Raw genomic sequence first — 144,179 nt, 5'->3', positions numbered from 1 at the left:
ATTATAGCCTACCCAAAGGTAAAACGCACCCGCCGCCTATGCGCCCCCCCATATCGGTGTGTGTGTGTGTGTGTGTGTCTGTGAGAGAGAGAGAGTGTGTGTGTGTGTGTGTGTGTGAGAGAGAGAGAGAGAGAGAGTCGAGAGAGGGCTCAGGTTAGCCCGGCGCTGTGGCGCTAGACAGGCAGTGGTAACCTGTGAAGCTCCGCAGCATGGAGCCCTGTTCAGCACTTAACCGTGTTTGAGGCCATGTCAGCGGGGGGAGGACGGAGAACATGGAACTCGTCACGCAAAATTGCGATTATGCAACAGTTTACCCTAAAACTTACACGTCAACTCAATGTCATTGTAACGAGGATGTTCGAGCGAAAACATTTTTTTTTTTCAATTTCATTTATAGCCAGCTAGCAGCCACTTGTTGCTAGCGCGGCGCGCCGTAGCCCTGTTTCAAACAATTTCAAACTGTTTTCAGTCAGACCACGTGATGTGCTGTACCACCCATATTAATTTCGGGGCGTGTCAGCTGACCTTTAATAGCTATCAATTGTGTATTAAAGTCGTTGTGTGTTTGACCCTGGGCGACGACGTCTCCCACCTCAATTAAAGATAGGAGACGGAAAAAAGAGGTCACCGGGAAGTAGCTGCTGTCTTTTTTTTCTTCATTTAATTGTTACAGAAAAATTTAACATCAGCCTTGTATTTTGTGTTAATTAACATATAATGAACAGTCATTAATGAATTAACATTTAATGTATAGTCATTTCAGACGGGCAGTAGCCTCGGAAACCCAGACGTTTTTATTTCCAGGGAGAGAAATAAAAACTTTGGCTACTTTACTTTGGCTATAAAAACGTCACGAAATTTAATAATTATTTTCATATCGTCTCATAAATGAAGAAATAAAAAAAAATCTGCACACCAATTGGTGTGAATTTCATCATCTACTGCAAATTCATTACGTTGTAATTAGGCACATTGTAGGCACTAGATATCAAATTAGACATTGTGAACGATTTTTCTGTCAGTCATGTAGTGATATGAACACTAGGTGTGGAGAAAAAGTGAAAGAGCTGCTTGAAGATAACAATGGCATGTAACAATGGCATGCAACTTGTGAACAACTTGCATACCATGTCTTACTCCTTTCCTAGTTCCCTAACCTACCGCAAAAGACAGAACTGGATTTCTAAAGTACACTACTGTTTAATCACTGCCCGTTATATAAAGTGTGTCAGGAGTTTTATGTCTATGGAACTTGTATTCCCTGAAGAAATGATAAATGCAAAGATTGTATTACAGCGTGCTCAGGATTTGTGTATGAGTTCTATTAAGGCTCACCCTGGCAAACCCCGATGTATCAAACCAGTGCACTTTACAAATATTGATGTAGAACAGTTTGCTCTTAATATACGTTCACTGGAAACACCTGTCATCACCTTTGGCCAGAATTCGGATGATATGGCTATGTGGCGTAGAGTGTGGTGATGCAAAAATGCTATATGGAAAGCTATAGATTGGAAGGGGGAGTTTTCCACATCCCCTCGACAAGAGATGCCTTCTGAAAGTGACTTTCAAGAGCATATGGAGAGGCTGCTGAACCCTCCTGTCGGTGAGGGAGAAAGCCTGCAACATGTGGAGGACTATAATGTCACCATGCCACTTATCACTATGGCAGAGGTTCAATATGTAATTGACCGCCAGCTAAAGCCAGGAAAAGGAGCGGGCCCTGATGAAGGGTAACCGACTTGATTGTGACAATTATCGGGGCATAAGTAGTTTCCATATAGGCTACACACACTGAGACACACACCTGCGAGAAATGCCAGGCCCCAGCTGTGCGAACATTTTTGTATTAATTAATTAATAACCAAAACTACACATTTCTATCTATAAGGCCAAACCTTATTAGAAAAAATATTAATAGCATATAAAAGCCTTTTCAAATGTTTTAAAGACAGAGAGAGAGAGAGAGAGAGAGAGGTGGAGGTGGAGAGAAGAGAAGGAGAGAGACAGAGGGGTGGATAGAGAGAGAATATTGGTCTGCTTCAAACAAAATTCCCAGTCTTTTGCATTCCAAGAAGCAATGGAAAACTGTCTCTGTTTAGTTTTTTTTACAAAAAGGACACTCATTTGACACTGTGCGATCCAGTTTTGCGACAAAGGTGTTATTGCTCCCTTCAGGATCCTCCATTGTAGGTCACCTGCTCTTTTGTTTAGAGGGGGTTTGTACAGTAGCCTCCACACCGGCTTGCAGCTCTCCTCTACCTTTAGTTCCCCCCTCCACACAGTGTCTGTTCTTCCACTAAGGTTTGTTTTGTTCAGGGCATGAACACAGTATTTATATAGAGCCTTTCCACTTGGTATGTATAAATCATTTTGTTCTTCAGTGTCAAAGTCCACTAGAGGTCCTGTTAGCTCATTAGTGTCTATTTCCAATCCCACTTCAGGGAAAGGATCCCCGTCATCAGGAACCTCTGTCCCCCCGAAAAAATCCTGTAGCATCTCCGATTCTTCTCCAGTCAGTCTTTTAATCCACTCATTTAGAATGTCCCTGGTGTGACGATGTGACCTCAGACCCAGTACTGAGGCCACAGCCTCTGTGTTATAGATCCACAATGTGTCTCAGCTTTACTGCTCCAGCTGAAACAAGCCGCTGACTAAGTCCATGCCTGCTGTTGTCCTGAACATCCAGCCGGGCTCCATGCATTAAAGGCTCTTCCAGGAGACAGCCTATTCCAATTAAAAAGTGTCCATGCTCTAAAGAGTCCTTGATAAAAAGGAGTCAAATTAGACAAATTACAATTAATTAAAAACAAAGCAGCATCAAAACTCAACCCATCTATATTCCTCAAAATGACAGTCATTATAGGTTTCCAGACCACATCTTCACCTCCTGTTAAGTACCTCTGGATGTGTAATCTAAAAGCTGATTCCCTGCTCTCCAAATGTATTAACCCCTGCCCTTCCTCCTCCTTTGGCAGGTAGAGCACACTCTGAGGGACCCAGTGCAGTTTATCCCAGAAAGAAATAATCATTATGGACTGTAACTTTGGTAACAGCCCAGCAGGGGGCTCCATACATTTTAATTTGTGCCAGAGTGTTGAAGCCACTAAGTTGTTGATAATAAGGACCCTTCCTCTGTAGGACATTTGCGGTAACAACCATATCCACTTCGCCAACTTCCCCTCCACCTTCTCCACCACTCCTTCCCAGTTTTTTTGTGCAGTCTGCTCATCTCCTAAATATACCCCCAAATACTTTAAACCTCCCTTTTCCACAATAACCCTCCTGGCAACTGAGGTAGACCTGTGGACCATTTCCCAACTGCTAACGCTTCACTTTTAGCCCAATTAACTCTTGCAGATGATATTCTTCCAAATGTCTCAACTATGTTTGTTGTCTCCACCAGGCCGAAGGCATGGGGGGAGAGTATGTTTTGCACTCCGTCCGTCCGTCCGTGTGTCCGTGAGCAGCTAATCTCCGGCACCGTTAACCCGGTCGATGCCAAATTTTGCGCACACACTCCCTGGATGCCAACGATGAACCTCTGCCCCAAAATTTCCAGAACAGCCTGTTATAGCGCCACCAGGAGGCCGCTTTGTGCAAAACAGGTTTTTGCACAGTACACCTACAGATTTTGTCCAAACATCGCGCAAATTGGTACACAGTCTCTCTAGTTCACATCTGGCTTTTAGAGCGCCACCAGGAGGCCGACTTTTGTAAAACACATTTTTGGATATTACTCCTCCGGATTTTGTCCAAAAATCCCGCAAATCGTTACACAGTATCTCCATAGTCATGTGCTCAAGACGGATGTGTCTGATATTTCATATTCCATCCTAATTGACTAACATTGGCTTTCAAATTTTGCAGGATTGGCCTGTTTTGAACAAAAAGCCTCAAATCATGAACGCAGCGTGCAATTTGACGTGAAATCTTTCACGCACTTTCCTACTAGGCTGAGGAATATAGCCCACCCATTTCACATTGGCCTGTTATAGCGCCACCAACAGGTGTATTGTGCATGCGTGCGATCAACACGGATCTGCACCATTTCCCATATTCCATCCTGATTGGCAAAGATTGGAACAAACAAACAAAAAACATTATTTATTTATATTACTCCTAAACATTCCTATCCTCCTGGTGGAGACCTGTGCCCAGAAGGGCACCTTTTCTAGTTAGCTTTGTTACATCATCTTGATGTTGTACAATAACAATTAAATCATCTGCATATGCAGACAAATAAAAACATGCTCTCTTCCTCACATCTCTGGCCCCATTAATGTTAAGAGTGGAAACCCTGAATTCACTCATGATGCCTGATATGAGGGCGGGGAAACACAATAAAAAAACACAAAAGACATCCAGTCTTACACAGAGGTTGCATCTTCATTTTTAGCTTTGGATGTAGATTTATTTATCCATTTTCGGAGTCTGAAAACCTCTTGCTGGTTAAAGCAACCCTCCCCTTTCTGATTTAATTGGGATCTAACAGATTTTACAAACAAATCTATGTCCTTAAAATGATCTTCAATTTGTACATTTTTCATATTTTTTGTTGTCTGCAGAAACCTTCTAACTTGCCCAATCTCATAAAGCTTTTCTTTCTGAGACCCGCTGACAGTTTGTGAGTCAAAAGGGCCAAACATAGGCTGACTAGAAGAAAAATAAACTTCATCTTCCTCCTTTTCCCTCTCCTCCTCTTCCTCCTCCACTGTGCCTGCACTAAGCACACACTCTGCCTGCTTACCCTGCTGTGCATGTGCAAATGTCCAATTTGATCCCTTTCTTTGGCAGAGACACATTATTGCTTTTTTGTTTTCTTTTGAGAGCATTGCTCTCAACGCCAACTTGCACAGCTTCACCTGTATCCATCTGATCATCTGTTGCTGCTGTTTCAGGCTCGGCCACATTATTCTCATCATTTTCTTCCTGGCTGACAACTGCCATGTCCTATCCTCAGTGTTGGGAAAGTTCGTTTTTTTTAGGAACTAGTTCAGTTCACAGTTCTTTTTTTATTTTTAATTAACTAGTTCCGTTCATAGTTTATCATTCAAAAGTTTGAACTAAAGTTCATCGTTCCAAAACATAGCTGATCTACAAGCTCACAATGTGTCCGGACGCGATGCGTATATCAGCTATTTTCAGCACGGAACACATTGTATGAAGAAGAATAAATCAGGCATCACTGCGCTTCATTCACTGTGGAAGAGAAGAGAGATGTCTTTTGTTGGCCGTTCGTGGCGATATTATGGACATACCTCCTCGACGTGATAATAGTAGAGGACCTGGGTAAGATATGTATGCACTTAATTTAGGAGAGAATATCTCAACTGTTCTTTGCTAATATGACTCCCGCAAACAAGTTGGGAACTTCGAACATGACTATCTTCTAAACCGTTGGAGCTACAGATTTTCTGAGGTGCTCAAAATTTGCCCTATTTTGCATATTTCAAAGATGGCGACTATCTGAGAATTAGTTTTACTTCCTTTAACTGTGTGTGTGCTCGCACATGTTTCCAATTTAAACATACCTTTGACTAATGCTCAGCATAAATTATTAAGCCATTATGCTTATGCTTATGCATTATGCATTATGTATGGATGTAGTGAAAGAGCCCTTTCAATGAAGCCCTTTGAGTTGGATTGAATTGAAATATTGGAGGCAGGGTGACATATTAAGGAATGGTATTTTTTTCCCTTTCTCCCCCCTAAGCATCCAGCTTATAAGAGCGCTCTTATGATGTGCTTCATTATAATCAATAATGGAGAGAAAGGGTAATAAGCAAATGGATGTAGAAACTAGCTAATGGATGTAGAAGGAGAAATCTTTCTTTTTGTAATTAACAGCAGCCACTCAAAACTCAGAAATAGCTACAAGAACAGCTGCATTATTCTGAAAGGAAAGAGAAGTACACAACATGTCTGGCAGTTTTTTTTCTTTGTACCATGAAAAGGTCTGCGTGCGTGAGTGCATGCGTGGACAGGGTCAAACAGGAAATGGAATGGAGATTGCATGGGATTGTGCAAAGCGTACTGTGAAAGAGAACTCTGAACCAAATGTTATATGTTGCAATTACAAATAGTTTGTCCAAAAGCGTACTGTGAAAGAGAACTCTGAACCAAGTGTTCTATGTTGCAATTACAAATAGTTTGTGCATTCAGGTACTATTATGACTTACAGTATGATAACATTTCATGTAATAAACACACAAGCAGGACATGCTGTAAAACATTAAGCCTTCTATCACCGCAGGGACTTGAACCCCATTTCAGACACAGACGCAGCGGTTTCTACTCCCGCTACTTTCTGGTCAAGAAAAAGGGGGGGGGGCTCCGTCCTATCCTGAACCTTCGAGCACTCAACAGACATCTCAAAACTTTCAAGTTCAAGATGCTGACGGCCAAGTCTCTGGCACGTTCCATACGCCCAGGCGATTGGTTCACGTCCATAGATCTAAAAGACTCCTATTTTCACATCCCTATCTACCCACCCCACAGGAAGTTCCTGAGGTTCGGGTTTCAGGGGAGAGTGTACGAGTATACAGTTCTCCCCTTTGGGATGTCCCTGAGTCCCAGGGTCTTTGTTCGATGTACGGAAACTGCTCTCGCCCCGTTACGGCAACAGGGGTTTGCAAGCTACATCGACGACTGGCTTCTGAGCGCGGCCTCGGAGCAGGAAGCGGCACAGAACACAGCCAGGGTATTGTCCCACGTGACCTCCCTAGGTTTCAACGTGAACCATACCAAGAGCATGTTGACGCCGACGCAGTCCACGGACTTCATAGGCATCACGTTGGACTCAGTTGCATACACTGCGAAACTGAGCGCCGACCGGGTGGACGACCTACTGAAGTGTGCCGCACAGTCAGGACGGGCCACACACTTCAACTCGGGCCTCATGGCCTCAGCCATATCTCTGGCACGCCTGGGCAGGCTGTACATGAGACCTTTCCAACGATGGTTGACACCTACACCTATCTACACCTGCCTCCCAAGTTCACACGACGCCGGGTGAGAGTCTCCCCGGGCTGTGTATTGGCCTTGAAATGGTGGTCTGACAGACGCAACCTGACGGAAGGGGTACCGCTGGGGTTGCCCCTGTCCAGAAGGGTGGTCACCACGGACGCCAGTCTTTCGGGCTGGGAGCCACTCACGAGGGCAGGACGGCCAGAGGGGTGTGGAACGGTTCCCTAAAGGGATCCGCTCACATCAACTATCTAGAACTTCTGGCGGTTTTCCTCGCCTTGAAGGAGTTCGAACCGTTTCCTCAGGGGACATCACGTGTTGGTCCGTACGGACAACACCACGACGATGGCCTACATCAACAGACAAGGAGGGATCAAATCCCCAGTGCTCACTGGCTCACAGACTGCTGGTCTGGTGCGATGGCCGGTTCATCTCCCTCACGGCCTGTCACGTCCCAGGACTCCAGAACTCAGCTGCGGACCTCCTATCGAGAGGCCCACTCCGCTACAGCGAATGGTCCCTCCATCCATGGGTGGTGGGCCAAATGTGGCAAGGCTTTGGAGTTCCGGTGGCGGACCTCTTTTCCACGGGGGAGAACACGAAGTTCCCTCTGTTCTTCTCCCTCACAGGCAGGCCGCCTCTGGGTCTGGATGCCTTAGCGCATCAGTGGCCTCAGGGCCTACTCTACGCCTTCCCACCGCTGGAACTGACCCACAAGTTCTAGCCAGGGTGAGAGTTTTGGGCTCGGGGCTACTACTGGTGGCTCCGGCCTGGGGGTCCTGGAGACAGGATATCGCTTCCCTCCTCCATCGCGACCCTTGGCAACTCCCTCTGAGGGTCGACCTGCTAACGCAGGCCAACGGCGAGATATTCCACCCGCGCCCCCAGGACTTGGACCTTTGGGTTTGGCCTGTGAGGGGGCACCGCTCGCAATAGCGGATCTGCCACAGAATGTCATAGAGACTATTTTGAGTGCTAGAGCAGTCTCCACCAGACGCCGGTACAACACGACTTGGCAGCTGTTTGAACGTTGGTGCTCGACCAGGCCTGGTGGGGTCCTTCCTTTCCACGCCTCGGTGGGGCCCATCCTGACCTACCTGCAGGAATTCCTGGACAGAGGTCTAGGCTTGTCCTCGGTTAAGGTCAACCCGGCGGCGATATCCGCCTCCCACTTAGGTGTGAACAACGGACCGGTGAGTGAGAACTGCTGATCCGTCAGTTCATGAAGGGTGTCAGATCCCTGGTCCCCGGTTGCCAGATCCCTGGTCCCAGCCTGGGATCTGACGGTGATATTGTATGCGCTTACGAAGGAGCCATTCGAACCACTGGAGACAGTGGATTTGAAGTTTCTCTCGCTGAAGACCACGCTGCTGGTCGCACTGACGTCTGTGAAGCGTGCTAGTGACATCCACGCACTCTCAGTCAATGAGAGCTGCATAAGGTTTAGTGGTAACAACACTAAGGTCACGGTTAGGCCGAACTTGTCTTTCAAGCCAAAGGCCTTTCCTGCTGGTCGTGACCCGGTGGAGCTCATGGCGTTCCACCCACCGCCTTTTGCCTCAGAAGAGGACAGGCGGCTACACTGTCTCTGTCCAGTCAGGGCGAACAGACTGTGCAGGGACAGGACAGCTCCCTTCAGACAGGGAGATCAACTCTCTTGGGCCTCCCACGCCAGGTGGCAGGGGAAGCCTATAACAAAGGTGAGGCTTTCACAGTGGATTGTGGAAGCTATACAACTGGCTTACACCAGTAGTGGGGTAGAGCTCCCTGAAGGATTAAAAGCTCACTCCACGAGGGGCATGGCGGCATCCTGGGCCTTGGCACGGGGCGTCCCCATCCAGGATGTGTGCGCAGCGGCAAGTTGGTCGTCTCCCTTGACCTTTGCCACGTATTACAATCTTGACGTGGCACCCAGGGACTTAGCCCAGGCGGTCCTGGGTGCAGCAGCGCAATGATTGACAGTACATAGTGCCCCCATGTTCACATAAGCATTCCCTAGAGTGGCTCTATGAGATGGTTAGACATCGAGCCCGTTTCACGAGCACATAAAAAAAAATTTCCAATTATTGTGTATTTTATGTCCATAAAAAAAAAAGACAATTTTAATTACTTCCTTTGAACGAAAATGTGATGCGTGATGACACGTCGAGGCCAGCGTGAATAAAAATGAATCATGATTTCATTCACCTGTTTTCATTCAATCAATCAGATTGCTTCCCTGAAACGTCATTCACTCCCGCTGTAACGTGTTCAAAAATGGATACATAATTACAGTATAATCACAGTTCGTGCGTCAGAGCAGCAGTAAAATAGCGGACAAAGCCAACTTGGATACGTGACAAATCATGACAATGAACACAATGTTTTGGGCCGATGGGACCACCACGGGACTCGGGTATTTCATACAGCTTAAGTAAAAAAGATCTGAGCTATCCCTTTAATAGATGACTTTTTTTTATCTGGAATTTGAAATTAGATTTACTGCTATCCATGACAATTTATTTGTGTCCTATACTGAATTCAGTCTGTGTATTGTTGTGCTTATTGCACACGGTGTATACATTCTGTACCTTGTTAAAATGTATGGATATATTTAAACCTGTCATGTTCATTATTATTGTGATATTGGATAATTGGTTTGGGCTCAGGTGGCAGTGTTCACCGCTCATCTTTATCCCATTCTAGGTCGGAACGCTTTTTGGTGTTTTAAGCATTATGTTAAGCTTCAACTATTGACGAGCTTGTAGATCTGCTATTTTTGAAAAATCGTGAAAATGTGGCGCACATCTTTGAATATATATATTATTTTGGAGCGAACGCTGGAGGAACAACATATTTTTGGGGGTCAGCGGCCAATTACATATAATCTTTGGGGCTCCTTGACCTGAAATAGTTTGAGAACCACTGACATAGAAACATAGGTTTTTCAGAAAACTGTCAGGATTTAGAAGACATTTGTAGAATCATCCTCAGGTGTAAATGGGTTATAGCCAATCAGCTGTCTCTTCCTATGTAAAGGTGGACACCCCATTGGCTGTCACACTATTCCTGAAGAAGATCCCAGTGATTGAAACGTTGAATCAATGAACCGGTGGAGCTGAGTTATTCCTTACCAGTGTTGCGGACTAGAGTGCATGTATATGCTCTATTACCTTTGTTACATTTCAACAAGGCACCTATACACAATAAAAGGATATTGAATATTTTATTTACTTCAAAATACTACAGTATAGACAAATATCAGCAGCATCATTGCACAAATACAAATACAGCAGCATTTATGCAATTAGACTGTGTGTGTGCGCGCGCGCATGCGTGCGTGCGTGCGTGCGTGCGTGTGTGTGTGTGCGTGCGTGCGTGCGTGCGTGCAATGCTTTTGAAATTTGCAGACAGAGCACACAACGCTACCCTGCTTTTTATGCATCAATAACATTAATCGCACAAGGAAACATGATCTCTGGTGGAGCGGTAGGTAGCCTACTGTGCAGTGATACAGCAGATATGACAGGCAAGGCAGATTTCAACAAGCCACCACCTGTTGCAATCAGGCAGAAACGTTGTATCTCCATATTTCCAGTGGTGGAAAGATTACTCAAATGTTTCACTTCAGTAAAAGTATCAATGTAGATGTACTCCATTACAAGTAAAAGTTCAGAATTAAAAAAGTACCAAAAGTAGAAAGTACTCATTATGCAGAATGTACCCATGTCAAGTTTTCATATGAATGCAAATCTTTTGAACATAGCCGATCCACATCCGAAAATGATACATTTTTCAATATGATTGTGGCAAATAGATCACAGAATGTCACTGCACTGAGAGACATGCAGCTGCTGTATCCTCCCACAGCTCCTCTTCATCTCCTGGCAACAGTTTTTTTTTACCAGATTATGGTTTATGCTTATTAACACCATAAAACCGCCATTAGCGTGCACTCTCTCTCACACACACACACACACACACACACACACACACACACACACACACACACACACACACACACACACACACACACACACACACACACACACACGTATAATTCATTGGATCTGAGCTGAGGTTCAACCTGAAAAGGACAATAATAGCACTCTAATGTCGTATTTCGTCTGAGTGCAATGTGCCTGGCTCTGGCTGTTAATTAAGCCTATTGTATTGGCTCGGACAGTCTTTGCTGTGCAAGGGTATTCAATATAGCACTCACACCGTCACTATAATTATATACTGAAATGAAAAAGAAAAAATACTTGAGTTGTCCTGTCGAGTTGAAACTCATGCCTTGCATTAGTTTTAATGTGGGTGCGTTGCCGTTGCGCGGTTTTCAAGCATGATATATAAGGCTACTGGGTCTAGGCTCTACCGAGTAAGAAGATTTCCAAGCATGATAGTAGGCTACTGGGTCTAATAATAATATTAATGTTATTATTATTATTATTATTACTGGGTCTAGGCTCCACCGAGTAAGAAGATTCAAGATTCACATTTTATAGTTATGCTTCTCCTGCAGCAGACGCAGTGGGCGACCAACTAAGTAAGTAAACTATAAATAACATACATTGAATGCTGGGCAAAGTGAAAGTGTGCTTTTACCTAATTTATTATTTATTGAATAGGCTATGTGTTTCTCTTAAGTTTTGGGAAAGTTCTTTTTATTTAGGAACTAGTTCAGTTCACAGTTCAAAAATTTAAAAATGAACTAGTTCCGTTCATAGTTCACCATTAAAGAATTTGAACAATGGAGAATAAAACGCGTAGATATACATATTCAATGTTTCTTTACCTGCCAGTTATAGGCTAGAACTGGCAGGTTAAGTGCTCTGGAAATATCCTCTTTAATGGACATCTAATAGGCACCTATACAAAAAGAAGTGGAGAGCCGTGAGAGAACGGCCAATCAAGAGAGCGCTCAGAGCGCAACTGGGAGAAAATAACGGAAAAAAGGAAAACCTACAGCAGCGGTGCTGCCTCGACAGCTGCATTTACGCACACACACACACACATATACACACACACACACACACACACACACACACACACACACTCAAGACGGCCATGGCCACGGCTCCGTCCCCTTTTAAGGGAAAGGGAGGGATGTTACAGCAGAGAAATGAACCAGAGAACACAGTACAGGTCGCGGTGCGTCTTGTTTTGAATTCTTAATTCTGTTTCGAACGACACCAACAAAAATCTAGAATCGTGTTATATTTTTGTTTTAAATACCTATTTCTACGTTTTTAATGAACAATTTCTAAACAGTATTCAGAAAACGAACCATATTCTGTTTTAATTTACCATTTATATATTTGACAAACAGTTTTCAGAACACCAAACCGTATTCTGAATACTGTTTGTCAAATACGAAATTAGAATTCAAATGGCCGTAAAATACATGGACCGAGAGAGAAGAGAAGGAGAGAGACAGGGGAGAGAGAGAGAGAGAGAGAGAGAGAGAGAGAGAGAGAGAGAGAGAGAGAAGAGAAGGAGAGAGACAGCGGGGATCGAGAGAGAGGGAGAGAGGGAGAGAGGTGGAGAGAAGAGAAGGAGAGAGACAGCGGGGATCGAGAGAGAGAGAGAGAGAGGTGGAGAGAAGAGAAGGAGAGAGACAGAGGGGGGAGAGAGAGACTTTTTTTGACTTTTATAAAACCTTTATTTTCTAAAAAAAATAGTTAAAATCTTAAAAACAGTACAAACAATACATTATCAAATACCCATTTTTTCCTTTCTTTTTTTTTGTAACTTATAATAGCACCCAACTAAAAACCAACTGCTCCTCAAAAACAGAACAGAGAGCATCATTGTAACACCACAATGAACTCATCAACATTGTTCATGAGTAAAACCTAAAATCCACTCGAATTCTGGCTTTAACCAATGCTTTAAACATCGGCAATAGTCCCCCCCCCCCCCCCCCCAATATTTAATAATTTGCTTTTCCTATTTTTATATATAGCAAGTTTGGCTTGACCCACCACAAAGTTCAACAATTGCCACTTTTCTGCATCTTCTTTTTTGTACCCAGCACCAAAAATGAAAGCAGTTTCAAACCAAATCACATTGCACCTTGAAAAAACACACTCCAATGCTTCAAACAAAATTCCCCGTCTTTTGCATTCCAAGAAGCAATGGAAAACTGTCTCTGTTTTTCTTTTACAAAAAGGACACTCATTTGAAACTGTGCGATCCAGTTTTGCGACAAAGGTGTTATTGCTCCCTTCAGGATCCTCCATTGTAGGTCACCTGCTCTTTTGTTTAGAGGGGGTTTGTACAGTACCCTCCACACCGGCTTGCAGCTCTCCTCTACCTTTAGTTCCCCCCTCCACACAGTGTCTGTTCTTCCATTAAGGTTTGTTTTGTTCAGGGCATGAACACAGTTAGCTCATTAGTGTCTATTTCCAATCCCACTTCAGGGAAAGGATCCCCGTCATCAGGAACCTCTGTCCCCCCGAAAAAATCCTGTAGCATCTCCGATTCTTCTCCAGTCAGTCTTTTAATCCACTCATTTAGAATGTCTCTGGTGTGACGATGTGACCTCAGACCCAGTACTGAGGCCACAGCCTCTGTGTTATAGAGACCTGGACCTGCTACATCCACAATGTGTCTCAGCTTTACTGCTCCAGCTGAAACAAGCCGCTGAGTAAGTCCATGCCTGCTGTTGTCCTGAACATCCAGCCGGGCTCCATGTATTAAAGGCTCTTCCAGGAGCCAAAACAGCGAAGCTGAAGGCTCCAGCCTATTCCAATTAAAAAGTGTCCATGCTCTAAAGAGTCCTTGATGAAGTCAAATTAGACAAATTAATAAAATTACAATTAATTAAAAACAAAGCGGCATCAAAACTCAACCCATCTATATTCCTCAAAATGACAGTCATTATAGGTTTCCAGACCACATCTTCACCTCCTGTTAAGTACCTCTGGATGTGCTGTAGCCTAAAAGCTGATTTCCTGCTCTCCAAATGTATTAACCCCTGCCCCCCCTCCTCAGTGCAGTTTATCCCAGAAAACAATAATCATTATGGACTGTAACTTTGGTAACAGCCCAGCAGGGGGCTCCATACATTTTAATTTGTGCCAGAGTGTTGAAGCCACTTAAAGTTGTTGATAATAAGGACCCTTCCTCTGTAGGACATTTGCGTTAACAACCATCTCCACTTCGCCAGCTTCCCCTCCACCTTCTCCACCACTCCTTCCCAGTTTTTTTGTGCAGTCTGCTCATCTCCTAAATATACCCCCAAATACTTTAAACCTCCCCTTTTCCACAATAACCCTCCTGGCAACTGAGGTAGACCTGTGGACCATTTCCCAACTGCTAACGCTGCACTTTTAGCCCAATTAACTCTTGCAGATGATATTCTTCCAAATGTCTCAACTATGTTTGTTAGCTTTGTTACATCATCTTGATGTTGTACAATAACAAATAAATCATCTGCATATGCAGACAAATAAAAACATGCTCTCTTCCTCACATCTCTGGCCCCATTAATGTTAAGAGTGGAAACCCTGAATTCACTCATGATGCCTGATATGAGGGCGGGGAAACACAATAAAAAACCACAAAAGACATCCAGTCTTACACAGAGGTTCCATCTTCATTTTTAGCTTTGGATGTAGATTTATTTATCCATTTTCGGAGTCTGAAAACCTCTTGCTGGTTAAAGCAACCCTCCCCTTTCTGATTTAATTGGGATCTAACAGATTTTACAAACAAATCTATGTCCTTAAAATGATCTTCAATTTGTACATTTTTCATATTGTTTGTTGTCTGCAGAAACCTTCTAACTTGCCTAATCTCATAAAGCTTTTCTTTCTGAGACCCACTAACAGTTTGTGAGTTAAAAGGACCAAACATAGGCTGACTAGAAAAAAAAGAAAGCGGCTGGCTGCCCTCACACTCTTCCTCCCCCTCCCCATCCTCCTCTTCCTCCCCCTCCCCATCCTCCTCTTCCTCCCCCTCCCTCTCCTCTCTCTCCTCCCCCTCCCTCTCCTCTCTCTCCTCTTCCACCTCCTCCCCATCATCAACCACTTCATCTTCCTCCTTTTCCCTCTCCTCCTCTTCCTCCTCCACTGTGCCTGCACTAAGCGACACGACATGTTTCAAAAGCGGTGATTTACACCCTGACGGCAGCATTCTAATTGGGGAAACAATTCTCTCTCCAAAGCACAATGACTGACAAACGGCGGAACATTAGATATAATGACCCGCTTTGCATGGTAAATGGTGCATTTATATAGCGCCTTTATCCAAGGCGCTTTACAGAGATTGTGCATTACATTCACCCATGGCAGCGGAAACCATGCAAGGCACCAACTAGCACATCGGGAGCAATTAGGGGTTCAGTGTCTTGCTCAAGGACACTTCGACAGTAACTCTGGGGGAGCCCGGGTTTGAACTGGCAACCTTACGGTTGCCATCCAGGCACTCTACCCCTGAGCCACCGCCAACAGCCAGACCACATTCTTCCACTGAGCAAGCAGTATTAATCTTAACACCGTGCTTTCGTGTTAAAACGGTCATATCCATGACCGCAACCAACAAAGCTGACCAGCTAACGCTGGCTGACAGAAAACAAAACAGCAATACAACTTGGGTAAAAATAAAACAAACAAACACTAAACAAAATGAAACAAAACAAAACAAACAAACAGAAAACAAAGTTTGAAAAAGCACTCTCCGTAGAGAAAAAATATCAAACAAACAAACCGCTCTCACACGCTCAGCACATCCACACCCACTCAGAGAGAGAGAGAGAGAGAGAGAGAGAGAGAGGTGGAGAGAAGAGAAAAAGAGAGACAGAGGGGGGGGGGGGGGGGGGGAGAGAGAGAGAGGTGGTGGGGAGACTTCAGTATAGGTGTGAGAGAGAATTCAAAGGGATATTTCACTTTCAAAAAAGCTTTTGGTAATTTCATTGTCTACTCAGGCTTATGTAAACACCCCAGACAAACCAATCTGTGATCATGTGGAGCACATGCAGGCAGTGCTAGTTTTAGAAGTGGGGGGGGCGCCCACATTTGTGTGCACGTGCACACTACAAAACATGCAGACGTGTAGCCTATTTAGAAACAGGGTTTACAATGATTAATTGTATCCATAAAAGTCCAAAAATCCAAAAAACATATTTTTGCCCAAAACATATTTTTTGGCTTTTTTTGTAGACAGGCATAATAGAACTGACCAGCCTGTATACCTACTTTTGAGCTTTTCAAAAATCAGTAAAATAAACTCAGCAACAAAAGTTTGGCAATTTAACTTTAGGCACACACGCCCGCACCCACACACACACACGCACACGCACACGCACACACACACACACACACACACACACACACACACACACACACACACACACACACACACAGAGAGAGAGAGAGAGAGAGAGAGAGACAGACGGAGATTCCAGCTAGGACAGCTGTGCAGAAGGATAGCAAATTAATGGATTAGGAGAACGGATCCTAATTTTGTGAGGCTCCCATGATGATAATTACAGTCTGGTTTATGGTTTTTAAATGTTTCATTCTTACTGTTACTGTTACGATCGGTCTCTTGCACAGCTGCCAATTCCTCTGATCAAAAGGCTCTTTCAAAAGCTCTTTCATCTGTAAGATGCTATAGCATCACTTCCTTTGAGTTGTTTATTTCCTTAATCGTTTATTGAATTGAAATGTGAACTATTAGACCTAGTGTGTGTGTGTGTGTGTGTGTGTGTGTGTGTGTGTGTGTGTGTGTGTGTGTGTGTGTATATATATATATATATATATATATATATATATATATATATATATATATATATATGTGTGTGTGTATTGTATTTATGTGTTTTATTGTACATATAGGCTACCCTTGATGCTTTCATCCTATACATTAGGATTAGGCCTACATTATACATTCATGAATTATTGGGATGTGAATTCTTTCATGATATGAATATGATTTACAATTGAAGTTATTGGCTTGAACTGCTATCTATGATTTGTTTACTGATGCTTATTATTATTGCTGATAGGATTCTACTATGTGTTTCTTTATGTACAGCACACAAATCACGTGAGAAGAGAATTCCTCTGCCTCTTCTGTGATCAGCCTGGCCGGTGGACTTGCCTGCTCACCATTGCTGTCAATCACAAAACCTGAACTATTTCCAAGTGACACTCTTTCAACATGCGATTGACATTGACGTCAACTCATGCACAGCATAGAAATCCAGCGACAAAGGCAATTAAATAACTGTAGTGACAAGCAATCACGACAGGCATGCTGTGTTAATGGCTGTGTGAATATGTTTAAGGCTTTAGCGGACCACATTGGGTCAAGATTATTTTTCAGCGCATGCCACTTACAGTAGCACAGAGCGCAGAGCAGCTCACAGACAGACAGGGGCCGAGCATGCCCCCTCTTACCCCTAAACACAGCTGCTCTACCATTGGTGGGAAATAATTCCTCCTCTGAAAATAAAACATTACAAATAAAATAACATTCTTTGCCACTCATTCTTGTGGGAAAATTCTCCGATGCGCAGACAAGGAAACTGCCCAAAGATCCGAAGTCCCGTTAGTCCGAACATGCACTGCTCCCGTGCTTGCGGTTAGGTTTAGGTTTGCTCCCGCGCTTGCGGTTAGGTTTAGGTTAGGGATAGATTAGATAGGGATAGTAATTTCGGAACAAACAAGCCGTGCAACAATGACACTCGATAACCTAGACGAGCGTGAATCTGGTTTTTGGGACATTTTTGTAAATAATGTACGTCTAACAGTCTTCCTCATCAGTTATGGGAGTTTGTTCACGTTCTCTGTTGCAATAAATGTCTGCCTGCTTTATTTGGCAGTAAGAGACAGATATCACAGGCATCCTCAGGACATAATTGTGGCAAATCTAGCGGTATGTGATATTTTAATAGCCATTATTCCATCCGTACATTTGCTGCCCAGTGTGGTGCAGCGGAAAACTGTAATATTAAGTAAATGGTGCATAGGTTTTGTACCTGTATTTGGCAATTTTATGATAGCGTGCCAGCTGACTTGGACCTTACTGGCAGTTGAACGTTATACTTTCATCTGCCACGGAATCCACTACACCCGGATCGTCACGACACGTCACATTCGCGGGGCTTTGGCAGTGATCTGGACCATAGTTTATCTTTTGAACATCTACCATGAGGTCGTCATTTACGCAAAGTTCGAGTTTGCTGAGAGGCCCTTGGACACACTAATGTGTGACCCTTTGACGTTGAAGCAAATCACAGAGCTGAGCTACGGAGACTTGTGGCTTCTTCGTGGTCCGCCCGGTTGCATTATTCTTTTGTCCGTTATCAGCATCTTCACCTGCTATTTTCGGATCTTTGGAGTGGCGAGGAAGGTGGCACTGGAACTGCGTCAGAGCTACCGCAGAGCAGCATTGTACACGGCCCGCTACCTCGGCATGTTTATGGTGCAATTGCTACCTCTGGTCTCATGGATGGTAATGTCTGTATTCGATTCGATTCACCCAGGAGTGATCCCTCAAACTCATAGCCAACTTGTGCTGTTAATTATGATGATGCTCACTCCGTCAGCTAACGTGCTCACCGTGATTTATTGCCACAAAGCGTTAAAGGAAGCAATGCTCCCTCTCTGGTTTCTCAGGGTTATGTGTCGAGTGGGTCCAGAGCGTAGGGGTCCAGAGGAACTTGAGATGATGGAGGGGCCGCCGCCACAGATACAAGGACGGGCTTGTGAGTCAAATGAACAATAGGTAGTATTGTGGTTGTCATTGTTATTATTATAGATTTATTGGTTATTGTTTGTTGTGTGCGATTTAATTAATTCAATTCAATTCAAAATACAGCAGCTGAATGTCTTTCAGTGCAGTGACTGACATTCTGTGATCTATTTGCCATAATCATAATTGAAAAAATATATCATTTTCGGCCAAATACAAAGAGTATTACCCCCTGTCAGGAGGTAACGGGTTGCACGGACAAAAGAAAGTTTGAGGACTGCTGCTCTAGTCAGAACTTGTCAGTGCACCACTGTGTAAAATGAGAAATGGTGTTCTTATAGACTGCAATAGTTATTGCCATTGAACAGTCAGAGAATGGCACTATCATCAGAGTACTTATTTTAAAGTATGTCATGTTAGTGGGTGAGGGGCTATAATAGTCATTTGTGTATAGTGTGTAGACTAGAGGGAACAACTGAGGACACCTTGATCACTTGAACATTTTTTCCTCTGTGTGTTAAGCATGTGCAGCAGTTATATAATTCTGATCAGTGTTGGGTCTATTGTATTGCGCCTCTTGTGCAGATCCAAAACAAATAATTCAAATGTGTGAATGTAATGCACAACCTCTGTAAAGCGCCTTGGATAAAGGTGCTATATAAATGCACCATTTACAGTAATATATTATAATAAATAGTAAATAAGTAATGAGTGGTTGGAAAGAAAGTATAAATAGGGCTTTAAATATAGCTAATAAAGGATATGAGAAGATATCTGCTTTTGCCAATAATAATAATAATGGGTAAAGGGTAGTAATAATTCTGATATGGTTACAATGTTACAATTTTATATTTATTAGGCTATACAGTATGTGTTCTTATAATTAATACTACGCTCAGTGACTCGCACTGGGAAAGAGCGCCATCTGGCGTGATCACAGAAGCATTATATGATAAGCTCCCAGACAATTTAATTGGCTGGGTGTAAACCACGTGGTCCCTGCATGGCCCACCCTCCCACCTTATATGCAGGAGCCCGTCGTTTACCCCCTCATTCAAATTGCACTTCTGTTGAAGACACAGAGCATAAAGCATTATCCCCAGACTGCGAGCTTTTTCTTTACAAAGAGTTTCAGACAGGACGGAAGCGTATTCCGGGACCGCGAAACGAAAGCTTGACAGAAATACTGGGGGTATATATATATATTTAAAAAGTAAAAAGATTGTAGCCATTAACGCTCTCTTCAAACTTATAGCTAGCCTAGGCCACTAACGCCAAGCTAGCCCGAACAGAGATTGTAGCCTATAACGCTCTCTCCTACATAGCCTATAGGCTAACACGTGTAACGCTCACAGTTAGCTCGGAGCTAATCTAGCCACTAACGCTACTAGCCCTGGGGCTTCTCGCATTACACCCGAAGACGGAGCCCTTCTTTGTGTTCACCGAACACCGGCGACGGGGAAGATGGCTCCACCAGCTTCACAAGGTAGAAAGCGGAGGGTGAACAAGGATCCTGTTCCCCAGAAGGAATGTGACCGATGCGGTTCAAAGATGTCGGGCAGAGACAAACACGGCACGTGTCTATACTGCCTTGGATACAACCACGCATACATGGCAATAAACGTCCCAGGCGGCTGTAAAGCGTGCTCCACAACGGAGTTACGCTACCTCCAGCGACGACTGAGCCGCATGAAGTCCCTGCAGGACGGCGACCCAGTCCTAGGGGCTACTGGAGGCTACTTAGAAGAAGAGGACGAGCCGGGGCACGACACCCGAGACGCCGCATCGACCTCTCGTGACGGCATCCCCTGGGGTGATAACATGGACACGTCCGACCCCATGCCGGACCAGGGAATACAGGTCGACGACTACGAATACGACCCCATCTACGGGGATGAGGTCCCGTTCCACATCATAGATGAGGTGTACTACGATGATGATGCTCCCGAAGAGGGAGAAATCTTCTACGGGGACGAAGACTCTCGTATTATTCCCGCCGACATGGCTGACGATACGGAGCCCCAGGCAGCGGCTGCTGCCGCCGCGCCAACCGAGGGCACGGCAGAGCGAGCTGGCGGAGGGCCGCCGACGGCGGAGGACCCCGGCGCTAAGCTGACTGTGGACATGTCCGATATCCAGGACATATTCAGGAAGGCGGCCCTGAGGTGTAAGACACCATGGCCGGAGGAGGAAGAGACACAAGCAGAGGCGGAGACCGACATTTTTCAGTGTCTCGGTCCCACTCCTTTAAAACAACCCACGAAGAGGATGCTGCCCGTGGTGAAGGGCTTCTACGAAAATCTACAAGCAACGTGGGACAAGCCCAGATCCAATACCCTGCCCGACACACGCAGATTGGACTGCGCCGACATGGCAAAGAACGGATTGGATGGCCTGCCTCCGGTGGACGAGGCAATGGCGATGCATCTACTAAAATCCAAACTGTCGCTCTCAAAAGAGCCCACGTTCGCTCTGCCGGGAGACAAAGAATTCTCCGACATAAATAAAAAGTCATACAACACACTGGCCTCGGTGGCGAAAACTATGGGCGCAGTGCTGATGCTTCAGGGCTCTATGACCGCCATGTACAAGGCAGTAGGAGACGCTCCGTCCCCCGAGGACATGGCGGAGTTCCGAAGACTCCACAACGAGATGCTTCTTTTCTCGAAGAGCATTCTAAAATACACGGGCCGCGCCATGGCTTATTCCGTGGTAATGGAAAGAGCCAGGTGGCTGGAACACTCAGAGCTGCTGGGGGAGCAGAGAAGAGTCGTTTTGGACCAGGCTATTAACCACAAGGGCCTTTTCAAGACCACAATGGCCACAGCAACAGAGCGCTGTTCCGAAGAAAACAAGGCGAGCAGAGAAGCGCTCAATATGACGTCGGCGTCTTCCTCTTACCGCCGCCCGTACGATCAGCAAGCCACCTCCCGCGGCCGTTTCAGAGCGCCGCCACCGCCTAGAACAGCCGCCTCCACCAGCCACAGTACTCCCCGCTATGAGCGAGCTCCGAGGCGGGAGGAGCAGCAGCCGCAGCAGCAGCCGCAGCAGCAGCGGAGGAGGCCGCCTTCAGCCTCCCCTTCGCGGGGCCCCCAACGAGGCTTCAGGGGCAACAACAGGAAGCGGGGTGGCACATAGCAAGCACCGCTATGTCTGGGGGATTCGACGGGCACCGTCTCCCCTGTACCACTTTCCCCACAGGTTCGAGAACACGGACATCATGTAGTGGCTACGGACCTCACATGCTGCCCGGAAAAGAGGAGAAGAATAGCACACAATTGTTTTATCAATGTCAATGCTTATACTGTCGATACAATGTACGATGTGATACCTCCTGTTTGTGTATTAAAAAGTTTTGTAATAAAGGATTTTACCCCGGAGCACCCCGTCCGTGTGGCGGGGGCGCGGAGGAAAATAAAACAAAAACAAAAACAAAACCAAATGAACCCAAGGGGAATGAGCCCGATGCTATGGGGGTCAGTCAGACACCCCATAGCAGCGGGACAGACGCAAAACACGGCGACAGAATCCCCATGTTCTGTCCCGGAGCGGACTCGTCCAGGCCAAAATTTCCTTCCCCCGGTAGGGGGCGCTGTATCACCACGAATGCCTGTGACAACAGCACACTGTCTAACACATCATTATCCGGACCATTCCACCCCCCCCTCGTTAGGGGGCGCCATGTCTCTGCCAAAAACTTTGGCAGTAATAGACAACCCGTTAGCACGGTGCCTTCCTCAATGGATGGAATGCAAAGCACATCCATGGGTGGTCCGTACTATTTCTCAGGGTTACAGACTCCAGTTTGCCTCGAAACCCCCCATGTTCGAGAAAGTAATTTTCTCTCAAGCGCATGGGCAGGCGGCCGACATACTTCAGACAGAAATAGCCTCTCTAATAAACAAGAAGGCTATACAGGAAGTTCCGCCGGATCAGAGTCGGAACGGATTCTACTCCAGGTATTTCCTGGTTCCAAAGAAAGGGGGAGGGCTACGCCCCATCTTAGACCTGAGAGCCCTGAACCGTTATTTGAGAGTGTTCAAATTCAAAATGTTAACGAGTGCGACACTGCTTCGCATGATTCGCCAGGGAGATTGGTTCACGTCCGTGGATCTAAAAGACGCTTACTTTCATGTAGCGGTTTACCCGCCGCACAGGAAGTTTCTACGGTTCGGATTCCGAGGACGGATCTACGAATACCTAGTGCTGCCGTTCGGACTATCTTTGAGCCCGAGGGTTTTCGTGAAATGCACACAAGCGGCTATCGCCCCATTGAGACAACAGGGGGTCCGCGTAGCGAGCTACATAGACGATCTGATGGTCCTCGCAAGCAACGGACGGATGGCACATCAACACACCAGGTTGGTAGTGAAATGCGCAGCAATGTTTCAACGAGGCAGTCGAGTGTCGTTCAAACTGTGCATGAGAATGTGCGGACTCATGGCGTCGGCTATATCGCTAGTACGACTAGGCAGACTGTATATGAGACCATTTCAGAAATGGATGCGATCGCTGAATGTACCCAGCAATCACCGTTCTCGCCGCGTTGTGGTCACAGAGGAATGCGTGACAGCCCTACAACGATGGAGAGACGTGCGTTTTCTCTCGGAAGGCGTGGCGATGGGAATAGTTGCATCCAGGAAAGTAATTACCACGGATGCCAGCATGACTGGGTGGGGTGCCACTCACGAGGGCAGGATGGCCAGAGGTGTGTGGGGTATTGGTCTACAGACCTCCCACATAAACTACCTAGAACTCATGGCAGTACTGTTAGCCATGAAGTATTTCCTGCCTCTTATCGGCAACTGTCATGTCCTAGTCAGGACAGACAATGTGACAACGATGTGTTACATCAACAAGCAAGGGGGACTTCGGTCCCCAACACTACACACACTAGCACACAAGCTGACTGTGTGGAGCGACAGACACTTGAAATCGATCAGAGCCACCCACGTTCCGGGAGTCCAGAACAGGGGGGCGGACTTACTGTCCAGGGGTGTATGTCACTACGGGGAATGGTCCCTACATCTCGCGGTGGTGGCCCAGATTTGGGACAGATTTGGCCAACCGCTAGTGGACCTGTTCGCTTCAGAGGAGAACACGAAGTGCCCGCTGTTCTTCTCCATACAAGGAGCGGCCCCTCTAGGGCTGGACGCCCTAGCACACAGTTGGCCGAGAGGGCTGTTGTATGCATTCCCCCCACTGTCCCTGATTTCTCCCACATTGGAGAGAGTGAGAGCTCAGGGCCTAGAACTGATTCTGGTGGCTCCGAGGTGGGGCCACTGGATATCAGAAATAATGCCTCTCCTATGCGGCCATCCGTGGCAACTACCACTACGCAGAGACCTGCTGACGCAGGCGAAAGGAGAGATATTTCACCCTCAGCCGGGACATCTGGCTCTTTGGGCCTGGCCCGTGAGAGGCTGAACTTAGGCACTGTGGGCCTCCCTCAGCGCGTGATTGACACTATCCAGGCAGCTAGAGCCCAGTCAACTAGAGATCAGTATGACAGGAACTGGCGGGTGTTTGAAGAATGGTGTGAGACGTCCAATGTGGTGGCTTTCGAAGCCTCGAAAGTGCACATTTTGTCCTTTTTACAAGAATTAATGGACAAAGGCAGGGCCTTCAACACAATTAAGGTCTATGTGGCTGCTATCTCAGCGTGCCATATAGGGTTTGAAGGGAAGCCAGTGGGTGAGAACCGTCTGTTACGTCAGTTCATGAAAGGTGTTAGACACCTCCGACCAATCCCAAATCACCTGGTCCCAACCTGGGATTTGGCTGTAGTGTTGGATTCATTGTCACAGCCTCCTTTTGAACCATTGGAGGAGGTGGACATGAAGTTCTTATCGTTTAAAACGGCACTATTGGTAGCACTGACGACCACGAAACGTGTCAGTGATATCCATGCACTCTCGGTGAGCCTGGAGTGTATGCGTTTCTTAGATGGGGGACACAGGGTCATTATTAAACCTAATCCAGGGTTTATACCTAAGAATCCTTTGGCAAAGTGTGTTCCTGTCGAGTTGGAGATGTTCTCTCCTCCTCCGTTTTCATCGACAGAGGACAGAAGGTTACACAACCTTTGTCCAGTAAGGGCTCTGAGAGTGTACACGGACAGGACTAAGGTCTCGAGAAAGTCGGATCAACTGTTTGTGGCATATGCCCCAAGATCAGTGGGAAAACCCATAACGAAAGTAAGGCTCTCCCAATGGATAGTGGAGGCCATACAGATTTCTTATACCAGTAGAGGAATGTTGCCTCCCGAGGGGTTAAGGGCACATTCTACAAGAGGTATGTCCGCATCCTGGGCTCTTTGTAGAGGAGTCTCGATTCAGGATGTTTGTACTGCTGCAAGTTGGTCATCACCATTGACCTTTGCTAGATTTTATAGACTGAATGTGGCTGCATCGTCCCTGGGACATGCCGTCCTCAGTGTAGCTTCCAGACATGGGGATAACCCTTAAGCTGTGATTTCGGGATAACAATCAGGGAGTTTATTATGTTCCCAGTGCGAGTCACTGAGCGTAGTATTAATTATAAGAACTATAGATTACAGACGTAACCCCGGTTCTTTAATAATACAAGCGAGGTGACTCGCCAAAACGCCCTTCTTGTTTACTTCAACGAGAAGGTGCAAATGTTATCTTGAATGAGGGGGTAAACCACGGGCTCCTGCATATAAGGTGGGAGGGTGGGCCATGCAGGGACCACGTGGTTTACACCCAGCCAATTAAATTGTCTGGGAGCTTATCATATAATGCTTCTGTGATCACGCCAGATGGCGCTCTTTCCCAGTGCGAGTCACCTCGCTTGTATTATTAAAGAACCGGGGTTACGTCTGTAACCTATAGTTTTTTTGTATGTGTCTATTATTATGACAATTTGTAAATGGCAAAACCTTGGGAGCTTAATTTGTAATTCCCTGTGAGTCTGTGACATCATCAGGTCTTTAGAATGCTTTGTTCAGCACAAGTGACAAACTGAGATGGTTATGTTGCTGAATATATCTTAAGAGGTTCAGAATCATAAGCTACATTGTATCTTAATGTCATTGTATAATGTGTGTCATTTGCTTGATGTTTTGTGTACAGCACATTGAATTGGTGTTGTTGTTGATCTTGTAAGTCTGAAACGCCCATACCGTACGGCATACTATAGCAAGCTGTTTTTCATCATTTTTGAGGTTTTGAAAAAAATTATGAAAAATGGGTTATAGCCCATCGTTTTCTGAATTTTTGAAAAAAAAAAAAAAACTCGTTTTTTATCATTTTTGAACATGGGCTATAGCCCATACCGTACGGCATATTATAGCACGCCGTTTTTCATCATTTTTGAGGATTTGAAAAAAATGAAAAAAAAAAAAAAACATGGGTTATAGCCCATCGTTTTTTGAATTTTTGGAAAAAAATATTAACCTCGTTTTTCATCATTTTTGAACATGGGCTATAGCCCATAACGTACGGCATACTATAGCACGCCGTTTTTCATCATTTTTGAGGATTTGAAAAAAATGAAAAAAAAACAAAAAACACATAGGTTATAGCCCATCGTTTTTTGAATTTTTGAAAAGAAAAAAAAAACTTGTTTTTCATCATTTTTGAACATGGGCTATAGCCCATACCGTACGGCATACTACAGCACGCCGTTTTTCATCATTTTTGAGGTTTTGAAGAAAATTATGAAAAAAAAAACATAGGTTATAGCCCATCGTTTTTGAATTTTTGAAAAAAAAAGATAACCTAGTTTTTCATCATTTTTGAACATGGGCTATAGCCCATACCGTACGGCATACTATAGCACGCCGTTTTTCATAATTTTTGAGGATTTGAAAAAAATGAAAGAAAAAAAAAACACATGGGTTATAGCCCATCGTTTTTTGAATTTTTGAAAAAAAATGTAACCTCGTTTTTCAACATTTTTGAACATGGGCTATAGCCCATACCGTATGGCATACTATAGCACGCCGTTTTTCATCATTTTTGAGGTTTTGAAAAAAAATATGAAAAAAAAACATGGGTTATAGCCCATCGTTTTTTTTATTTTTGAAAAATATATTAACCTCGTTTTTCATCATTTTTGAACATGGGCTATAGCCCATACCGTACGGCATACTATAGCACGCCGTTTTTCATCATTTTTGATGATTTGAAAAAAAAAAAAAAAACATGGGTTATAGCCCATCGTTTTTTTAATTAAAAAAAATGAAATTAACCTCGTTTTTCATCATTTTTGAACATGGGCTATAGCCCATACCGTACGGCATACTATAGCACGCCGTTTTTCATCATTTTTGAGGATTTGAAAAAAATTATGAAAAAAAAACATGGGTTATAGCCCATCGTTTTTTGAATTTTTGAAAAAAAAAATTTACCTCGTTTTTCAGCACTTTTGAACATGGGCTATAGCCCATACCGCACGGCATACTATATATAGCACGCCGTTTTTCATAATTTTTGAGGATTTGAAAAAAATTGTTGTTTTTTTGTATGTGTCTATTATTATGACAATTTGTAAATGGCAAAACCTTGGGAGCTTAATTTGTAATTCCCTGTGAGTCTGTGACATCATCAGGTCTTTAGAATGCTTTGTTCAGCACAAGCGACAAACTGAGATGGTTATGTTGCTGAATATATCTTAAGAGGTTCAGAATCATAAGCTACATTGTATCTTAATGTCATTGTATAATGTGTCATTTGCTTGATGTTTTGTGTACAGCACATTGAATTGGTGTTGTTGTTGATCTTGTAAGTCTGAAACGCCCATACCGTACGGCATACTATAGCAAGCTGTTTTTCATCATTTTTGAGGTTTTGAAAAAAATTATGAAAAATGGGTTATAGCCCATCGTTTTTTGAATTTTTGAAAAGAAAAAGAAAAAAACTCGTTTTTCATCATTTTTGAACATGGGCTATAGCCCATACCGTACGGCATATTATAGCACGCCGTTTTTCATCATTTTTGAGGATTTGAAAAAAATGAAAAAAAAACAAAAACATGGGTTATAGCCCATCATTTTTTGAATTTTTGGAAAAAAATATTAACCTCGTTTTTCATCATTTTTGAACATGGGCTATAGCCCATACCGTACGGCATACTATAGCACGCCGTTTTTCATAATTTTTGAGGATTTGAAAAAAATGAAAGAAAAAAAAACACATGGGTTATAGCCCATCGTTTTTTGAATTTTTGAAAAAAAATGTAACCTCGTTTTTCAACATTTTTGAACATGGGCTATAGCCCATACCGTATGGCATACTATAGCACGCCGTTTTTCATCATTTTTGAGGTTTTGAAAAAAAATATGAAAAAAAAACATGGGTTATAGCCCATCGTTTTTTTTATTTTTGAAAAATATATTAACCTCGTTTTTCATCATTTTTGAACATGGGCTATAGCCGTTTTTCATCATTTTTGATGATTTGAAAAAAAAACAACAAACATGGGTTATAGCCCATCGTTTTTTTAATTAAAAAAAAAAAAAAAAAAAAACTCGTTTTTCATCATTTTTGAACATGGGCTATAGCCCATACCGTACGGCATACTATAGCACGCCGTTTTTCATCATTTTTGAGGATTAAAAAACAAAACAAAAAAAAAAAAAAAACATGGGTTACAGCCCATCGTTTTTTGAATTAAAAACAAACAAACAAAAAACTTGTTTTTCATCATTTTTGAACATGGGCTATAGCCCATACCGTACGACATACTATAGCACGCCGTTTTTCATCATTTTTGAGGTTTTGAAAAAAATTATGAAAAATGGGTTATAGCCCATTGTTTTTTGAATTTTTGAAAAAAAAAGAATTACCTCGTTTTTCAGCACTTTTGAACATGGGCTATAGCCCATACCGCACGGCATACTACAGCACGCCGTTTTTCATCATTTTTGAGGTTTTTAAGAAAATTATGAAAAAAAAAACATAGGTTATAGCCCATCGTTTTTTGAATTAAAAAAAAATATATAACCTAGTTTTTCATCATTTTTGAACATGGGCTATAGCCCATACCGTACGGCATACTATAGCACGCCGTTTTTCATAATTTTTGAGGATTTGAAAAAAATGAAAGAAAAAAAAAACACATGGGTTATAGCCCATCGTTTTTTAAATTTTTGAAAAAAAGAATTACCTCGTTTTTCATCAATTTTGAACATGGGCTATAGCCCATACCGTACGGCATACTATAGCACGCCATTTTTCATCATTTTTGAGGATTTGAAAAAAATGAAAAAAACATGGGTTATAGCCCATCGTTTTTTGAATTTTTGAAAAAAAAATTAACCTCGTTTTTCAACATTTTTGAACATGGGCTATAGCCCATACCGTATGGCATACTATAGCACGCCGTTTTTCATCATTTTTGAGGTTTTGAAAAAAAATATGAAAAAAAAAACATGGGTTATAGCCCATCGTTTTTTGAATTTTTGAAAAATATATTAACCTCGTTTTTCATCATTTTTTTTCATCATTTTTGAACATGGGCTATAGCCCATACCGTACGGCATACTATAGCACGCCGTTTTTCATCATTTTTGAGGATTTGAAAAAAAAAAAAAAAAAAAAAAAAAACATGGGTTACAGCCCATCGTTTTTTGAATAAAAAAAAAACAAACAAAAAAACTCGTTTTTCATCATTTTTGAACATGGGCTATAGCCCATACCGTACGACATACTATAGCACGCCGTTTTTCATCATTTTTGAGGATTTGAAAAAAATTATGAAAAAAAAAAACATGGGTTATAGCCCATCGTTTTTTGAATTTTTGAAAAAAAAATTACCTCGTTTTTCAGCACTTTTGAACATGGGCTATAGCCCATACCGCACGGCATACTATAGCACGCCGTTTTTCATAATTTTTGAGGATTTGAAAAAATTTGTTGTTTTTTTGTATGTGTCTATTATTATGACAATTTGTAAATGGCAAAACCTTGGGAGCTTAATTTGTAATTCCCTGTGAGTCTGTGACATCATCAGGTCTTTAGAATGCTTTGTTCAGCACAAGCGACAAACTGAGATGGTTATGTTGCTGAATATATCTTAAGAGGTTCAGAATCATAAGCTACATTGTATCTTAATGTCATTGTATAATGTGTCATTTGCTTGATGTTTTGTGTACAGCACATTGAATTGGTGTTGTTGTTGATCTTGTAAGTCTGAAACGCCCATACCGTACGGCATACTATAGCAAGCTGTTTTTCATAATTTTTGAGGTTTTGAAAAAAATTATGAAAAATGGGTTATAGCCCATCGTTTTTTGAATTTTTGAAAAGAAAAAAAATAACTCGTTTTTCATCATTTTTGAACATGGGCTATAGCCCATACCGTACGGCATATTATAGCACGCCGTTTTTCATCATTTTTGAGGTTTTTAAGAAAATTATGAAAAAAAAAACATAGGTTATAGCCCATCGTTTTTTGAATTAAAAAAAAATATATAACCTAGTTTTTCATCATTTTTGAACATGGGCTATAGCCCATACCGTACGGCATACTATAGCACGCCGTTTTTCATAATTTTTGAGGATTTGAAAAAAATGAAAGAAAAAAAAAACACATGGGTTATAGCCCATCGTTTTTTAAATTTTTGAAAAAAAGAATTACCTCGTTTTTCATCAATTTTGAACATGGGCTATAGCCCATACCGTACGGCATACTATAGCACGCCATTTTTCATCATTTTTGAGGATTTGAAAAAAATGAAAAAAACATGGGTTATAGCCCATCGTTTTTTGAATTTTTGAAAAAAAAATTAACCTCGTTTTTCAACATTTTTGAACATGGGCTATAGCCCATACCGTACGACATACTATAGCATGCCGTTTTTCATCATTTTTGAGGATTTGAAAAAAATTATGAAAAAAAAAAACATGGGTTATAGCCCATCGTTTTTTGAATTTTTGAAAAAAAAATTACCTCGTTTTTCAGCACTTTTGAACATGGGCTATAGCCCATACCGCACGGCATACTATAGCACGCCGTTTTTCATAATTTTTGAGGATTTGAAAAAAATTGTTGTTTTTTTGTATGTGTCTATTATTATGACAATTTGTAAATGGCAAAACCTTGGGAGCTTAATTTGTAATTCCCTGTGAGTCTGTGACATCATCAGGTCTTTAGAATGCTTTGTTCAGCACAAGCGACAAACTGAGATGGTTATGTTGCTGAATATATCTTAAGAGGTTCAGAATCATAAGCTACATTGTATCTTAATGTCATTGTATAATGTGTCATTTGCTTGATGTTTTGTGTACAGCACATTGAATTGGTGTTGTTGTTGATCTTGTAAGTCTGAAACGCCCATACCGTACGGCATACTATAGCAAGCTGTTTTTCATAATTTTTGAGGTTTTGAAAAAAATTATGAAAAATGGGTTATAGCCCATCGTTTTTTGAATTTTTGAAAAGAAAAAAAATAACTCGTTTTTCATCATTTTTGAACATGGGCTATAGCCCATACCGTACGGCATATTATAGCACGCCGTTTTTCATCATTTTTGAGGATTTGAAAAAAATGAAAAAAAAACAAAAACATGGGTTATAGCCCATCGTTTTTTGAATTTTTGGAAAAAAATATTAACCTCGTTTTTCATCATTTTTGAACATGGGCTATAGCCCATACCGTACGGCATACTATAGCACGCCGTTTTTCATCATTTTTGAGGATTTGAAAAAAATGAAAAAAATACAAAAAACACATAGGTTATAGCCCATCGTTTTTTGAATTTTTGAAAAGAAAAAAAAAATCGTTTTTCATCATTTTTGAACATGGGCTATAGCCCATACCGTACGGCATACTACAGCACGCCGTTTTCCATCATTTTTGAGGTTTTTAAGAAAATTATGAAAACAAAAACATAGGTTATAGCCCATCGTTTTTTGAATTAAAAAAAAAAAATAACCTAGTTTTTCATCATTTTTGAACATGGGCTATAGCCCATACCGTACGGCATACTATAGCACGCCGTTTTTCATAATTTTTGAGGATTTGAAAAAAATGAAAGAAAAAAAAAAACATGGGTTATAGCCCATCGTTTTTTGAATTTTTGAAAAAAAATGTAACCTCGTTTTTCAACATTTTTGAACATGGGCTATAGCCCATACCGTATGGCATACTATAGCACGCCGTTTTTCATCATTTTTGAGGTTTTGAAAAAAAATATGAAAAAAAAAACATGGGTTATAGCCCATTGTTTTTTGAATTTTTGAAAAATATATTAACCTCGTTTTTCATCATTTTTGAACATGGGCTATAGCCCATACCGTACGGCATACTATAGCACGCCGTTTTTCATCATTTTTGATGATTTGAAAAAAAAAAAAAAAACATGGGTTATAGCCCATCGTTTTTTTAATTAAAAAAATGAAATTAACCTCGTTTTTCATCATTTTTGAACATGGGCTATAGCCCATACCGTACGGCATACTATAGCACGCCGTTTTTCATCATTTTTGAGGATTTGAAAAAAATGAAAAAAAAAAAAAAAACATGGGTTACAGCCCATCGTTTTTTGAATAAAAAATAAAAAAAACTCGTTTTTCATCATTTTTGAACATGGGCTATAGCCCATATCGTACGGCATACTATAGCACGCCGTTTTTCATCATTTTTGAGGTTTTGAAAAAAATTATGAAAAAAAAAACATGGGTTATAGCCCATCGTTTTTTGAATAAAAAAATAAAAAAACTCGTTTTTCATCATTTTTGAACATGGGCTATAGCCCATATCGTACGGCATACTATAGCACGCCGTTTTTCATCATTTTTGAGGATTTGAAAAAAAAGGAAAAAAAAAAAAAAACATGGGTTACAGCCCATCGTTTTTTGAATAAAAAACAAACAAACAAAAAAACTAGTTTTTCATCATTTTTGAACATGGGCTATAGCCCATACCGTACGACATACTATAGCACGCCGTTTTTCATCATTTTTGAGGTTTTGAAAAAAATTATGAAAAAAAAAAAACATGGGTTATAGCCCATCGTTTTTTGAATTTTTGAAAAAAAAATTACCTCGTTTTTCAGCACTTTTGAACATGGGCTATAGCCCATACCGCACGGCATACTATAGCACGCCGTTTTTCATAATGTTTGAGGATTTGAAAACATTTGTTGTTTTTTTGTATGTGTCTATTATTATGACAATTTGTAAATGGCAAAACCTTGGGAGCTTAATTTGTAATTCCCTGTGAGTCTGTGACATCATCAGGTCTTTAGAATGCTTTGTACAGCACAAGCGACAAACTGAGATGGTTATGTTGCTGAATATATCTTAAGAGGTTCAGAATCATAAGCTACATTGTATCTTAATGTCCTTGTATAATGTGTCATTTGCTTGATGTTTTGTGTACAGCACATTGAATTGGTGTTGTTGTTGATCTTGTAAGTCTGAAACGCCCATACCGTACGGCATACTATAGCAAGCTGTTTTTCATCATTTTTGAGGTTTTGAAAAAAAATTATGAAAAATGGGTTATAGCCCATCGTTTTTTGAATTTTTGAAAAAAAAAAAAAAAAACTCGTTTTTCATCATTTTTGAACATGGGCTATAGCCCATACCGTACGGCATATTATAGCACACTGTTTTTCATCATTTTTGAGGATTTGAAAAAAATGAAAAAAAAAAACATAGGTTATAGCCCATCGTTTTTTGAATTTTTGAAAAAAAAAATAACCTAGTTTTTCATCATTTTTGAACATGGGCTATAGCCCATACCGTACGGCATACTATAGCACGCCGTTTTTCATCATTTTTGAGGATTTGAAAAAAATTAAAGAAAAAAAAACACATGGGTTATAGCCCATCGTTTTTTGAATTTTTGAAAAAAAAATGTACCTCGTTTTTCATCAATTTTGAACATGGGCTATAGCCCATACCGTACGGCATACTATAGCACGCCGTTTTTCATCATTTTTGATGATTAAATTTTTTTTTATGAAAAATGGGTTATAGCCCATCGTTTTTTGAATTTTTGAAAAGAAAAAAAAAAAACTCGTTTTTCATCATTTTTGAACATGGGCTATAGCCCATACCGTACGGCATATTATAGCACGCTGTTTTTCATCATTTTTGAGGATTTGAAAAAAATGAAAAAAAAAACATAGGTTATAGCCCATCGTTTTTTGAATTTTTGAAAAAAAAAATAACCTAGTTTTTCATCATTTTTGAACATGGGCTATAGCCCATACCGTACGGCATACTATAGCACGCCGTTTTTCATCATTTTTGAGGATTTGAAAAAAATGAAAGAAAAAAAACCACATGGGTTATAGCCCATCGTTTTTTAAATTTTTGAAAAAAAAAAATTACCTAGTTTTTCATCAATTTTGAACATGGGCTATAGCCCATACCGTACGGCATACTATAGCACGCCATTTTTCATAATTTTTGAGGATTTGAAAAAAAAAAAAAAACATGGGTTATAGCCCATCGTTTTTTGAATTTTTGAAAAAAAATGTAACCTCGTTTTTCAACATTTTTGAACATGGGCTATAGCCCATACCGTACGGCATATTATAGCACGCCGTTTTTCATCATTTTTGAGGATTTGAAAAAAATTATGAAAAAAAAAACATAGGTTATAGCCCATCGTTTTTTGAATTTTTGAAAAAATAAAAAACATAGTTTTTCATCATTTTTGAACATGGGCTATAGCCCATACCGTACGGCATACTATAGCACGCCGTTTTTCATCATTTTTGAGGATTTGAAAAAAATTAAAGAAAAAAAAACACATGGGTTATAGCCCATCGTTTTTTGAATTTTTGAAAAAAAAAATGTACCTCGTTTTTCATCATTTTTGAACATGGGCTATAGCCCATACCGTACGGCATACTATAGCACGCCGTTTTTCATCATTTTTGATGATTAAAAAAAAAATTATGAAAAATGGGTTATAGCCCATCGTTTTTTGAATTTTTGAAAAGAAAAAAAAACAACTCGTTTTTCATCATTTTTGAACATGGGCTATAGCCCATACCGTACGGCATATTATAGCACGCTGTTTTTCATCATTTTTGAGGATTTGAAAAAAATGAAAAAAAAAAACATAGGTTATAGCCCATCGTTTTTTGAATTTTTGAAAAAAAAAATAACCTAGTTTTTCATCATTTTTGAACATGGGCTATAGCCCATACCGTACGGCATACTATAGCACGCCGTTTTTCATCATTTTTGAGGATTTGAAAAAAATGAAAGAAAAAAAACCACATGGGTTATAGCCCATCGTTCTTTTAATTTTTGAAAAAAAAAAATTACCTAGTTTTTCATCAATTTTGAACATGGGCTATAGCCCATACCGTACGGCATACTATAGCACGCCATTTTTCATCATTTTTGAGGATTTGAAAAAAATGAAAAAACATGGGTTATAGCCCATCGTTTTTTGAATTTTTGAAAAAAAATGTAACCTCGTTTTTCAACATTTTTGAACATGGGCTATAAGCCCATACCGCACGGCATACTATAGCACGCCGTTTTTCATAATTTTTGAGGATTTGAAAAAAAAAAAAAAACATGGGTTATAGCCCATCGTTTTTTGAATTTTTGGAAAAAACATTAACCTCGTTTTTCATCATTTTTGAACATGGGCTATAGCCCATACCGTACGGCATATTATAGCACGCCGTTTTTCATCATTTTTGAGGATTTGAAAAAAATTATGAAAAAAAAACATAGGTTATAGCCCATCGTTTTTTGAATTTTTGAAAAAATAAAAAACATAGTTTTTCATCATTTTTGAACATGGGCTATAGCCCATACCGTACGGCATACTATAGCACGCCGTTTTTCATCATTTTTGAGGATTTGAAAAAAATTAAAGAAAAAAAACACATGGGTTATAGCCCATCGTTTTTTGAATTAAAAAAAAGAAATTAACCTCGTTTTTCATCATTTTTGAACATGGGCTATAGCCCATACCGTACGGCATACTATAGCACGCCGTTTTTCATCATTTTTGAGAATTTGAAAAAAATGAGAGAGAAAAAACCACATGGAGCCCATCGTTTTTTGAAAAAAATAAAAAATTAACCTCGTTTTTCATCATTTTTGAACATGGGCTATAGCCCATACCGTACGGCATACTATAGCACGCCGTTTTTCATCATTTTTGATGATTTGAAAAAAATGAAAGAAAAAAAACCACATGGGTTATAGCCCATCGTTTTTTGAATTTTTGAAAAAAACAATTAACCTCGTTTTTCATCATTTTTGAACATGGGCTTTAGCCCATACCGTACGGCATACTATAGCACGCCGTTTTTCATCATTTTTGAGGATTTGAAAAAAATGAAAGAAAAAAAACCACATGGGTTATAGCCCATCGTTTTTTGAAAAAAATGAAAAATTAACCTCGTTTTTCATCATTTTTGAACATGGGCTATAGCCCATACCGCACGGCATACTATAGCACGCCGTTTTTCATCATTTTTGAGGATTTGAAAAAAAAAACAAACATGGGTTATAGCCCATCGTTTTTTGAATTTTTGGAAAAAACATTAACCTCGTTTTTCATCATTTTTGAACATGGGCTATAGCCCATACCGTACGGCATACTATAGCACGCCGTTTTTCATCATTTTTGAGGATTTGAAAAAAATGGGAAAAAAAAAAACATGGGTTACAGCCCATCGTTTTTTGAATTTTTGAAAAAAACAATTAACCTCGTTTTTCATCATTTTTGAACATGGGCTATAGCCCATACCGCACGGCATACTATAGCACGCCGTTTTTCATCATTTTTGAGGATTTGAAAAAAAAAAAAAAAAAACATGGGTTACAGCCCATCGTTTTTTGAATTTTTGGAAAAAACATTAACCTTGTTTTTCATCATTTTTGAACATGGGCTATAGCCCATACCGCACGGCATACTATAGCACGCCGTTTTTCATCATTTTTGAGGATTAAAAAAAAAAAAAAAAAAAAAAACATGGGTTATAGCCCATCGTTTTTTGAATTTTTGGAAAAAACATTAACCTTGTTTTTCATCATTTTTGAACATGGGCTATAGCCCATACCGCACGGCATACTATAGCACGCCGTTTTTCATCATTTTTGAGGATTAAAAAAAAAAAAAAAAAAAAAAACATGGGTTACAGCCTATCGTTTTTTGAATTTTTGAAAAAAAAATAGTTTTTCATCATTTTTGAGGATTTTAAAAAAATGAAAGAAAAAAAACCACATGGGTTATAGCCCATCGTTTTTTGAAAAAAATAAAAAAAAATTAACCTCGTTTTTCATCATTTTTGAACATGGGCTATAGCCCATACCGTACGGCATACTATAACACGCAGTTTTTCATCATTTTTGAGGATTTTAAAAAAATGAAAAAAAAAAAAAACATGGGTTATAGCCCATCGTTTTTAGAATTTTAGAAAAAAAAAATTAACCTCGTTTTTCATCATTTTTGAACATGGGCTATAGCCCATACCGCACGGCATACTATAGCACGCCGTTTTTCATCATTTTTGAGGATTAAAAAAAAAAAAAAAACATGGGTTATAGCCCATCGTTTTTTGAATTTTTGGAAAAAACAATTAACCTCGTTTTTCATCATTTTTGAACATGGGCTATAGCCCATATCGTACGGCATACTATAGCACGCTGTTTTTCATCATTTTTGAGGATTTGAAAAAAATGAAAAAAAACAAACAAACATGTGTTATAGCCCATCGTTTTTTGAATTAAAAAAAAAATCCTCGTTTTTCAACATTTTTGAACATGGGCTATAACCCATACCGTACGGCATACTATAGCAAGCTGTTTTTCATCATTTTTGAGGATCTGAAAAAAATGAAAAAAACAAACAAACACGGGTTATAGCCCATCGTTTTTTGAATTAAAATAAATAAATAAATAAATCGTTTTTCATCATTTTTGAACATGGGCTATAGCCCATACCTTACGGCATACTATAGCACGCCGTTTTTTATCATTTTTGAGGTTTTGAAAAAAAAAAAGAAAAAACATGGGTTATAGCCCATCGTTTTTTTAATTAAAAAAAAATAATCTCGTTTTTCAACATTTTTGAACATGGGCTATAGCCCATACCTTACGGCATACTATAGCACGCCGTTTTTTATCATTTTTGAGGTTTTGAAAAAAAAAAAAAAAAACATGGGTTATAGCCCATCGTTTTTTGAAAAAAATAAAAAAAAATTAACCTCGTTTTTCATCATTTTTGAACATGGGCTATAGCCCATACCGTACGGCATACTATAACACGCAGTTTTTCATCATTTTTGAGGATTTTAAAAAAATGAAAAAAAAAAAAAACATGGGTTATAGCCCATCGTTTTTAGAATTTTAGAAAAAAAAAATTAACCTCGTTTTTCATCATTTTTGAACATGGGCTATAGCCCATACCGCACGGCATACTATAGCACGCCGTTTTTCATCATTTTTGAGGATTAAAAAAAAAAAAAAAACATGGGTTATAGCCCATCGTTTTTTGAATTTTTGGAAAAAACAATTAACCTCGTTTTTCATCATTTTTGAACATGGGCTATAGCCCATATCGTACGGCATACTATAGCACGCTGTTTTTCATCATTTTTGAGGATTTGAAAAAAATGAAAAAAAACAAACAAACATGTGTTATAGCCCATCGTTTTTTGAATTAAAAAAAAAATCCTCGTTTTTCAACATTTTTGAACATGGGCTATAACCCATACCGTACGGCATACTATAGCAAGCTGTTTTTCATCATTTTTGAGGATCTGAAAAAAATGAAAAAAACAAACAAACACGGGTTATAGCCCATCGTTTTTTGAATTAAAATAAATAAATAAATAAATCGTTTTTCATCATTTTTGAACATGGGCTATAGCCCATACCTTACGGCATACTATAGCACGCCGTTTTTTATCATTTTTGAGGTTTTGAAAAAAAAAAAGAAAAAACATGGGTTATAGCCCATCGTTTTTTTAATTAAAAAAAAATAATCTCGTTTTTCAACATTTTTGAACATGGGCTATAGCCCATACCTTACGGCATACTATAGCACGCCGTTTTTTATCATTTTTGAGGTTTTGAAAAAAAAAAAAAAAAACATGGGTTATAGCCCATCGTTTTTTGAATTTTTTAAAATAAATTAACCTAGTTTTTCATCATTTTTGACCATGGGCTATAGCCCATACCGTATGGCATACTATAGCACGCCGTTTTTCATCATTTTTGAGGATTTGAAAAAAATGAAAAACCCATATCATTTTTTTTCCAAATCCTCCAAAATCGTAAAAAACGACATACTATTGTATGCCCTCCGAGACCATGGACTAATGACCTTGACAAATATAAATGACCTTCACCAGTATAAATGACCTTCACCAGTATAAATGACCTTGATCAGTATAAATGACCTTGACCAGTATAAATTACCTTGACCAGTATGCAGTCCGACACCATAGACTATAGCCCTTCGCTTTTCCTTGATTTTCACCTTTTTTAAAATCCTCAACAATGATGAAGAATCGCACACTATATATAGCGTGCCACTCAATGACCTCTGAGACCATGGACCACTGAACCATGTAAATACAACACATTGAGCAGGGCACTGCAGGGAGTTGAACCCCGTTCCGGTAAACCAGAAGTACGACACCAGTGCCTTAGTTTTTGTGTTGTCCTTTACAGGTCCTTTCGTTGAAATGTAAATTTTACATTTCAACAGTAAAGTAATATATAAAGAAGAGAAACACAAAAGCACAAAAATAAAATTTTCGAATTACCTTTGCTGTTATTTTTTTTCTTTCTCTTGCCGACCTCCCACATTTCATTTGATGATTAACAAAAAACAGTGTTGGATCTGTAAGGATCCATTTGATTACACGTGCGTGCGTGTGTACATGCTTCGATAACCAGTGTTGGACCTGTAAGGGTCAATTTGGTTACATGTGTAATGTGTTACGCTCTCAGAATGACAGACCTGTAAGGGTCTATTTGGTTACATGTGTTACACTCTCAGACTTACAGACATGGACCAAATGGTCCATTTGGTTACACTAGACCTGTACGTGCCCGTCGGCCACCATATATATCTCAGAGTTAGACCTGTAAGGGTCCATTTGGTTACATGTGTGTTATACCCTCAAACCAAACCTTTCGACCTAGAAGAACTCGAAACTGCAATGGGAAAGTTGAAACCCGGAAAAGCAGCAGGGATTGATGACATACTGGCAGAAATGATACAGCACCTGGGACCTAACGCAAAGACCTGGCTCGTGGGGATGCTGAATACATGTGTAACCAAGTGTAGCAAAGGATTTACTCTTAGGTATGACTACGCCACCTTGAGATCATTCAAGGAATTAACTAACTAGACCAGTAAACTGGGTTCCCCAACATATGCAAGTACATTTATAAGGACTTGAGACACAGTTCCAAAAACAGGAAATTTATTAAAACGTTTAAGAATAAGTGTACAAAAACATTTATTATTATATATCATGCGAACAATATCCTTAAACCCGGTAGGCTACTAGGCTATTTATAGATTTAAAGACAAATAAAATAAATTTAAAATCCACTCTGAAGCGGACAGGGAGCCAATGAAGGGAGGCCAAGACAGGTGTGATATGCTCACGTCTGCGAGTACCTGTGAGTAGACGAGCGGCTGAGTTTTGGACTAGCTGGAGTCGAGCAAGGGAGGCTTGGTTTAAACCAGCGTACAAGGCATTACAGTAGTCCAACCGCGTAGATATGAAGGCATGTATAACTCGCTCAAAATCACTAAAAGATAGCACCGACTTGATTTTGACCCATAGACACCCATAGACACCAAGCTGACTAAAGACCAAGCTGGTTTCCGTCCCGGCCGCTCCTGTGCTGGACAGAGCTCAACCTCACCCAACACATTGAGGATGGGTTTGAGGGAAAACAAATAACTGGAGCAGCATTCAGAGATCTCTCTGCTGCCTACGGCACTGTCCAACACCGCACAATGGTCAGGAAAAGCCTCCTCAACAACAGGCGCTTCTATGTCCAGTTAAATGACCAGAGGAGTAAATGGAAAGCCCAAAAGAACGGCCTCCCACAAGGTAGCGTGCTCGCCCCCCTCCTTTTCAATATCTACACAAACGACCATGCAGCCACTACCCACAGAATGCCAGCGTTTCACCTACACCGACGACCTCTGCATTACCACCCAACAAGCAGACTTCCAGAAGATTGAGTCTGTCCTTAAAGGTGCCCTCCAAGAAATGTCAAGCTACTATACAATACAACCATCTGAAACCCAACCCATCAAAAACACAACTATGCAGCTTCCACCCGAGAAACCGAGACGTGAAAAAATAACTGAGCGTCACCTGGGATGCTGCGCTGCAAGGGTTGGAGCCTGGCTTGCTGCACTGCTGGTCTGGGCTTCCTGAGTCTGGGCTAGCTGGCTAGCTGTCTACCTTGATCTCCGTCCTAAGAAAGAAAGACAGAAAAAGAAACACAAATTTACTTAATGGCATGCCCCTGTATATAATCTATCACTTGAATTAAGGCGACTTGATTGATTGACATAAAAAGGCCTGTCAGCTCAAATGTTGCACACAAACATCAGTAGCATTACAAAGTTATTGTGACAGTAATAATTGCTATAGTGTGTGTTCAGTAACAGTGTTAAGTGTTCAGTAACAGGAATATTCCTGTCTCTCCAGCTCTTTAATAAATAGAAAGGGGTTTTTTTAATCAGGTATGTGACACATTTTCAGCCAATCAGGAGAAAGTAGCTATTTATGAGCTTAATGTTCCAGTTCTAATTGTGTCCGTTACATTACAATTCCACTTGTTACTTGCGCAAGCAGAGCGCGCAAGTAATAGTTTCGCTATTAACTATTACATTGAGTTCACTGTATGTCTACCGGTACCACTGTACAATACTGCCCGCCTTAAAAAAGCGATATATTACCCCTGAAGTAGCTGAACAGTTCGCACACTGTCTAAATGGCATACCCACCCTCACCCTGCCCTCATCTGTTGATGAATTAGTTACGGCCTTTAACAATAAATTAAGGTCAACGCTTGACTCTGTAGCGCCTATAAAATTTTAAAAGCTCTCCTCCAAACAGAAGCCCCCATGGAAAAATGAGTCAGTAAACGAGCAAAAACGGCATTGTCGGAAAGCCGAACGTACATGGAGAAAAACTAAACTACAAGTTCATTTTGACATACTTAAGGAACAACAAAAAACATACAATACAATCCTCAGAGAAGCTAGGCAAGCACATTTTTCAGAACTCATCCTAAAAAATAAAAGCAACCCTAGAATACTTCAGCCTACTGAAGACAAAACAAAAAGCTGGAGGGACCGGGAGACCTCTGTTACTGAACAAACACTATAGCAATGATTACTGTCACAATATAGAGCTATTTAACACTGTTACTGAACACACACTATAGCAATGATTATACTGTCACAATATAGAATTATTTAACACTGTTACTAAACACACACTATAGCAATGATTACTGTCACACTATAGAGCTATTTAACACTGTTACTGAACACACACTATAGCAATGATTACTGTCACACTATAGGCCTATAATTATTTAACACTGTTACTGAACACACACTCTAGCAACACATACTGTCACACTATAGAGCTATTTAACACTGTTACTGAACACACACTCTATAGCAATGATTACTGTCACAATACAGAGCAATTTAATTTCGGTAACCAAATGGACTCCAATAGTAGATCTTTACACTCTCAATAGTTTAATTGTTGTTAAGCATCTGCTTAATTTCCCCAAAAAACACAATCAGAGAATGTAGAAGATTGCTACTTTTAATCCTTTGTTTATACAATGCTGATGTTACTTATATGTGGTTAGTGACTGTGCCTGGTTAGCGCTCTTAACATGAGTGCCTGGGATCGTTTCCCGCCAATTTCAAAGAATGTTTGTTTGCTTCCCGACAATTTACCAGAATGTTTGTCCTTTTACCAACCAAAGAATACTCTTTTCACCTCTAGTCGATTATTTATTCAGCATTTGAGCCACGGACCACCATTTGAGGCCATTTAGCCTCTCAGACCCATTTGAGCCACTGACCACCATTGTGAGAGTCATGTAAAATGGTGGTCCGTGGCTCAAACATGTCACTTATGAAGTTACTTGTTATGTTTATAATTATATATGTTACTACTACTTTGTAAAACTGTGTTCTACTAGCTCCCAGTCGAGGACTGAGTAGTTTTCCTTCTTAACAAACAAAATGTTTTTGCATAAGTCAAGGTCCTTTATTCATTCAGTATCTGAGCCACGGACCACCATTTGAGGCCAAATACTGAATGAATAATGGACCTCGACTCGATGCAAAAACAATTGTGTTTGTTTGGTAAGAAGAAAACAAACTCTCAGTCCTCGACTGGGACGAAAACCCGGGCCTGTTGTTTACAAATCACCGACGGTTTTACAAAACAATAGTAACATCTTATATTTAATCATCATAACAAGTAAAACAACAGCGTTAAGTATTAAATAACATTAATTATTTACCACGAGAACGACGTGTGACGTGGCACCCTCAACAAACTGATCAACATCAAGCCCGCATCAATGCGTCTGCGCCGTATTTGAGGGGGGCGTCACTTCCTTCCGGTGCGAGGCTCCGCCCACGAGTTTTTCCCGCGAGCGAGTGTGTTGTAGTCATTTGTAGTTTACGTCCGGGTCCTAGTCAAGGAATCTCTTAGAAGGAAGTGAAGTGGTCACGTGACTGGGCTGCGCCATGACACTTTCATGGACACTTTCACGGGAGCCAAACTACACCCGGAAGTTCGGCAGAATGCACTGAAGCCAATGAGAGCTCAGTGACCAGCCCATGAACAAACATTATTTAATGAATGACTGAGACCTTTTGTAAAGTGATCGCTTCTGGAAAATAAAATAATATATATAACACGTTATTTTAACACGTCTTATTTTTGAGTGGTGCAACCACTCCTACAACCAGCTTGCAATGTCCTCGTACGTGTTTGTGTGTCTGTGTGTGTGTCTGTGTGTGTGTCTGTCTCGTACTTGTTTGTGTGTCTGTGTGAGCATGAGTATGTGACTTAAAAATAGCAGTAGGGGGCGCCAGATACAGTGAGAGGGGTAGTGACTCTAATGAGAGAGAGTAAGAGAGGTAGTGACTCTAATGAGAGAGAGAGATAGAGAGAGAGAGAGAGGGGGGGGGGGGGGGGGGGGGAATTGCACCACTCAGTTCACACGTGTGTGATTTTTTGATGTGCATACTACTTAATGTGATTTATTTTTTCAAAGAGCAGAGAGCAGCCCAGGCAGAAAACTTACTATGTGCTCTTCTATAAATACCTCAATAAAAATAAATAGTTATTAAGTCGAAAAACAACCACTCGGAAAAAACGTGTGATATCACTTATGTCTTCTTTCATATTCCTGAACCAATTATATGACAAAGCTCGCAATCGTTCATGTATATGTTTGTTATGAGCTGATTATTTGTTTTTGTGAGGCATTAGGCTACGGACCCCCATTTCTTTTTATACTGTTTTTATTAGGCATTTTTGTATGACATCAGAATATTAATGATAACGAGTAGTTCAGTTATAAAAATGAAAAAAATAACAGGCAATGTAAATGTTCCACATATAATACATAAAAGACAAAACAAACTTTTCCAACAAATTAAGTGAATTACAGACATTCTTTTTTTACGGACCCCCATTTAATGGCATTTCTGGGACCCCCAATTTATATTGTAAAATCAAGGTTATTGTAACTCAGAGAAACTCTAGAAATGTGTACATTCTGTCGGATCCTTTAGCTATAAACGGAATGACATTTTTGGCCACAACGTGGCTTAGCTCTGGTCCATAGCCTTCTACTGCTTCTACGATTCTGCCCTGCATTAGAGCTATGGAATCAGAGCTAGGTGTCGCTGGGCTGTGGCGCTGCCAACTGACTTTTGTGTTTACTTTTTCCCCTCTGCTGTTCTTCAGACTTCATGATCACCTTTTAGTTCCTTTATCACAGCGAACAATCAAATCAAGGTGTGTGAAATACTTCTGTAATTAATGACTTGTTGAGTCTATCTCGCGATTTTGGCCTGGATTTAGTGTTTACGCCACATAGGCTATAGGCCTACATGATCGGACCTAGCTCTGGTCTGGTAAAGACGAGCATGGAAGGATATGTATTTGGGTCAACCATGTCAGAAATGCAGTGTCTGCTGTTCGCCTCAAGGAGGCAGTATAACCGCTCCAAATCCAGTGAGCAAAGAACTGTTCATTCAGAGATTCATATTTCAGTTTTAATATTTTCCGCTTCAAAGAAGATTACCATAAAAACACAAAATCATTGGGTTTTCAAGGCATGCGTTTGGGTCTTTATACAGAATTGATTTGTTGTTTTTTTCATCACAGTAAAATTCTCAGTGTTCATTTAACTCTAAGAAGATGCGACTGTGCCCCTCTCTTCTCAAGCAGCATTTTAAAGCAGTTAATAATACAGTGTACAGGGTTATGAAACATGTTCCTTTATAAAAGTACACTTTTTCAAAGCTCAGTTGCTCATTTCTTTTTACACTTTTGTCAGAAGGCTAATAATGTACAATATGCAACCTGACGACCAAGCAACTTGCAGTACTGAGGTTCATTTTAACATTTCTAATTTGTACATTTTTTTTTCCCAAGGCTTGACCGATGTCAACTCGTTTTCTTTTTTTACCAGACCTGTGTGGAAGCCAACAGTTCATCTTGATACAATGATAGATTCGAGTGGCCATTTGAAACCTATAGCTCACACTCCTGCCTTCTTTGTTGACTCAGGAAACAGTCTCCCTTGTCAGAGTTCACAGGTCCACCAAAACTGAAAGCAGTAGACACTACACAAGTCCATGTTTAATTCTGGTCTACTGCTGTGTTCCTAAATTGATGTGTATTTGGCTGAAACATTTTTGTGCCAGGGACTCCAATAAGAGATGTGTCAACATTTTCCCCCAAAAGTAATACCACTTTTTTCTTTTGTTATCGCTGTGTGAAAAAAAGGAAACATCGATGTCTTTTAACACACTAGTAGTATTTGAATAAACAACAGAGAAGTATTTATAAAAAAATGTCACATATTAATACCTAAAGACATGCATGGAAGGATATGAATTTGGCTCGTCCATGTACAGCACAATTGCATGATTTCTGGGGCCAAATACTGATAATTGATCCTAATTGCTCATCTGGTAACGGTGCAATTTGGTATCTTTGAAAACACATCATTAATAAAAGAAAAACAAAACCAAAAAAACGAAATATTGTATATATATTTAAAAAACTGGTGTAATAATAGTAAACTTGAAAATCATAATAAAATAAGTCATTTTGTTGAAATCGCATTTTCTCGCCCATCCTATCTCAGTGGTGAATCAGCCGACAATACGGTCCATGGTTCTGAGGCCAATGTGAATGACCATCAACAGGCTGTAAACCCAGGTATGCATGGATGTGAACAGAGAGGGCGTCCATAGAAGGCAGGATAAACCTTCCACCAGTGATCGCACTGGCTGTGGCACAGGAGTTGACTTTGACTGCTGTCACTCCAAGTCATCTTCAGAACAAAGTTCAATCCACAGCGTCTGGATCTGCCCTTAAGGAAATACAAAACATTAAAAGTGCTGTAACTGTAAGTGATATTTTGTCGTTGAATAAGTGTTAAATAGCTCTATATTCTAACAGTAATCATTGCAAGTGTTTGCTCGGTAACCGGGATCACTCCAGCTCTTTAGTAAATAGAAAATATTTTGTCTCTGGATAACAGTTTAATCAAATCAGGACAGAGAAAGGACATACGACCAGTAAGACGCCTTGAGGGCGAGAAGTGACCTAAAGGGCGAGGTTGATCAGCCTCGTTGACGGTAGACTGCTGGGCGAGCGCTGGCACTTTGGCATGGGGGGTCAGATCAACTTGGAATTAATTCTGTACTGGCCATATAAGGAGCATGTCTTCATGAGGTCAGATCAACATATTATGGAATGTCAGAACAGGTCAGCTCCATACAGTATATGGAGATCCGAGGGTGGTAGCGGGGATATTCTCTTGAGTGTACAGGGTCACGTGATGTCACGTGATGGGGGCTTGCCTGGAGTGACCAACCAACACACTGATGGGAAATGCTAGATTCCATAGTAAATGTGATCTGTGGTTGCAATAAACAAGTGAAATTGGAAGTGATGAAACAAAACAAAAAGGAGCAGAAAAGAATATCTAGAACACTACACAAACACAAATTAATGGCATAATTTATTTGTTTTGGCTCTTATTCACACATTGTCATCGATTGACATAAACCGCTCAAATGAACTGTATTAATCAGAAATGGAACTGAGACAGGGTGAGATTGTTACTGAACAATTACTGTATACTAGCAATGATTACTATGAGAATGTTAAGCTTACCAACCCTAGCAGCATCCCTTTTCTTGGGCTGAAGTAAAATAGCTAATCTACAAACTCACAAAGCATTGCATATATATATATATATATATATATATATATGGATATGAGACAAAAAAGGGACTCCTGCACATCCAAAAAGACCTGTGGGAGGGAAGTCTAGTTAGCAGGCATAGACATCAAATAGAGAAAAACCTTCCAAGGAAGGGACTGCACACTAATAAATAAGTTGATGCAGTAAGTTGTCAGTCTCTGTTCCCTGGAGTGTGCAGTCCCTTCCTTGGAAGGTTTTTCTTTATATATATATATATATATATATATATATAAAATCATTCCCAGAGAACATACCTGTTAAATTAGCGCCTTTTCAGGATCGTATTTGTCATCAAGCTCCTCATCAGAATCTGAAAATGAAACATGAGTCATGAGCTCACACATCCAGCCAGTCTAACTAGCAGCTCACACTATAGGGTAATCATAGCAACCTGTTAAACCCAGCTCACACTATAGGGTAATCATAGCAACCTGTTAAACCCAGCTCACACTATAGGGTAATCATAGCAACCTGTTAAACCCAGCTCACACTATAGGGTAATCATAGCAACCTGTTAAACCCAACTCACACTATAGGGTAATCATAGCAACCTGTTAAACCCTGCTCACACTATAGGGTAATCATGGCAACCTGTTAAACCCAGCTCACACTATAGGGTAATCATGGCAACCTGTTAAACCCAGCTCACACTATAGGGTAATCATGGCAACCTGTTAAACCCAGCTCACACTATAGGGTAATCATGGCAACCTGTTAAACCCAGCTCACACTATAGGGTAATCATGGCAACCTGTTAAACCCAGCTCACACTATAGGGTAATCATAGCAACCTGTTAAACCCAGCTCACACTATAGGGCAGGGCTCCCCAATAGGCGGCCCGCGGGCCATTTGCGGCCCACAGAGCGCCCCCTTGTGGCCCATGAAAGAATTTCCCAAAAAATATATTTATCTTTTTTTTTTTTTTTTAAGGGTCCCAGATATAAATGGCATTAAATGGGGGTCAGTAGCCTATGCATATCAAACTGGGCATCCATTTCAAATGGGGTCTTGCCCTGAAAATGAATTTTCAGGGCAAGACCTCGACCTCGCGCGTGCAGACTCGGCCCCCAGCCTGGTACGCTAGTCAAAATATGGCCCTTGAGGAAAATTAATTGGGGAACCCTGCTATAGGGTAATCATGGCAACCTGTTAAACCCAGCTCACACTATAGGGTAATCATAGCAACCTGTTAAACCCAGCTCACACTATAGGGAGATTTGGGGTTTAACCCTCCCAACTATCAGGAGGGGTGTTTAAACCCCACATCTCCATTTCAAGCTTTATGTCTAGTAATTATCTGCAAAGAGTATCCTGTTGTGTGAGCGATCCAATCTTAAACCTCTAAGTAAGTACACTAAGTAAGTACTTTAGTATGGCACTTGTAAATATATCTCTGCAGAAACCAGCTATGTCCCAATATATATATATATATATATACACACGCACACACACACACACACACACAGAAGGCAAAGCTCTCTGTCTACCGAGCAATCTTCGTTCCTACGCTCACCTATGGTCATGAAGTGATAGAATAAGGTCGCAAATACAAGCGGCCGAAATGAGTTTTCTTACGTCCTTAGCTAGCTCATTCCATCTGTCTGTCCATCAAACTTTTCACATGTCGAACAATAACGGAGAGTAGACTATCTGACATTATTTTAATACATTTCCTCCCATTACCATAGACGGCGATCTTGGGCCATTGCCAACAGAATGCACGGAAAAGGCAGAGAAGAAGAGCCGTGATCCGGCCGTTTGAACCGGAAGTGATAATCGGCAATTTTCAAGCCAGGCCGTAATCTGTCACTAGAAACATTGATATGCTAACCGGGAGGTTGAATTAATGTTTTATTAAGCTCCTAACATTGTCATTTACCTCATTCTAAGCCCTAAAGCTACTAAAGACTGCAGGTGCGCGTGAACGGAGTTTGGGAATTTTGGCTGCTCCTACCATGGAAGCAAGTTGTGGCTAGCGACGGAAGCTAAAATAATTAATGCTCTTTTAACAAATCTCGTGAGGTTGTGAATGGTAAAGGAGGTATCAAGATATCTCGAGGGTGGCACAAATTGTGTTAAAATCAAAGAAAAGTACACTTAATTAGCCTGTCGCTAACTCCCACCCAAGCCCGTTCTTAGCCAATACCACATTGGCAACGGTTACTAGGTTAGGATCCTGGTCAAGCTTTCAATGCTGGTCAAAATGGTTTTGCAGTGTCAATAAATATATTTGATGTACAGCATGTGTGGACCTCAGAAAGAGGGTTTGTTTTCTTACCTTGTTATGAGCAAACTAGTCCATTCCATGAATTATTTCGCTCCGTTGTGCAGTTTAGTAGTATTAGAAATAAAAAATAGGCTCTCATTGACTTCCATTGTAACGGGGAAACAACTCTCAAAGTCACTCTTTTAGAACACTAAGCTGATTCTGACCATTTATGAGTGACATCAGGAAAGCTCATGCGGTTTTATTTTTAATAAAAAAATTCAACGTTGTCTTGTTTTTGTTTTGACTACGGTGTTGCCACATTGTGTGAACGATATAAGCCAACCCATCTCCAAAAACAAGCCAACTCTTAAAGCCAAATCAAGAAAAACAAGCCAAAACAAACACAATAATATGACCATATATAATCCTAATAAAGATATTGTATGCATTTATCATCATAAATACTATGTAGGCCTATGTCTATGATAATTCATGTTTTGGTATTGTATTACAGTAGCCTACTAATTATTAGCCTTAAGCCAAAAGTAGCGGGTAATAAGCAGACTTGGCAACCCTGACAAGTTTGTGTGGAAATAAGTTCCGGTTTGCCTACAAAACGATCTGATTGGTCCAAATCTGTACACACACTCCTGAAGTAGCCTCGGTCCCAGGCTTACCATCCAGACCGTTGGATGTAAACAAATGTATTTGATCTCGTCCACTTGTCACAAACGCCATACACAATTTTGGACGTGTTTGAGGGAGATGCTTTAGGAGAAATGTCTGGGAGTCAGGACTGCAGCTGGGTGCATCTCAAACAGCATGGTCGACTTGTTTACAAACGAGGAACACCAGAACCGCTTCACTGTATATCTCCAACCAATATAGTTATTTTATAAATCTATCAAAAGACGAAAAATAAAACGGCATGAGTTTTCCTGATGTCATAAACTGTCAGAATAATCAGCTTTTGTTGTGTTCGCTTATGTGCTAACTGACTTTTGAGATTTCGAGAGCTGTTTCCCCGTTACAATGGAAGTCAATGAGAGCCTATTTTTATATATACTATTAAACTGCACAACGGAGCGAAATAATTCATGGAATGGACTAGTTTGCTCATAACAGGTAAGAAAACAAACCCTCTTTCTGAGGTCCACACATGCTGTACAGCAAATATATGTATTGACACTGCTTAACCATTTTGACCAGCATTGCAAGCTTGACCAGGATCCTAACCTAGTAACCGTTGCTAACGTGGTATTGGCCAACAACGGGCTTGGGTGGGACTTAGCGACAGGCCAATTGTGCCATAGGGTTTTATTGCAGTGACCTGCTGCAGACTCTGGAGGGGAGTAGAACTGTCCGTCTGACATTGGACCTGGTAGCATCAGAGGAGCTCTCTCTGTGGCGTCCAGGATGGACAAATATCCTGTAAGACAATGACATCCTCATTCATTACATCTTTATTGATTACATCCTCATTAACATGGACAGATACTCTGCAAGACAATTGAGACAATTCATCCTCATTCATTATATCACTAATTACATCATCATTAAAGGGATAATGCACACACATTTGGGTCATTTTATCGTCTGGCTTTTGGGAGCACTGCCATAGTTTTTAAGTTGGTTGATTCAGTACTTTATTAATTTTATAAGAGACGGCCCCTTTTCAATTGTTATTTCAAAACATTTACAAAAAAAGTTACCTTATTCAATGATTCAAAAGAAATTCAATGATTTCTTTCAGTAATTTCAGGGAGATAATCAAATAAATTCCATAAATTAGAAAACAAATGTTTGGGTTTGGGTCCCCCTGGCCAGCCAAGGGCGCCTGATGGAGGGGAAAGGAACTGGTCGGAATAACGTTTTCCTTCCATGCACTACGTCCGGCCGGGTAAACTCCCCCCTGTCAGGTGAAAAGAAGCAGCTTGGACTCCTCATGCATAGAAGGAAGCATGAGGTCAGTTCGCTGTCCCCCAGGTTGGCAGACGTGTAGCGCCCAGGATTAGATAATTGACACTGGGTGAAAAAATGGGTTGCAAAATCGTGGGATAAAAATTATAGATTTAAAAAGGGTTTGGGTCCCGGGCAAACGTCTAATTTAACTTTTTGGGTCAGGTTGGGTAACCACTGACCTACAGTATAACTGCATTATGAAACGCATGACTCACTGTTCTCATCCTCGGCCTCCTGAGGCAGCACCTTGAAGTCCAGCAGCCATGTTTCTATCCAGGCCAGGACGAAGGAGATGATGGGGAGCAGGTACCCAAATGCACCCTGGGAAAGGAGCTGGGACAGAAGGACAAGATTGATATCGGCGCTGTCGGGCAGAAACCTCATACAGTATATCTCCATATTTAAAAATGTGTCGTTTGTTTTCACCGTAAATGAATGCCATACTTCATAACAGCGTCACACAAATGTAGCAAAAAAAAATTGTTTTGAGCTTGTAGATCTGCTATTCAATTATTTATTGTTTGCATTTAAATTTAGAAAGTAACAGTTTTTGGACATAATGATGTTTCAAACCCGACAGCAAGTATATGGCCGCAGACCCCCATTTGAAAATAAATTGTGGCAGGGACTCCCATAAGAGAAGAGTTGTCAAGATTTGTCAACACCTTTAAAAAACAGCCAATCTAAAAGCTTGCAACACGACGACAAGACATGACAAGTGAGCTTGTAGGGGTTTGGTGGCAGGTTCTAAACGTGGTTCTCAAACGTTTGAATGTCGAGGACCACGAAATGTATATGTATTTGGCTGCGGACCCCCATATCAAACAATGTTGTGCCATGGGGGTCAGCGCCATTATGCCACCGGCGCGTTGGTCCGACTCACCTCATTAACACTCACTCACACTGTCCCTAACCACACGCCAAGCCACGTAGTCGCTACTAGTCGGACTAATGCGCCGTTGGAATTACGAGCGGATCCTGTGCCACGGACGCCCTTAAGATTTGTCATCTTCTCTGGTCCCAGAGAACCACTGATCTATTGGGTCTGGATTGGTCCCATTCTATTACAGGTCCAGGGTCTTTTTCTGTTCAGTGTAATACCCATGGGTCCGGATAGACCCATGATTAGCGCTGATCAAGAGTTTTGTGTGTACAAAGTGTAACTTGATGTGATTATTAGGCTGTCATCACAGATACCACATTTCTTCTTTTAAAGAGGAATGGGTCCTATTTCTTTCTTAGGAAATTGATTTACATTGCATCTGAAGGGCTACATAAATCTTCTAATTAAATATGAATACAATTACTTAAAAACAAGTGTTTGAATTCAACCATTGTACAAATACAATGACACCCACCTTTGACACAATGACCTTTACAATCAGGAAGCCACTGCTCACTGCAGTAGTGATCTGTTAAGACAACACACACAATGTCAACACACAGATAAACACCCACAAATGATTTTTTAGAACGCTTGAATGTAACAGTAAACCTTACTGCTATGGGCCACCAGTGGCGTAGTTTACACACTCCATAAGCCAGGATGAGAGACGCAAACCTGAACACTGCCAGGAGCTGAGGAGGAGAATGGAGAGAACGTCGTCAGCATATCGGACACACATTGGCCCCTTTTCCACCGGGGTTGAACCAGTTCGGTTCTTTCTTCCCGCTAAATATTGAACCAGTTCAGAGTGTTTCCACTGAAAATGAGTTGGTTCCGAACCATAAACGTTCGTTCCCAATGTGAACCACAAAACGGTGGTTCAGCTTTGTAATTGCACCGTAGCGCTTTGTGAACCGAGACGATATAAGTGGGTGTGTCAGTAGGTTGGAACTTGTCAGTGCATGGGTTGGAATTTGGGACTCAGGTCGCAGACAGTGACACACGCAACAGATATTTGATGCGATCAACCATCTTTGAACAAAAATACGTTTTGAAACGATCCAAACGTATACGGATGCATCGTGATCCAGAATCCAGCTGAGACTTGCGGGGCGTTATAATAACTTGTAACCTTGACATCACAACCTCGTGGATACTGTTTACATCGGTTTGTGTTGTGCAACACCCTCGGGGCGTCTGCGGGCATGACGGATCCTTCTCCTTTTCAACATTTTGTGTAGCGCCACCAAATGAACCGGCCGTCAATCTGGTGGAAATGCAGCCGGTTCGCGACCGGTTCGCAAAAAGCACCAAGGTTCGGAACGGCACTGTTTCTGAACCAAAGTTCTTTTGGTGGAAAAGTGTCTCTGCTGTCGGCCAGAAACCAACTATAATGAAACGTATGGCATAATAAATATGAAACACATGTGACAGATATATGTGACATATATAAATAAGAGGAGTAACTCACAAATATATCAAAGAAGGAAGCAGTGTAGTCATATTCTAGCACCTCCTTGTTGAGCTGAATCTCAATGCCTCCATTCACCTGCATGAAGACAACACCTTAAATAATACACATCCTCAACACAGGGTTTTAGAACAGTGGTTCTCAAACCTTTTCATTTCAATGTCGATTCATGTTCAATAAACCATCAGAAAAAGTATTTTATCAATCATACAGGTTGATGCCTTTACTCACAGTGAGAAATCAACCCTGTTGTGAATAAACTGTATGTGAATGTCACTTTATCGTAACATTCACCTTCTGTGTGTATGTGCTCATGACACAAACAGTTCACTCAAATTGGGGAACAGGGACAAACTTGTCAAAATATGTTATGCCCATGAAGGCACATACATCATGTATTATTCATATCCATGCAAAACGGCCTCTATAACAAATGTTATTACTCTTAGCAGTCTGCAAGCGTTTATCGTAATTCACGAATGCCAAATAAAATATAAACCCCTTAAAGAGTAGTTCACCCAAAAAATTACTTATTTCCCATCAACTACACATCCCATGAAGCCTTGAATTCATGGGAGTTTTTTTGGTGGCCAGCGGAGTCGCAGAGTCTCCTACTGAGTCTCCTATTGACCGATGACCCGGTCATCAAATTATTGGCTCAGGAATGAGACAAAAACAAGAAACTCTCCATGAACTCAAGGCTTCATTGGGTGTGCAATTGATATAAAATAAGACATTTTTGGGTCAACTACCCCATTTTTAAGATATTTTTGGGCCTATTCTGCCTTCATTGATAGATACAGTAGTGAGTAGTCTGACAAGATATGGGCAGACAGTGATGGGGAGTGACACGCAGCAAAGGTCATCAGGATGGGGAGTCGAACCTGCGGCATGCTGTCAGGCAATTTCATTCTTTAAAATTAATCATAAATGTTTTATCCCACGATTTTATCCCCTCCATCAGGTGCCCCGGCTGGTCAAGGGGAGGCAGTTTACAGCATTTGTTTTGTGAGGGTACCTACCCTAGGCTAGGTGACACGTGGATAACATGCAAGCTCTACACAGACATTCTTTCAAATTAAAACATTTCAATTAAACTACCCTTATTGTTTTAATGATTATGACCATTGTATATTTTTCTTACATTGAGCTCTATGATCCAAAGCAGGGTGATGAAGAGCAGGTCAAAGGTCACGAACAGACAGAAGGTGCGTCGGACGTCAGAGATGCATTTCTTCTCTCCCTCGTACGACTCCAGTCGGGCCGACACGGGCGTGTTGTTCACAGAGCCCGCCTCCCTGCCTGTGAGCCGCGAACTAGCACTGCTACTGCACCGGCTGTCCATCGCTGGCCACGCCCACTACCACACACACACACACAGGGCCGGTTGGCTCCGCCTACTGCTGAATATTCAGGAGGGGTTCTGGGGGTGGAGCTTTGTCCTGCAATGTCAGGGGGGTGGTGTCATCGGTTACTGGCCCAGCATTGGAACCCCGCCTACTGTACTGTTAAGTTACCCTCAGGAGAAGACACACCCACTTAGTGGATATGACCACGCCCCCTGGAAGAGGTTGACATCACTCCTGCTGGAAAAGGAAAACAGATAAAGGAGAAATTATTTTGAATCAGTATTTTTCTTTATCGTTTAGTAGAGATATAGTGGGTAACGACTCTGTCCTTTCATGCCAGCAGTTCCCAAAGTGGGGTCCGGGGACCCCTAGGGGCATCAGCTAAATTTGAAAATAATTTGAAATTTGAAAATAGCAGATATGCAAGCTCAACATATTAACAACACAATTCTTGTATGCGGCATATTTAGGGATGGGATGGGACGATATGAAAATGACATGTCACGATTATACTGGCAAACATAATATCGATTAACGATATCACGGTAATCAAAATGTGCTTAAAACTTTAAATAGCACTTTTGTCAACCACTTGAACGCCCAGCATACCTATTCTGGGGAGAACGTTTGCTCAAAATAGCCGATCTACAAGCTCACAACACTGCAACGTGTTGACGCATTGTGAGCCCGTAGATCTGCTATTTCTCTTTTTTTTTATCCCACGATTTTGTAGTCCATTTTTCACCCCTGTGTCAATTATCTAATGTGATCCTGGGCTCTACACAGCCTCCGCCAACCTAGTCCCCATATATGGGGAACATGGGGAGAGCAACGGACTTGAACTCATGCTTCCTTCATGCCTGAGTGTCCAAGTTGCTCCTTTACACCTGACAGGGGGGAGTTTCCCTGGTTGGACGTAGCGTGTGGAAGGAACACGTTATTCCAACCAGTTCCTTTCCCCTCCATCAGGCGCCCCGGCCTAGGGCGAGGCAGTTTAGAGACCAGGATTACTGCATGTTTTTTTAACACAAACATTAAATGCCATTAACAATAAAGAGATTTAATGTTTGTTTTGTCTGTGTTTTTCACCATTACATCACCTAATCATAGCACCATGAGTTAGACTTATATATATATTAGCGCCCCTCAATTCACACGGGTGAGATTATTTTTCGTCACGATAAACATTAATAACGGGTCTGCGGTCAAATACAAGGGCCAAGAAAAGGTTTGAGTGAATTTCACTTTATATTCTATTCTATCGATAACTCTTTGATTAATTAAAGTATCTTGAAGTGTGCTTTTGATTATAAATTGATTGATATTACAATACATTGTAATCTGTCTGCAGTTCCAGACTGGGTCAGTAGCTAGACTAGCAACTGAATTTCAGGATCAAACTTCCTGTGTGTGGTCATCTGTTATATATGTTTTACATGGCACTATCAAACATTCCAGCAGCAGGAAACTGGCACATTGCAAGTTGCAACAGTAAGACTAAGGTCCTTACACACTGGCGAATTGGCGACGCGATTTATTCGTGCGAATAATTCGCATTTTATTAAAACCAATTGAAGTCAATGCAAGCTTCCACATCAGTGGCGAATTTGCGAATGTGCGAAAATGCGACCGTTTTCGCTCTTTATTTGTTCGCTCTGGTGTCGAATTTTGCAGACATTCGCAGGCGAACTGCAGCACCACTGACCAATCAGAATGCAGCCCAAACTTGTTGCTGTAAACAGCGGCGTTCCGTACAGTAGCTGTCAACAGAGCAGCCGTCGGTCCGGCTACGCAGGTCGGGATAGCACAGCGGCACACACTGTTGTACACCTCCCCTCCTACAACTCGTTGGGTGTGTGTGCGCTCGCGTGTGCGTGCGTGCGTGCGTGGCGTGGACATGGCACATGGGTGTGCAACGCCAACAGAGCAGCAGTCGGTTCGGCTACGCAGGTCGGGATAGCGCAGCAGCACACACTGTTGCACACGGTCACACCTCCCCTCCTACAACTAGTTGGGTGTGTGTGCGCTCGCGTGTGCATGCGCGCGTGCGTGCGTGGTGCGTGGACATGGCACATCCTATCCTTACACCTGGGAAAAACTGAATCCATCCTCTTCGGATCAAATAGTAATCTCAGCAAGGCAGATGGCTTCTTGGTTAGAGTGGGTGACAATATTATCACACGAAAAGATCAAATTACCTACCTAGGTTCCATCCTGGAGGCCAATCTTTCCGGTGATAAGATGGCCACCAACGTAATCAAAAAAGTCAATCAAAGAACAAGATTCCTTTACAGGATCTCCTCACTGGTCAGCAAAAACACCTTGAAGACCTTAACAGGAGCCCTCGTACAAGGTTTCTTTGACTATGCATCCACCTCTTGGTACCACAGCACCTCAAAGGCCCTTAAAACAAGGCTCCAGACCTCCCAAAACAAACTGGTCAGGCTCCTACTTGGCCTCACCCCCCGAACCCACCTCACCCCTGCCCACTTTGACAGGCTGGGATGGCTTAGGGTCGTCGACAGAGTACAGCATCTTGCAATGGGTCTGGTCCACAAGATTCGATACACCACCAAGATACCCATGTACCTGTCTAAATACTTCCTTAATGTAAACGAAGTCCACACCCACAACACCAGAGGGAGTGCAACAAACCATGTACAACCCAGATTCGGCACAAACAAGGGACTAAATTCTTTTCGCTCCTATGCCACCAAAATGTGGAACGCCCTACCAACAGTCATTAAGACATGTGAATCCCTTGACTCCTTCAAAACCGCTCTCAAAGGGCACCTACGGATGGCTGCAATTCGAAACTGGCCTCTGTAAAATCTGAATCCCCCCCACCCCCCCCACCCCATTTTCCCTCACTGTATATTGTATCTTTTCCCTTTTTTGCTTCCCATATGATGAATTTAGCTACATAGAAATGTCTATTTGTATGTCTCTAAATGTTTGTATGTCTTTAAATGTTTTGATGAATTGAACAATGTGGACCCTGTTGTAAACAAGTGTAATGCTTAATTGGGTCGTCCACTCACAGTTGACAGTCTTTGTATTGAGTTTGTGCTTAAAATGTACTGTAAATTCTACAAACTGTTAATAAATATTTCAATCAATCAATCAATGTGCGTGTGCTAACAGCACGCAACGGCAACAGCGAGCAACGGGCTCCGCCAGACTTTGGTCTGTATGTAAGGTGGTCTCAGGTAAAGTGGGCCATCACTAAGGTAAAATGAGCCAAGGTTTCTGCCTCCTAGACCTTTGAGTTTTAACAGCCAATGCTGCACATCATGTGCACACAGCACATATGTCTTGACACAGCTGTACTTGACAAAACAATTGATTTGATTGGTCTATTTTTTATTTATTTTTACCATGGCAGCCATTTTTCAAAATGGCCACCAGCAACAACTGTTTTCTTATGAATGATGGATATAATATGATATTTCAGACTCATTTACCATATAGTACTTGGTAAGTGTCTTTTGCATAATTGAAAATTGTCATTGAATATTCAAGATGGCCGCCATCACTTGTATGATTGTCTGATATGGGTGATCTCGGTGTCAAATCAGTATTTTTTTATGATCCAGAATTCAATCTTTGGAATTGGCCAGAAGCTTCCTTCTACCTCACAAATGAATATCAACAGGGCATGTGTATAAGCTCAGAAGCCCATACAGCCCGCGCAGTCTTTTTCCCGTGGCCAACATGCTTGACACAGTGTCACAACCCGTCAATGCATGGAACACTGGTATAGTTTGTGTGCTTTCTCCTGCCATATCCCTGCTGCAATTTAATGGGCTGCTATAAGTATCGGAAATGTCTTATGGTGCTGACTATGTTCATGACTTTTATTGACACACCCAATAATAAAAATAGGTATTCCATTGAGTATCTCATGGTCAGAAACCATGAAATAGATACCAAGTTTGCGTTTCTAGCTCATCTGGTTCAGAAGTTCAAGCCAAACATATTTTCTGCGTGCTAATATTGTGGCGGCCATATTGGATTTCATGGAAACTTTCAATGCAAAAAATGTTCGTATTCATATTATTGATCAACCTGTGAAGTTTCGTGGAAATATCTCTGTTAAAAAAATTGCCCTATTCACCCCCCATTATAACTAATAGGGGCTAATATTGGGGCGGCCATATTGGACTTTCGCCCAACAATTGACCAGGTTGTCCATATAGGTTGTGATCCTACTGGGTCATAGATATTATTTCTGGTGGACAACTTTGTATGTTATGACAAATGCAGGTCAACCCCCTTTGCCCCCTGGGTAAGTTATTAGTGCAGCCACACCCGGCAGCCAGCAAAAACTAAAGTCCTCAATGGGCCCAAAAGGTAAGGGCCGGCCCTACCTGGGCCCTCATCACACCATGTACACTCAAGACACTGCCCCCGCTGCCACCCATAGATCTCCATATATGGAGCTGACCTGTTCTGACATTCCATATGTTGATCTGACCTCATCTGTACACTCAAGAAAGACACGCTCCATTTATGGCCAGTACAGAATTCATTCCATATGTTGATCTGATCCCCCCATGCCAAAGTGCCAGCGCTCACCCAACAGTCTGCTGTCACCCAGGCGGATACATGCATGCTCGCTTCTTGCCCTCAGGGTGTCTTACTGGTTTTATTAATACAATGTAGGGCTAATGACATTATTGTGGGAATGTGGGTATAGCCCCTCCTATATTCAGCTATAGTGTCGATTTTTGTCCTAACAAAAACATGAAATGCCATTCACAATGAATGGAGAATTTACGTCATGTGTCTGAGCAAATCGCCGATTTTTGTCCTACACAGACTAAATTCCCATTGACAATGAATGGATAATGTACGATGAAAAGAGCACCCCTCACTTCACACGGATGTGATTTCTTTTAAATCAGAAATGACTGTTTTTCTTTGCAGCTTGAGTGGCCCATTTTAGCTGAAAATAAAAAAAATAAGTCGGCTAAGCAGTATACGTGATCACCTTATCATTGACAACTGAGATTGCTTTCACCCATGGCATTTACCCTGAGTAGTCATATATGACTGATATTATTTCATCTGTTGCATTGCATCTCCCGCCATAACAACCATAGACTGTTTTATGTCAAGTACACTTGTAGCGAGAATCATGTGCATCCATTGGCTGTTCAACTTTAAAAAGCAAGGCTAAAGAAAACGGTGGCCCATCTTAGCTGATCAGGTGGCTTATTTTACATGAAAATGCTACATCTTAAAAATATGTGACAGCTTGTTTCAGTCAGAGGCTGTAGGGACTAAACTATTATTTGTTATTAAATACATTTAACTTAAACATGATATTAAACAGTCAATAATAATCATATAACCCCAATTTAGTGTCATGCATTGCTTTATCTCAGTTTAATTACCAAATTGCCAAAAAGTGGCCCAAATTAGCTGACATCCCCCTATTCATAATTTTATTTTATCGACGGCACGGGTGAGCAGCCGACCGGCCGTCGATCCCAAATGACTCTGGACTCCACTTCACGGTAGTGAAGAAGACAAGAAGTGGTGGAAAGGATAGTAGGATATACCAATACAAACAAAAGAGGTATTAGCGCACGCTGCACACCAATTTATTGAGGATCGAGGTGCATGCTGACCACGGGACGGGAGACAAACTTGTAAAGGATCGGTTGCACAGCTCGTAGTCACGAATCACGATACAGAACACTTCTATTAAAGACCAACGTTTCGGCACATGAGTGCCTTCTCTTTAGGGTATGAAAGAAATTAAGGATACCAATAATGACATAACGCAGGAGAAGAGTAGTGGAGTGGAGGAGGAGGAGTTGTTCAAGTTAAATTGATGCGTTGACGTTATTATGGTATTTACCATAGGCAATATGCCAATATTGAAAAAAGTTAAAATAACCAGTGAACAGGCTCATCAAAAAGGTAAGATTTGCACTAGGCTATTTCTGCTGTGCAGACCCGTTTTTGACCCGAAAATAAAGACTTTATAACCGGAATATATGCCCACATGCACGGGCGCGGCCGGTACCAGTTGTACCATATGTGGGCCGGTACCAATTGGACCCCTCCATCTGTGAAGTACTGGATACGGGGGTATTAAAGAAAGGATACCAAAGCGGGAGGGGGAGGAGAGGAGAGGAGGAGGGAGAGGAGAGGAGCTATAATCGCACAATACGCGTCGCATATAGATGTGTACACTGCATAGGCAAACGCGAATAAATTCGCCGGGCAAATATTTCACATTTTCAGATCGCTTATTCGCATCGCGTCGCTAATTCGCCAGTGTGTAAACATTAACTCAGCACAGGCTCCTAAACTCTATGGGGAAATGCTCCAGGACAGATACAGTAGGTCTGTCACCTAAACGCTATGGGGAAATGCTCCAGGACAGTTACAGTAGGTCCTCTATGGGGAAATGCTCACAGTAGGTCTGTCACAATCCATACTATAATTGAGCGAATGTCTGAGTGAGTGTGTGTCCGACCGCATTTTATCTCCTCATTATCTCCTCACTGCCTGCACCAATCGCTCCCACTTTTCACACAGGCATTGACCATATGAATATGGAGGGCGTGACGGAGCCCTTTTTTCGATTTGACACATTAATGATTATTAATTTATTTATTAGTGAATTAAAAACGCACCCGGGTGCAGTACCCCCCGCAGCCACAGGGCGGCAAAACTCCAAGTGAATTGCATTTTGGGACCGTCACTGATTAATACTGGGACACAGTTTTCCGCGTAACTCCATATAAAGGTGCATGTCAAACTGGGGGTCCTTGATACTTTTCAAATGGGGCTCTGTTGTCTAATAAGTGTAAATGTTGCGGTCCTTAATTGCTCTTGCCATGAAAACGTTTCCCTACCATGCATTTGTAAGAATACTTTCATGTTATACTGCTGTTTTTATTCATAAAAACACACACACACACACACACACACACAAATATATTATAGAAGTTGAAATATATCGGAACGGGTAAGGACTAGTAATTACATAATCCTCTATTCATCAGAATATTCTTATCAACATAATCCTTATAATCATTTCCATGTCGAAAATGTTTAAAAGAAAGACATAGCAGATCTACAAGCTCACAACATGAACGAGAGAGCTTGTACATAGTCAAATAGACAAATTTCAAATAGACAAATGTTTAGTATAAAATTATTCAATGTAGCCTAATTTGGCATGGTTAGTACATTATTTATTTTTATTGTTGGTATGGTCATTCTCAGTCATTTCTTTGTATATTTAAGTTATCATATCTCCCCTGTACAATTTTGTTTACAATGCCTGAACCCCAAACAGAAATTATTTTGACGGCACCTAATGACTGATTCTCAAGCCTTTTAGTTTCAAAGACCGCCAGTTTGCATAGAGTCTTAGACCAATGGTTCCAAACCTTTCAGGCAGCGACCACCCCAAAATAATCATATTTGAACTGGGGGACCCACCACCCTGACAAGCATTTGGAATTGTAGACTAAATTACATTTAGCTTGACTTGGTTCCACAGATAAATGTATAAAAATAGCTGTACTTCCAGCTCACAACGCCTCGCACGTCTCTTTCTTATCTAATATTTGACAACTTAGCAAATTTGGTATAAAAAGGTCTCGTTACTCATTCTTGCAATAAATATTGGTCAATCTATTCGTGAGTTGTCTGACTGAGTTATTATTATTAACTCCGCCTCTCGGTCTCGAGTGCGGTCCAAGCTGACGCAGCCGAACCCGTTTCAGCCAATCAAAAACTGCTGAAAACAAAACAAATCGATGAATACATAAATGAATAAATGACGTTTCCTCTGGTTGTAATCCAATTGTTACATTTTATTTTCAAAACTCAAGAACATAAATTGGAAAGTGAGTCGTTTTGCTTATTTTCATTTTTCTATTCTGAATTGGAAATGGAACAATACAGCGAATTATTTCCAGTTGCGTTTAGAACGAGAAAATGACAAATAGACAAAATGACAAATTGAAATCGAAAGAACACTACTTTCACCTCTCGTCAGCTTCCTCTTGTAGCTCAAACACCTATCCAGTGTATCCACAGCCTCAAAGCACCGCTCTCATAGCAGTATAATAGACTCTCACTGTACTTCCCTACACCACGCTACATACCACACAGTCACATGTACTACTTAGTCCTGGAATGATATTATTCCATTATCCATAATGTGTAGCATAGTATTGTCATTCAGTGAGTAGTATACGGTTCACAGTATGTCTCTCACTAGGCCTTACACAAGTATTACATAATCTCCTGGTTGAAATAATTTCAGCTAGTCAAAACAATTTATGTTTTGAAGCATGATTGAACATTATTTATTTCGGTTATTATTGGTTCTGGTCAGTAATTTCTATATCAGTAATAATATGCTTTAACAGTTTAAGATATTGTCATATGCAGTGTCATGTAAATAGGTTTTCAATGTAATAGTTCCCAAGACCCAGGGGTGGTCTTTTAGATGGGTCCCAGCCAGGGGCCAGGGACATTTTATGAGTTCTACTTCAACAACGTTAGAGTACCGAGTACAGTATTGCAGGACCCCTGGAGGGTGACATGATTGAGTCCTTTCTCAACAGCAGGATGCAGGTTATTTGCATCACTGCGGATATGTGCCCTGTGCAATCTTTGTTTTATAAACCATAAAAGGCAAACAAAAGTGCCATTTAGTGTGGTTGCCTATAGGCAACAGACTATTGTTATTGCACTCTAGCGCGTAAATCATTGCCCTCATCTGATTGGACATTATACGGTGACATAACTCTTCTAATTGAACAATATCCCTATATAGTTAGTGTTCAATGCCAAAGAACACAAGTAGACCATTGATCAAATGTGTATGAATTAACTGTCATCTAAAATGTTATGGGGTGGCAGTGTCTCAGGGGTAGAGTGGCCGGTAGAGCGGCCAGATGGATGCAAGGTTTCCACTTCCCAGTTCGATCCTGGGCTCCCCCAGAGATAGTGTCAAAGTGTCCTTGAGCAAGACTCTGAACCCCCAATTGCTCCCGAATCCCGATGTGCAGGTTGGTGTTGGTGCTTTGCATGGTTATCTCTGCCATCGGTGTACTGTATGTAATGCGCTTTGGATAAAAGAGTTTTATAAATGCACCAATGATATCATAAATAGTCCCAGACTATAATGATAATCAATGCTTCATGGGGTGAATCATTATTTGGGTGAAGAATTTCTTTAAAATTGTGATTTAACAACACTGAAGGTAACAAATAATACTGTCCACACGGTTTCCTTGCCTCTGTGATGACCCACTTTCCACACCATGGCTTAATGACCTGTGTTTGTCTTATCTTATGGCATGCAGGAAGTAGGAACTCACATAAATGTGGTTCCCCGTTCCCGTATTCCAAAACACACTATAATGTTAAGCTAACAGAGCATCTAGAAGCAGTCAGGGCTGTTCGTCTCCTTGAGGCAATGTTGCCATGTCCACTTATTTGAAGTGACTTTGGGCTTGTTTTTCCTGTAAAGTCGCTTCTAAGTATTTGTGGGTTGCGGTTTTGTCAGGCTTGTTTCTAAAGTGTAAGTTGCTGCTTGTTTCCTATCCTAATGCTGTGTAAACGAGTGGTTCGGTTTACATCTCATGGATAGACCCCCAATTCAATATGTATTTGTCCGCGGACACCATCTGAAAGATTTTGTGCCAGGTACACCCATGCAAGAGTGTATTTAAATTCCAAATATTTCACATTTCTATCAAGATTTTTTGAAAATAGCCGATCTACAAGCTCACAGCACACGTGATCTTGTGATGTATAGGTTTAAGTGTTTCACCAGATTTTGCTGGGGACCCCCTGTGTGTGATCATGTGGCCTAGTTGCTTCTTTTGGGCTTGTTTTCGTATACCCGTCTGCTTGTTCCTCTCGCAGAATCTGGCAACACTGGCAATAAGTCAACTGTTACTGTTCAGTACTTCAGTTCCCCTTTAGGAAGGGGGGGTGTGGCTTGTTTTATGTGCTCATCAAAGTCTAAATCACACTACTGGATGCAGTAGCTGGACAGGACACTGTCACTGGTGCTGCAGAACATTTCAACAGTGGCACTGGCACCCATCACTAACCTTCCATGTAACCTGTCAAATTACTACTACAAAAAGAACAATGACGTCCACACCAGACCTCCCCCACCCTGCCGAACCGTTTACTGTACATAGTATTTTTATTTTAGCCACAAACGTATGTTGTTAACTATGTGACAATAACAAGGACAAAAACATCAGGCTTATCCACCATCTAGCCTCAACATCTACCTATCAATGCAGCCTTAAGCCGGTGTTACAGTTTGACTAGTTTCTGGTTCATCTGGTTTCCTGGGCTGGATTTGCGCGTGCATGAGCCGTCTTTCACAGCTGTCTCATGAAGGGGGCGGAGCTATCTTCTATCTTCTCGGAGCGGAGCTATCTTCTATCTTCTCATTAAATATCCATCCGATTGTTTGTGGAATCTCACTTGTATGAAACAGTGACAACATGCACTTATAAAACACAGTTAGAATGATGAAAATAAAAAATAAATGAAAATATCTGTGGGAAGTGGGATTCGAACAGTCTGAGTCTGAGTGAACCAAAATAACCTTGGAAGCTGTGCGCAAGCCACTACACTATGATGCGCTGACAACTGTTGTAGGAAACGATCTATTTGATCCTATGTGTGTCTGTCCACGCGTGAACCTGGTAACAGTATAGTCACAGCATGCCATTTCATCTTGTGACTCTGGTTTTTTAACAAATATAAGCACTCCGTTGAACTGATCAATGAATAGCTGTAGAAACAAGTCAATGATGTTGCTATAGTCACATCATGAAACACAAAGGGCCGATTCATAGTCCTATTTTAGAGCCGAATAAAAGTCTGTTTAATAGGCTCTGTTAAGCCTACAATGTGACGTCATTTGAGGTTCGGGGGGCGGGCCCCGTCCTAAAGTCGGCTCCTCTGCTACTGAAAATTTCTGACGAGGCGAAATCATTTTCGGCAATACAGCGCTGAAACAGCGGTAAAATAGGAGTATGAATCGGCCCTTTGTGTTTCATGATGTGACTATAGCAACATCATTGACTTGTTTCTACAGCTATTCATTGATCAGTTCAACGGAGTGCTTATATTTGTTAAAAAACCAGAGTCACAAGATGAAATGGCATGCTGTGACTATACTGTTACCAAGTTCACGCGTGGACAGACACACATAGGATCAAATAGATCGTTTCCTACAACAGTTGTCAGCGCATCATAGTGTAGTGGCTTGCGCACAGCTTCCAAGGTTATTTTGGTTCACTCAGACTCAGACTGTTCGAATCCCACTTCCCACAGATATTTTCATTTATTTTTTATTTTCATCATTCTAACTGTGTTTTATAAGTGCATGTTGTCACTGTTTCATACAAGTGAGATTCCACAAACAATCGGATGGATATTTAATGAGAAGATAGAAGATAGCTCCGCTCCGAGAAGATAGAAGATAGCTCCGCCCCCTTCATGAGACAGCTGTGAAAGACGGCTCATGCACGCGCAAATCCAGCCCAGGAAACCAGATGAACCAGAAACTAGTCAAACTGTAACACCGGTGATGGTTATGATTTTAAGTGATTATTATAAACGACAAATAAACAAACATACTGCATCCTGACACAAGGTATAGGTACAGTATTATCTGCCCTGTGATGTTGCCATCACACCAGTGCGACGATGATGTCATATCAATGCAACAAAGTCTATCAAATCACTTGAGCGATTAAGGAAGAGATCACTGCCTAGATATACAAGACAGACTGACAATACATTGATCAGTTTAATGGATCATGGCACAGTAGACATTCATAGTGTTAGTTCTTTATAGTACGTTTGTAACGAAGTGGACCCACACTCTCTGTTCCATTTGGGTGCATTTTAGCCCCGAAACATGACTGAAGGACGAGCGTCATTGTGTACATTCCCAGTTAAAATGGCAATAATTCTATACACAATAATGGGTGACGACTGACGAGTTGAATAATTCAAAATCAGTTTCATTTCAGTCTTCAGAAATGTTTACCAGAAGAAACGCAAAACATGTTCATACCAGCAGCTGCTGTTTTTATAAAGTAGACAATGCATAAAAACAAAACACAATGAACGTTTGCTTACCTTAAACAGAACAATCCATCCGGTCGTCGTTTTTTAATGTCTCTTGTATAAACACACGGAAGATATGATGGGTTTTCAATGCACCACACACACAAACACACACAAACGTACACAAGCACACACAGCAGACAAGTCATCTGTTTTTTTTGCGTCGACACTCGACAGGATGTAGGTTACAAAAACAGGCACGTGGAATTATGGGACGTGTAGTTCTCTTTACGTTTCGAAGCACGCACAGTTTCCGGATGTCAGATGTGTCAGATTGTGGGAAAATAATAATAATTGTGATAATAAAAATAAAAATAAAAGTAATATAAAAAATGATTGAAAGAAATAACTACTACTATTGCTAGTGTGCTGCTTGCTAGTTGCTTATGTTATGGATCTTTGTCATAAATTCAACTAAAACATTTCTCATAACATTTAGAATCAATGCTGTTTGTCAAAGGAGAACATTTAGAACCAGTTTGTTGTTGTTGGTCAAATGAAAATTATGCATGGATAATGAATGGCTCCATTGTTCTGGAAATTCCATTCTGGAAAGGTGTTCCATAACTTCCATTCCTCCATTACTGGTCCATTACTGAAACTGGCCCAGAGATAGGCCTATGTGTGGGTGGAAATTACTGGATAAAATTAGGTGGGATCTATAGGCTGGATATGAGAATTATACAGAAAGGGAAACCAAGCACACAAGTGTAGTTATTATTATTAAGGGGCCATCACAAGCCTGAAGGGCCTATGGCCCCTTATTGTATTTATATGTTCTTTTTAGCTCCTTTATATGCACAGCTTTGTGTGTATGAGTGTCTGTCCGCTCAGCTGATTGGCTGAGCACGGAATGTGACGTATGGTGATAAGAACACCGCTCACTTCCAGTGTTGGGATGTAACGTAACGTAAATAACGCGGTACAGTAACGACGTTACTTTCGGCAGTAACGTAACGTGTAACGTAAATTCAATAACGTTGTTACCGTTAGTTACTACATGGTGAGCTATTCCGTTATTCTTCATGTCTCGTCTCACCAGGTCCACTCCTGCTCTCATCAGGCCCAGGACCTGTGTGTTTCATACCCCTCACTCAGGCGACCCAGCTGGGGTTGATCAAATCCCGACTTACAATTTACAATTTAGGCATTTAGCAGACGCTCTTAATCCAGAGCGATTTACATTAAGCAAGAACAGAAAAGCATGGGAATACATCACATAAAAACATTTATCAAGAAACATGCGTAAGCTAAGAAAGTAACAGTGGAATATCTATATAATGAAGCTATACATATAAACTATACATCTATACTACTATGCTATACATATGTACTATGACGTGCTATGACTACATACAATGCAATTATAGTGCTATATGCTATAAGTCTGTATCAAATGCTATCTAAGTCTACAGAAATGCTATCTAAGGGGGTCATGGGGTAAGTGCTATGGGCCATGATGGAGTCTGAAAAGGTGGGTTTTCAGACTACGGCGGAAGATTGGGAGTGATGCTGCAGTTCTGACTGCAATGGGAAGTGCATTCCACAGTTTTGGAGCCAGAAGGGAGAAGAGTTTGGGACGTGTGGAGCGTTGTCCCGGCGTTTTTAGTGAGGGTACTTCCAGCTTCCCTGCTTACGTCCCAGTAGCTACCCTCGATCAGTCCATCAGGGCCACACAATCCGATGCTCCGGAATTAACTACTCTGCCGGGACTGGGAGAACAGGATTCTGGTGCGTGGAGTGTTTCATATTTTTCCAGGCCATACAAAGTAAAATCGAGAGCCCAACATGTGACTAAGCTGCCCATGGGGAAAATGTTCAAGGTGGTGCTTTATTGTTACATCTTGTGTACAGACATAAGAGTAAAACTTATTTTTGTTTGGCTTCCTTCAGACAATGCAGCAGCAAATATATCTCTGCTGTATAGGGAAGAAACCACCCAACTCCTAACTGTTCATTTTTCAGGAAATGAAAAATATAACATTTTCAGGAAAGTTTCAATACATTCACAAGCCTGAACGGGAGACGGCAGCGAAATATTTACTGGTGGTACAAATGTTTGTACCATTGAGTACAGCTGTCAGATTGTCAACCACCAATAGATTACTTAAGAAGCGTATTTTGTATTTCATCGCTGTCCGTGGTGATTTAGATACCAAGCTTCAAACAGTATCCAGATGGATTTTCCATTTAGTCTGAGCAACTGGTTTGCCTGTGATTCACTCGTATAGCACTGACGAAGGTCACAGGACAGAAACATCTGCTCATTTTAACATCACTTTGACCACAAAGCATTTTATGAGCATTCCATTTTTTTTTCTTTTCTGAAGTCGAAGGAGGAGCAGTGCACCAAAGCATTATGGGAATTGTAATCCAGGAAGGAAGTTATGTGCCCAGTGTTGATGACATCAGACACTGCTAAAATCTAAAACCACATAATTCTAAATCTTCTAAACGTCATTAATATATATTATTTTTTTGCAAAAAGGGTGAAGTGTCCCCTTAACAGTTTATTCAGTGAGCAAGACCTTTTCTGGCAAGCTTTCATAGGAAAAACTGTACATACTGTAGTGTAGACTCAATATTTTGTCATTCTGCTTTATTGACCAGGAAAATTATACACAATCTTCAACATTCTCTCTCTCTCTCTCTCTCTCACACATGCACGCACACGCACCCACTCCCCCCCTACACACACACCCACTCCCCCCCTACACGCGCGCGCACGCACGCACGCACGCACGCACGCACGCACGCACGCACACACACACACACACACACACACACACACACACACACACACACACACACACACACACACACACACACACACACACACACACACACACACACACACACACACACACACACACACACACACACACACACACACACACACACACACACACACACACACACACACACACACACACACACACACACACACACACACACACACACCTTGCATTTCAGTACCTGGCACAAACATATAGCCTAATTAGTGCAAAGTAAAGTAATCACGGCAGTGTCAGTGTTTAAGGCTCATACAAATATCTTAATAGCTGAATAATTTCAAAGTATAAATCCTTATTATCCTAGTTGGGCATTAGAAAGGTTCCAGTTCCCTCTTGTGGTGTAAATCCAACAGAACATTGAGATCCCTGCAGTACTGCAGGGATTGACCTCAAACTGGCATTTCTAACTCTGTTTGAACAGCTTTCAACTTGGTGTGCCTATTCTGGGCATGTTATTCCTGCATTATAACCAAAATGGTTCAACAATAGCAAAAAATAGCACATCAACAAGCTCACAACAGCTGCGATGGAACTCAATGATTGCATTACAGCTGCCATGAACTAACCACTGGACTAAAGATTGTTTTAGATATTCTGAATGCAAGGCAACCCTTTGATGTCACAGACAATTCTAATATATTTCAGCTTTTAGACGTGCAATAGACGTGAGTCCCCAGATCGGTAAGATCTACTGCAAGTACCTGACACCAAAGCAGAGAGACTTCCAAGATTAAGGGGACAATTTTCCAGTTTTTAACCTATCTATCTATCTATCTATCTATCTATCTAGATATACTGTAGATATAGATATACTGTAGATATAGATATAGATATTTCTGGGTCACACTGGGCGAGGAATCCGAAATTTGAGTTTGGGGATTTGGCTTTTGATGTCATCACATCATCACATTTCCGCAATTTTAGAGCCTCTAACATTGTGAAGTTTTTAGAGTACAAGTACACAGAATACATAGGTTATTTTAATTTGTCACACATTAATGATCTCACAAGTGAACAATGGAATTAAGGCTCAAAATCGGCAAAGTGTCCCTTTGAAGGAACAGCCAAGCATCGCTATTAGGCAAATATACCAGGATGCTTTTAAGTTGCCAGAGTATTCTTTTTGTCAGTGAATTTTGCGGATGTCCGCTCTTTCAAGTCTGCTCAAATGCAGACTTAAATGGGACCAAAGCTTGCTGTATGTCATTAGAATGGCATATTCTATCTAGACCAGGGGTTCCCAAAGTGTGGTGCGTGCACCCGTCCCCTTATGATGTTATTTAGCACAAATGGCATAATCTGGTAAAACACTAGTTGTAAGGAGATGTATAGAGCAGCTGTGGGGGTATACAGCAGCTGCATGTCTCTCAGTGCAGTGACATTCTGTGATTATTTGCCATAATCACATTAAAATTGTATCATTTTCGGCCAAATACAATGAGACTTAGCGTTGGGAGGTGCATCAGCTAGGTCAGGAGGTAACAGGGGGTGCACACCGCACGGCCAAAAAAGTTTGGGGACCGCCGACTAGACTACTAAGTACTAATGTGGGAAGTTTGGTCAATTTCTTCACACCCAAAATATGAGGGTAAACGGCTTAGTGTATCCAAACACGTGACAACTACGAGGCCGCATTAGTGGAAAAACAGAACGTAGTCACTAATCACACACCAAGCTTCAACCTGAGAGAGCGCGAAGCAAAGAAGTGAGCAAAGAACAACAACTATAGAGAAAATTGTGTGCTGTATAGAATAGTATATTAAGTATTGAAATGCATTAGAACGGACACCCCAGTTGATGCAATGTTTTGTCTCTGGGACCCCCAATCTACAGAGTGAAATCCTCAGCGTTGATTTAACACTGAGTGTACAAATGTTCAATTATTATGCTCTCTGAGTTACAGACACATAAGGGCCAATTTGTCTACTGACTATCCATTAGCTGGGGGGACCCCCTGGAACCCCCTCAACAAACCCCCTGGGGGTCCCCGGACCTCACATTGAGAACCAGTGCATTAAGCGATCCCTTTAAGTAGTTTAACCCATTCTGGGCGGGAACCCCTTTTGGTGTTATAACCCTTCTGGACGGGAACCCCTCTTGGGGTTCTGTACAGTATGTACAGTATTCAGAAATGTCAAATATTTGATGTGGCTATATAAATATTTTAAGTTCTTCAGAAAACTTAGGTCAGGATTTAGAAGGCATTTTAGAATCGGCGCCAAAATTGGTTAACCCATTCTGACCGGGCACCCATTTTGGTGTCGGCATCATGTTATGCTTTAGCTATTGAAAAATAGCAGATCTACAAGCTCATATCGCGCCACCGAGTGGCGCGATACGAGCTTGTAGTCTGCTATTTTTGAAAAAAATCGAACAACGACTGACATTTTTAGAATCTGATCTCAGGTCAGAATGGGTTCATCAGACCAGTGTGTGTCCAGTGGAAACCTCGTATGAATCTGATCTCAGGTCAGAATGGGTTAAGATCAAAGATCAACAGTGAATGATGGTGCTGGACTGGGTGGAGGGTCTCAGCAGTGGGTGGTGTTGGTGGTCTCAGACATCTTGTCAAGGCGGGCCACCTGGCAGGTGGAGGGCGGGGTGAAGACCTCCGGGTCACTGATCCCCAGCTGGATGTCGAAAAAGCGGGTGGAGGTGGAGACGCTGCTGTTCCCGACGTAGGTCTCCTGCACGGGGTAGCAGTCCTGCAGCGTGTACACCCCCACCCACGTCTCATCTGATTGGTGGAGACAGACAGAGAGAGACCGGTTGATGGTGGTGGTCGACAAAAGAGTGTCTCAAACAAACTAGGATACCAACTAAACAATGAATCTAGCATCTGTCGAAAGAACATTTGTGGTCAAGAAACAACTCATCTAAATAACGAAGAATTAGAATAGGTGACCAAGATACTGTATGTGTATTGAAAAAAAACTATATACTGTAGTCTATCGAAGGACGGTGGCAAGAAGGGATAAGAAGGAGCGAGGAGTGCTAGGGGGTGAGGTGGAGTCTGAAGAGATGAGTCTTCAGACTACGGCTGAAGATTGGGAGTGACTCATGAGTCTGCAGTTCTGACTGCAGTGGGGAGATTATTCCACGGTTTGTGAACCAGGAGAGAGGAGAGTCTGGGATGTGTCGTGGAGCGTTGTGCACTGTCTTTTATTCCTTTTATTCCTGTATTAGCTGATCGAAGTGAGAAGAAAGGGTTGAAGGGTTGGTTCCGGCGCTTTTAAGGTATTGACTATATTCACCCAGCGGACATTTTGCTCTCACGTCATGTTTGCGGGTTGGGGAAGTAATGAAACCTGTGTGGCACTTTAAGGATGACTTGCAAAATGACCACCGTGTGAATATTTTAAATGGGGTCCATGCCTTTGGTTGTTTTGTATTGCAGAACAATTACAGTGAAATGTGAGAAGTGACACGTACCAGTGACAAATGGAGCTGATAATTACCAATGATTACAAATACTCTCGGTAGGGAGACTATTCCAGTGATGGGAGGCTCTAGCCTGATCTAATGTGTTAGGTTTCTGGTCTAGAGGGGCGGGTCGCGGCAGAGATTTGCGCACGCCCTGATTGGATCTCACCGATCTGTCAGTCACCCCGGCCCTCCTCTCCCCCCTAGTGCAGCGCTACGTCACATCATTTGGAGCGACGCCCACCCGGAAGGGTTGACTCCCACTTTTAGACCAGAGCGGCCAATGCGTTCCTCCAGGCTTTCATTTTTTGCGCCAACGAAAATGAAAGCCTGGTTGGTACAGAGGCTATAGGGAGGCTCTAACACACAGAAGACTGTTTTAGTAAACACTACATCTGGATGGTCCTTCACACTCCCCTCTGGTTGTACTAGTTGCCCTGCCGGGAAGCCAATAGGAAGGAAGTTACAGTAGTCATAGTCTCTCAAGACAGACTGTCGACTCACTGTTTTTCCTTTATTTACCGATGGAAGTCTCATATTGCAGTAGTCAAGATGTGATGTGTCAGCAGACAGACTTACGTTTACGAGCTGGTTTCCTGTCAGACCACTCCTGCACCTGGATCATGTCCCCGGGTCCGCCGATGAAGTACTGGTCCTCGAAGGTGGAGTTGTCTGGGATGTCGAAGGGGTCCCAGGCCTCCGTCAAGGCCAGCTTAGAACACTCCTTGGTCTTCTGGTCGATCTGGAACATCACCCCAGTCTGGTACAGGTAGATGTACTCAAAGGACCTGCAATCAGAAGACAAGAGTTGAACTGGATAGACAGATAGATAGCATGCTGTTTAGAGTAGACCAGTCAAAGTGGAGTCTTTGAGGGGGTTCCACTTAAAGATGGAGTTTTTCCAGTTTTCCATGTGTCTATGAGGTTCATTAGACACCCTGGAGTCGTTTTTATGTGCAATGGTGTATTAACTTTGTATTTAGGGTTTCTTCCTGGAGGCTGAACCCTTGACAGTCAAACGGGCCAATGAAATAAACGGTAATATAGTGACATCACACTATCAGCCCCTCCCCTAATCCCCCTTTATCATACAACTACAGCTGTGGGTGCGGCTTCAGTTCAGGTGGATCACCACCCATCACCACCCACCAGGTAAACCAGGCATACTTAATGAACTGGTGGGCGTGTCCACATAAAAGCATGATTTTAACAAATACTGTACACTTTTTGGAAAGAGTTCTTCCTCCTTATAATAATAATACCTGATGATCATGTTTTAGGGTGGAAAAAAATCGTGGCACTCCATCTTTAAGCCCTAATCTATCGTTCGGGTTACTGAAAGAAAATAGCCGATCTACGTTGTGGATCGACATTGTAGATCGGCTACTTTTGACAAACAAATCTATCTGTATACATTTGGGAGTCCCTTGCACAACATCTGTTCAAATGGGGGTCAGTGGTTTAAATATAAATCAATTGTGGGTGTCCTTGAAATGACAATGTTTGAGAACCACTGGTTTAGAAAGATTTGATGTTTATCTGGTATCCTAGTTTCTTTGTAGAGCTAAATTGTTTCCTTTGCACTCTGTTTTTGTGACCATTTACCCTGTTGTCTGTTGCCTAGAGTTCATGCTATTTACTCTGAAGAACCACATTTCTCTGGATTAGAATTATAATGCCTTCCACGTGCTACATTCAACTGGCGAAACTCCCCCCGTCAGGTGAAAAGAAGCGGCTTGGACTCCTTCCTCATGCATATAGAAGGAAGCATGAGGTCAGTCCGTTGCTCTCTCCAGGTTGACAGAGGGAGGGTAAGCACTCAGGATTACATTAGATAATTGACAATGGGTGAAAAACATAATGGGTTGCAAAGGTCGTGGGTTAAAAGATTTAAGAACTTTGTGTGAACTGAGTGGTGCAACTCCCACTCTCCACTGCCTCTCTCACTCTCTCTCTCTGTGTAATTAGCAGGCAACAGTACAACACTATCTCTCTTTCTCTGTTTCTGGAACAACAGCGCCACTACTGGTACTCTAAACATAGGTTAGGACAGTCACATAGGTAGGTTAGGACATTGCTGTTCCTTGGAGTGGTTGCATCACTCAAAAAAAGAATGCCTTCCAAATGCCTACATTGTAACTGCATACTCTACTGTGAGTATGCATTTGCATTGTCTTGTATGTTTACAGACACCCCCATTCAGTTTCAAGCTGTTCTTCTAATATCTAACATAAAGCCTAATTTATACTATATACTGTATAGTATAAATTATCATAAATTAATTATATGTAGTAAAGAAGTGTACTTATTATCAGTACAGAACAGTTGGATTGGCATTTAAATCACAGCACAACTATTTGTGCAATTTGAGCAAAGGAATAAACATTTACCTGTTGCCGTATTTTATTAGTTAAAAGAAAATCAATGGTGTTTTTCAGAATCAATAAAGTAGCATAAAACTCTCACGATATTCAGTTGTATCGCACAGTACCTAAGCAAAGCCCTTCCATTTATAGGTTAATAGTGTGGGAAATGAAACCATGGATGCATTATCACTAAGAGTATCCATGTAATGTGAAAAAAACATATTTAACACAAAAACGGTCAAAACAAACTCACTTCAATTTAATAATGTCACCTCTTCAATAGTCATAAATGTTAAGATTTGACCAGTTTTCTTGTTTAATCTTGTGAGAATTAGAGTTTTTTTTCGCAATTACTCACTACAACAGTGTAGTTATTACGGTAATTATTCTTATCAATTCAGCCAATCCCTTGTAGCTATGACCATGATGATCTGCAATGTAAACTGATCAGAGTCAGCCATGATTATGCTGACCCACTTAACAACACTATTTTTAACCTCACCTTATTGCGACAACTCATGTGTAATCTCTGCTACTACCATTCATGATTAATGCGACAGTAGGTCGCATTTACTATGAAAACTAGAGTTCTCAACACAACAGGCCCGAAACTTAAGTCCCGGGCCTACCAGGGCCCTCATCAAACCCTGTACACTCAAGACACTGACCCTTAGATCTCCATATATGAAGCTGAGCTGTTCCAGACATTCCATATGTTGATCTGACCTCATCAAACCCTGTACGCATCATATACGGCCAATACAGAATTAATTCCATATGTTGATCTGACCCCCCATGCCAAAGCCCCAGCGCTCGAAAAAGTAGCAGATCTACAAGCTCAAAATGTGGTGCCTGCTACTTTTGATGCTTTTATGTGACACTGTAGTATGAGGGTGTGAATTTACAAAGTTCAAATATGGAGATAATTCTATTAGCAATGATATGATACATACATGTATGACATCTCACACTCACAAATAAAATAGGAATTTAATTCCCATTCATTTCATTGAATGGGTCACGACTCACGCAGTATTTCAGCAGGTTACGCGGGACAGAAATGATCGATTATAAAAGGGATAAAGTCACCATACTAGAGCCATCATGTGCAAAAGCAAGCAGTCACAGTGAATTAACCTTTGGAAATGAACTCATGACTACTGAACAACCAGCTCTCTGCATCCAAATTTAAATGTTGTTTCATAGGCTAGTACACTTTTTGATGTCAAGACCTTATTAACCTGCAGACCCCCATTTGAAAAGATATGCCAAGGACCCCCCCATAAGAGAAGATTTGTATGGCTCTAGCAGTGGTTTTAAACGGGAACAGACCCCCATTCCGAAACACCGCCATTCAGAAACACAGCCATTCAGAAACCCGGTTAGGGTTAGGGTTAGGGTTCTGAATGGCGGTGTTTCTGAATGGCGGTGTGTAACCGTTTTAAACCATTTTAATTTCAAGGACCCCCACTGTCCCCAGTTTGACATGCATCAGGCTACGGACCTCCATTTAATGGCATTTCTATCTCTGGGACCCCAATGTATATTGTAAAACCAATGTTAATTTAACTTGAGTGCACAATTCTCCAACTGAGTTACAGAGCCATAAGGGTCCATTTGGTTCCTGCTCTGCTCAACCTAACTTTAAACACACACAGTGGGGGCAATAATAAGCATTTGAAAGACCCAAAATGTTTACATCTTGAGTGTTCGTTTAAACACAGATGGAACCTTGCAACTCGCAGATGTCTTGATTTCTTTCTTTCAATGTAAAGCTCTAGAGATTTTAGGGCGACTTTGCCGGGCTTTGGGGGCGACCGTTCTTCGCAGTCGGGGTGACCGTTCTTTGCGGGTTGGGGGAGTTGGAATTGGGGCAAGCAGTTTTGTATTCTCTGATAACAACCATCTCCTGATTGGATGACATCTTGTAACACACCTGAAATATGTATACATGTCCTGGTTACTAAAGAGCTGGAGAGATGGGGAGGCCCTTGCTCTGATCCAAAGCTCTATGCCTTAATGCAACGGCAGCAAAGGGCATTAGGGCTATGGACCAGAGCTAAGGGGGCCCCTGTTACTGAACAAACGCTATACTGTAGACCCTATCAGAAAATACCAAAATAAATAAATACATTACTTTGTATTACGGCTCGTATACAGTAGGCTATAGTGACGTCTTGCACATTATTGTGTGTATTGTTTGTCTTTAAAGGTCTGTGAATTGAATACCCAGGACCTCAATGGAAATAATAGGCTTTTTTGGGTTATCCTTTAGCTAGCATATCTTTTGTTTGTAGGCCTATAAATATATGCACCACTGGCTTTTAACCATTAATTAAGTATTCAATCAACCAATCAATCAATCACTTACAATAGTTTTAAATTAACAATATAGTGTTGTTGTTAGGATATTATTATCATCACCAAAATCATCATCATCATTATTATTATTGCTATTCTATTCTTTACCTCTGGCAGGGTGTGTGTTTCTTGTGCTGCTGCAGCAGTCTCAGCCTCTGGTTCTGGGCGTCGTAGGACAGGTCGGAGCGGGTGTTCCTCCCGGTGCCGTGGTCGTACTGGACCGACCTTCCCTCCCACTGCAGGGGGGCCGTGCACGGCCCTGCCCCGCTCCACGTCCACGGTGGTCCCATGGATGATGATGCAGGGGAAGGCAGCACGCACGCCGCGGAGAACAACAACAGCAGCAGCACGACCCGGAGCAGCATGACGATTATTTGATGATGTATAATACTATAGCGTTTTGAAAATGAAATGGAGCGTGTCTGTCTGTCGCTGCTGATTCGCACGGTTCGGTTCGGTGGTCCTGGAGACCTGGACTCCTGGTCCAGTCAGTGAACTGAACTCAACTGACGGCCTTTTGTTGTTGGGAAAGAAAGCTGCGTAATTTGCGTAGAAAAAGCGCAACACGCGCAGTCGCGTCACTATAGCCCTGATATCCAATGGTACACGCCACGGCTCCGATAATATGAAGTGGGGGAAGATTGGTGTAGTTTTGGCAATTTTTTTTGTTTGTGTATGAAGAATTTGGCATAGCCTATAGAATAATACAATTTAAAACACATTCAAGTGGACCATTGGAACGGCTCCTCTCAGGTCATTGGTCCTGTAAAAGAACAAAATAATAATAATGAAAATCTGCTACAGCTATTTAATTGAATCATTATTTCCAGAACCTTGATATCATCGTTATTAGTATGTTATTGTATTGTATTGTAGGCTTTTGTCTTTCTGTTTTCTGTTCTTCAAGTGTTTGTGCTGTGTTTTTCTACCTGAATTGTTTGTAATATATATCAATTAAAAAAGGCTCCGATAATATCAGCTGGTCATCATCATAGACGGTCATCATCCCTTAGCTGCCCTGCGATGAGGAAAATAACATGTTAAATGGCCAACATTTGCCGTTCTTAATAAAGCATTACACTTGTTGACAACAGGGTCCACCATTTCTAATTCATTTAGAGACTTACAGATATACTATGTTCCATTAATAATATCAAATAATGTTATTCCTAGTGTTCCGCTATCCTGCACAGGTGCATGTGTTTATAATCATGTTATTTCTACTTTCTAGTGTTCCGCTATCCTGCACAGGTGCATGTGTTTCGCATCTCCACCACAAGAGGGCAGGCGTCCTCCTCGGCGCCTTGGAAGGACGTCACTTACAGCACGGCGCGGGTTTGTGACGCATGTCACGCATCAGACCATCCAACATGGCGTCCAAACAGCATGGGAAGAAGACGTCTGGAGCCCCTGCTTCTCATAAAGAAGAAATGGAACAGAACACAGATTTAAACATGTTGATGTTTGATTCCAGTGATGATGATGGAGCTCCGGACGAGGTAACGTTTGAAGACTCCAAGGCCACGGCGCTGCAGAGCATGAGAGACGCCCTGCAAGCTGCCAACAGGTATATTATTTATTATAGCCTAATTCCTATTTACAGTACACGATAATATTAGTATACGCAATAATACACTGGTTCCCAACCGTTTTAATTTCAAGGACCTCGATTTGATAGTTTTATTTCTGGCACCCCAAATCTTCAAAGTAAACTCCCCAGTTAATTTAACTGCGTGAGTGTACATACGATATGGAACCATGCATTGTGCCTTTGATTGATAATTGTATTCAGTTAGTAGAAGTGGGTACAGTTCAATGATACAGAAAGTGCTACGAGGATACAACCAGAAAAAGCACTAAGACCAGTGGGACGATCCTTGGACCAAGAGTCAAGACTGTCATATATGTATCTTATCGATTTTGTCATTTGCATATCTTTGATATCTATGACACACATGAAAGTAAAAAATCACACCCGTGTAGTGAGGGGCGCTAATATATTAAAGTCTAACTCATGTTGATTTGTAGCCCCTTTCGGGACCCTACGTAAAACTTTTTTGATATTTTGTTGAGTTTTACGTTGGGTCCCTGCTCACTACTGTATTTTCGTATGGAAATTCCTATTTGCGGAAGTGGAGATTCTCTCTAAAATAGGCCCCGCGGCATGTGACGCCATTATTTTCCTTGAGTTATTCTGAATTCGGTAACTTTAAGTAGCTATACATCCCGGTGCGAATATCTCCTGTGGCGCGGAAGCCGTTAAGTATTTTTAATCTTTGTTTGACCGATTTGGTCGCTTTATTTCTTCTTGTTTGTTTACCGTTTATTGTACCGCCTCCCGGTGTGCGGTTGGCTTGTGAGGCTACGTCCCTGCCTCTGATCTGCTGTGTCATAGCTATAGCGCCACTAGCTAGCCAGATAGGCGGTACAATGAGGTGTCAATAAACAAGAAGAATCCAAGCTTCCAAATCGGGCAAACATATATTAAAAATACTTAACGGCTTCCGCGCCACAGGAGATATTCGCAAAGGTATGTATGTGTACTTATACTTTACATATTCAGAAAGCCTCATACTGAAGAATATCGTCAAAGAGCGCGGGGAGGCGTTTTAACATGTAAACATGAGCCAGTAAATGTTTTAATCAGGTGGCATGGACGACGTGGAACAGGACCCAATGCACTGGGTCGAACAAATGTCAGAAACTTCAGTAGCATTTGGGTTCTGCTTGGAGGGCTAGTTGATTTGGTGATGTAATGGTGATGTAAAACAAACGGTGCCAACACAAACATTAAACGCCATTAACAATAAAGAGACAATATGACGTAAATGTCCCTTCATTGTCAAATGCGTTTACAAAACAAACATTTCCCAATTATTACACATTTATCTGTATAGTGGGGAGATGTAGTGTAGCAGTAACACTGTAATAGTGTCTCAGAGCCTGGCTCTGCCTGATAGAGCCTAATGTCTTCCCCTGCCAAGGGAGAAATCCCCTTTAGGCTTCGCCACAAGCAACTCTTATATCTCAAATTTAGAGTTGCAATACCAACCCATGACAGCCCACACATCCAAACATTAAAGCCCAATATGATTGTATTGAACAACATTTAACATTCTGCAAATGAAACAAAACTAACTTTTTGTGTTTGACAGTGAAAAAGAACGACTGAAAGAAAAGAGAAGAAAGAAACATGAGTTGTTTCAAGAACAGAAGGTAGTGAGTGTGTGTGTGTGTGTGTGTGTGTGTGTGTGTGTGTGTGTGTGTGTGTGTGTGTGTGTGTGTGTGTGTGTGTGTGTGTGTGTGTGTGTGTGTGTGTGTGTGTGTGTGTGTGACACAATGTTTGGAGGTTGTGTATGCACTGTGTCAGACAGTGTTATTATAGTTGTACTGTGAACAAAATACTTGGATAAAGAGACAGGAGTCGTTTCAAGAACGAGTGTGAGAGTGATATGGCACTGAATACTGATCCAGGTTATGTGGTCTCTTGTCTCTACAGAAACGCAGACTGCTGCCTGCCGAAGTTCTAGAGGAGATCGGTGCGCCTTCTTCAAAGTACGTTCAGTCAGACTGTGTCGTTCACTAGTGGATCTATCACTCTGTCTCTCCATCATTAAAAACATGTCTGCTGTCGTTTCTATAGGAAACCGGAGGTGCCAGGAGATAAAGGTAAAATAAAAAGACTCTTCCCTTAACTTTCATTTATACTACACAATTGCGAATGGGTGTTTACTTGTTTTCCAAAGAGAACTGATCTACAAGCTAACAACACATCATAAAGTGATGTGAAGCTTCAAACGACAGCCACACTGTGTGTGTGTACTTGTTAAAGATGTTGTATAAACCTATTCTATTGTCACCCAGTTGAAGAGGAACGTTCCTCAGAGGATGATGAAGCCGACGGCACGGTGGAGGAAGAGGGCACGAAGAAAACCAAACAGAAGTACAGCCGCACGTACGTAATCCATTGGACTATGGTGTGCCTGAAGCCCCAAGCAATACCCTTCATTGACAGCCCATTCATGAAATAGAAGAGTCCTATCTGATTGTATTAAAGGGCGATAAAATCATCCATGTTGCACCTGTACAGACCGCGTGGATTATCCTCTCTCTGTCAAGACTTAGAAAAAAAGATCCACCGTCCACTCAACGGGCTGCAAAAGTAGCAGATCGTCAAGCTCGACTCACGTCACTTTTCATGGCACTTCGAGCTTGTAGATCTGCTACTTTTGATGCTTTTGTGTGATCATATTAGAACTAACTTACAAAGTATGGAGATAAGAGGTTTCTGCCTGAAAATGCATATACTAAATTGCACACATTGCTGTTGAGTGATTTACGAGCGCTTCCAAACGAACACGGGTTAAAAAAAAGTTTCTACAGTTTGTTGACAGTTTCTCATGAAAACTGCAGATCTTTCCTGACAGAGACAAAGAGGATAACCCAAGCTGTCCATACACGGGTGCAATGTTGGCAGGTTAATCGCCATTTAAGATAGGCTTAACATAGGCTTGAAAAGTATCAGGTGTGTACATGAGCTGACCTGCAGACGTTTGCTTCAGTGTGAAGGGCAGCTACACGGTGACCACCATGACGAGGCCTCCACCCATGTCTTCCTCCCAGCAGCAGAGTGCTGTGGACTTTCTGCAGAACCGCATGTACGGATCCAAAACCAGCAGAACCACATGTAAGAGCACACTACATACTGCATATACAGTACACTGAATGGATCTAGGAACAGAACCAACACTGATGATCATACATACTACTCATTTGAATCCTGAAAAGAAAAAGTTTTGGACATGAGTCTTCCACGTTCCACCTGACGGAGACAATATGTTGGAACACACAGTAGGAAGGAAATGGTTAAAAACAGGAATAAATCACTACCATGTTGATGTTTGATTCTATTTCTTCACATTAAAACTGTGCCATGTTTCCGTCTTGTCATTACAGCCAATGAGCTTCTCTCACTTGGGGTCAAGAGAGGTGAGAGTAACATAAACGCCATGCAGTTCATCAACAAGGACTGGGGTGAGAACACGCACGGTGTTAAACATGTTTTAGGCTGACGTTGCGTTTAGGGAGTAACCTAAACTTTGATCTGACAGCCAAATCTGATCTTATTCTCTCAGTTATTACCCATCAGATTGGATATAAACATATATGCATTGTTCACTGCGGTATCAACGTAAAGGCAACATACAGTAGGCATGACGACGACTAAAGGGCCTTGCAAACGGGGAGCGAGGAACGCACACGCGTTTTATCGCAGTACCCGAAAATCAATTTTCATGTACAAAAGACAACTCTATTTCTAAATTGCACATGGGTCGTTATTAGTTGGTATTTAATGCTGCCACAATGTCAAGAGGAAGCGGAACAAAATGCTCTGGTACGCTCGACATACACTAACAAGCAATACCTTTAAACTGTTTCTAATGTCGACTGTGACCTCTCTTCCAGGCTACAAGCACAAAGCCAACGCAGAGAAGTTCAAGAAAAGGTGGCTCCACAAACAGAAGCTCCAATCAAGCTGATTGAAATCATCACCTGTTCCACCTTAACCGGCGCTATCAGATCTGTAAAGAGCAGTTCATTACACCGGTTCCACCATAACCAGAAATATCAGATCTGTAAAGAGCAGTTCATTACACCGATTCCACCTTAACCAGAACTATCGGATCTGTAAAGAGCAGTTCATAGCTCAAACGGCACGAGCTTTACTGCTTTAGATGGGACGGATGACTGCTGCGTTCAAATATCGGCTTAATCCATGGACTGTAAATGTGTGTAAAATTTCACCAACTTTTGTCTTCAACCTGTAAAGCTTAAATGGGCTTTACACTGTAAAACACTCCTGGGGTCATTTTGATGTATTTTGTGTGCACTGCTTACGTTTAAGTTGCTTGACTCAATATTTAGATATTCTTGACAACTCCTATATCATCCCATTCAACTTACAAGTGACCCCAGAAGTGTTTTAAGTGAAATGACATGGACCCAAATTAGCAGGTATCTGGGTTGTAAAGCCAGACACCTTGGTTCTTATGTGTTGAGGTGTTCTTGTCCTGTAGATTCCAAGGATTTGAGATCTGTGGAGATACCGGGTGCGTGGCTTTGTATCTGAGGTTTAGAGGCTGGGATCTACCTTTTATGATGCATGCAAGTCTAGTGTCACGATGTCGCCACTGTATATATCCATCTTTGGAGTTTCTACATTAATCTGACGTCAGCACTGGAGCACGTTGTCTCCATATATACAGTAGGTTATCCCCATATATGGAGTTCTAAGTAAAACAGTAAAAGCCTTCGTAACAGGTACAGTTACCCGTGTGCGTCAGAATCGTAGCCAGCGCATGCTGAGGGTTCAGATGTGAAGGTTGGGCAACACAGTGGTAAAGTTGCTCACCACAGTGAAGTCTAGGGGTTTGAAACCACCATGGTTTGTGGTGCATCTAATTCTAATCTAAACGAACACAATTGGAAAAAAGAATATTGGTAATCTAAATAAAAAGTTTGAGTGGTTGGCGCAAATAATAAAAAAAAAACCTCTGACTGACCCTTTGAAGTGTATTGTGTGACTATGCCCCGAAGCACAAAAAAGTTTTAAGGTCTTACCTGGATGGTTAGTAAGAGACTGCACAAATCCTAAGAATTGAAAGTGTACAATTTATAAAACAATAATGGTTAAAATAAGTCAATTTATACTATTTCAATTAGCAAATACAAATTCATTGTACTCTTTATTTGATGTGGAGGAATAAATTGTGAAAATATTTCAACCTATCTCCTGTAAAGCCACAATATAGTGTTTAACCCATTTTGGACTGAGGCCGATTCTAAAAACGCTTCTAAATCCTGACCTAAGTTTTCTGATAAACTTTGAATACTGTACATACTGTCCAGAACACCAAGAGGGGTTCCCATCCAGAAGGGTTATAACACCAAAAGGGGTTCCCGCCCAGAATGGGTTTTAAATTAATGTTTTTATATAAACAGGTACATAGCCTACTATCTCGCTTCTGGCAAAAACCTTTATGTCCAAAACTAACGTTTCAGGAAATCTCGGGAAAATAAAACCTGTGGATCTCATGTAGACATTTAGTCTCAAGCACTGATAAATGGCTAAAAGAGTCATCCCAGACCTATTGAATACTGGTAATCAAAAATATATAATAAATACTTTGCAATGTTTAGGTAAAATATATATATATAAAAAGATGGGAGATAAAAGGTTTCTACCTGACAGCGACAGCATTTTATATAAAAGTGTGGCGCTTGTGATCGGAGGTGTCCATTTAACCATATGAACCCTGGGTCGCTATTCTGGTCAAACAGTCACAGAAAATCTATAAGCTCTCACCACATTTTGAGCTTGTAGATCTGCTAGTTTTGGGGGAAGGAGTGGACATGAGCTCTTAGTAAACAATAAAAATAAGGCGAGGGTCAGGAGAGAACTCACAGGATAAACAAAGTGACATTTGAAGTGATGAAACTAAAATATGAGCAGAATAATTATTATTCAAGTGTTCCAACACTGTTGAACGTGTTCAACAATTTAAACCCGATTGGATTAAATTTGTGTCCCACCTAACGTATGCTGTATGTTTATTAAAGAGCTGGAGAGACATGTTACTGAACTAACACTATACAGCAATGACTACTATCAGAATATAGAGCTTTGTTTAAACTAGTGATGGGAGATTAATCTGCAAACACATTGGTATCGGCCAATATTGGCCTTAAACCAATTCATCTGTAATCGGTATAATATATCAGATTTAGCAGATATTCAATTTTATTATGTTGAAAAATGAAATCGAAAGAGTCAATAGTTGGAACATTTAAAAGAAAATACTACATTCAAGCCGTTTATGTTGGGATACGAGTCAACATTTAAATAACGGTGCGTCCCTAGTCTTGGAATAAAGAGGCTTTGCTATTTTCAAATTCAGCCTTTTTTCAGAATGGCCAAAATAATATTTGGGGTATTTCTCAAAAAGATAATTGTGTAATAAAAACTCCCACACAAAATACCAGCCTTAAATATTGACATACTAAAACTAAGGACACTTTCTATACGATTTTAGTTTGTTAGACATTGTGATCCAGCATTGTCCCAAGACATCAGTCGCAATGGTACAGCATCCAAGACAAGTTCTATCATTTGTCGTCTTTTTAATATAAATCATTTCACCCTCACACAAATTGCACATCTTTTTTTGTGTGTTCTCCAAATGGACACAAGTCAGCAGTAGACAACAAACTTGTTTGACATCTTCCTTTCAAACACCGTGAATTGGCCAAATAAAATAAAATAAAAAAATCAAGTCAAGAGACATCTAAACTTTATACTATGGCATGCATAGGTTTCAGACCTTAACTCATTTAGAGAGACAATAAGACACTTCTCTAACAAGATTTTGTTCTTTTCTTTTAAATCTAAACGATGTCATGACTGCTTGCACTTAAAAAAAAAAAGAGAAAAAAAACGAAATAAAACAAGGTTACAGAAAAGCTCAGTTTCCCCATCAGGAGAAATCACATCTTGAGACCCTGGTCCTTGGAGAAAGCAAGAGGATCAGTGTCGAGATCAGACAGACACATATATAATATTTATATAGATTTTCCTATTTTTTTTATTTAAGCCTTTAGCATTCCGGTTTCTCTGCAAAAAAAAAGTGGCAAAGCACAAACACAGGCTCAAAACACACAGTTTGCGATGTTGTCGCCCTAAAAGTATTTGGTTCTTTATTTTTGTAAATACGTGGCAGCCACAGTGCAGTTTGACATTACTGGGTGTGTTTTCTTTCACCTACACGTCTCAGTTGATGAGACAGACGACCCCGGAAAAAAAGTGGGGGGAGAGGAAGTTAGCCTCGTTGGGAGGTTCATTAGGTACTGCGTGATGTCGCTGACAAACCTAAAACAAGAGAAAGAAACTAGCTTAGAAACAGGCTAGCTTTAGGGGCTTCACACCTGAAATCCAGCAGCAGCCTTGATGAGGAGAAGCAGGATGCTACTAGGACAGTAGTAGCCTACTAGTGGGAGAAGCTCACAGCTCTAGTAGATACAGACAACAGGACCAGAAAGCAGTTAAGGAGTGGAGGTTTAGCTTGTCTAAAGACGTTATAGACCAACCATTTCACCCAGACAGTCTCAAGTAGCTCTTCCAACACGTTTATATAATGCATTAAATGGCCAGGTTGGATTACACCACCCCAGCAACGGCTGCCAAGTTTGGTTTACACCACCCCAGTAATTACTGCCAAGTTTGGGTTACACCACCCCAGTAATTACTGGCAAGTTTGGGTTACACCACCCTAGTATCAAAGTACTGTAAGTAACGATGGTCATTTTTATAGGCAGTAATAAGACTGTTGTTTCAAGTTTGAAAGGCCCGCCATCACACCACACAGTAACACTTCAGACTGTAAAGGAGGCTCGCACATTGGTGTTGCCTGCCCGACAACATGAGGCGAGTGATACCATCACGAGGCAGAGTACGAGTTGCGCTTCAGACCAGGTTGGGTTTGGATCTTAGCATTCTAAAACCAAGGAGGGGAAGAAACCTTTGGCTCCTGAGTTCTTTATCGATAGTTTTAGCATAGATACGTTACGAAAATATAAAGCACAATGTTTGCATTAAACCTGTTGTGCAATTGGAGGTTTAGGGTTTGTGGGAGGGAGGGGACGGTTAAGCCTTATTTATACTTAGTTTCCTGACGGTGACATGCACTGAAAATAGCCAATATAGATTGGCTATTTCCTTAAGTATAAATCGGGTTTAAACAAGGGCTTAGCAGTCATCATAGAGAACTTGATATTTTGCATTTAAAAGAGTCACCCCTTTCCTCTAGATCTGCAGTGGATTTGAAGTGGAAGTGGATTTGCAGATGTACGCAGTTATGAGTGATAAGACTGCTACTGTACACCCGCTCCCACCATCCCATTTGTACAATTCACCAAAAGAGCTGAAAACAGTCACACGTTCTAGATGCGTGCGAGCACGTGTCCGCAACTGGTTCTGGCCCACATCAAGTGACTGTTTGACCAATGCGGCCCTCAACCCAAAATGAATTCGACACCACTAATCTTTCTCCAGTCCTGTTAGACGTGCGTAGAAAACCCAGTGAACCAACGCATTCTCAATGTAAAGCATCCATCGTTCGGCGCTTGGTCAAGGTACCTTTTGCGTCCGACGCAGGCGTTGTGGGTGCATTTCACGTACCACGTTAATGCAGAGGAAACTATTATTGAATTGTTTCGCTGCCTATCAGTACGATAATCGAACAGCGCCAAAGCAGGTTTGAGCGATGGGCTGCCTTGTTAATGTTTTTACTGCAAAAACGAAACTGAAAATGGTCCGCGTTCTGGCTGAGAAGTCTATTTCAGACTAGCACTGTGGTTCCCAGACAAATTCCTGCCAAGGAAACAGACGGCCTTTCTTAAAGACTAGATACCCCATAACAGTAAATGATTGTTAGACTATATTTAGCATATCATTCAGGTAGGGAGATAGCAGTGGAGAGATTGAAACCTAGAATATTTATTCAAATTAAATTCTCTCATTGGGACCACTTTCAACCGGGCCTCCATATTTTAGGCAAGCCATTATAGGGGAAAATCTTAAAATAAAGAAAAAGAAAAAAGTAAAACGCGAAAGTTGTAGAAGCTTACAATGCGGCGAAACATTTTTTCAAAATATAAAAACAGGGCTTATGTTTTAAACCCCTAGCATCTGAATTTGGGTAAAACTATTGCAGAAAATATATTTAATTTAATGTAGAGCTTAAACAGAAAAGTCACTAGTGTAGTGTGTTTAAAGTTTAAACAGCTGCAGACCCCTGAGGACCACTGCAATAGTGCAGTGGTTCTCAACCTGTGGGTCAGGGCCTCCAATGGGTCCCCACATGGGTAGGGATGGGACAATTATTAGCCTTTATCGTGATAAAATAAAACGTATAAATAATCGTATCGGACATTTAAACTTATCGCAAAATTGTTCCCCGTTGAGCTGCAAATTCAGCACCGGTTAAATCCTCTATACTTGATAAAACTGACCAGTAAAGATATGGTCCCATCCCTGGTCCCCAGATGACAGTGAAGTGACAATTCAAGGACTTTCAAAACTATACTATACAAACTGTTCAAACATTGGCCAAATTGTCAAATAATGTAAGATATGTAAAACAGCCGATCTACAAGCTCGCAAGGTGTTGTGAGCTATATTCACAATATCTATTTGTGGAACTGAGTCTAACAAAATATTATGCCTCAACTCCTACAATTCCAAATGCTCGTCAGGGTGGGACTCCCAGTTCAAAAAGGATTCTTTTGGGTGGGATCGTGGCCTGAAAAGTGAAAAGACAGAACCACTGGTCTAGTGCGTAAACAGTAACACGACGCCGTCGGAAAGGGACGATAAAAGGCGACCTTGACAAATGGCATAACATGACGCCTTGAGCTGAGAACATATCACATAAACACGTTACTGCATATGCTGACTGTTGGTGAGAACTGGTAACAACATCAACCCTAGCATCGCTATTCTGGGGCCAACATTTGCCAAGAAATAGGCAACCTACAAACTCACAATTGTGAGCTATTGTTTTCCCACCTATTTTCAGCTAAGAGATTTAGTGTAAGGGGGGGGGGGGTTGGTACTGACCCCTGAGGGACCCTGGTCAACCAAGTATATAGGGTTTAAGTGGTTAATGAATGACTGAGGCCATCTACATTTATTATATTTTTCAATTTAACTAAATATCCCCATTGATACAATTCCTTTTTTGTTTAAATTCATATATAAACGTTAACATGTACACATGTTGGCCGGTCACAAGAATTGGGTGGGTTTGGGACCTTTATTTATTTTTAATCATTAATAATAATGTATGGGTGGAACTTTCGCTTCTTGCTGGCGCTCAACAAATATACTGTGAATGCAAGTTAACAATAATAACATTATAATAATTATAATAATCTGCACCATGCCGTTAATCCAGGACAAAAAATAAACCTTAAAAACAAAAACAGGAAACGGGATCCAGGTAAACCCTCCCCTCCCTTCCCGCTACAAACATTTAAACAAGATTAAAAACAAGAGGGAAGAGAGAACAGAAGGAGAAAAAAAGACGTAAAATAAAAAGTTGTTTAAAGTCCAGATTCGGTCAAGTCTCTCTCATCTGGTCGGTTTCCTCTTGAAGTCCGGATGAGTTTCGACCTACGACCTGACATACTGAAATCAGTGTTTTTTTGTTTTATGGGAGGGGGGGTCCGGGGATCTATTTTGGATGATTGTTTTTAGTTTTCTTTCCCCCCCAAACCAAGTTTAGGTCAGCCAGGGGAGGGATGTTTGCGGTGCAAACCAGGGAGACCCCAGGAGTCCCTGAAGGGGTTCCCAGCCCCAAAAAACGGTAGGATTTCGAATTTCACTCTTGAGATTTGTGCAAAAAAATAAAAGGATTTAGTTAGGAGCCAAATGGACCCTTACAGGTCTGAAACTTAGAGTTATGGGTGTTTGTGGCCTGATTTATACCACGCTGGGTGTCCTTGAATATAAAAACGCGAGGGCCACTGCTTCAGATGAAGAGCGCGCGGTACATGTGTCTGAACGGACACACCGGTATGCTTAGAGAAACGGTTACTCTCAAACGTTTTTATGCCAACTCATTCACCGCCAGCATTGACTACGGTGCTTCCCTGCCACCAGATACAGCGTGTTTATTTTATTTTAAAGACCACAAAATTCACCCGAAAATGAACTGGAAGAAAAAATCGGCTAAAGCTATTCTTTAGGCAATCTTTTTAAAAGCCATCAGAAGCATTAATATTGTAACCAGCGATTTAGAAATTAGCACTCAACATCGAACCTTCCGCTCAAACACCTCAAAACCTGTTGGAAACCCATCAAAGACCCCTGGAGATCCCCAGACCCCACTTTGGAAACCCATCAAAGACCCCTGGAGTTCCCCAGACCCCACTTTGGGAACCCATCAAAGACCCCTGGAGTTCCCCAGACCCCACTTTGGGAACCACTGTGATAAGAACCCCCTGCCCTCCCGCGTCTTCCTATATTCCTCAGTGTGTGTATGTGAAGCTTGATTAGATTCGACGGGGTGGACCAAAAAGCAAACAGTCCACCAGTCAACACATATATATATATATTTTTTTGTCTGTCCGTGGGTCAGTGTTCCTGAAATGTCCAGAGTAGGACTCGTTTCGTCTAAAGATGATTTTCAAGTTGGCTACTATTGGCTAGCCCCTCCCCCCTCCTACTGTCTATCAGAATGGTGCAGGCGATGGGCCATGACACCAGCCATGTACGAATGGATAGGGAAGCTGAGAGAGTGTGTGTGTGTGTGTGTGTGTGTGTGTGTGTGTGTGTGCGCGCGTGTGTGTGTACACACTTGTATTACTATATACATGTGAGGATAATTTATTTTAGCTGGTTCTCCACAAGATAAATGCTCGTTTTAAAACAAAAAATAGGATTTTTACACTTCAGGTGGAGGTTAGGATTAGACCTTAGGGGTTAGGTTAGATTTAGGGGTTGGGGTCGGCGTTATACACCACTAATACTTAAGTCGCGCACCAAAATGCACAATAGTAGATCTACAAGCTCACAGCGCCACACGTTTGTACATCTGCCATTTTTGGATGTGCAACGCCAACACGCAACAGAGGATAACTCAAAGCTTGTACATCCACGCTAAAAAACGCCAATATTACAAGGCAATAAAGTGACTGATTTATTGTCGAAATGAGGTTCATTTTTTACCGTGACTATAAGCAACAACCTGTATGAATAAATAGTCAACAAATAGTTTGATGTGAAAAATGCGACGAAGCACAATCGGATCGTTAATTTGTCATGCTTCCAGTATGTAAGGGGACTTTAAAAAAAAAGGCAAAAAAGGTTTAAAAATTGTGGTCCTAAAATGTCCTCATAATTATAGAAATGCAAACGTGTGTGGGGTAAGGTAGTCGTTGTCAATTTGAATTCCAGGGAACCCAGATTATAACTGGTTTTCAGTTCAGTCAGATCAGGCACCAGAAGAAGATTCCCAATTTCCCATGAGTCCTTTGGTTCCAGAGGGGGTCTCCAGAAAAAACAAACGTTTAAAAAAAAGGTCCGCAACTCTGAGAGTGCTTGAAATTCAAAAGTTGTTTGGAGAACTACTGGTGGTTCTCAAACATTTTCATATCAAGGACCCCTGAATTACTATGCATTTGTGCCAGGGACCCCCAGAAGAGGTTTGTGTCAAGAAAAAGTTTGAAAGGATTCCAAGTGTTTCACCATTTCTTTCGTTCTTTTAAATAGCCGATCTACAAGCCCACACCATGCCAATTGACTGTTTGAATAGCCAAGGCCAAGCTTGAACCGATTATGGTGCGATATTAACCCATTTTTCTGGGGTCCGCCTGGAACCACTTCTAAGGCCTCCTTGTGTGGGGGAGGGGGGGGCACTGATCTGATCTGGGTTGACCTGGACTACGAACTGAGAACATGGGATGAACTCCTAACCTCCTGACTGCGTGATGTACCACGCGGCATTCCTCATCCATTACAGACCCACGCACAGTGAGTCAGAGCAAACATGGCAGTCCATGAGTCAGCCGCACACACTATGGATATGCATGGATGACACGCATTGCTGCCAATTGCAGGGATACATCCTATGTGACTTGTTTATTTCAAGGATCCCTATAACTCTGAGGGCGTACAAATGGAACTAAATGGACCCGCAAGGGTCCATTTGTTTCCATCTGTACGCTCTCAGGGTCACATACCTGTAATGGCTCCATTTGGAACCCCTCCCTCAAGGAACCCATTTTGAGAACCACTGGTTTCAGTGACAGCGTTATTCTCGTTATGACCACTAGGTGGCCATGCTGACACCAACACGGAGGAAAGTCCTCCATTAAAACACATTAGAAATGCACAAACGCAGCAGGAGGGTACGGTAATGAGTGTATTGTGAGGAAAGGTTTCTAGAGAAATGGTTCTAATTCATGGTTAAAATATATATATATATATTTGGGGAGTCAGGCTTTGTTTCAGGTGGGGGTGGTTAATTGGGGGTTTAGGTTTGGCTGTTGAGGGTTGGAGCTACGCCTCATTTTATACATTGTTTCGCGTCAGTGTTGCACACTGGAAAACAGCGAAAACAATACTTTTAGAGATGCTATTTTTGTAATAGTTATTGAGGTATTTTCAGCCATTGTCAATGCCGCCTTAAAAAAATCGATGTCCTCACAAGTATAGTAAGAGAGTGTGTGAGTGTGAGTGTGTGTGTGTGTGTGTGTGTGTGTGTGTGTGTGTGTGTGTGTGTGTGTGTGTGTGTGTGTGTGAGTGTGTGCGCGCGCACGGGGCTAGTGCAGGTAATCGTCCACGGAGGCGAAGGCGCAGGAGCCGGTCCCAGAGCGAGCCATGATGGTGAGGCACTGGGCAGCCTGGCCCACTGCCTGGGCCAGAGGAGGCTGCTTCGGCAGGTTGTGAGTCTCTGGGAGGAGAAAACACACGCACACACACACACACACACACACACACACACACACACACACACACACACACACACACACACACACACACACACACACACACACGACAAATGTTACACTCATACTGGATGTCCGTCATAGCTACAAGTAGGCCTATCACACAATTAGCATAATCACCCAATTGCAATTATTTGAAATGTAACTAATTTAAGTATGGGTCAGCGGCAGACAGGGCTAAAAGTAACAACTTGTACAGCAGCCTTGTGCTTGCGCGCATGTTAATAAATGCTCCTCAAATAAATCAATGTAATAAGAGCAAATAATATAGGCGGCTAATAATATAAATTATCAAATTCTCTCGTAGGTCATGTTATTGGCCAGAGAGAGCACATTGTCTGACGATGTGCCTATTATTATTTAACAGTTTGCAAGAAAGACAAAAAAAGACAGTGGCACATACCACGTTGTTGACTGTTTGTAGGCCTCGTCAAAGACTCTTTAGGCTAGCTACATGTTATTTATTGGTGCTTAAGTCCTTTTTTCACAGATAGACTATGCCACACAAAAGGATACATAAAGAATTGCAGCTTGGTAAAAGCACTCGGAAGAACCTTCGGTTCTCGAAGGTTATTATTTTAATTTCATTAAAACGATAGTTTGGACGTCTGCTCGCAAATACCTGCCGAAGCTCGAATCCTAAAAGCAGGGCTAGAGGACAGCCTTATTAGTTACAGACAGCAGGACCTACCTAATATTGCACTGTTAAGTGTGGAGCAGACAGGCTCCCTCTGAATAGCGTCTAGCTGGTATCCTACGGGGCTGCTCCAGGGGTCAGAGTAGGCCAGTAGGCTGAAGGCGTCCTACAAACAGAGAACACAGAAAGTGTTGGCGACTTGGCAGGCACTGTGTCGTGGAAATAAATTGGGCCTGTTCCTTAAGCATCATGTTATACTTTAGCTATTGAAAAATAGCAGATCTAAAAGCACATAGCGCTGTGCCACGCTATGAGCTTATAGATCTATTTTTGAAAAATCGTGAAAACGTGTCGCAAATCTTCGAATATATATTCTTTCAGAACAAATCTTTGCTTCTGGGGGGTCCCTGGAACAACATATTTTCAGATGGGGGTCGCCGGTCGGTGGCCAATTACATATCGTTTTTGGGGTCCTTGACATGAAATGACTGAGAATGACTGACATTTTGTATAATCGAGCTCAGGTCTAAATGGGTTAAAACACCAAATGGGGTTCCCGTCCAGAATGGGTTAAGGACAAAGATGTACCCTAAAAATGATACCAGGCATACCTTATAATATGCAAAATGTCACAACATATGATGCAAAAGGTGAACCTCATACTGTATAGTCTATGTTGAGTGCAAACCTCATGTCCAAAACTGTTACTTTTCAGGAATCAACAAATTAACAAAGTAGCAGCTCGACAAGCTCAAAATGTGTCGCTTTGGGGCGCATTTCGAGCTTGCGGAACTGCTCCTTTTGATGCTCGTGTGTGACGCTGTAGTATGAGCAAGCAACAATGAATAAGATGTATTTCTTTCTCGCACTACTGTGGGCAGGGTCTAATGTTCGAGTATAAAACAATCTCGTGCTCACAGAACTTGTTTGGTTTCGACAAGCTGAAAAATATTAAGACTTGTTTTGAGGTCTGCTGCCAGCTTAAGTCCCGGTGTCCTCAGGGGACATGTCTTGAGGTTGCAAAGCGTTGGGCACTGGGCCAACAGCAGCCACTTGATAAACGGCCCCGAGCGCTGGTGCCTCCTGCTTGAGGTGACAAGTGTTTGTCTCGTCGCTATGATACCGACAAGGAAACATTGTAATAGCCGCTCATCTGCCACGTTACATTTGTCAACAAGTTAACTTGATTTTAAGTGAACTCTGTAGCGAATGTAAGTGTGTTATCACAGTGTTTGTCACTGTGAGGTTAGAAGACTTTCTCCAATTTCCTACAAGGGAGTGAAAATATTATAGAGAATTTATTTAACCAGTAAGACAAAGTGTCTTTTACAAGTATGCACTGGCCAAGAGTGTTACTCACATTCTATGCTTAAAATCGACAAACTTACATTCTGGCTGCCAGAATTACAGTGCAACTACAGTGGAAGTACATAAAGCTTAAAATAATTAAAAAAAAAAAAAACTACATGACCAAGTAAATACAATAAAACTAAATAAATACAATTATACATATATATATATATATATATATATATATATATATATTAGGGATGCCAAACGACTCATATTTGGCCAATCGACGAATCGAGGCCAAAAATCGACGTGTCGAACGACTTTTTTCCTTTTTTTCTTCATTATTTTTATATTTTTGTTGTTGCTGCGCAGCAGTTGAGGAGAACGCAACTATGCATTCCTTTAAGCAACACAACTTCTGCAGCTGCATCCATATGTTTAGAATTTTCATCAATGATCAAATCCCAATAATACAAAATAAACTTTATTTTGTAAACAACGAAACTGAAGGAGCAGCGGCGCTATCGGCTAGCCGCTAGTCCCAACTCTCAAGTGTCTGCAGCCTGTCACGATCGGTAATGAACTGATACGGGACGCACGTTGTTCCGTATTTTAATGTCGGGTCGGATAATAAATACAGTATAAATGACGGCGGGATTTATTTGACAACTCTGTCCTGCTTTCTTCACGAGAAGAGAAGAGCGCTCACCGCTCAGAACAGAGCAGACCTGTGGCTGAGGCTGTCAGCTCACTTTACGGCATGTGTAGATGAGCTGGGTCTGGGAAGCTCAGAGCTGCAGCCATTGGCTCATGATACGAGCACACGACCAATGGGACTGATCATTCAGTGTTGCTAAGATACCACCCCCCACCACACACACACGCACACACACTTGGACGATGGGGTCCACAGCGCTCTGCTCAAAGTCAACTTGCATGCGACGAGCGGCACTGACTGACTGAAAAAATAATAATACAAATAAAAACGATTTTTCGACTCATACGTTTTGAGTCGCGGGAGGCATGAGTCGATAATCGAGTCGATTTTCAACTTTTTTCAACATCCCTAATATATATATATATATATATAGATATATATAAAAGCATCAGTAAACAGGCCGAGTGCTCCGTGTCAGTCAGGTTAGGACCCGACAGCAACCTAATGGACGCCGTTTTGGCTCAGGAGAGTAGATTTGTACATTTAGGCTAAGCCTGAGAGTTGTCTAATTTAACAGGTTTGGCTGTGTATGGGTGGGATTTGGGCGAAAGGTGTTGTGTTCATTGCTGTCGAAATGACCCTTTTTTCCTGTTGTGTTAATCCCTGTGAACGCAATAATAAAATATTGGCGAGCTGCAGCCCCACTGCCCCATTACCTTCAGCATCTTCTTGTTGGCAGAGTTCTTGCCACACTCCCTGCGGAGGTGTTCGCTCATGCTCTGCAGCTCTCTGCCAAAGTGGATCATCCTCTCGATGGCCGCCTGGCTCCCCCCGCACAGCTGTCTCTTGGACTGGGCCGACTCCACCTCTGTAGAGCCACAGCCAGTCAGAAGACAAGGGTCAGGTCAATGTGACCACACAGCACGGAGCATTTAACACAATCCATCCCAGCCCTCTAGGGGGAAAAGTGGAGTCAGTGCCAGAAGAATGTGTGAAAGTCCAAAGAAGGGCTCCCTGACTAACCAGTAACCACGTGGTGTAGCGCCCATTTTATTGTGATTGTTGTTGCTCATGGAGGGGCAGCAACGGCATCAGCGTTAGCTTAGCATGTTTTCTAAGATCCTAAACACCCCCAGATTCAAAAATAGCAAAAGTAGCAGATCTACAAGCTCAAAACACGCCACTTCACGCAACGTTTTGAGTGTGAGGCTGTAGTAGTGTGATGAAGTAGGGCCTGAATTTACCAAAAATCACAAAAAGTTAGAATATGGACAAAGGTTTGTCAAAACAAACACACCAAAACTAAAAGAAACTGCATTGCGTGTTTACAAAACTAACTAAAATTAGAGACAATTGTGGGCTACACAACCCATGACTGATCAAAAATGATAAAACACACAATATGACATGAATACACACCATAATAATCTCAACAACTATAAACACACCCACACACCTCACTTGTATTTGACCCCACACACAAAACAGCACTCACCCAAATTCAAACATGGCAGTGTACACAAACAAATGGAGCACACACACAACCTTGAGTACACACACACACAACTGACCCATGTCTGCGTCACATTCGTCTATGTCGGCCGCATGTTTGGAGCTTCCGTTCAGGAAGCCGTTGGAAGCAGATTCTGATACTCCATTAGTGAAATGATCCACTTCCATATCTACATCGTTACTGAGAGAGAGAGAGAGAGAGAGAGATAAATGGACAGTGCGAGAGGGAGACATCAAAATAGAAACAGAAAGACCAAAAGAGATTGAGAGAAACAGATAGAAAGACAAAGAGAGAGAACAAGACAGAGGAGAGAGATATACACACAGGGCGAGGGAGAGAGAGAGAAAAAGAGACACAAACAGGAGACAGAAAGCGGGCACATCAGACAGACAAGGTGAAAGTTTTTTGGGCACAGATATTAAGTGTAGAGCAAAAACATCCGGGTTCTAGCCGCATACAACTCAGATGCTATAATGCTAACTGGAGTTGAAATACCAACCCTTGGCAGCCCATACATCCAAATAGTCCTATCCGATTGTGTTCAACAACGCTAAACATTGCAGCTGTACGGAAAGCTTGGATTATCCTCTTTGTATCCGTCAAGTTTTTGTTTCCTAAAAAACAAAAACTTTACAGATACAAAGAGGATAGTCCAAGCTTTCCGTACATCTGCAATCCTTTTTGTTTGGAATAATGGCCAAAGGTTGGTATCGTAACTCTAGCATCCGAGTCCTGAGCGACTGCGGTCAACCAGATAGGGTTTAAGTGGTTAATCCAAACCAGTTCCTTGGTGGCTGATCTCTAAAGCCAAATACCAATACCCCAAATCTCGGCCACTCGCTCACTCACACTCAGTCACTCCAGCATGGTGGTGCTACGGTGAAATTGGTGACCTGCTGAAATATGTCACAATCGTGTTGACGTCACATAATGTCAGTGTCCGAACGTAAATCAGTGCAGTTTATTCATTAGCAGAGTTCAACCTAGCGGTATTTAGACCTTGTATTTAAAGACTTCCATGTAAGTTGTGTGAAGTCCACAAGATGGTCACATATTTCGGCAGGTCACCAACTTGCCATGATTGAGTGACCGAGTGCGAGTGAGTGAGCGAGTAGCCGAGATTTTGGGTATTGGAATTTGGCTTAAAACGTGCATTTACCTGGTGAAGGGCTGTTGGCTGCTCTAAGACATGCCTGTACCTACCTGGTGAAGGGCTGTTGGCTGCTCTAAGACATGCCTGTACCTACCTGGCGAAGGGCTGTTGGCTGCGGCTCCCATTCAGGCTGATGTCGGCAGCTGGGAGGGCGGGGCCAGAGACAGGGAGGCAGGGCTTATGACTGTGAGGGGAGGAGCTATGGCTCTTGCCAGACATCACGCCGTTACAGCAGTTGCTGTCAAACCCTGGAGGAGAGAGAGCAGGGGAGGAGGTTAACCCTGGAGGAGAGAGAGAGAGAGAGCAGGTTAACATTGGAACTTTAAAAATAGCCCATCGATTGTTTGACACCCTCCCCAATTCATTCAGTTTTTTTATGGCAGTGCTTCTCAAACTTTTCCGTGCCAAGGAAAAGTCTCTCTCCGAGAGAGAGAGAGAGAGAGAGAGAGAGAGAGAGAGAGAGAGAGAGAGAGAGAGAGAGAGAGAGAGTAAAACAACAATGAAAACTAATCAGAACCCCCTCGACTATCCAATCTTAATTAAACAATTAGAAGACAACATAAAAAAGCTTAAATCTATCAAAGCATGTGGCCCTGACGGTATCATGTCAGAGATGTTAAAACACAGCAGCTCTGAGCTCAAACAGGCCCTGCTTAAGTTGTTCAATCTCGTCCTTCAGTCTGGTTGCTTTCCTGAGATCTGGAGCCGGGGGCTCATATCCCCAATATATAACCCATTCTGAACGGGCACCCATTTTGGTGTCGGCATCATGTTATGCTTTAGCTATTGAAAAATAGCAGATCTACAAGCTCATATCGCGCCACCGAGTGGCGCGATACGAGCTTGTAGGTCTGCTATTTTTGAAAAAATCGAAGAACGACTGACATTTCTAGAATCTGATCTCAGGTCAGAATGGGTTCATCAGACCAGTGTGTGTCCGGCGGAAACCTCGTATGAATCTGATCTCAGGTCAGAATGGGATATATAAGAGTGGAGATAAATGGGACCCTAACAATTACAGAGGCATATGTGTGAGCAGTAATCTGGGGAAGGTGTTTTGCAGCATCATTAATGCCCGGATGCTGGCCTTCCTTACGGAACACAATGTCCTGAGTAAAAGGCAAATTGGCTTTCTACCAAATCACAGCACCACTGACCATATTTACACTCTACATAGTCTAATTAGCCACCACGTTCACCAAAAAGTAAGGGTAAGATTTGTGCATGTTTCATTGATTTTAAAAAGGCATTTGATTCCATTTGGCAAGAGGGACTATATTACAAAACTCTCCAAATTGGTGTAGGGGGTAAAATGTATGACATAATTAAATCAATGTATGTCAATAACAAATGTGGAGTGAAACTTGGTGACAAATCTACAGATCTGTTCACTCAAGGGAGAGGTGTTTTTCAGGGCAACAGTCTGTCTCCAACACACTATTTAACATTTACATTAAAGATTTAGCATTACTGTTGGAGCAGTCTGGAACCCCCGGCCTAACCCTTGACAATAAGGAAGTCAAATTCCTGCTCTATGCTGACGACCTGGTGTTGCTGTCTCCCACACAACAAGGACTGCAGCAGCACCTGGACCTGCTGGAGCAGTACGGTCAGAACTGGGCCCTGACTGTAAATTTGAACACATCCAAAATCATGATTTTCCAAAAGAAGGCCAGATCTCAGGAAAACAAATATCAATTTAAATTAGGAAACACACCATTAGATCACACCCTGTATTACGATTACCTGGGACTTAAGATTAGTGCCTCAGGTAACTTTGGTCTGGCAGTGAATGCACTAAAAGAGAAAGCATGCAGAGCATTTTATGCTATTAGGAGAACTTTTTATAAAATTGATATCCCTATAAAAATATTTGACAGCATTATCCAACCAATTGCTCTCCATGGTAGTGAGGTTTGGGGTCCACTCACCAGGACTACACTAGATGGGACAAACATCCCACAGAAACCCTGCATGCAGAATTCTGTAGATCCATATTAAACATCCAAAGAAAAACACCAACCAACGCATGCAGGGCAGAATTAGGCCGTTACCCATTAATTATTAACATTAGGAAAAGAACACTAAAATTTTGGTTACACCTTAAATCAAGTCCCCAAGACAGCCTGGGATTCCAGGCCTTGCAATCCCAGGAGATGAAACCCCAAAAGAGTCCATTCTGCCAACTAGTCCTTGGACTTATTGATCATCAGCTACCACAGAACAGTGTCCAGCCTCAACCTCAGACCAGCACTGCTTTGCAACCACTAATTAGAGTCAACCAAATTATTAAACTAATAAAATACACATATCTGGAACATTGGACCAATCAAACCAAAACTCAAAACAAACTTAATTGTTATCTGGCCCTAAAACATGAATATAAACTGGCTGAGTATCTGTATACGGTCAAAGATAAAAAAAACTGCGACAGATCATGACCAAATACAGAATGAGTGACCACAGTCTGGCCATAGAGAAAGGACGACACAAGAAGTCCTACCTTCCTCCAGAACAGAGACTCTGTGGTCATTGTACCTCAGCTGAGGTAGAGACTGAGACACACTTTCTAATTAATTGTAATAAATATAATGATATAAGAACCACATATTTTAATAAATTTGAGTTGTTGATCCCAAAGTTTAAAGAGTTGCATGACAATGACAAACAACTCATTCTGTTGGGAGAGGGACGTGCAGCACATCTGGCTGCACAGTATGTGACTGCATGTCACAAAATGAGGGACACTTAAAATATATATAATGACTATTATCTTGACACGAACCATCTCGACACACCACGGACACATTTAATACTGTACATTTTGACCAGTATGACAGTATTTTCATATTGTATTGTGAAAATTAATGTTCTATTTGCTTGTTTTCTGTTATATTTTTTATTTATTTTATTTGGTTATTTTGTTGAACTTCATGCTTTGGCAATACTGTAGCTATTACATTCATGCCAATAAAGCTAATTAGAGAGAGAGAGAGAGAGAGAGAGATATCTTCACCATCTTCTTCTTATCTATAAACAATGACCACACAGCCATACATTATCCCTTACTTATTGATTGCATACCTGGCAGGTAGGGTTGGGAGGTGCTGCCTTTGTGGGCGGGGCTACTGAAGGGGTGGGGCGAGCCAGGGTAGCTGTCCTGGGACTTGGGGCTCCGCCCACCCAGACACCTGACCTCACTGTCCGTCCCATTGACCATCTCTATGAACTGTCTCACCCTGGAGAGAGAGAGACACAGACAGTGAGTGAGAGAGACAGAGGCAGAGAGAGAGAGAGAGGGACAGTCAGTTTGAAAGGGAGATAAACATTTAACATATGTGACCAAATTTGACTGAGAGACTGCCATTGGATTATTTAGAATTTTAGTTTTTTCATGTCATATGAAAGCAGGGAATCGTAGCTTCAAATTGACATATTGGTTGTTCAGTTTGACCCACCAGTTTTGGAGATATGGCTTATAGAGTAATGTCTTGCAGAAAACAGTGAGTTGAGAAAACAGGCTTGAAAGGTTCACTTCTGTGGTCTCTAACATTACACCTAGCTACATGTTTAAGCATTTATTTAATATTTACATGTCAATTTCAGCTCTGACACTTATTTCAGACATGCTCTATCTAGTATGTGAAGAGTCTGCCTGTGCTATTAACTCATTTTCTCCTCTGGTGAAAAGCTGGAATGTGCGCGATGGCAGTCTCTCAGTCAAATCTGGTCACATATAACATCAAATATACAGGAAAAGACCATGCAGGGTCAGAAAGCCGATCTACAAGCTCCTGGCGCACCGTGCTGTGAGCGACACGTTCACAGACAGATAGATGGTCTTACTTGAGCATGAAGAGCAGGTCAGGGTTTCTCTCCAGTAGAGATGGGTAGAGCTGCTGGGTGGTCTCGATGGCTTCACCCATTCTACCTGACAACACCAGCTTCTGGATTTCTGCACAAACACAACACAAACGCATACTTCTAATTCCTGTAACCTCTTAGAATTAAGAAACGTATAGAGTCTAGTTAATGGCTGTCCACTCCACACCATGAATGACAAATATAATGAAACAATAAATGTTTTAAAAATAAATCATTCACACTCAAGAGGTCCACATCACAACTGTAACAGAAGACAGTGGTGAACAAACTTCAGTGTTTAGGATGGATTATAATTTTCTGTGAGTGACTCTTTCATCCCTCAATGTACAGGGCAGGGCGTCACGTTCAAAATGATCATGTTCCAACATGTTTACAAAACATAATGGAAATAAAATCCGAAAGGGGAAGCACGCACATCTCAGAACATTCTACGGGTGCTGAACAAAAATGCGTACAGAAAGAACGTAGGAAGTCCGCACACCGTTCTTGAGCTCCCAAATTGTATATAAATAGGGAAGAAACATTGTTTATCTTTATTCATAAAATGTGTGTGGAATGTCTACCTTCTTTCTACATAACGTAATGGTTCATGCTCACATCCTTATACTTAGTAATTTGCGACTGTAGGTCGCAGTTTACTATGAAAACCTGCATTTCCCATCAGTCACGCCTCGTGACATGCTCCGATTGGCCGTCTCCATGAAGTTCACGACACTGACCTCATCAAATAAAACTCTGGATAGCCATACATGGAGAAGACTGGATCATCACCTAGATCTGCATTATATGGAGCCGGCCAGCAACTGCAGCAATCTGACCTCACGGACACCAGCTGTATAGTTTAACCCATTCTGACCGGGCACCCATTTTGGTGTTGGCATCATGTTATGCTTTATCTATTGAAAAATAGCAGATCTACAAGCTCATATCGCGCCACCGAGTGGCGCGATACGAGCTTGTAGGTCTGCTATTTTTGAAAAATCGAAGACACTTTTAGAATCTGATCTCAGGTCAGAATGGGTTAATAATTAAACTGTCAGGATGTAATAGACATTTTTTGAATCTGATCTCAGGTCAGAATGGGTTAACTCCTGCTTCTCAACTGTGCCGTATTAAGAAGCTCTGTTGTTTCAGCGCGACCTCGCTCTCAGGGCGTCTTACTGGTTTTTATAGTTATCATCCTTCCTAAGGACAATATCCCTTTATAACATGTGTGAGTGTGTTACGATAGAAAGCATGACGCCAAACACTTAATACCGCATAGCAGCACACACACACACACACACACACACACACACACACACACACACACACACACACACACACACACACACACACACACACACACACACCAGTGCCAATATGTTGTCGTATAACACAACCTTAGAAAGACACTATTGTTGCCGTTGTTCCTCCGTTTCTTTATCACCATTTATGAATGCATGTCAAGAAAGACAATGGCGACAATATTTAGCAATTCATAAATATTGTTCAACAAAAGAAATGTAGTTCATTCCTTTCCAACGCATTCAGGTGTGTAAGAGCGATACACTTTCAATTCATTCATTCCATTTTGGGTATTTTTAGGGTTTAGGCTGGTAATCTGTTTTAGGTGCCTTGTCATTTGCATAAAGCTAATATATTGTCGTTATTTTTCACTGATGCTACTTACTAGCCTGGCCCCAGCCCTGAATCGCTAGCCACACCCATTAAAGTAGCCATAAACGCCAAGACGTCTAATTGCCTATTAAGTAATGGATGCCACGGGCGTCAAGACGTCTTCCCTTGGGATTTTTTTTTCTTCATCCATATTTTGAAAATTCCTCTAATCTGGTGTACAGGTGATGACATGCACATTACATGCATAATATAATTACAAATTCTTTCTCTCTTTATAATGGGAGAATTGGCACTCAAAGCCTAAACTGGTGACCACCAGGTGGCGCTGAAAGAGTTAAGGAGATATGTTCTGGCGATTCTGAATAATGAAGTGAAACGAAATGAAAATGAGTGTCAGGCTAGCTACTGACATTTCTGACAGCGGTGGCCATCACTAGGTTACAGGTATAATAGGTACGAAATATGCTTTTATAGACAGATATTGCCCACTTGCAAATTGCAATACCCTCAAAAGCCAAAGAAGATCTAATTTTAGCCTGTGGTATTCGTGTTATAAATACCACCAGTGATGTTGAGTTGAAACAATAACAGTCATGTTTCTGTTATAACATGTTCTGTCATCACAAGCTTACACCAGGCATAAAGGAGAGGGTGGATGTGCTAGCCTTCGTACAAATAACTACTGCTGGAAATATCTTAGCAATTACTCAAATAGATACAATTTTCGATGAATGGGATAATCAAGAAGCATGCTTTGTCTATTTTCTTATAACAGTAAGCCCTGTCATGAGCTTGTAGATGACCTATTGTTCCACAACACCATTGGTCTATTCCATCATAATCGATAACTTATAATTTGATCAACTGATGCTTCCCCTTCAATAAACCAAAAGCTGCTGGATAGAGCTTCCAACAGCCATTTTCTCATACACTGGCATTTTTTGCGCGTGCGTGCGTAAAAACTTGTGGGCATGCACATTTTAGCTTTTAATTTCCACAAATTACAATATTCTTTTACAGGGAAACAAATATAACTTTTGACAGTACACATGGCACCTTCTCCTCCACACAGTTGCACAAAGTCACACACACACACACACACACACACACACACACAGTCACACACACACACACACACACCTTGAGCAGAACAAACAAAAGCAGCTTCCTCTTCACATACAGGCAATATAAGAGTCTTCCTCCCTCAGGACATGAGGATAAATATATCATCAATGCCCTCATCTGTAAGGAAACGTGTGCTATTTCTGTACTGTGTGCGTGCGTGCGTGTGTCCACATTGACTAATATGGCTGCACCAGTTAATCGAACTAAACAATTTAATCAATTATTAAATCTGTGAGTTTATAGAAAGCTTAAATTAGACTATACTAGTCTCATACTAGACTATACAGACTAAAAACTACATTTTTGCAGCTCGATTCATTGATTTATATTAAACAAGGAAAATGATCCACACAGAAAAGGTTGATGGAAAAAAGTAATCCATTAAATCATAAAATAATGGCTAGTTGCAGCTCTAGTGAATTTAAAGGAGAATTCCGGACTAGGCACTTTTATTACCTTCTGATTCTACCCATGTAATATTTGACAATTTGTTATTAAAAAAAGGTTTTTACAGTGTAACTTTACCCTGTATACACTTACACTGCATGTTGGTTTGTGTACTATCGAGTGAGAAAACAATGTTGCACATTAAGCTAATCATTGTCTGTGTCTGGGTGTCCCGAGACGCCCAGTTGAGGAAACCACTGCTTTGCGATACTGTAACTCTGTCACTGAAGCTTAAATTGTGTCACATTGTCACCCAGTGTACTCACTCTGTCTGTTTTTGATGGAGGCCAGCTCCTCGTGCACGGCCTGGTCAGTAGACTTGGCGAAGGCTTCGGCTGTGGCGCAGTAGCTGTGGTGCACCAGGTAGGAGGCCACCATCCTGACAAAAACAAATCACACCTGTGTGAACCGAGTGGTGCAACTCCGTGTGGGGAACGCACAGGAACGCGGCCAGGGTGCCGGCCCGGTTCTGGAGAGGTGCCCCGCTTCCGAAACGGTCGAGAAATGACAGAGTTCCCGTGTGGGGGTCCCCAGGGGGTCACTGTACTGTACTGTCACACCCGAAATCACGTAATGGCTGCTAAAAACTCAGCTTCCCATCATGCACCTGTGCACAGTGTGAAGCTCAACAGCGCCACTTTGTCACCTGTTGGTACTCTAAACATACATACACGTACATACAAACAAAGGGGCACACATTGCTGTTCAATGGAAGTACTTAAAAAATACTTCACTTTTCAGCGCGGCATGTATGGGAGAGTAGGAATCTAATGTGCCGGTTAATGCATCATGATTGAAGTAAAGAAACACCTTACCACCTTGCAGACAAAGTTATAGACTATGGGCTATATCTTGCGCTACCCCTTAAACCTTATCTCTAAACTTATTTGCCATTTTTTACTATTTAAAAAAACCTTTTAAAATAGTTCAAATAGCTGATCTACAAGCTCACAACGTGTAGATGTAGATCGGCTAGATGAACTATTTTAAAATGATTTTCAAAATAGTAAAAAATGGCAAATAAGTTTAGGGATAAGGGAGGCGCAAGATGGAGCCCTAAAGGCCAGACCACACCAATGCAACGTGCAACTAAACAACCGTTATACCCCAATGGAAAAGTTGCAAAGTAAATAAAGGGACACACGAGGAGTCGCCATCTATGGCATCATGGCAAAGACCTCTCTGTGGCCCTTGAGAATTTACAGATCATAGCGTCTAACATGTGGTTTATAGATTATGTGCTTATACACTGATGTATGTAAACTCATTCGATGCACTTTGTCTTACAGTATATCAGAGCAAACAGTTCATGTCCTGGCTTCTCCCTCTCCTAAATCTCTATTGTATTGTTGACATTTATAAACATGGACAATCTCATTTCCCTTCCAGCAATCTGTTGCCACACAGCTTAAAAACATCCTGTTTTTAAATCCTGGGGCTAAAACAGGACCTTCTCTGGGGTAAGAGTGATGCCATTCTCTCCCGCATCAATCCCAATCCCCATCAAATGGAGATTAATTCTATTCAGAACAAGTAATCCCAGTAGAAGAGAGCTAATCCCCATTAGAGCACGGGCCGATGGGAAACGTAGTTTTTTTTTAGCTCTTGCTCGTGGATTAAAGCTATATAAAATATCACGATTTGGGCTGCGCGATATGGACAAAATTTCATATCTCTGTATTTATGCCAAATATTGCGATATAGATACGATATTACTGTTAAAACGAAATATTCTATATTTTTAAGTGTTACAACATTAGAATAGAAAGGAGTGGTTGCACGGCTCCTAGTCACGATGCCAAAAATACTATTTATTGGGTTACCAACGTTTCGACAAACAAATTGCCTTCTTCAAGGTACCTGCTTACCCTGAAGGCAATTAGTTTGGCATCGTGACTAGGAGCTGTGCGACCTTTCCTTTCTATTTTAAAGTTTGCCTCCCGTGGTCAGCACCTTCCTACCTTTATGTGTTACAACATTGAAAACTAAAGATTATTCAAAACAACGACACTATAACAAGTCAATATCACTCATTATATCAACAGTATATTGACAGGACTATAACAATCATTCAGCGCGATAATGAGTATCTTACACCTGACCTGTGTGCGGTGGGGACGGGCAGTGTAGTGGGGTAAGGTATAGAATGTGGAATGGTATTATTCCATTCCGGGTTCCGTGCCGATCCATTTGTTTCATTAGGATTGCTTTGTTCAGACTCTCGTCGAACATCAAAGTGTAACCAGCCTGCATGATGTATTGCCAATTTGCCATGCTTTTAGTTCTTGCTTAATGTAAATCGCTCTGGATTAAGAGCGTCTGCTAAATGCCTAAATTGTAAATTGCCTGGATACCTCTCACGAGGAGTGACTCGAAGTGAGGTGCTATTCCAAATAGTGAGGTACGCAGTCTACGCACATTTTGTTTCCCCACACATACATTTGGATGCTATTGAACTGTTGGGAAAGCTCACTGGTGTTGGCGCCGGAGTTACACAAGTAGCGAGAGCCCACTGTTTTAAGGGCCCACAACACTTCAGCCGACAGCTGGTCAAATCAAGCTGCGATGGACGGGTTGAGCGTGGCTTGTTGTCTTGCCATTGTAAGAGAAACAGTAAGACTTAACCCATTCTGAACGGGCACCCATTTTGGTGTCAGCATCATGTTATACTTTAGCTATTGAAAAATAGCAGATCTACAAGCTCATATCGCGCCACCGAGTGGCGCGATACGAGCTTGTAGGTCTGCTATTTTTGAAAAATCGAAGAGCGACTGACATTTTTAGAATCTGATCTCAGGTCAGAATGGGTTCATCAGACCAGTGTGTGTCCGGCGGAAACCTCGTATGAATCTGATCTCAGGTCAGAATGGGTTAATCAACCGTGAAATACACACAGACACCCGCCGTCTGTTTAGCAGCCTTTTGGAGTTAAATGTGTTTCTTTGCTTTTCGCATGGCTGACCAGCGCCGATTCCCCCATGTTCCCCAACAGCAAATGTTTTGATGAATCATTTGCAGCCAGCTGCTATTTGTGTCCACTTCTCACTTTAGCCAGTCTTTATAGTTTTCATTTGTAAGCCACAAATTATTAAAATCACATTTCCCAGGCATTGTGTGTGCTACTTCAACGGATAATTACTTTTAGCTCAATTGCTTACACTTCATCACTAAAGATTCACGTGTTGCTCTCGGTCATGCACTGCAGCTGCACAGGTTGGTGTCACGTGACAAAGGAACAGAGCTACAACTACAGTAACTACACGTCACGCTGAAGCTTGTAGATGTGTTATTTTTGTCACGCCCTGTATACATTACGCTGCAATCATGCAATTTTAATTTACTAAACAAATACCCCTAAAACAATACATAGTCAAATTAATACTTTTGCAGGACCCTTGATTCATTTCAAATAGCCTACCGGTATCTACAAGCTGTGGCGCATTGAGAGCTTGTAGATTGGCTGTTTTCTCTACGCAACGTGCTTCCATAGAAGACATGCGTGACTTGCACAGCATCCAAAATGACTGTAATCAGTCATGGCTTGACTGAGAACTTCAATCCATGGCTCTTACTTTTGGATCATGGACTGCCACTCTCCCTCTCGCTCTCCGATGGGGAAGCGGTCGATCTGGGACTGGATCTTGGTTCTCCACTCCCTCATGTAGTCCTCGATGTCGAACACGAACGGGTGCTGGCCAAAGTTGGCGTCCACCACCTCGCCGGGCGTCTGCAGGCCCACTGTGGGGTACAGGTTGGGCTGGAGAGAGAGAGAGAGAGAGAAGGGCCAAGGAGGTTATAGGGAGATATCTGCCTCGAAAACTATATTGCTTTCAATGTAATGGGTTCCGGGACCCAGGGGTGTACAGTATTGCATCCCAGGACCCCTGGAGGGTGCCATGATTGTGTCCTTTCTCAATTTAGTGCGTCTAAGGATGCAGACTATTTGCATCACTGGATAAGCTATATTTCCATTACATTCATGTTTTAGTATAAGGAATTAAACATGTTATTTGTCATGCATTTTGTTTAAAAAGCCAAACATAATTATGTAAATCTTATTCATAATGTTCCGATGTTCCAATGACAAAATTAAATCGTTAATAGCAATTAGCCTAGTTGAGTGACAATCAACAAGTAGTACAATTTCATAAGTGTGAGAGCCCTGTCCTGTGTGCATTATTCACTTCATGCCAACGTTAGTGACAGCCCACTAGGCAAGTAAAGGTCATCTGTGCCGAGGTGACGCTCGGCAGCGCTCCATTCTGGTCATGACATGAATGCGTGGCACTCAGCCAAGACCCCGTGTTCCTGCTCAATGCTTTGATTGTTCTGAACCAGGTCTCTGGTCGCTGGTCTTTACAGAGGAAGGAACAAGCCAACCGACCATACCATGCAATGGACCACTGTGTCCTGGTGTGTGGTTAATGCATGTACGGCCTCCTCCACTGAGCCTCATTGTGGTTCTGGAGGGGGTAATGGGCGGTTTCACGGGAGGGGTTCCAGTGTGTTATAACCGTTATGGGCGAGTCGTGGGAGGGGTTCACGTCATTGTAAAAACAGGAGGAGCAGGCAACCACTTAAAAACCAGCATACACATTCTGAGAAAACCGTCGCAGGAAAATAGCAGATGGACGAGCTTCGTTGACCGGCTATTTTCAACTAAGATATTTTAATGCAGAGCAAATGTTACTAGTATAGAGCACTGAGGGACTTCGCACGTATCAATGCTTTTATCTCTTCTTTTCTTGTACGTTTAACCCTTGTATGTTTCTCTATGGACCCGAGTCCGCTAATAAAGTTTGAATTGAAAGCATGCTACTAAAATAAACCAATCCGACGTCAGAACTTTCTTCTGATAGCCTCTCAGAAAAACTAAACTTATGACAGTGTCCCTTAAGCTTAAAGGACCATTTCACCACTTTTCACCTCTCTTCATATAATCTTCATATAATTTCAGAAACCCGTCCACCCGTCCACCAGTGACATTGCCGTTTTTTTTAACAAGATTTTTGAAAATAATATTTCGATTTTGGAGGGCTTTAATGTTTGTGTTGTCTGAACAAACATAAAAAATGCCATTGACAATGAACAGAGAATTTACGCGTGTCTGAGCAAATCGGAATATGTATGTCAGTGGGAACCCATGGCCAATAAGGGACCACCATTCTTGATGTACGATGATTAGAGCGCCCCTCACTTCACACGGGTGTGATTCTTATTATCGTGAGGACTTCCATTTTCGCATTGGAACATTTCAGGAATAGAAAGCCTGCAATTTGTATTAGTTTGGATTCCCCATCGATGATGTCACTGGTGGACGGGTTTCTGAATTGCCCACAGCCCTCCTATGAGACATGGACTGAGTAGGAAAACAATGTTTTGTCATGGTCATTAGTGAGGACAAATTATATGAAGATAGGTGGAAAAGTGGTGGAGTAGTCCCTTAACCCAATCTAGGCCGAACCCGCAATTTCTCGGGTTTATTGCTTGTACCTTTGTGTGACAACCCGGGGAATCTCGGGTTTCTTTAATGTCATTTAATCCAGCTTTAATCCCCCTATAATCGGTGCACACATGCACGTGGTCATTAGTGGTTTTTAGTGCCAAGAATGGGATAAAGTACCATGTTTGGGAGCTTAATAAAACATTAATTCAAGGATGTGCTAAGCATAATAATAGTCCGATCATTCGTCCACAGCCGCGAGCGAGACTGGTGCGGCAATGGAGGACAATGACGTCCGGGTCGGCCGGATAAGGGCTCTTCTTCTCCCCTCATTCTGATGGCACTGGCCTCACGTTACCGCCTATGGTAACGGGAGGGAATGTTTTTAATACCACCTGCCAGCTGCACTGTTCTGAAAGTTAGACCCACTCCTCACTCAGTAATTTGATTGAATTAATCACAGCCATGCTCGCTCTGTCTCGAGACGCTGGATTATTTGTGTACATCTAGCGTGGTTATTTTAATACCTGGATATGGAGGAGGTGTTTTGCTATTTCTCGCGACAGTTTGTGTTTATCCATGGTCACTAGAGGGGGATTTCAGAGGTTAGACTATAGTTCCTGTCAAACGGTCACTGCTGGCAGAATAGCCTGGACTGCATGCAGAAATGAAAATAAATATAATCACCACCACCCAACTTCTGACCAATGACACTGTTCCAACTACTACACACTGTTCCAACTACAAACGCATTCCAACTACTTCAGATATTAAAGACATATTGATGTCCAGGGGTGACCACAGTAAGCGCCGAGATCACCCATGAGAACTTCTCATCAAGTGACAACCTACAAGCTCACAGCTCGTAGTTTGGCTAAAAACTAAATGTAATGCCTACAATTCAAAAATGCTTGGAATATATATATATATATATATGTTTTCAGCCTGACAATTCTGGGAACTACAGCAGGGGTCCTCAACACGTCACCGATGCATTGAATTGTGAACTTGTACATCTGCAATTTCTTTGGCACATGACTTGTACAAAAGAGCATAAATATGGCTATTGTGTACACCAATTAGGACATCTGAATAATTGAAAATAGAGTTAAGACACTCACCGGTAGATCTGTGAAGGCAATACCTGAAACGAAGATAAAAGAAAGAGAATGTCAGCACTTTGGAGCTCTTAACCATCACCACAGCACATCTTTATCCAACAAACGTCTCCGTCTACGTTTAGATTGTGATTATTTATTACAAAACAAACATGGAGAAATAAGCAACCTTAAGCACTTCAAGAAGTTGAAAGATGCTGTGAAAAAGCCAAAGGCTACTAATAAATAAGACTGCAAGGAAAAGTAACGTTTGGTCAACCTTTTGATGATAGGCCGATTGCCAGCCTGTGACCTTGTCTGCTGGAATAAGGCTGCAGCCAGCAGGCGGAACATAAATCCAGCAGCCGGGGGTGTGGAGTGGGATTTTTTTTGGCCTAAAATATTGTCTATATAGTTATACAGTACATACATTCACCATTGACCAGCTATCAACATTTATTTTATAGGGGGTTATATGTGACCATACCATTAACCTACATAAAAGGCAAACATTTCAAAATGTAAGTAGCATGTGACGTGTGAAACTAGAGGATATTCATGATTCTGAATCCATTGCAAGCATTATTTTTGCACAATACCGATTTTGGAGAGACCTACACCACCGATGCCGATGTTTTGGACCGATGTTTAGTAATCAATTAAAATAAAATAAACATTTTAAAAACTTCTAAACTTCAAAATAATTACAAAAGAAATGTATTCAAGTTAACAATAGAATACAACATTGAGAACATTTAAATGTTTTGGCACATAAGGCTTTTGTATCAAAATGAAATGCACCCTGACCATGAAGTCATACAGCATAGAATGTAAACATACACATGTGCAATATCAGAATATCTTATTCTTTAATCTTTTCATAAAAAAAAGAAAAAGAAATCTGTATTCTGTAAACAGTATGTCTGACTGCATTCTCATCCAACTCAGCAGCATTGAATTATTATTATTTTTGAATGAAAAGTAAACCCCTTTAGCAGTTTGGGAGCTGGGGCACCATAACGGTCTCCACTTACTATGAGCTGCATTACAAGAAAAAAATCACACACGTGTGAACTGAGTGGTGCAATTCCCCCCCCCCCCCCCCCCCCCCTCACATACTCGTGCTTACACAGACACACACACAAACAAACAAACAGGTACGAGGACATTGCAAGCTGGTTGTAGGAGTGGTTGCACCACTCAAAAACTAAAACACGTTGCCGTTTGCCAGCTTAGGTCAACTATTCTTTTTCAAGTGAATTACTACTTTCTCAAGTGAACTAGTACTGCCGCTCAAGCAGTGGCAGATGAGAGAATACACGAAACTGAGCTTTTCAGCATTGTGATACACTACACAAATGCACCTTGCAATAATACATTACAGTAATTTATTTGACAGTCACAATGGCATTATTTATTCTGTATTTTATTCATGCTTGGTAATACGAATGAGGCCGGGGATAGGCCATGTGTGCAACAAGTGAATAACAAAACGTGTTTGTGACCGTCTCATAAAACAACAAAGTCAGTTAACATGATGTTCAATGAGGGATATTAATTGATATAATGAATTATGTGCCACTATGTCACTGACTAATAACTGCTGCTTTTTCATGCCAAACTTTTCAGGTATCAATTCCTATTGCTTGCTGGAAAATACGAGTCTCGTAATTTGGGGGTTATGCCGTGTTTTGTCTAGTTTATTCATTTGTATTTGTCGTTGAACAAAATGTTGGGGCGTTAGCTGCTAAAATAAAATCTACTGTACTTTGTACAGTGTTGGCGACAGCCGTGGGACCTCCTCTGCCCACACAGCACACACAGCATGGGGAATTAACGTCTCATACAAACCTTATTGTTAATATCTATTTATTTGTAGCCTAGAAGACGATTAAGATTGTAATGTGCTTGCGCTCTAATAAACCCACATTAAGAACAAGAAGTCAAGGCTCCAAGGAGTAGACAGGTCCACAAACACGTTTTAGCCATTTTATTGACCTCCAAAAGTGTCTTTAGACAATACAAATACAAAAATAAATAACTACTGGCCAAAATAACGTTCCACAAACAGGAAACAACATTAACACTTAAGAAAATAACAAAAAAGGCTTACATGCCTCCTGCGATGAGGCCCTGGCTCACAGTTCTAACCTGTTGCTCTGTCACGACTAGCCTCAAGTAAGACTGAACTGCCTCCACCTACAGCAATCCTGCTCTTAAACAGGTGGGGCAAACCATCCTCTAATCAGTAAGTGATAATTAACTCACCACACGGCTAACTAAAGCCTACGAGTAATCTTTCACACTACCATCTTTTAGAGGAATATACAATCAACTACATTTGACACATTTCATTTACTAAGACAAGTGCCAGCCTTGCAGAGGGGAGACTGGTGACAAATAATGCAACCTCAGTGTCAATACAAATATAAAAATATTTAAACGTCTTGCAGTCATTGTGTGGAATAATAACAATGTCATTTGTACAATATATATATATATATATATATATAGGGCTGCCCCGTGACACTCCCCCCCCCCCCCCCCCCCTCCCCTCCCCTTCAGAAGACTGGCCTGTGGCGTCCTAAAAGACCTCTGCTGTACAGTTCAGACCCCTTTCTGTGGAGGGCCACAACGTTGGAAGGTTGTAAGGCATGGAACCACATCATTCTGGCATTTGTGTCCATGTCCTTCTCCACCCACCCTCTTCAGCTCTCACCTGGCCCGTAGCACCAGTGCTGCCACCGCTCCTGCTGCCGACGCCCGATCTGTCGCTGCCACCGACAGTCCTCGCCGCCCCCCAGCAGGCACTGAGGGCGGCCACCCTGGTTGCCTCCATGCCCCCTGGGGCTGGGTGATCTGGTGGAGCTTCCGCTCCTGCTGCTCCTCCTTCTCCTTCTGTCCTTCTCCATCCGGAACTTCCTGGTCAAGTTGGAAGCCACTGCGCCCCCCGGGATGAGGTAGTGCTCACTACTGGACACCTTCATTGGTCGTGTGGCACCCTCTTCCTCTGAGGCTTCTGCTTGCCGCTGCTGATGTTTGGATGCACTGTGGACTGTCCCTCCCTTATTTGCACTGCCACCAATTGTGATAATGCCAACCGATGGCCGGAGGCTCCAAGGAGTAGACAGGTCCACAAACACGTTTTAGGCATTTTTATTGACCTCCAAAAGTGTCTTTAGACAATACAAATACAAAAATAAATAACTACCGGCCAAAATAACGTTCCACAAACAGGAAACAACATTAACACTTAAAGGGATTGTGACATTAAAAAAAAAGGTTTTGGAATTGTTCTTATTTTTTTTAGGTTTTCCTAATCTCAATTGCACCCAAAAAACATGAACTTTTAACATTCAGTAGATTTTCTGTGATCTGGGGTTTTCTGGCTCAAACAGGTGCTCTGATTTGCTGGCAGTTTGTGATGTAAGATCCTGCAAATCCCATATATGTCAATGGGATTTGCCAGCAGATGTCACCGTTTTCACTGTTATGCCCGTTTTCATTGTAGCTCAAAAGGCTTCCAAACCCCAAAGAAAACTTCAGACCACAGAAAATCCACTGAATGTTCAAAGTTCAGGTTTTTTGGGTGTAATTGAGGTCATATAACCTAAAATAAAAAATAAAAATAAATGAAAATGAATGTCATAAAACCTTTAAGAAAATAACAAACAGTAACTGTTACAGGCTTAAATGCCTCCTGCGATGAGGCCCTGGCTCACAGTTCTAACCTGTTGCTCTTTCACGACTAGCCTCAAGTGAGACTGAACTGCCTCCAGGAACAAACACCGCTCCTCCTCCACAGTACTTGGCACCCTCCAATCTAGAGAGGAGTGCCAGCCCTGTTTTCTTGTAAGTGCCTGGCGCCAAACATGAGCCAACAACAACCCGAAATGAACATGTTGAAGACGCCGCTGGCACCAACGCCGATGCTTCCACAAGCGCAGAACAATCAGCCGATACCAAGGCGGCTGCTGCAGGTTCAGCAACAAGAGCTGATCGTCATAAGCAGTGACTCGGAATGTGACTCAAAAGGCGAGGCGAACTCCGGCGACCAGTCAGTCTTCATCGTGGACATGGAGAAAGAAAACGTCCCAGAGCAGTCTCCAAATGTAGTGGATGAAGACCTGACCATAACCTTCTCCCAACGTGCTTATAAGTACTGCCCCATGCTCGCTTCGACTGTCCCGTTTACCCTTTCCAGCCTACCGAGGTGACAGAGGTTCCCATCAACAGAATCTTCCTCATATGTGAGCAGTGCTACTGTTACATCTGTGACAAGCCCGCTTCACAGTGTGAAATGTGGACGGTCACTGAGACGCGTCACTGCAACAGTCACAAGAGCGACTACTGGGGGCGAATACTGGGGACATTGGGCCCTGAGAGACTTCTGCATCCCCCTGTGTGAGATGGACACTCCCCTCCAACAAGCAGCGGTGATGTTGTGCAGATTCACTGACGAACTGGCAAAAAGACGTACCATCTATGATTACACACCGGTGTACGAGTATGTTTGGACGTTCCTGGATGAAGCCGACGGCCAGGAAGACAAGGCAGCTGCTGTCATGAGGCTGGGAGCGGCCCAGCCATTTCATGGCACACACTCAACCTGCGGGGCCGTCAATCTCTCACTGTCCCAAGGCTAGTGCAACTACAGCCAAAGTACTGCTGATTGAAAGGCAAAGTGTGACATTTGGTGGCAGTGGTGGGATGGTCACCACTTTGAACAAAAAAAAGCCTGTTGGATGCCGGACTATCGCCACATTCGGCTCAACACTCAGGTGCCTTTCACACCCAAAAACTCTGGTCGGATCAAGAACCTGACACGCAATCGAACAGGCCGAGCATTTCTAGGGGAAAATCACTTCACTGCCATAGTCACTGGAGGAAGTGGGGAGTGTCTTGTAAAGACTACTCCAGCCTCAGAGCTCACAGTGACTACACACAACGGATATTTTTTTACCAGAATACACTATACTTAGTGAGAGATATTAGATCAACGTTTGCTGCTCTAGTCTGTGCCCATGAGTTACAGGCCCAAATTAAAGTGCAACTTTGTTGTTCTTAACCCATTCTGACCGGGCACCCATTTTGGTGTTAGCATCATGTTATGCTTTATCTATTGAAAAATAGCAGATCTACAAGCTCATATCGCGCCACCGAGTGGCGCGATACGAGCTTGTAGGTCTGCTATTTTTTGAAAAATAGAAGAACGACTGACATTTTTAGAATCTGATCTCAGGTCAGAATGGGTTCATCAGACCAGTGTGTTTCCGGCGGAAACCTCGTATGAATCTGATCTCAGGTCAGAATGGGTTAATGAATTAAGAACAATGTGACTCGTGAAGCTCAATTTCCAGAATTGAGCATCAGGAGTCACATTGAGAGAAGACAATAAATGACTTCACTTTGTATTTTAGTCGACGGTAAAAAGTCTCCTGCACCGTCCCAGATTCCTTCTGCCTCGCTGCATCCACTGCAGTGCTGGCACGCAGGGGGTGGTGGGATGACATTAAGTGGGTCCCTCGTGTTAGATGCGTGGGCTGCGCGCACACGTCGGGCGGTTACCTGCCGTCTCACACAATGGCAGCTTTGCAGAGAGCAAAGGAAAGGCAAATAGCATGCTAGCTATTTGTCTCCGTCAGGTGGAAACCTCATATGCCCCAATTCAAGTTCGAATGTAGCAAAAGTAGCTAGATCGACAAGCTTGTGGATCTTCTACTTTAGAGGCTGACGCTGTAGTATGATCAAGTAGTAGGGCTAATTTATGAGAAAACACAAAAGGTTAAAATATGGAGATAAGAGGTTTCTGTCCCACAGCAATGTATCGTTTTCCAAGCTAAATTTAATAGTCGGGTAAAAAAAAGGGTACTTCGATTCAGAAATCAGGGAAAGAGTACTGAGGGAAAAATAAATTATTAAAAAAAAAAAAAGGTTTGAGAACCAAAGACATAAGGTTGGTGAGGGGTGCGTTAAAACGACCGGATTAAGGTTGGCGAGGGGTGCGTTAAAGGTTGGGAGAGGGTTAAGGATAGGTTTAGGTGTGCTGCCCCGTGGGAGGTTGAGGTTTGAGATAGGTTGTAGGACTAACCAATGACTAGTCTAAACTAAGTACTGCACCCGAACTAGCAAGTAGATACCACTGAAATAACGTGACATGAACAGTCCATATGGTTGCCATCAGGCAGAAACCTCTATACTCTAATCATACTATAATTCTAACAATGTCTGACATTCTGTCAGAAACACCGCCGTATCTCCTCATTGCCTGCACCAATCACTCCCACTTTTCACACAGGCATTGACCATATGAATATGGATGTCTTAACGAAGCCCTTTTTTCGATTTGACACATTAATGATTAATAATGAATTTATTAGTGAATTAACCTCGCACCCTCACACACCTCCGCCCCTTAGCAACACCTGCATCACAGGCCACCATTCTCACCGTTACCCCACTGGCATGCTTCCTCTAGCTACCGCCGCAACACAACAAAGAGTGCCCTATAGACCGATTCCGTAGCGGGTCTCATGGTCGCAGCCTACGTATTTCCTGTAGGCGGACTCGACGTAGCTGCGGGATAAAACCCTCACCAGGCGCACCTCTTCCACTACAGTGAACGGCAGAGTGACTGATGTTAGTTTGCCTCAAACTTTACTCCTTTACCTGCTTTTTTACTAACACTAACATTACAAAGATGCCCAGAACATCGAGATGAACCTGTGTAGTTTATGGCTGCTCCAACAGTAGTGGCAACATAAAAATAAAATAAAACGGAATGTCTAATATCCACCGCTGTGGCTGAGACCAGAGCCATTGAGTAATGGTTGAGACGAAGCAGTGAAAGATACATAACGCCAGTGTACTTTATACCTCATACTTTAAATGCTTAGTATGAGGTATAAAATACAGCAGCCTTGTGTTCATAAAACAGAAAGATTTGGTATTGGGTAAGACTGGCGATATATGTATCTTTCCCTGCTTCGTCTCAACCATTACTCAATGGCTCTGGTCTCCGCCACCGCGGTGGATATTAGACATTCAGTTTTATTTTATTTTTATGTTGCTACTACTGTTGGAGCAGCCATAAACTACACAGGTTCATCTCGATGTTCTGGGCATCTTTGTAATGTTAGTGTTAGTAAAAAAGCAGGTAAAGGATTAAAGTTTGAGGCAAACTCTCAGTCACTCTGCCGTTCACTGTAGTGGAAGAGGTGCGCCTGGTGAGGGTTTTATCCCCGCAGCTATACAATATACGGTCTATACAATTTGGCGCCGTGTGTGTGTGTGTGTGTGTTGCATCCTTTGGCCGTCTTCTCCTACAAAAACCACACCGTTTGCACACATCTCACCATGCACAACACCAACAGCTAGCCTGTCCACACCTCAACCACTACTTTGCATTCATATTCATGTCATATTTACAGTACAATACCCATTTATATGAAATAATAATCCGTACTGAACAACTCATCTCCCCGCAAATCACGTGTCACCAGTGTCACCAGTGAAATGCATGTTGGGACGGACACAGATTAATACTGGGACACAGTTTCCGGCGCAACATTCCCCTTGCATTCTCCAACGCACTTCCCCTTTTTCACACCGCCCCCAGGCAGGCATCAGACCTATGCATCAGACCAACACGAGTAAAACAACTCGGACCCATAGTACAGCTACTCTTGCGTCAGTCGACATAACTTCTTTGGGGAAGCATCGCGGCCGGGTTGCGTGGCACAGGCACCTGAAAGCTCCGACAGTTGGACGGAGGCATGTTAACGTGAACACACACACACACACACACACACACTGTCCGCCCCTTCCTCAACCACCTCCTTCGCCGTGCCATACACATGGGCTACATGCACGCTGAAAGCCTGGACACTGACAACGACAGGTTACAGCCCTGCGCGCACCCAGCGTGGCTGCGTGACACACTGAACAGCACGATCACAACGGAATGCTTATCTGTCGGGGTCTCGGGGTGGCCAAATGGAGACGTTTGGGGAAGACAGATCCCGTGCCGTCGGAACAACACAATGACAAAATACATACAGACAGATGCAATGACAACGACACGTTCCTAAATCACACAAAACATCAAATTCTTATCCTGATTATATAAAGAACAAACTACAACTTGCTTTGAAGCCCAAAAAGCCAACCTCCGCGTTCACCGTTTAATAGCTTATATCTCCATGGGCAGCAGACGGTGAGCGGTTAGAGACCGTCTACAAAGTGCAACACCGAACTTGAAAATATTCAATAACTTCCATTTATAGGCAGAATATCACCACCATATTTACATCACACATCAATGGTGTACTTATGATTGTACTACAGCATTTAATTAGCCTATACTTTTGTGCCCAACCCAACTTCCAAAGACCATCTGTAAACAATTATCAGTAATGTGATCTATTACATTGCACACTGAACATGATTTGCTGTTCATATATTCAGAACGGGTAAGGACTAGTCTATATAATTATACAACTTTGTGTTTTTTCGTAAATTAACACGTTACGACCATATGATCATACAGAAAAGTAGCAGTTCAAAACTCAAATGCTCAAAACACGGTGCAAGGCTTGAGTTTTGAGCTTGTAGATCTGCTACTTTTAAATTTGAATTTTTAAAAGTAACAGTTAATTTGGTTTCCACCCGACAGATTACAATTGGCTCAATTATTTAGTCCCAAGCACCAGTCATTGGTTAAATGTATAAAAGCCCGTAGACCAGGGGTGTCAAACTGGTGATCCGCGGGCCGCATGCGGCGCGCGACGTCGTCTTCTGCGGCCCGCCTGCCTCAAGCAAAAAAAAGATATATATATTTTTTTTTAATAGCCAAAATATAGGCTAATAAGTAAGGCTGCATGATTTATCGAACATGTACCTTCATCAGAGTGGAGAATATAAGTATAAATCAAGTTGAGCAAAGCCACTCTTCTCTGCCCCTCTCTCTAACAGACACAGTTAACGATCGCTTGTTAAGTGCCTGCCAGACAGACAATCAGATGAAATGAAGGCAGGTGTAGAGTAGAGTGTAGACTTAAGCAATAAGCCACGAGAGATCTCAGGTTACCGGGTATTTTACACTGCCTGGGAGCGTAGGCAGACCCGAGGCGCAGCCGAGGGTCTTCTACCTCCCAGCCAGTGTAAAATACCCGGTAAGCTGGGGCCTCGAGTGGCTTATTGCTTTTCTAAAACGGTTACAAACATATAGCAATATTAAAACTATTAAATTCACAAAAGTATCTACGCTTTGTGCCACCAGAGCGAGCGACCCAGAGCCAAAACACTTCCTTGTTTTGCTCCGCAAGTAGCCTATGTGACGGGAGAATAGCGCTTGATGTATTTACGGGGCTGCCTGGAGCCACACATTCAGTCATATGAGCCGGGCGGTGCTTAGACGCCCGCACGGCATGTGTTTGTAAAGCAATCAAGCGCTCCCCTTCCCCAGTTCAGCTACAAGGCTGCAGTTTGATACAAAGTGATTGAAGGAGTGGGTTATCGGTGAAATTTACACCGGTCACGTGACGGTAACCAGCCAATCAGAATGAAGTATTGGGACTACCCGTTTTAGAATAGTGAACTGAACATGTTCTCTTTATATCAAGTACTTCATACCAGCCCCTTATGAAACTACTTCTCCCCAAACCCAAATGGATTTCATTTTCCATCCTGAATGGCAGTAACTAGCATACAATGAGAACTGAGAAGATCTCCACAAAGGTTTACTCATCAAAACTGATTATAAAACTGTAACCATCAAAGCATGCACTCAACATATAATGGTTATGTGACCATGGCATGTGCATAATATAAAATCTTCTATACTGGTGTATAAGTGAAGGGGGAGGGGCCGCATCGCGACTTGTTTCTGTTCAGAGAGAGAGAGAGAGCCCACAGATGTGTGGGCATGGGGAAATCATGGAATGGTTTGAACTAAGAAAATGTAAAAAATAATTTTCTGACTTTTTATTTCACAATATATTCCCCAATTTCCACTGAGATTATGGGGTGAATGAATGTGGCCAGACCCATCTTCTCTTTCTGTCATAGTGACATTGTCCTGCATCAGATCATGTCTAAATCAGGTTCTCCAATGTCCAGTAGCCTCTTCAGTTTTTTGAAGATTTTTTGAGTGGTGCAACCACTCCCTTACGGAGCTATGTGTGTGGCTGGCTGGGTCTGAGCACTATGTGTGTGGCTTGCTGGCTGGCTGGGTCTGAGCACTATGTGTGTGGCTGGCTGGCTGGCTGGGTCTGAGCACTATGTGTGTGGCTGGCTGGCTGGCTGGGTCTGAGCACTATGTGTGTGGCTTGCTGGCTGGCTGGGTCTGAGCATAGATAGATAGATAGATAGATAGATATTATAGCAGTGACTGAGACATCGAGCGTGCGTCCGCAACTGGTTGTGGCCCCCATCAAGTGACCTTTTGACCAATGCGGCCGTCGCCCCAAGTTGAGTTCCGACACCCCTGCCGTAGACAGTAGACACACTAAAATAGCATTAGTAGCTGATCTACAAGCTCACAATGAGATGCTATAAAATCTTGTAGCTCAGCAATTTGTTACGCACTGTATTCAACTTGTGCGCAACACTCTTAAGGCCATTTCAGACGGGGGAGCGAGTGACATGCCTCAGTAATTCATTTTCAATGAGAGGCGGGCGATTATTCGGGACACGCAGATAAATTGAGGTGCGGAGACGCAAGCGGCCGCAGTTGCGTTAGACTCACATGTGGGCTCGTTTCATGCACGCGCAAGAGACGGATTGTGGTCAATGCTACAATGTCTGCAGCGCGATCCCCGATGATCCAAATGAGAATGCGCGCGTCTCTCGATCCCGTGTCTGAAACGGCCTTTATGTGGCATTAATTTACAAAAAAGAAAACATAAAAAGTTGAAACACTGAGACACATGTTTTTTTTTTCCCCACAAACAGCGATGGTGTACAGACTGTACACATCACCATGGTAATGTTTTGTACCTAAGCTGTGTCCGTTCTTTGTGTAGAAGCAGGTGTTGTTGATTAGGTTGACGCAGCATCCAATCACGTCGCCTGTTGTAAACGTGGGTCCATACGGTTGGCCGGTGCCCGACGAGCAGAAGGAGTGGCCGTCATCGCCGTGGTAACCATACGAGTGTTTGTCCCAACCTGAGAGGATTGGAAGAGGTTTTACACCACAAGCAAAAAGATATCGCAATCATTGTGTCCAAGTACAACCACGTTAAAGACAATATAAAAGGTTTAAAAGGTTGGGTTTTTTTTTAACCCGTTCTGACCTAAGATCAGATTCGAAAAATGTCTATTACATCCTGACAGTTTCATTATTAACCCATTCTGACCTGAGATCAGATTCTAAAAGTGTCTTCGATTTTTCAAAAATAGCAGACCTACAAGCTCGTATCGCGCCACTCGGTGGCGCGATATGAGCTTGTAGATCTGCTATTTTTCAATAGCTAAAGCATAACATGATGCCAACACCAAAATGGGTGCCCGGTCAGAATGGGTTAAGTTAGGAATCATTGCTTAGGCACAAATTGCATTACTACCCACTGGCCTAGTTATACCTGTGGGCATCAATGGGTCTCCTAGCACACTGGTCCTGGTACCACCAAGGGTCAGTGAGGGCCAGGCGTTCCAGAGGGTCCCCCAGCTAAATTATATATTTAAATGTTGAGGAAACGGGTGTTGCTAACATGTTCCGTTTAATGTACACTCTGAAGAGTTAAATGACCACAGGAGGATTTATTTTTTATTTTTAATCGTGCATATCAAACTGGGTGGAGAGGGTCCTTCAAGAAGGTTGAGAAATGAGACTCACTGTCCTAAAGCACACACTGAGCTGATTTATCCTGCCAGCGGTGTAGAAAAACAACCATGACAGCCTGCAGTAAATTACAGCAGGGCTAGATTATTAAATGCTGCTGTTGCATCATCCATCACACACATGCACGCACACCACTGCAGTTTCGAATACAGCCTGGAGAAGAAGCAATTAGCTAATTGTTATTAGCCACCAACATTAGTACTGGAAACTGTAAATAGTAACCCAGTAACTTTACAAGTGAGTACAATTTTGAGGGACTTTGCCTTTTGGATATTTACAATTACTAATCCACTAGATTTCAGAAGCAAATATTGTACTTTTTGTTTTGACTCCACTGTATACTAATGCAGATTTAGAATGCGATTACAAAGATACATAAACCACCCCTTTTTTCTATACTTCGGCAATTGAAAAATAGCTAGCCAGCTCTTTTTACTCAAGCACTAAAACCCCAGGACCAATATTCTTTCTGAGGGAAAACCTTCGCGGAAAATTGCAGATCAACGAACTTGTCCATCAGCTGCTTTCAGCGAAGATATTTAATGTTGAGCGAAAACAGAAAAGACACCACTGAGGGACTCAATCATAGGATTTAAGTATTCTTTCACCCCTGGTGTCCAGCAGCCAACTAGCTGGAACTTGGGATGGCTTCGGCGGAGAGCCGGCCTCCTGTTATCTTTCTACTGAGGGGGGGCTGTTAGGGCCGATGGGTGGGTCTCTGCCCTACATCAGGGCCTGTGGGTGCTGGTGGAGTGAGAGAAGCTAGGGACAACCACCCTGTGTGGTCCGATAACACCCCCCCCACACACACACACACACACACACACAGGAGAGTGCAGGAGGAGGAAGCGTGTGACAGCCTACTCTCTCACCTATTCCCCCGTAGCCAGACAACTATTCCACAAAGAGTCTGGAACTACACCTCCCAAAATGGAAGCTGGCATTTCCGTTCACGAAAAGATATATTTATTAAAAAAAATAGAAAAATAGAAAACGATTAATTTTTTTATATTCAAATTGTGTGCCTTCCGAACCTTCCGAATATTCCATTTTTTGGGGTCAGCCCAAATGACGTGAAACAAGCTACCTACTTTCAGCATTCAAACTCATTCACAAAATGTGTCCGTTTCATTGAAGGGACACATGCATGCTGGACAAATCCGCATGCACCACAGTGGATTAGCCCTAAGCTAAATTCCAATACCCAAAATCTCGGACACTCGCTCACTCCCACTCGGTCACTCGGGGTCATTCCAGCGTGACCCGGAAATGGTTAACGTTCCATTTGTTAAAGTGCTCCATCGAGGAGGAGAGTGGAGTCGAGTGGAGGAGCCGAGTGGGCTCTCCGAGACCGCATAGAGCGAGTGTACATCAGGTGCAGGCTCGGTGGGGTATTTTGTCTCCTCGCAGCGGATTTCCGCATCACGTGTACATGTTATTTTTTCCTTCTCCAGTGACATAAGTCCGCCTCCTCCACATGTGGCACAGAAAACACTGATGAAACCCGATACTGTGCACCCCCCCCCCCCCATCCACTAGCTGCCGGCCGGCTGACTGGCTGAAGTCGCTGACCCAACGGCCAACACACACATGCACGCACTGTTTGTTGAAGAGACACATTTTCGCTGAATGACTAGAGCTTCAGAATGATAAAGTAGCCTATCTAGCCTACTTATGTGAAAGTGAAAGGACCACAACAAGCCACTGGCTTTATTGCGTTGTGTGATATAAGCATAATAAAAGTAGGATATATAAATTAGGCCGGCTATATTGTGCGCACCTCAAAAGCTATAGTTAATGTATCTCTGTGACTGACTGCTATGAATGACGGTGACAGAAATGAAAAATTTATTTATTTATATGTGGACTGAACTGAATATGTAAGTCAGAGAGACTATACCTAATTCCTGTTATAGTGTCCGTTATTTGCAAAGACCGCGGAGGAGGACTGACTCTCGGAGGAGGGGGTGATTTATACGTGTGCGCATCCTGGCGCTTATTCACTATTTCAGGAATAAATAGCCTTGCCTTGCACATGTTACCAATACATACACATTGGAATACATACACATTGGCCTCGGACCCTCGGTTACAAAATGATGAATTGTCTATTCTGTAGACTGTACGGCTCTGTTCGGAGTTCCAGTGATCCAGCTGTGTGACACCACTTTTGCTTTGGCAATGATAACGTATGTTTTCCCATGCCAATAAAGCCCTTTGAATTGAATTGAATTGATACACGTCATTAGTGATCGCTGAATGTGCCGTCGCTTTGAAATGACAGCGTAGTACATTCCGATTCCAGAGGAAAATTCGACCACCACTCTGTCCTCGCATAGAATCCTCTCCTCCTCCTCTCCTCCTCGCTGGGGGCGGAGCCGAGGAGCGAGTGGAGGACGCGAGGAGAGTGAGCGAGTGTGAAAGTTGCGGTATTGGAATTTAGCTCCAGTCTCTGTAGAGGCGGACAGCTACTTTACCACCCGAGCGCCAGGATTCAGGTTACCTTTGAACTACAACTTTGGGGCTGATGTGGAATGTGACACTCCCTGTCATAACATGCACCCAGTGGACACAGCTGTAGGTTTCTTTGGGCGCATGCTGCACATGTTTTGAGTAGAGATGCTCCGAATCTCCGATCCATCGGCCACCGATCGGTGCCAATATTCACTCCAAATGACTTCCAAAACCATTTTAGTGGTATGAAAGTAAATCAGTCTAATCAGATACTGTATATAGTACCAGTAAGATGTACCCTGAGAGCGTGCACGCACCCGCCTGGGTGACAGCAGACTGCTAGGCGAGCGCTGTAGCTTTGGCATGGGGCGGTCAGATCAACATAATGGAATTAATTCTGTAGCGATTACTATTTATTTATTTTTCAGTTATTGCACCATTGCGGTCATAGCTGTACGAAAGGTAACCCCCGGCTCTTTGACTATTCGGTTTTTGGCTCTAAAATAAACGGAACCAAATACCGAATATGCATTTTTGCCACTATTCGGGCGAATAGTTTCTTTGGCCGAATATTCAGTGCATCCCTAAATTAAATGATACAAATAAATAGAAATTCCTCAGTGGTCAGATCTTGACATTCAAAAACCAAGGAGAGGAAATACCGCACATTTGGTACAGATCACAGATAAAATGTAGGGACATGATCTGCATTGAGCCAGTTGTGTGGCTTTAGGTTTGGGCTGAAGTAATTGTATTTATTTATTTTTCATACCCTGCCTTTCCAGTTTTGTCAAAGAGCTTAAACAAATATTTGTCAAACAAAACAATATCACAGCTGATATTTTGAGGTCCCCAATCTATGATTTGTGAAAGGTGTGTGAAAGGAGTCCTCCACAGTGTCCATACTACTGCTGTTGTTACAGCTGTTCTACATACAGCCAACCATTAGAAGCAACTGCAGATCAAGGCATTTAACCTTTGCTTTTATGAAATAGTCTTAGGGTTTTAATATACAACCAATAACAAAGACAAATATATGCAGCAGAAGACAGTAAATACTGAAAACTAGAAAATATAAAGAATTAATTAAAACAGTTGCATGTTCAAAACCATTCCTTTTCAGGATTCAAATTCAGATCTACAAGCTTGAATCCAAGTGCATTTCATGCACGCTGCCAAATATTTCCAGACCGATATAGGATCACTGACTGGAACATGACAACACACCTATGCAGCCACGTCACATCTGACAGACGATACATACAAATTACAAGTCTCTGTTACACACAGACGCATCCGAAACACAAAGAGACACCCGCACATAAGCACTTACAACAGGACAGTGAGGACACCATGCAAAATACAGGAATGAACACACACCACACCCAAAAGACACTAGCAAACACACACACACACACACACACACACCTAACTTTATCTTTGTTCATTGTCACACACACATGTACGTACTACAAGTACACACACACACACACAGAAGTGTAATCTTACCGGGGAGTCTGTTCATGTTTACACCCTGGGCGGAGAGGCCGATACCCATGTACCTGCGGAGTAAACAGTTATTTACAGTCGTTTATTCATCAAAAATAAATAATGTATTCATCAAAAATCATAAAAAGGTTTAAAGGACAACTTTAGTTTTTTTTCAACCAAGGTTCATGTTTTAGGTTGTTATTAGAGAAAGAAAAATTTGCTGCTTTCTTTCGTTTTAGGGATTTTAGCCGTTTTCGACAGGGGGGGGCGGTGAGATTCGAGCATGGGGCTAAATATGAATTTCTTTACACCATTTTTTTGTGTGGCATCCCCCCCAGTAAGCCTCCTTCACATTCAGTAGATCCTGTGATCTTTTGTGACCAGATGTAATTTCTTGGAGTCTAGTAGGACAGGAAATAATTAAAAAAAGAAAATCGCTATGAAATTTTGTAAAAATAATACATATTTAGCCACATGCTCGAATGCCCCACCCCCCCTGACAAAATACAGCCTCGATCTGGGTTCGCTCAGGGATTGGCGTTGAAACGGCCGTGGCCGTGGCGGACCAATCAGCCGCAGCTATATTAAAGAATAATATTCTTGAAAGCTAGCGAAGACATGACACATCCAACACGATAGTGAGGGGTTTATCAAAAGTGCTGAACCCAATGCCATCAGGCATTTGTTAACACTTTTGTCATTTGCGGGGAGTTTAGTAAATATACTTTTAAAAAAAGGGGAAAAACCACTCTTTCTGAATATTGAACTGTCATTAATACAACTTTGTGATGTCACTGATCATATGACCCATTCAGGACGGGAACCCCTTTTGGTATTTTAAGCATTATGTTATACTTTATACTACGAGCTTGTAGATCTGCTGTGTTATATATTATATTGTGTGAAATATCTTAGAAATGTGGTGCAAATCTTTGAATATATTCTTTCACAGCAAACGTTTTTAAGTCAAATATTTGCTTCTGGTCGGGTCCCTGGAACAACATATTTTCAGATGTGGGTCTGAAAACTGTTCAGATTTAAAATATATTTTTTAAAGAAATCGGCCACGGGTCTAAATGGGTTAACTTCATGACCACACACACACACTGCATAAAAGATTAATTTAAACTGCTTTGTAATTCCCTTTCTCAATGGTTCTTTATGGCTGCCAGTGATTGTAAGTGGTATAAAGCAGTGATTCTCAAAGCAAGGTTGTGGGACCCCCAGGGGTTCCAGGGGGTCCCCGACTCCCCAGCTAAATAATTTAACAGCTAAATAGATCTGCTAATAATGCCATTGTCAAAAAATATCTTGAAACATTTGAAACAAATCTCGTCACTGGCCCCAAAAAATATTTTCGGATTAAAATGATTTAGGGATTTTTTTTAATATTTTTTTTCCTAAAAAGTAACATTTTTGGACATACCAAGGTTTGTACGCAAAAAGCATTGACGATATACAAATCAATGAATATAAAAATGAATTCACTCAGTCAGTGTCCAGCTACCCCATATTAGCCCCTAAGTGGACAAGGGTCTGCACTGCAGTCTGACTATCAAAGAAGACCCAGAGCGATACTTGGGAATGCGTGATTAATTGACGCCGCTGGTCTCCGATACAGACACCAGCTAATCACTGCGGGTCCCGGAAGGTCAATCGATGGTAGACTACGCCAGTCCAGTCATGTGCCTTGGGGGAATACGCACATGGTATTGATTTGATGACCCTTACCGCACGCCGAGTGAATTGATTCTACCATAGAGAGATGTCTCAGATTCTTCTTGGAACAAAATGGTAATTAATTTGTGGATTACTTGACAATTCAGAAAACGGAGGAAGTGACAAAAATCACAAAATGAAGCTCGAGTCACATCTTAGTCCTGTGATGCCAGGCGATGGGAGATGTCCACCACCTACCAATATGTTTGTGCCCTGCCAGGCGATGGGAAATGTCCAACACCTACCAATATGTCTGTGCCCTTCTATACGCAAGGAATAGGCTCTATGCACAGCAGCCATATTGGAGAGAAATGTGCCCTCTTCTTTCCTTCACAGGTCTTACCAATGATACTAATGAAGGCTGACAGATAGACCCTGATGCGTAGGCCCTGTTTTTATTTGCCTTGCTCATCAATAAATTATATGAATCTTTTTTTCACCAAAGACAGAGTGCCTTGGATTCCTTTTTTCTTTGCAAGTCTGCAATGTACACCTTTGGGAATTAAGCAGTACAACTTGAAGGAAAGATACCTTTTTTGTCTAAGAGCACCCATCTAAGAGCCACTAACTGATCCCTGCATTACTCGATTTGTCTATTTTTTACTAATGAAGGCCGTGTTCCCGGTCTGGTCAAACAAAATCAGGGTGCTGATATTGTTTGCTCACTGGAAATACTGCTACACCAGTGGGTCTCAAGGTGTGGTCCAGGTGGCGCTGTATCATTAGTCAGACGGCGTGTTGGTCCAACTCACCGCATTACTAATCCTGTCCCTAACCGCACGCAAAGCAACGTAATGGGATGTCGGAAATATGGGCAGTCCAGATACCCTCATTGTTCCCTGGAGTTCCAAATGGACCTCTCCCTTACGGGTCTATTTGGATCCATTTTGCACAACGAGTTATCCTGGGGGTCTTTCATATTAAAACTAAGGTTTGAGAACCACTGTGCTACACTAAATTCAACAGAGCCTTATTGGTATCACTGCAGTCTTGCGGTGCCAGACTGTTGCATCTCGCAATTTTCTGTCATACAGTCTGGACTCAGCAACAGGAGCTCTATCATGACATGAGTAAGCGATAAAGCGGAAGTGGAGCCTCCTCCCCACTTCCGTTTCGTCTTTACAGTCGTGCAAGTTTATCCTAATATAAGTAGAAATCATCTAAGCTTGCTGCTCAGCAGAAATGTAAAAAGAAATGTAAAGATATTTTAAAATATATTTTCGTGAATGGAAATTCCAGCTTCCTTACGGATTTCAGGAGGAGTAGTTTCAGACTCTATATAGCATTCGCAGATTGTGGAATAGCTGTCTGGCTACGCGAGACCAGAGCCATAAGAGTTACGACATTGAGGGGGCAGAAAACTGAGCGATGTTCATGCAGCCTGAACGGAGCGCTGTTCATGAAGCCTGAACTGGAGTTTGAAATACATTGTTTTCAACGAGGGCAGTGCAAATAAGAGCAATTGTAGGCACGTGTGCAACATGCCAAGTTGCCAAATGTTTTAAAGTATTGTGCAGTAACTAAAGTCTCTGTAATGTTTATGTTGTACTATTACTAAAAAACGATCTAAAATAAAGGGATTTAAGATCTGTTTAAGAGGCTGTTGCCCGAGTCAAATGCATTTCTGCCAACTTCCGGTCCAGGACTTGTCACTGTCTGCTATGCTCTTCTTCTTCGCCTACATGTATTCAGTTGTATAAATGCGTTTGATTCGATCTAGTGGAAAGGCTACTCGCCTTAGCTTCGGATGGCTATCTGTTAGCTTAGACCCTGGGCTGCGCTATCTTCATTAGTGCACACACGTGTGTGCACGCGCACGTACGCTTTCAGTCACTTAAGTCTCCAAATGCCCCTCCCAGGTGGCATTTCTGGTCAAAACAGCACTTTTTGTACGGAGCCTGGCGGCCGTAGTAATGGCTCCAGGCAGACAATAACCGGTCGAGTCAACACACACCATTAAGCTGACACATCTGTGTGTTTTGTGTGTTTTGTATCCTCAAAATAAGGGTTGAACGGCGCGATATCCTGGCATGTTATTAATTACCGTAATCCTGGCGGGGAAACAGTTAATAATCTATCCCAATTTTGGGTTAAGAAAATAAAAGCTAAAGAAATAACAGTTTACCATACCATACATCTCATTGTGAGCTTGTAAACCTGTTATTTTCATAATTGTTTAACAACACTGTTGTGCGAAGTAGTACAAAATAACTTGTGGTTAATTGATTCATTGAGATTTGAGTGTGGGGAAAAAAGCGCTTCTGAATTACTCGATTAATCGAAAATGTAGTGAGATAGCAAAAAAATGCTAAGAAAATAATCGATAATAGCAGTCCTAAACTGCAACCAGAATCATGTTGAGATTATCTTTTATATCTGAAGCCCCCATATAATATCTGAATTACAGTAAGGATCTAGTAGTGTCATTTTACCATCTCATTGAAAAGATAAGAGAACAGCTCGCTACAAGTTAGACTAGTTAAACCTGCAGGCACAATCTGATTGAGACAGAGACAGAGACAGAAAACATCATTCAAGCATGTACACATTGCAGAGGAGTCATTTCCGGTTCCGTCTGTGGTATGTACTGGGCCATAGATACATAGGCCATAGTGGCATGTATTGGAACCTCACTCAAAAACCACCTCTTCAAGATAGCTTTCCCCAGCTGATCCAGATGTCCCCCATGCCTTGTTTATCCTTTTATCTTTTTAACTGTGATTTTGTACGTAAAGCGTTTTGGGCATTTAGAAAAGCGCTATATAAATTTGAGCTATTATTATTATAGAACCTGAGTGTACATTTGTACACTCTGTGTTAGACCTTTGTAACCCATTTTGACCCGATCAAGTGTTACTAGACCCGAACCTTTACTCTGTGTAGCTATTTAATACTTTGTTTTTGAATACCTTCTTAAGTTTATCCATAGCTCCACAGTCTTTCAGTTCATCATCACATCTATTCCACAGCTTCACACCCTTTATCGTTATACAACTACTTCTCACGTTGATCCTCTCTCATTTTTTTTGTTTAAACATACATTTTCCTCTGAGTGAATAACAGCCCTCTCTCATTGAGAAAAACTACGTATTTATTCAACAATTACAAAAAATGTTGCTATATGTACAGATAACCCAAAAATGGGTTTTGAAATTTGGGTCTTGAAATGTAAAAAGCCACTCAAAGCTACAGAGCTAACTAGAACTTTGAGAAATACTGAAATAGTGTAGCAAAAGAAAGTTACCACATGAGCGATGCGATGCATTGTGAGCTTGTGCAAAAGAAAATGTTCAGTGCATAAAATAACTAAATTTGAGGTTAAACGTGTCACTGGGGGGTGGCAAATGCCATCCTCTGTGGACCCCAAATTACACCTGTGTGTACACGCAACACTGTGCGGCCTTCCAAAAATGGTTCTCCTTACCCATCTCGTCCTTTACTAATGATCTTGACCTCAAAGTAGTACACCCCACAGGCGGCGGGGATGGGGTGTGTGGCCCGGACAGACGCTGCGTCCTTGGGCGTCTTTCCATGACCTGTAGGGTGAGCAGAGGAGGAGGGAGACAATATTAACTGATAATGTTAATTGGATTTAATACATGACAGTAGTGATGGGAGATGAATCGGCAAACACATCGGTATCGGCCGATATTGACCTTAAACCAATTCTTCTGTAATCGGTGAAATATATCAGATTCAGCAGATATTTAATTTAATTTTAATCATGTTGAAAAATGAATTAAAAAAAAGCCTGAAAAAGCCTTTTGTGATGAAGGCTGCAAATTATATCAGTGTTTTCTGGGGAAGCTTTCGAAAGAGTCAATAGTTGAATGCCACCGTGACTTAGACTGTTTTTCGTCTGTGGCATTGCCACAGACGAAAAACAGTCTAAGTCCACACTATTGATCCATAATGTATAAATGATAGATAAGGGTTCAGGACAACGAGGCCTTTTCGTGGAGGGGTCAGAATGAAATTTGGACTTAGACTGTTTTTCGTCTGTGGTACTCAGTTGGAACATTAAAAAAATATATACATTAAATTTCAAGCTGTTTATGTTGGGATATGAGTCAACATTTAAATAATGGTGCGTCCCTAGTCTTGGAATGGATGTTTTATTTAACCACATGAACCCTGGTCTCCCAATTCTGGGCTATAGGTGAATATTCACAGGGAAATAGGAAATCACCGAAAATGGCAAAAAGAAACGGCTCTTTGCTGAAAGACTTGGTAGAGGGGGAAAAAAGGAGATGACACAATATACACAACTGGGGGACACTGGTCAATGAAATATGGGTTTTAAAGTGGTTAATTTATAATGCATATCCATCCATTGTTCGTGGACCCTTTTCATGGCAGACATGTTGATTTGTAAACGCAGCCGAAGGTAAAAACGCTAATTGCAGGTACTTTTCATTTTGGTTTCCGTCTCACAGCAGCATGTTAACCCATTCTGACCGGGCAGTGCAGGCACCCATTTTGGTGTCGGCATCATGTTATGCTTTAGCTATTGAAAAATAGCAGATCTACAAGCTCATATCGCGCCACCGAGTGGCGCGATACGAGCTTGTAGGTCTGCTATTTTTGAAAAATTGAAGAACGACTGACATTTTTAGAATCTGATCTCAGGTCAGAATGGGTTCATCAGACCAGTGTGTGTCCAGTGGAAACCTCGTATGAATCTGATCTCAGGTCAGAATGGGTTAAATGAGCAGGAGTGGTCTATGCTGGCAGTGGCACACAGTAACACATAAAACGCAATTCATGTTATCTTCGGCTGTGTTCCGTTCATCTGTCAAATGTCTGCTGAGAAAAGGGTCTCATTTTTTAAAGTGCACTGTCCACGGCTAGCGTTGTTTTCATCCAGCAGCAACTTTGACAGCAGAAAAAGATATGCAAATGATGGTTCATGGATGGCTGTTATTGTTGCTGTAGTAGATTTACCAGCCACAGGCCGAGATTTATTTTAATAGCATTTGCCTGGTGTTAAAACTCCACAATAACAGAGATTTAGTTATGAAACGTGGGTTCAATTCAATTGTTACATTTTCCATTGGACTCACTTAAAAACAGGAACGAGACCAATCTCAGCCCCTTCTGAAAACCTGTTGTTCAACAACACCATTTCTCATTTCATCTGTGACAAAATGGCTGCTACACAAATACAGTAGCCGGCTTGAGGATACCGACATCCTGCTTTAAATACCTATGAGAGAGGATCCATTGCGGTCTGCAACAATGACCACATTAACTTGTGTGTTCTTTATTCTAATCTGAATCCTTTGGCAGGCAACCAACCATCAGATAAATCTGAGATCTACTTCAAAATAAATCGGAGAGAATTAATTTTTTATAATTGCATTAGTATCTAGAATCAACACGTTACAACAACATGTTTGGAAACTTGCCAACTAATTTAACAAACTGATTTGGAGTAGTCGGGTACATTTGTTAACAGACGGGCCCCAAAATAATTTCATGGTTATAAAGCATTTGTTAAATAACAACATTTAGATTGCGATTCATTTATTTTTAACCGGGGGGGGGGGGGGGGGGGTTCTTTTTGAGACGCCAGGTCCCAGGCAGCCAGGGGAGCAAAACACTTAAATAATTTGAAAATGGCCCATCTACAAGCTCACAATGCTTGTAGATCTGCTATTTTTGAAAAGTGTTGACACAACTTGACAAATCTTGTCTTAAGGGGGGAGGGGGGTAATTACACATTAGGTTGGGGGTCCTTAGTTGACATACAAAGAACTGGTAAACAATATTTACAGTAACAGTATGCAGTAAGCAATTAGGAGTGGATATTTCAGCTTGTGACGGACCGTTGTCAAAATGTTCAGTAGCTAGTAGCTCACAGTATCAGTCAATCTCACAGGTTCTCAAAGTGGGGTCTGGGGACCCCCATGGGTCCTTGAAAGGGTTACAGGGGGTCCACTCCCCATCCCCACCCAACAAATGTGTCAATAGCCAGGGAGCCAGTCACCCAAAATTGAACAGGACCTGTGATGTCATGCCGTACTTTTGATTTGTGTTCGAGTGGTGCAACCACTCCTACAACCAGCAATGTCTGTGTACACCTATGTATGTGGCTAGTATGGCTACCTATGTTAACCGGACGCTGCCAGATCCAAGAAGCTTGCTACACAAATTTGTTTCACAGCTTATTGGGATCTGGGATCGCGGAAGCAAATTCTATGACGGGGCTGTTCCTTTTTTTCAAGATACTTGGTAGATGATTGGATGGGACCGTCTGTCTATCACCGTGTGGGCGTGCAAACACAACCAATCATATTGACGTGTCTATATAGCTTCACATCCGGTTTCGCCCATGTCCCGCCCTTAGCTCACGCTGATTGGTCCGGTACGGAACAGATTTTTGTCAGCTCAACTGCCTGAGAGATCCCAGATGATTGCTGTGTTGGGGAACATGGTTACCCAATACCGCCCTCATCTGGCAGCGTCAGGTTATACCTATGTGGCCATGAGCACGAGTACTATAGGGTACCAGTAGGGGGCGCCATAAACAGAGAGAGAGATAGTGCTGCAATGTTGCCTGCTAATATATATATATATATATATATATATATACACGTGTGTGTGTGAGTGAGTGTGAGAGTGAGTGGGGGGGGGGGGGGGGGGAGCTGCACCACTCAGTTCACACGGGTGTGATTTTTTATTTCTATTCATTTGGTCATTAAGGTCCAGCAATTTTGACTGTAACACTAGGGGATTTTCATGATTCTGAATCCATTCCAAGCATTAGTTTTGCACAAAAACACTCCTTGGCTTAAAAACAGCCATAGCAGTCAGCACAAATGTGATGAGGTTTGGCACGAATTTAGGCCAAGGAGTGTTTCGTGCAAAACTAATGCTTGGAATGGATTCAGAATAATCATGAAAACCCCCTAGTTTGACATGTCACATGCTAAAGGTGATATAGACAAGTTAAGGCTCATACATAGTCTGGATTTACGGTGGTGGGGTGACCACCGAACTACAACATGACGTCACGAGCCGCGGTGAAGAGCAAACCACCGCCACCGCTCCAGCCCTTCTCTCTGTTTTTACTCGCCACCGCTCAACGTTATTTCAGCTCCGGTGGTCAGCTCACCACCGGAGCGGTGGTCACCTTACCACCGAAAATCCAGACTATGAATAGGCCTTTACCAGTGTTTGTACACAGAAGTGAGTGAGTGTTTCCAAACAGATTCAAATCTAGCTCCACCCCCCTCGCCCCATCGTTCTATTGGCCGAGCCAGGTCACTTCATGCTATGGGGTTGAACTTGTTGCTGCTGGGAGGGACGCAATGTATATTTGCGCTCGTATGGCTAAATATGGCATTAAAAAGAAATTCGTACATCTACAATGAAAATGAGTTTGCATGCTTTTTTTTACGGGTAACTGTACCATAAGCGCAATATCACACGGGTCGCAATTCTCGCAAATGAGGAAGTGGCGGTGGAGGCAGAAGCTCACTCTGCTGTCAACATATTAATTCTCTTTTATTTGTAATCGGTGGCGGTGCATATAAAATATATATTGCCCCTCAAATGCCCCAGCCACCACAGCATCGTTCATGTGAACTACTTTGTATACGGTATAACGTATATATATATATATAATATATATACGATCATAATAATGATCAAGATCGCTCATTCGCTATGATGATCAGTCATCATTGACCGCAACCGCTGTAGGATCCACGTTTCAACCCGCCAGACAGTCGCACCGACAGAGCCGCGGTGATCCGGTGGTGGTGACTGGTGATTCACTATAGCGACTTCCACCATTTCAACAAATAACCACATACAACCCGCTTCACATGAACGATATTGATGTAACTAGGAGATTTGGTGGGGGTCAGATCATCGTCCGAATGACCCGTCACGTCAACACGAGAAACATGCACCGTTGTGAGGCTGCTGCCTGCTACTGCCACCAAGACCATGAAGCGGTACATACCGATTCTCATAATTTCAATAAAAAAGAATCATGAAGAATGTAGGTAAACTAAGATTTCTTTTTAGGGGAAATATATATTGCATCGCGTAATTCGCTTATTCATTATAAAACTGTGCTCAGTGGGGACTGGGACTTTGAAGACACACTCGCTGTGATTGGCTAAGACTCCACCTCACACCCCAAGCTATAAACACCTAGAACTCCAAACAGCCGAGAGGCAGCCAACGGTAGTGTCTGCCTGCAGGAAAACAGCCCAGCATCATCATACAGGGGATGCTAGAGGGAGATATATATGGATTTAAATGTTGGCTTAAAACTTGTCTATATCACCTTTGACTGTTTCCGTCCATCCGACGTGTCCACATGTCCTAGGGAATCCAACCAACGCATGCATTGGACACGTCCTAGTGCATCCTCAACGATATATATATTTCTTTTTTGTCTGACTCTCGGCCACCATACTTCGCTCTTCAGTCATATTCGCTCCCTCCATTGGCTCCCGGTCGCTGCCCGCACAGAATACAAAACTCTGATGCTGGCATTCAAAGCAACCAAAGGCATGGCTCCCCCATATCTCACAAGTATGATTGTACCCTACAAACCCTCCCGCGCACTCAGATCAGCCAACGCAGGGAAGCTGGCGGTACCTTCACTAAAAACGCTGGGACAACACTCCACACGTCCCAAACTCTTCTCCCTTCTGGCTCCAAAACTATGGAATGCACTTCCCATCACAGTCAGAACTGCAGCCTCACTCCCAATCTTCCGCCGTAGTCTGAAAACCTTAGAGTATATATGAATAGAGATGACATCCGAGTTCTCCTTCCATCCACTTGCATTAAGTTGCTCAAAAGCGCATGAGGCGATTTCACTCCTCCTTCCGGGTAGAAACAGATTGCATTCTGGGATGGATTTGCCCCAAACACATGAACGCGCTGCTGTTGAACTTGCACGAACGCGCACGAGCGTGCTGCCGTCGTGAACGTGCACAATGATGATAACGGACCAGCGCGTTCATGTGTTTGGGGCCAGGCTGCAATACCTTCATTCGGCCACTATGTCCATTTCGCCTCAGGGTTTCCGCTGGGTGCCTTCTCTATTCATATATACTCTAAGCTGAAAACCCACCTCTTCAGACTCCACCATGGCCCGTAGCACTTGTCCTAGCCTAGCCCCTTAGATAGCATTTTATGTCGACTTAGATAGTATTTTAGACAGACTTCTAGCTCGTTACGTAGACAGCACTAGAATTGCATTTTATGTAGTCATAGCACTTTATAGTTAGCCTGAGCTAACGTGTTAGGTTTCTGGTCTAGAGGGGCAGGTCGCGGCTGAGATTTGTGCACGCCCTGATTGGATCTCATCGATCTGTCCATCACCCCCGGCCCCTCCTCTTCCCCTAGTGCAGCGCTACGTCACATCATTTGGAGCGACGCCCACCCGGAAGGGTTGACTCCCACTTTTAGACCAGAGCGGCCAATGCGTTCCTCCAGGCTTTCAATTTTTGCACCAACAAAAATGAAAGCCTGGTACCGAGGCTACTTTATAGTACACATGTATATTGTATAATATATAATATAGTATAGTATGTATAGTTGACATAGATACTCCACTGTTACGTTCTTAGCTTATACACGATTCATGATAACTACTTTTTATATATGTGATGTATGACTAGGGATGACCTTCGATCACGTTTTTGATGATCGACGCTTCTAAATAAATTTGTTTCGATCGTCGACGCTTCGAAACCCAAGGGGGGGGGGGGGGTGCGATGCGAGTTGTGGGGCATTTTATAAACTGGGTGGGGGGCGCGAGACGAGCAGTGACGCTGACGCACAATGAATTAGGCTTAAAATAAAACAGCGATATAGCTGCAGAAGATAGAGGAGCGCATATTGGATTGGTCTTTTATTTAACAATTAAACAGCGCCTGAAACAGGCATTACCTCTCCATCAAATAAAAATATATATAATCCAAACTCCTCTGTCAATTGTCAACTCTTCAAGCCTGAATAAAATCAACCACGGTTGATTTGATTGATCATAAAGTTAATGTGACTGTGAGTGTGCGTATGGGAAAAAGCGATGCGATGCCGATGGAGAAATCCCACATAGTTAAGTTACCTCAGTCATGGTGCATGCGCTGTTGGTCGATGACGAATTATAATCCAAGGTTTGTCAATCATATTATGGTTTATGGTTGAAAGTAAACCATAAAGTAAACTTTAAGAAGAGATCTGCAGTCATTGCGCTACAGACAGTGCAGAGTGCATGAGAGCAGCTCCGCTAGCTAATTGATTTGACATTTGCGCAACTTCACTGCATGGCATTACAGTAATTAGTTATTTGCCAGCACCTGCTCCAATATAGGCCTAAATCAAACTTTATTTATATAGCACATTTAAAACAATAGAAGCTGACCAAAGTGCTGTAGGCCTACAGGCTGAAACAAGTGGAGCATCACCATCGGCGCACAAAAAGATCATAATAAAAAAAACACAGGCAAATAGTATAGGCTACATAATTACAATAATACGATCAGGTGCAATTAAATGCCAAAGAGAAAAGGTGTGTTTTCAGTAGAGATTTGGTCTGGGTCTGTAGGAGCTGCTCTGCTGCATGGGAGTTCACAGTGATGGAACAGGTCAGTCTTCAGACAAGAAAAAAAAAAAGATATCGCTGGCAGTGGCAACGGCAAAATCAGTTCTCCGCATCGCCAAAATAAATCTATAGGCCTAGTTTCATTCGTGCCATTATACTTAGCCTATGCACAACGCAGCGCATGAGATTGCAGATCTTTGAATTTTCGGTGTGCACTCACCATGTGAATCCAAGCAGATCCTCACAAGTATAGGTAAAACACTGCCAGGCTCCACAAGGTTCTCAGCGCAATGGCGCATCGATACAAGTTGGGATTTCACTAGTGGCATTATTCAGGCTATAATCTGTGAAGTTTATATATTCATTCGGGTGTAAGTAATGTTTTTATATGACTTTTATCAAACATGGTAGCCTATATTTAATGTCCACTGAGCTGTGGTGCGCTTGCCTACACTCTCTCAATTAGGGATTTTCCCAGCGGTTATTTTCACTCTCGTGTACAACCTTTATTTAAATAGGGCATTTTAAAATGCAACCACACTTTCGATTTATTTTTCCTGGGACTGCAGCTGCACTTGTTCAGTTGACTTCCTTGTTGTTAACAAGGGGGAAAGAGGAGGTGTTGCGAGGTGCTGCGAGGCGCGAGCATGGCTCCGGACCAAATGGGCCGTCTCGCGGACCAAAAGCGGCCGCTTTTTTAAATATGACTATTCAATGTTTTATTTCAAAATCGATTCCCGTGCGTATCGATTGAACGGGGGGGGGGGCGTTCAGAGTAAAAGCAGCCATGTCTTTCTGATGAAATTTGAAAAATGTTGCCTTATATTGGTCATCTATGGTGTGGTATACGAAAATGGCCATAACTTTTTTACGTGATGTTTCCGGCAGAGCAGGCCTCTCATCCTGTGGACCTAATGACCAAATGCATAGAAAAAACACGAATAAAAAGGTACGGCATGACATCACAGGTTAAACCCTATTCCTTGAGCTTTTGGGCCTGTGGCCCACTGGCTATAATGTGGCTTCAAAATAAGTTTAATCAATTTAACCCAATATACATCAGCTCTTTGAAAATGTGGTTCATGACATGACATGAAAAAGTTTGAGAACCACTTATCACACATGACAGATTCAGATGCTTTTGTTCTTCAGACAGAAAAATTGCAAGATATAACCAAAAGTGTTGTAGAACACACACCCAGGAAACAAAGTCACACCTAATAACCACCGCCCCCCCCCCTTTTTGTAGCCTTCACTAGTAGGACTGCATAAAAAACAACCCTACCCTACTCTAGCTAAGCAGCTAGTCAAACCTGAATGTCAAAAAAAGAAAGAAAAAAAAACACTTGATAGGAAAAGCTCAGTAGCAGAGAAGACTTAATTGCTGTTGCTGGGAAGCCTGCCACCTCTGTTAAACTGAACTCTAGCTTTACATGACATTTCCTGTAATCTGGTTACCTAACAATCTTAACTAACAACACAGCTGTCAACAATGGCAGGTTGCTCGGGACAGCTTATGACGGTGTGACTTGCATTCTAGACCATCTTCAGCTGCATGTCATGGTCATTGTATATTGAAATGTCACAATAATCATTTTGACAGTTAAGCTAACATATTAGCAACCATGTAAGAACATATTAGCAACCATGTAAGCTCGATGACATCAGAGCAGTAATGCTCGGCAGGGTGAATAAGACGGTTAGCAGGATAGCTAGAGAGCTACTGGGTCAGTTTTTGGATGTCAGCTGCTGGCTGGGTTTTGCAAGATGTCCTCTGTCTTGTTGTTGTGTTGAAGGCTGCTAGCGTTAGCCTACTTTGTTTTTAGCCACAATGGCAGCTGGGGCTAGCATGCGTTACACTGAAATCGGCGACCGGTCGAATGGTGTGTTGTTTACCAAGTAGATCTCAGCTAAACTGGTAGTTGTGGTTGTTTACTTGTTTTCTATCACTGACGCTGTGCAAAATGTCTAAACATCTTCAAAAGGCAAAATCTAGCCGTGGAATTATTAACCAAATAACTGATTGACATAAAATATATATAATTTGTAATCAAATAAGGGTTTTTTCCCCTCAATTATGTGAATATTTCTAACACGTGCCATTTCCAATTTCACCGACACATGAATGATTGTTTTCCATATTATTATAAAATAAAGTTATTTTGTTTTGACTGTAAAGTCTGGTGATGCGAGGTTAGGTTCAAAGAACCAGAGCATTTCCCACGGTACGGTAGCAACATTCGACAGGTCACCAACTCCGCCGTGGCGGCAGGCAGCTGCGGCTAACCATAGCAAGCTAGCCGAGCTAACAGTTAGCCGCCACTATGTTCGGAGGAGGAGGGGTAAAAAAAAAAGTGTTTTTATCCCATTTCTCTGTCGTGTTTCGAGCCGAAAAGTACCGGCACGGCCGTCGCGTGGGTGCGCGTTTACCTTTGTAGTGCACCCGCAGGTTGTTCTGCGACAGGCCGATGTAGCTGAACTTGTCCTTGGGGCTCCAGGAGCGAGGCAGCGGGGTCTCGTTCTCGTCTACGGCCGGGTACAACCGCCGCAGCCTCCGGTTGAGCTCCTTCTCCTGCTCGTTGAGCGCCGAGTCTCCGTGGACCACCACCGACATGAGGAAACCGCAACCCCCCGACGACTGGCCCGACATGCCTCCCTAACCGACCACCTACCACCACCACAGTTTATTTCAATTTAAAAAGTAAAAACAAAAACTGGCTTGAGCAACAAGCCAGAGCCCACCCAACAGGGACCCGTCGCGTCGGGATAGTTAGCAGCGCAGCTAGCTACAGTAGCTAGCCAAGGCTACGCTAACTGGCTAGGTAGCCACTGCTAGTTAGTTAGCCCCCCCCCTGGTTGACATTAAGCTTGCTGACAACACAAAGCCACGGATCTATTCTAAAGCTGCCGTTCTACAACTAGACAGGCGTGTCAAGGGGTTCAGAGAGCGGACGTTGTCGAGACTGCTGGACGTTTTGGGGACCAGTGCATTGCAGAGAGAGCAGGGAGACAGTCAGAGCAGTGAAGCAGTAGACTAAACACACTCACTGAAGTATCTGTGCTAACCTCGATCTTTTGTTTGTTGTCTGAGGCTCTATCCTCCGATCCGATTGGTTCACTGCAGCTCCTGTCACTTCCTACAAGAATAGAATAGACCCTCTATGGTCAGATGCAGAGAGAGAGAGAGAGAGAGAGAGAGAGTGTGTGTGTGTGTGTGTGTGTGTGTGTGTGTGTGTGTGTGTGTGTGTGTGTGTGTGTGTCATTTGATTGACATTTATTAAGCATTACACTTGTTTACAACAGGGTCCACCTTTTTCAATTCATCAGAACATTTAAAGACGTACAAATATACACTTCTATAAAAAAGACAGGAAATCATCATATAAAGAAAGTAAGGAAAAACATGTACAGTATGGGGAGAAAGGGGTGGAGGGTACTCAATTTACAGGGGCCAGTTTTGAATTGCAGCTGTCCGTAGGTGCTCTTTGAGAGTGGTTTTGAAGGAGTCAAGGGATTCACATGTCTTAATGGCTGTTGG

General features: G+C 42.0%; 4 protein-coding genes across 9 annotated transcripts; 1 reads left to right on the top strand and 3 right to left on the bottom strand.

The window, feature by feature from the left end:
• Window positions 1-45,578: 45,578 nt before the first annotated feature.
• On the bottom strand, window positions 45,579-67,321 carry stard3nl (STARD3 N-terminal like). 6 transcript variants are annotated; one of them, XM_083783037.1, is made up of 9 exons: window positions 67,189-67,321; window positions 54,822-55,263; window positions 53,678-53,755; window positions 52,821-52,898; window positions 52,679-52,732; window positions 51,536-51,653; window positions 50,689-50,787; window positions 47,399-47,458; window positions 45,579-46,248 (listed from the first exon to the last, which is right to left on the bottom strand). In XM_083783037.1, exons 2-8 carry the CDS (start codon window positions 55,020-55,022, stop codon window positions 47,406-47,408), a joined length of 681 nt encoding a protein of 226 aa, XP_083639163.1. In that variant the 5' UTR covers window positions 55,023-55,263; window positions 67,189-67,321; the 3' UTR covers window positions 45,579-46,248; window positions 47,399-47,405. The 6 variants fall into 6 exon arrangements, with proteins under 6 accessions (XP_083639163.1, XP_083639161.1, XP_083639159.1 ...); XM_083783035.1 differs by having other exon boundaries at window positions 45,579-46,541; window positions 47,403-47,458; XM_083783033.1 differs by having other exon boundaries at window positions 45,579-46,282; window positions 47,403-47,458.
• A 4,870-nt stretch (window positions 67,322-72,191) lies between these two features.
• epdr1 (ependymin related 1) lies at window positions 72,192-78,658 on the bottom strand. The gene is made up of 3 exons (XM_083781647.1): window positions 78,230-78,658; window positions 73,974-74,182; window positions 72,192-72,708 (listed from the first exon to the last, which is right to left on the bottom strand). Exons 1-3 carry the CDS (start codon window positions 78,484-78,486, stop codon window positions 72,503-72,505), a joined length of 672 nt encoding a protein of 223 aa, XP_083637773.1. The 5' UTR covers window positions 78,487-78,658; the 3' UTR covers window positions 72,192-72,502.
• Window positions 78,659-79,414: 756 nt separating this feature from the next.
• nol7 (nucleolar protein 7) lies at window positions 79,415-84,684 on the top strand. The gene is made up of 8 exons (XM_083781286.1): window positions 79,415-79,688; window positions 81,277-81,337; window positions 81,621-81,676; window positions 81,765-81,790; window positions 81,986-82,076; window positions 82,684-82,808; window positions 83,078-83,155; window positions 83,588-84,684. Exons 1-8 carry the CDS (start codon window positions 79,468-79,470, stop codon window positions 83,659-83,661), a joined length of 732 nt encoding a protein of 243 aa, XP_083637412.1. The 5' UTR covers window positions 79,415-79,467; the 3' UTR covers window positions 83,662-84,684.
• A 1,598-nt stretch (window positions 84,685-86,282) lies between these two features.
• Window positions 86,283-143,734, bottom strand: ranbp9 (RAN binding protein 9). Its single transcript, XM_083781084.1, has 15 exons — window positions 143,072-143,734; window positions 133,490-133,601; window positions 128,365-128,417; window positions 123,558-123,725; window positions 112,584-112,606; window positions 109,592-109,776; window positions 106,286-106,398; window positions 102,789-102,897; window positions 102,027-102,181; window positions 99,037-99,190; window positions 97,848-97,969; window positions 96,993-97,144; window positions 94,380-94,491; window positions 92,873-93,633; window positions 86,283-92,842 (listed from the first exon to the last, which is right to left on the bottom strand). Exons 1-14 carry the CDS (start codon window positions 143,289-143,291, stop codon window positions 93,503-93,505), a joined length of 1,809 nt encoding a protein of 602 aa, XP_083637210.1. The 5' UTR covers window positions 143,292-143,734; the 3' UTR covers window positions 86,283-92,842; window positions 92,873-93,502.
• Window positions 143,735-144,179: the final 445 nt, after the last annotated feature.

Source organism: Protomyctophum parallelum (assembly GCF_964188405.1).
Source record: "Protomyctophum parallelum genome assembly, chromosome: 14".
NCBI classification, from domain to species: domain Eukaryota; kingdom Metazoa; phylum Chordata; class Actinopteri; order Myctophiformes; family Myctophidae; genus Protomyctophum; species Protomyctophum parallelum.
This window is presented reverse-complemented; position numbering and strand designations above follow the sequence as displayed.

Bases quoted from the DNA above. Each gene is read 5' to 3' on its own strand.
- stard3nl (XM_083783037.1), bottom strand. From the start codon at position 55,022: ATGGACAGCCGGTGCAGTAGCAGTGCTAGTTCGCGGCTCACAGGCAGG. The intron at 50,788-51,535 runs GTGAGTCATGCG...ATTGTCTTACAG, and splicing joins GGAGGCCGAGGATGAGAACA to GATATTTGTCCATCCTGGAC. The intron at 47,459-50,688 runs GTCACTGCAATA...TTTCATTTTCAG, and splicing joins CCCTCCAGAGTCTGCAGCAG to ATTCTGATGAGGAGCTTGAT.
- epdr1 (XM_083781647.1), bottom strand. From the start codon at position 78,486: ATGCTGCTCCGGGTCGTGCTGCTGCTGTTGTTGTTCTCCGCGGCGTGC. The intron at 74,183-78,229 runs GTAAAGAATAGA...TTCTGATTGCAG, and splicing joins AAACACACACCCTGCCAGAG to GTCCTTTGAGTACATCTACC. The intron at 72,709-73,973 runs GTAAGTCTGTCT...TCCACCAATCAG, and splicing joins CAGGAAACCAGCTCGTAAAC to ATGAGACGTGGGTGGGGGTG.
- nol7 (XM_083781286.1), top strand. From the start codon at position 79,468: ATGTCACGCATCAGACCATCCAACATGGCGTCCAAACAGCATGGGAAG. The intron at 82,077-82,683 runs GTACGTAATCCA...CGTTTGCTTCAG, and splicing joins AAACAGAAGTACAGCCGCAC to TGTGAAGGGCAGCTACACGG. The intron at 83,156-83,587 runs GTGAGAACACGC...CCTCTCTTCCAG, and splicing joins GTTCATCAACAAGGACTGGG to GCTACAAGCACAAAGCCAAC.
- ranbp9 (XM_083781084.1), bottom strand. From the start codon at position 143,291: ATGTCGGGCCAGTCGTCGGGGGGTTGCGGTTTCCTCATGTCGGTGGTG. The intron at 112,607-123,557 runs GTACAAAACATT...TCTTCGTTTCAG, and splicing joins AAAGAACGGACACAGCTTAG to GTATTGCCTTCACAGATCTA. The intron at 109,777-112,583 runs GTGAGTGTCTTA...CTCTCTCTCCAG, and splicing joins TTGCCTTCACAGATCTACCG to CCCAACCTGTACCCCACAGT.